The sequence below is a fragment of the Caretta caretta genome, chromosome 2, assembly GCF_965140235.1.
Source record: "Caretta caretta isolate rCarCar2 chromosome 2, rCarCar1.hap1, whole genome shotgun sequence".
In the NCBI taxonomy this organism is placed as follows: Eukaryota; Metazoa; Chordata; order Testudines; family Cheloniidae; genus Caretta; species Caretta caretta.
The window spans coordinates 44756236-44900414 of NC_134207.1; the positions used below are offsets into that span (position 1 = coordinate 44756236).

A 144179-nucleotide genomic window follows, 5' to 3' on the forward strand; every position below is an offset into this window, starting at 1 on the left:
GCACAGATTGTGACTGGTTGGTGAATCTAACTACAGTGTTAATCACCATTTTGGGGATAATCTGCTCTCTGTTTTGCAACCTGCCCTGACCTTGGCATTTTCAGTGTGCGCTACCCTAGGCACTTTGGGTCATACTGTCCTCTTGGGGATAACAAACCTTGTAATTTCTGTGTGTGCAGTGGGTAAGAGCTGGACAGTGAGTGCTCTGAGGACTTGGAGTTGGTTGTGCCTGCCTATCACCGCTGGAGGTTGACAGGGTTGGTGCTGGGAGAGCTGGAGCTGGAGCTGGTCCTATCGGCGTACGCTGACGATGTGGTCCTTGTGGTCCAGGACCCGGGCGACTTGGCATGGGTGGAGGCTTGCCAGACCGTCTACTTAGCAGCCTCCTCCGCCCGGGTCACCTGGGTCAAAAGCTCTGGCCTGGTGGTCAGGGACAGGTGGCAGGTGAGCTCCCTCCCACCCGCGCTTCGGGCCGTCCGATGGAGCGCGGATCCACAGCTCTATCTTGGCATTTACCCTTCTGCGATGCAACCATCTCTGCCAGAGAACTGGCAAGGTTTAGAGGGCAGGGTGGCAGAGCGGCTCCGGAGAGGGACAGGACTATTCTGGTGCCTCTCCCTCCGAGGGAGGGCACTGGTGCTTGATCAGCTAGTCCTGTCCATGCTCTGGCACCGGCTCAACACCCTGGTCCTGGCCCTGGGCTTCCTGGCCAACCTTTGGACATTGGTCCTGGAGTTCTTCTGGCCAGGACTGCACTGGGTCTCTGCAGGGGTCCTCCACCTGCACCTGGAGGAGGGAGGACAGGGCCTGAAGTGCCTGCGCACTCAGGTCCACGTCTTCAGCCTCCAGGGTCTGCAGAGGCTCCTTTATGGAGCAGGTAGTCCGGCGTGGAGCGTACTGGTGCATACCTTCCTGCACCGCTTCCGAGGGCTCCGATACGACCGGCAGCTCCTTTATCTCCATCTGAGGGGTCTTCCGCGAGACCTCTCTGGGCTGCCGGTCTTCTATCAGGACCTCCTCCGGACCTGGAAACTGGTTTCGGCCACCAGGTCTGTGGCGGCTGCTGAGGGGGTGGATCTCCTCGTGGAGCCCATGCTACACAACCCCCAGCTCCGTGTGCAGGTGGCGGAATCCCCCTCGGTGCACCAGAGGTTGGTCCTGGCAGAAGTCACCAGAGTAGGAGAGCTCCTGGACTACAACTGGGGAGACTGGCTGGATCCCCTGATGCTCGCTCAGCATATGGGGCTCTCCAGGCCTTGTACTCCCCGGCGTGTACTTCTGGAGGTGAGGGCTGCTTTATCGCCCATTGCTCGGGTCTTCCTCAAGTGGGTCCTGCAAGAGGGCATGCCCCACCCACCCCAGGCCCTCTGGACCTTTTCATCAGGCCCCTGCCCTGTGGACCTGCCAGGCCATTCCACCCTTTTACCGTGAGCCGGCTGCACAACTTGCAGCCAGTTCAGTTCTGCACCATGCCAAGAAAGCATCTGAACACACTCGTGCTCCACACTCTTCACGTCCTCACCCTCTCGTCCCGCCCCGACACGAAGTGGCGGGACCTCTTGCCACCTCTGGAGGGCGAGGAGCCCTGGTGGGCCAGCCTATATTCTACCCTGTTCCTGAGGCCTGCTGGGGACATCAGCTGGCGACTCCTTCATAGAGCCATGAGCACGGGTGTGTACTTGGTGCGGTTCACTCCCCTCTCGGACACCTGCCCCTTTTGCAGCGTGAGAGAGACCTTGGCACACGTTTATCTGGAGTGCGCCAGGTTGCAGCCCCTATTCCGGCTCCCCCTAGATATTTTATTATGTTTTTGGTTGCACTTTTTCCCCTCGCCTTCTCATCTACGCACTCCCTATCCATGGCCCCACAAAGTCACGGGACCTCCTTGTCAACCTCCTCCTAGCCCGGTCCAAAATGGCCATCTACAAAACCAGGGAGAGGAGGTTGGCCGATGGGGTTTCCTGCATCTGTGGGGCCTATTTCCGCTCCTGAGTCCATTCATGCATCCGGGCAGAGTTCCTCTGGGCAGCATCCGCTGGCTCCCTTGACGCCTTCGAGGAGCAGTGGGCGTTGCCCGGGGTCCTCTGCTTGGTGTCCCTGTCAGGTTCCCTTTGTTTAGCCCTGTGACCTCACTCCCGTTCCTGTTATTTCCTTAGTTGTCCCCTGTAATTATTTGGAATCCTGGACCTGTGGATCCTCCCCTTAGGCTGTGGGGAGGTCCTTTAGCAGTGAGCAGGCTTTTGTCCTCCCACTTCCTGGATCCCAACAGGATGAGCCTGCACAGAAGACTGAGGCCTGTGGAAGCCTGGAAGGCAGTGCTTGTGTTGTCAGAGGCTGCTGGTTTTAGAGAGCTAAGCAACAGCAGGCACAGACAAGACCATTCCATGCTAAGGACAAGTAGTGGTGAAATGCCTCATAACCTTGTGAGAGTGTCACAATAACCTCTCCTTTCAACCCTGTTGATGACCCAGGTGGGTGTCAGTATGCTGCAACATGATGTAATTTCTGTCTTTGTAGTTTACTATTTTAAAAATCTAGGAAATTACATATAAAAAACCTATGTTAACAGAACATTATTAAGGTTGCAAAGTCAAGAACACCCAAATTAGGAAATGCCAGAATTAAAGTGCCTGTGCAATCTTAATTGTCCCCCTTGTGGGTATGTATTAGGATTAGAGTTTGATTTACTTTATATATTTTGATATGTGATGTTGACAATTTTCGTTAACAGTTCTAAAGCTTTAACATTTTGAATCTCAGCATCTACTGTCATTAAATAATTTTTGTCTGACCCCTGCCCCATAATTTCCTGCAACTGTGTAAATTTAAATCGATAAAAATAAAAAAATGCTTATAAATAAACATCAATATTACCCATCAAAATTATTAGAATTTTTTTTAATTCTGTTAAGCCTAATTATGATTCAGTCCTTAATTACATGATCATATTGTTTTGCCCAAAGTACACAGAATAACCTGGTTTGGGATTGTAGTGAGGCAGAGTGGCCTCCCTCTACACTCTCCCTGGTGGGCAAAACCAAGACGGCCCTGCCCCCCATGCTGGAAGCAGAGGTGAGGGACAGGAAATATAAAAGGCTGGCCCTTCAGCTTAATTGGACCAGAGCCAGTAAAGAAGGCAGATGTTTCTACCCTGCTGCAGGAATCTGGACCAGACCCCAAGCTATATGGTGTCCTGTCCCTGGATGAGACCAAAAGTGGAGAGGAGCTACTTTGACTGCTGTCTGCCACTTACCCTGAGGAGTGGGAGGACCTGCAGACTATGGAGCCACACCCATGGACTGGGATAGGAAGTAGCCCAGAGGAACCAGACATTAGTCAGGTTGTGCTGTTGCCTTCCAAGTCAGCATGTTTTGGTAGGATCCCCGCTGATCCAGGGGTGGGGTCCCCCACCACTGTTAGGGCCCTGGGCTGGAACCTGGTGGAGTAGGATGGGCCCAGGTCCCCCTACCTTCACTGTTGCCAACCCCAACCCTTGAGTGATGGCCAGAAGGCCTGTGCCTTGTTTGTGGCTTGCCCCCCCCCAGAAGGCTGTAAGCCCATAGACCGTGTGTCCCTTAGTCAGGAGGCTAGACAAAAGACTGCTTAATTGCTTGTTGCTCTGCCCTGTTCAGAGGGCCAGAGCCACTGACGGTGATTGCTGTCTGCCTTAGCCAGAAGGCTCAGGCTAAAGACTGCTTATTGTGCTGCCCGACTCAGGGTGTCAGAGCCTAGACTATATTTACTCCTTGTCTTAGTCAGAAGGCTTGAGCCCAAAGACTCCTTATTGCTTTGACCTGCCCAATAGGTCTGAGCCCATACTGTGATTACCGTCTGCCCTTGCCAGGAGGCTTGGGCCAGACACTGCTAATTAGCTTCTGTTTATTGCCTGATGCAGCAAATCAGAGTGGCCTCCCTCCAAATAGAGCCCTGCAAATCTGCAGATGTCTACTTTATTTCCACTGATCAAGTGGCAGATTAACGCATGGGCCCATTTGGGGGCTCCCAGGAGCATGAGGACTGCGGCCCTGCCCCCTGCTCCTCCTCTTCCCCCTGGCCAGGCCGGAAGCCGGAGCTGGGCCAGAGCCGCCCAGGGAGCTTGGGTCCCTGTGGGGGGACCCAGCCCCTCCACCTTATCCGAGCCCTCTCCCAGCAGACTCTGGTGCCCCCAGGGCCCGGCCGCCTGGCAGCTTGCTCCGCAGCACCGCTGGAGCGGGGATGTTCCTGAGCACCTGCTTTCTTGCTCTGCTCCAGGCAGTGTTGGGACTGCAGCTCCTTCGGGCTCTTTTCCATGTGGCAGCTGGGATGGGACTTTGCAACTTTTGACTGGAGATTGCGGCAGCTGCAGTGCTGAGTGCAGGGGCCAGAGTGCAGCGACCCAATCCCGGGGCCTCCAATTGCCTCTGCTCTGCCTCCCGCCTGTGCCTGCCCAACATGGTGCACGATTGCGCAGAGTCTGGTATCCCCTCACCCTAGAGGGATACCTTCTCTACAGCCTGGGATCCCCCTGCCCCAGAGGATACATCCTTTACAGACTGGGATCCAGGATCCCCCCATTCAGTTGTTGGGGACACTGGGCATGGCCACTAGGTAACTCGAGGGGATGGAAGACCATGAGTGTCGATGAAGCCCCCTTGCACTAGGCCCAAGTGTCCTTGGCTCCCCTGCCCGGAGGCACTCGCAGAAGTCATGCTGGGGATTTCGCAACAATATGTTGCAAAGTCACACTGCTTGAAACTAAACAAGGCCAAACAGGGCAGATATGGCAGAACAATGATGAACAAAGCCGCTTTATATCTATAGTTTAATAGATGGTACAGAGAACAAGTGAACTAGCTGGTAACTGGATTGGCTGGCTATATAGATACTTAGGGCAGCTTGCTATTGTATAAGTATGCTGAAGAAAGGATGTATAAAAGTCTGTGTAACTTCCTGCTCTGTGTTCAGGATTTGAGATTCTATTCTCCCTGTACCTTCTTTGAAGCTTCAAATAAACTTTTCCGCTTCTCCACCCCGTTGTGATTATTGGGTGATGCACACCGGGCAACGAACCCCTGCTGTTGTTTGCCTCTGGCACTGGGTGCCGGCAACACCATGGGGACACACCCAGAGCCCCCTCCCCCCACTCACCTGGGCCTCCTCTCTGTCACAGTTTAAACTGCCTGCACGAAGCCAAGCATGTCTGCACACCACCCCACGTACATCCTCTCTCCAGAGCCCAGGGTTCTCCCTCCACCATCTGGTGAAACAGACACCTTTCACCAAGATCGTGGAGGTGAGGATCCCCCTGGCTGGGGCTGGCATGCAGCTCTCACATTGCTCAGAAGGGGACTCCTAAGACTATTACCCTGCTCTGCACAAACCAGTACTCTGAGTAACAGGACAAAATTAAGAGGGGGAAATGCAAAGCTATCGGGGAAACCTTCCTGGCAGTGTAATTTCTGTCATAGGCTGTGGAACAATCTCCCAAGGGAAGGGCTGGAAATCCCCAGGCTTGGGACTTTTAAAAGGAGACTGGACAAAGCATTTGCTGGGAGAGGAACCAAGATGGGATGATCACAGAGGGTTTTTTTGTCCTCTAATTTCTATAATTCCATCCCAGTATTCTGGGAGTACAAATTCTGGTACTAAAGACCTGGTGCCTGGATCCCATTGCTCTCAGATTGTGAGTTAGCGTCTTGACATGCAGCTCCTACAGGGCCAGTAGTGTAGCTCCTGCTGTTAGTACAGCTGTTTGCAAGTGCCCTTGTGTTTAGCTGAACGCTCTTACACTCAGAGATTGAGTGCATCCCCACTATATTGTGAGCATGCATTCTGCCACTGCTGTCCTGCTGTGTGGATCCCAGTGTGCTTGTACTGTGAATTTTTGACACTCACCCCATGCTATATGTATTTCTTTGTGCTGGTATTGCTTGTGCCCTGGTGTAATGACACTATGCTAGGAATATGAATTCTGAAAATAGTGCCCTGGTGTGGTGGTCACTCTGGGCTGTTACTCTGAATCCTCTCTTTTTGTATGCACTGTTATTGTAACCCTGTTGGTCCCAGGACATTAGAGAGGCAAGGTGGGTGAGGTAATATCTTTTACTGGACCAATTTCTGTTGCTGAGAGTCAAGCTTCCAACCTTATGCAGAGCTCTTCTTCAGGTCTGTAAACTCAAAAGCTTGTCTCTCTCACCTACAGAAGCTGGTCCAATAAAAGACATTACATCACCCACCTTGTCTCTGTAATGTAAATTCTGTCATTATGGCCCTGTTGGGTGCATTTTAATATACTGAGAGCATGAATCTTGGCCAGTAGTGTCAATCTTAATGCTAGTAGCCTGCTGTTTTAGATCTTACTCATCTCTGAGCCTGGGAGTTTTAATTTTGGTATGTGTATCCTGATGCCAATCCATGAAGGAAGTGGAGTTTGGAAATAAGGTGAACACAGAGCTGGCCTTACAGGTGGGCACTATGGTCAAGAGGCAAGAAATGAGATGGGCCTGGAGTGCAAGGCCATGGAAAGGAGCTCAGGGGAATGGGGGCAGGGGAGAGAGCAGAGCCCAGGGTGATGAGGGAGGATTCCTCTGCCACTTTGGTCTTGACCCTCCCCACTTTTACAAAAGCTCCAGCACCCTTGGGCTCTCTGCAACAATCTGTCTCCCTGCCTGGTTCTGGCTTCTGGCCTGGCCAAGGGGCAGGGCCTCATGGTGAGGCAGATATGGGGGGCCCAAAAGTTATTTGTGCCCAGGGCCCCAATAAATCTTAATTTATCTCTTCGCTGACCATTTTTGCAGATTGGATGCGGATACAAATTTTGTATCTATGCAGGGCTGTGCCTCCGAGCCTGAAATGATGGGACCAGGACAGGATAAATCAGGTTGTGTAATAAAGGGGGCTGTTATATGTAGAACCCCGGCCTTATTTGTTGCAGAAGTTGGAAGGTGGGTAGTGAACGAGCCAGGAGACTGCAAGAAGAGATAGGACAGTCTCATGGTTAAGGCAGTTGAATGTTGACCTGGATAATTAGATTCTATCCCAACCTCTGCCACAGAGTTCCTGTGTGATACTAGGCAAGTCAATTAAAACAAACTTTTCATAGGTCACTAATTGCATTCCTCATTTTTTGGGTGTCAGCTTGATACCCTGGAATCTGACTTGCAAAAGTACTGAGTACTGACAGCTGCAACTGAAGTCAATGAGAGCTGTGCTTTAAACAAAAAGGGCTGTATAACACTCAATACTCTGAAAAATCAGGTCCTAGGCATCTCAAATTGGGCATGCAAAATTAGTGGAAACTTTTGACTTTATTCTATGCCTCAGCTCCCAGTCCCTCGCCTCAGGTTATTAAGACATATTTATGTTTGTGAAGCATTCAGAGACTAATGATGAGTGCCATGGAAAAGATGATGAGTATATTACTCGGTTTTCAAAGCTGGGTTTCAACAGTATGCAGTAAATAAGGCACGGGGCCAACACACTGAAAAACAAAAATAAAACAAAATATTGAATACTCATTGAATGAGCTATCCTGTGTACTGAATGAGGAGGTGGTCCTGTGGAAAAAATAGCATGTGATTAATGACTATCATAATGCCTATACACAGGGGACTGACTTAAGGTTGCACATGCAATCTTAAATCTGGAATTTTCTAGTATTTCAGTGCTTGACTTTGCAACCTTACTAGTATTCTTTTAACAGTTTTTATCTGTGTGTGTATATATAACTGATATTTTCCTTTTACGAGTATCTATTAAAATAAAATGTTTTGATACAGAAATAAAGTTAACAATAGTACATAATACTCAATGGGTCTGAGCTACAATTATACTGTGATTACATATTTATTTATATTTGACGAAAATGTGTTAGTAAGTTGAAGGGAGCTACAGAAACCCAAAGTTAGATAAAGGTGGGCATGATATCCAGACTTATTTATTTTCTTGCTTTTTAGTACCTGGGGTGAAATCCTGGACCCAAAGAAATCTGTGGCAAAACTTCTGTTGACTTCAGTGGAACCAGGATTTCAACCTTGTTTTTTTAAATGTAATAGGTAACTTACGTTGCCGCTTAGCAACCAGGTTTTTGAAACAATAACTCAAACTGAGCTCATATTAAATGACAAGTCTTGTAAGTTTTATTTTTTCTCTTATATTTAATTGCTTTTGAAATATTAACACAAGTTACCACATGGAAAATAATTTCAGTTTTTCCAAATATGTTATACATCAAGGCATTATCTAAGTACAGTAAAAGCTGTGTTATCTGGCATTTTACCAACCGGAAAGCTCTAGAAACAAGCATTTCTGATATCCATTAGAAGTCCAGTTGGCCTGAGGCCAGCAGGCTCCCTATCTTGCTCTGTGTGGCTCCCTGGAAGCAGCAACATATCCCTGCTGGTCCTAGGTGGAGGAATGGCCACTGGAGCTCTGTGCACTGCCCCCGCCCTGCCTGCTGGCTCTGCAGCTCCCATTGGCTGGGAACCGCTACCAATGGGAGCTGCAGGGGCAGCGCCTGCAGGCAGAGGCAGCACAGAGAGTCACCTGACCACGCTTCCACCTAGGAGCAGCAGGGGACAGGTCACTGCTTATGGGGAGCCACCTGAGGTGAGTGCTGCTGGGATCAGGCACCCTGAAACTCCTCCTGCCCCCCAACCCCCTCCTGCACCCAAACTCCCTCCCAGAGCCTGCATTCCTGCACCCCAGTCCTGAGCCCCCTCCTGTACCCAAACTCCATTGTTCCATTAGTAAGTATAACTCTTAGTTAACCAGAATTTTTGACTAACCGGCACCTCCCATTCCCCCAACAAGCTGGATAACAAAGCTTTTACTGTACATGCAGCAGGTATAATCCTGTCATACATCATACACCATGATATCATTTCGGTGTAATAATTATATAAGTTCTTGTAGAAAGAGCCTTAGAATTCCAAAGATTGCATTGGAGGAAAAGTATCACATAATACTTCAGAGATTTTGACATCATTAAATCTTAGGGGGAAAATCAGTAAATATATATACAGCTCTCTAATAACTGACTAGAGGTAGAGTCTAAACTCAGTACTCAGGTAAAAACAAAACTTCTCTACCATACAGAAAACTTAATACATTAAAACACCGAAAGTTTAATTTGTAAATTCTACCAAACATGCATCCACAGCATACTTCTTCCCCCTAGCCAAAGTCAATTGAAGTCAAGGGGAGTTTAAAGCAGTAAGACCCTTTGTTTAATGTTTACAGATAACCTTTTTGTCAGTGTTGGATTAAATGTGGGGGGAGGGGAGAAAATAAATTAAAAGCATCTTCCAGTGACATAAGCCTCATGAAGAATTAACTAGGATAAGAACTTATTCTAGTTGGTGCACTGACAAGCTGAACAATGCAGACAAAAATAATAATTAAAACATAGCTTCATGCTGAGATGAAACTTTCAAGAGTCTCAACTGTGTTGAGGTCATGATTTTTCCAGTTTTGTGTTTGCGAGCATAATTATGTCCCAGAGGCAGCAGGAGCTAGTGCTTGTCATTCCCCATTTCTCCCCCTCCGAAAGGAAATTAATTTCTTTACACAGAAATCCAAAAGTTGATGCCAGAGCAATAATAATAATGTAAACAAGCCTTTTATTCTTTTAATCTGTAATGCATAATTTAATGGCAGAGTAATATAAATAATGAAATTCCACATATACTTTAGACAATTAAGGGTAAACTGAAAAGTAACATTTAATGTAGTATTGATTGACCGTATCAACAAATGATGGCAGACGTCCGTATGGATGATAGCATTTAGAAAAATGCTATCAAATATATCTGTACAGAAGTAGTAGGGGCGGAATGGAGTAGACTTGATGGCTCAGAAAACTGGTAATGGAATATGGAGCCTTTCACCCCTAGATCACCGATTCAAATTGGCCCAGGTCAACAGGGACTGAAAGTCATTACCATCTGATGGCTCTTCAGTGGCTTCTGTGAAATGAGCTGGTCCCTGTACAACTCCCAACAGACAGGTGTTCATGTCACAAAACCATCATCTATCACGACTGACACCCTGTTGGGACTCTGAGCAGAGGACAGGAAATGAAAGGGCATGGAGTCAGAATTACCTTTATCCTCCAGATCAGGAGTGAGAAACATTGGTGGATTGGGGTGGGGTAGAGAAACTTGTTCTGTAATTGTCTAGAGTGTAGATGTTCCATTCATGTAGGATTTCAGTTTCTAGGCCTATGAATATAGAATTTTTCATCATCACTAAAAAATTCCCCCACTGCCAACCCAGTTTTAGAAACAAAAGTAAAAAAGCACAAGGATTTAAATAGAGATGGTAATTATACTGTTAGGGAGTTAGGATAACATGTATTTTTAATTAAACAGTATCAACCTACAGGTACTTTATCTTATTCCTAATCAGGACTGTAGATGTCTGTTTTAAAACAGATTTGACCTATGACAATTTACTGAGATGAAGTACAAATTAGGGATTTCTTCAGTAACAAATCTGCAAATTTTAAAGCTATTTCTGGTACATCCACATACTTAATGGGTATGGCATCAAACTGATGTATAGTGTGAAACTCAAATGACAATACTTCTTGCCCTTTTATAGACTAATAAATTTGTTAGTCTCTAAGGTGCCAAAAGTACTCCTTTTCTTTTTAGTATTGATGTGGTATCAGTGTGGGATACTTTTTCAGAAATGGTATCTGTGAAGTGTCAAGAGACAGAATTTGGACTTCAGTTGCCCCTGGACACACACACTCCCACCAGCCTGCTTGGCGTTCTACAAAATACAGGAAACTACCCAGTGCTACTCTTCTCATCCGAAAATCTTAAACTACACTTCTAAACTTTTAACTATTTTAGGTGCCTGTTTCACAGGAGAACAAACCTGGACAATAGAAACAGACAGTTTCCTTAGAAGGACATGGGCCTGTATAAGGCAAGAGAAGTTGAAGATCGTGAAAAAATTGTCAATGGGTAATGTAAGTCCCTTCCAATGAAGACATGACACAGATGTCTTTTGGCCTTGAGATGAAAACCTTGTCTGTGTCTCTCAGACCTGGAAGTGAAAAAATTATCTAAGTTAAAAACAAATCTTTATTTTGAAGCTGCTGGGAACACACAAAATTTGTCTACATTTGGAAAAAATGATCCACTGGTGAAAATGGGCATCACCAATACGCTGAACACAATTTAGCTGCATGTTCAGACACGGACAAACTCTATTCAGCACTATTTCAGATCACTCAGAACCATGTAACAAGGTGCCTGGGTTCAGATGCCCATATGTGCTTATTTTCTACTGATTTTGTAAGCACTGAAACAATCAAGTAACCATACAGTATATGTGCATATGATCCCATGTACTGTACATACATACTGTATTTGGATGTGCAATTGCACAAACATTCTCTGGGTTTAACTGTATCTCAAATATTCAAATATTTTCAGTTTAAATGTGCACTCGTGGCTCCTTATCAATTAAGGATATTAAATGAAAAATAAGTTAATGAAATATTGTAGTGGAGATTTTAAATATACAGAAGTTATGAAATTTATTCATAGTACCAGCAGCAGATTCATAGATTCTAAGGTCAGAAGGGAACCACTGTGATCATCTACTCTGACCTCCTGTACAGTACATAGACCTTTCCCAGAATAAAAGATGTAATTAAGCTACATTGAACATGGACAGTAAAGTGTAAAAGAAACTTAACAGCATATTAAGTGAGCTACCTATGTTCAAAGAAGCCAGTTATTGTTGGCATGGGAATTGTAAACAGAAAAGGCATATAGTGGTCTCCACAGAGGTAAATAAATCAGCATCAAATCAAGATTGAATGTCCTTCTAAAAAAGGATACATTCTAATTCAACCACAAGTTACTGAACTTGCAGGATTTACTAGGGGAAATTCTATGGTCTGTGCAGTACAGGAGGGCAGATTAGATAATCACAATGGTTCCTTCTGATCTTAGAATTTCTGAGTTTTAAAACCTTGATTTTCTGTGTGCAGGAGACTGAAGTAGAGGTTCATGTACAGGAGTGGTAGCACTGGATTATGAATTGACTGAACTGTGTATTTGGTTTTGTAATTTTAAATAACTGGTGGGGTGCTCAGAGCCTGAGTGTGGGTGCTCTTTATTGTTTTATGTCAAAACAAAGCAAATACATTTGAAAAGACCTAGCACTATTGGCACTATGCCAATAATAAAAACAAAACAAAATAGTAACAGGCGTAACTGTGACAGATTCCTAATTTCTGTTGCCAGACTATCAACTAACATGCCAGTGAAATAGGCTTTTTGATCAGGTTGACCTGTTTGGGGAGAAATGGAGGAGGTTGTATTTATAGTTCTAGCCAGTTTGTATAATAAACACAACAGATACATACCTGCCACCACCAGAAAGCTATAAATAAGGATGTAAGCAAAGAAAAATATGGATGACTTTGAACTACATTGGACACCAAGAACTGTGTAAAAAATAGGGATGATCCCTCGTAAACAGGCAGAGTTGGTAGGTAGGCGAGCACTGCTTAGACATCTAGGTGCAAGGTACCTTACGGCTAGAATAAAGTACAAAGCACTGACCCATCTAATTCACGAAGAGGCCACGTGTTCCACAGGGCTCGGAACAGGCACCTGCCAAGCGTGCGAGCGCAGGTGCTGCTCCCTTGGTGGGGAGCCCGCTCCTGCCCTGGAGGCGCGTGTCCAACGGCAGGGCCCCGAGAGGCCGGACAGGGGGGCTGGGTTCCCCAACGGGACCCAGAAGCCCGCAGCTCCCGCCTAGCTCTGCGGCTGGGCCGCGGACGCTGGAGCCCGCCACCGCCAGGCTGCCCTCGCAGGCCGGGGTGGGGCGGCTGGGCTCGCCCGCGGCGGCAGGGGGAGGCTGTTCCAGGGGCTGGGTGGGGGCGGCGCGGGAGGCCCTGGCCCGAGAAGTCCGCCCAGCGACGGCAGGAGGAGTCGGAGCTCGCCCGCTCAGCCCAGGAGGTACCGAGCCGCTGCTGACGTTGTTAGGGCGCTCCGGCCCAGCCGCAGCCCTTGTCACGGCGCTTCCCCCAGGGCTGTCGCCTCACCCGGCGGTCTCGGACCAGCGAGTGCGGCCGCCGTTAGCGGATCATCGCACGGGCGTGGCCCGCGTCCTCGGTGGCCCGCCCTCTTCCACCTTTGCCTTCTCTTCATTGGTCGAGCAGAACTCTCTTTTCCGCGATTGGTCCAGGTGCGCTGCCCATCTAGGCGAAGTGACGTTCACCGGCTCTCTGCTCGGGGCGGCCATTTTGGTTGCTGGCGGGAGAGGCCCTGGGCGAAATGGTGCCAGTTAGGGGGTGGTGCGTGGAGTGCCCGGAATGGATCGGGGCTAGGCTGCCTCGGGGGTGCAGCGAGCCCACAGCCTGCACTTGTGTCACCCTAGCCCCGCGGCCTGTCCCTGTACACTCGCACCCCGCCTTCACCGTAACTCCCTCCGGCCGGGGCAGGCAGGGCGGCTCAGCGCTGGAGGCAGCAGGTGTGGGCAGTGCCCTGTGCGGAGCCGTCCCTTCTGGTCCCGGCTCCTCCCCGCCGGGCTCTGGAGCTGGCGACGGGGGCCTTTGAGGGCTGCAGCAGTGGCTGATGCTTACAACGAATTAGCTGCCTCTCTGCCAACGAGCCCCTTTGAGGAGTCACTTCACTTCCCCAAAGCGTGCTAGGCCCTACGGGGCAGGAGGGGTTTGTTCCCAAAAGACGCTCCTTGGCAGACGCTGGGGTTGGCATGATTGCGTTTGATCTCGAATCAGCCCAATTTACCCTCCTAGGAGGACGTGGTTTGTGCCTACGTGGAGCTCTCAGAGATATAACACCGCCCCAGGTCAGTATTTTAAACATGAACACAAGGAAGATGAAGAACAAGGCTCGCTTTGGCAACTGATCATTCTGCTGGGAGTTATTCTGCATTTCTGGGAAATGGCCATTGTTCCCCTCTATCCTTGTTCCTTACCAAATAGTGAATTCTCTTAGCATTTTGATTTATTAATGTGAGCCTGCTCAGTCGAAACAAGGCCACTCAAAATTGGACTTTAAATAGTCTTAAATGACTATTTCGTTGCTGAAAACAGAAAACTTCAAAAATTTAAAGTGCTTTAAGGATATAGTGCTTTGAGTCAGATTGTTTTTATTTAAATGGAGAATACTACTGAACCTGGTAATATATCTCCCAGTGAAAGTAAGTTTGTTTATTTTCATGGAGTTCAATATTAAATACTACTTACTATCCATGAACTGCTTGTGATAGGAGCAGCCCAGGTGTCAAATCATGAATTCATTTATCACGTTTAATTTATTGTTTTTTAGCTGCTCCACAGCTCTGGTTGCAAAACTGATGGTGGCAAATTGTAATTTGAAGCCAGATATATATCTTTATACAAAATCCTGAGTGAGTTTAGTGCTTATTGAAAATAAGGGACTAATAACATTAACTTGAGCTAGGATTGGGGCATGCATCATGCAAATTCCCAAATACTCCTCTGACAAATTATTTATATTCTGAACTGAAGCTCTTCGTCTTTCATTCTGGAGCTTCTCAAGCACAACATGCCAGATCGTTAGCTTTGTGATATGGAGGAGAAAGAGTGAATCAAAGTAATTGTTGATCCAAAGTAATTGTTGACACCCCTCACCCCCCAAGTTTACACTGAATTGTGGTTAAAATCTTCCCTCTTCCCCAGAAAAGGAATTAGGAAGTTTTTTGGTTGTTTGTCTGGGATATCTTTTCATATTAACCACTCAAAAATATTTTACTATGCAACAGAAGTTCCTAATTACAGAGAATACGCTTTTTATAATAGGATATCTTGCAGTGCCTTTATGAACTTTCCTTGAAGTTAGGATGGTGAATGTTTCAAAGAGTATTTCTAGGGAAAGTCTGATTATAATGGCGAGTACCATAGTGGACAGCCCTGGTTCCCTATTCTATCACAGATAAAATATCTGAATGAGTCATATAAAGAAAGTGGTGTGCAAATAGTGTAGGTCTCACCCACGCTGGCTATCTCTACTTCCCTTGCCCCCCAAAATCCTCCAGTAACCAACACAACAACAAAAACCAACATACATACACCATAGTATATATGTACTTCTGAGAAACAAGATTGTGTTTTCTGCTGTGAAACTACAGAAATGTATATGTTCTGGCACAATCCCTGTCGAAAATGTTTTGGGTATTCTCTTGTAAAGAATGTTTCATTTGCTAACTGGTTCCCTATTTTTACTAAGTAAAAAAAAATGAAGAGAATTATATGAAGGATACACGACCGATCATTTTTTAAAATAAAAAGTGCTTTTTAGTGCTATGGATACCTTCATTTCAAATGAAGTCTGCAATGATTAAATATTAAAATGATCAATGCTTTAAATTAATATAAAAAACTTTTCAGGAGATTATTACAAAGATTAACTTTTTAAATGTTTTAATAACTCCACACTTTATCAATCACAGACACTGAAACTATTTTCACATCACCATACTGATGATCTCATATATCATTGCAGTATTGTGCACTAACTGTATAAATAGCATGGAAATGTTGGTAGAGAAGATGAAGAAACACAGTTCATGTTATTGCTCTTTAATATGCAGTTTTGGTATTGAAATATTCTTTGACATGTGAATGAGTGAGTAGTTATTTTTCTAATACTGAAGATGAGACAGAAACCCAGTCTAAGGAATGAAATTAAATGTCATTTGCCATTCATAAAGGAACTTTGTTTCATGTAATGACAAACCTAGGTGGTCTGTGGCAAAGGCTGAAAGAAGAAGAAAAAGCCCTAGCATGTGTTTTCTTAGGAAGGACACACATGAATGCAGCCTTAGTATCCTAAAATTGTCTGCAACTGCCTATGATTAGAGATACATTTTTACTCTTTCAGTTTGAATTATGTTTGCAGGTCATGAGAAAATGTCATGGCACCCCAGGTGCTTTTGTTACACTAGCTGCATGTAGCCCTACCACTATAATTCAGAGGATTGACTAAACATTTACCCCAGGCGTTCTTAAAATGGAGGATGCTAATTTCTTTGTTTTACATTTCTTCTGGATTTCCTTAAGCAATAGGTTTAGCAATCAACTTTAGTATTATTTTGGTTTCAGAGGAACAGCCGTGTTAGTCTGTATTCGCAAAAAGAAAAGGAGTACTTTGCTTGTTTTTACCTAGCTAACCATCTATTCCAGTTGTACTATGCAACTTTATTTTGCATAGCTTATATATCCCAGGACACTTTGCAGAGCTAAATGCAGAACAGTATGTGAATAAATTATTATTTATTTGAGTGTCAAAACTGTGCTTGGTGCTATACAAAACAAAGAAGACGTGATCCCTGCTGTATTGTGCTTGCAATCTCAAACATAGAACAGTGATAGTATTATTAATTCATCACCATGCAGTGTCTAAGTCCAACAAAAGAGGTAAAGAGGAATAAGGACGCATAGTCGGAAAAGAAGTGATAACATTAAATTAGAAAATAGATGAAGAGCTGGCAAATTGAATAGATACAGTAAGATTGTTCCAGATGGCAGAAGCTACATCAGAGAAAGTTCTTGCACCAGAAGTGAAAAGTTTGAGAGAAGGGACAGATTAAAGGTGGATGCTAGATAAATATAGAGAATGGCAGTGGGAAGAGGAGGTCCATAAGGTAGACCAGAAAGGACAATATCTTAAACAAGGAAGACATTGTTATTCATATAGGCCAATTTGTTATCTGCTGTAGGGAGTGCTGTGTGTGGGTTAGTGTCTTCTAACTAATGGGCAAAATCCTGGTGTAATTCCATTCGAATCTATTTAAAAAAAACCTTTTACATTCTGAATTATACAAACATTGCTCTGTTAGTTCAATTTTTAATATAGTGGGAATACTGATCAGATGGAAAGTGTAAAATGTTTCCAAGTTTCAATCATTATTTTCTCTCGGGTTGTGCTATTTGGTATAAATAAGGAAAAAAAGATAACTGGGCCCATGATAATTGCTTCTCATAGTTAACTTCCTGTATTGATTAGTCCCATTGACTTCACTCTGTCTCCACTACAATTTCAAGTGATTTTGTTATTCTTCACTTCCTGTTTTAAATGCTGTTTGTTTTTAAACGGCCGCTGCATTTCTGTGTTCAGTATACCACATATCTACAGCTCTGTTCAAATCTCACCTTAAAGTGCAGCTCTACTCTGAGAGGTGAGTATGTAACAATGGTACCTACTTAGAAAACAGCATTGTTTCTTTCTTGCGATATGTATGACAGAAATTGGAAATCGTATGCCCAACAGGCATATTTAATTTTCTGTCTTTTGAAATCTCAACTTTAACATTAAATTCATTATAGGTTGAATTGCTACTGCCACCTGTCATTAAGGTTGCCTGACTCTTTCCATTGGCAAAACCCTGTTTTCAGTTGCTTATAACTTTGCTAAACTTTACCTGTTTGGACTGAAATTTTCCATGTGTGATGTCTACTTCAGGCTGATTATTATTTTTTTTTTGTAAGACTTCAACATAAGGTTGAGCCATTTCTGAGAACAAAATTAGAGGAAAATATGCTGCTTTGCCCATGTTAAAAAAAATCTTATATCTGTTGTGATGAGAATCTCTAATGCCTCCATGCTTTGAACCCCACTGGCAAAGTGTGTCTCTCATTCCCCCTAGTGGCTGGTCTACATAGAGACTGACAATTTACTACTCCTGTCCGTTACGCTGTCTCAAGAGTTAGTGGTGTGTACTGGATCTAAAAGTTCCAGCCCTGCTGATGACCCATGTGTGTATGAATATGATGCTACCTGATAGAATTTCTGTTTTTGAAGTTTGCTTCTTTAAAAACTTAGGAAATTACATCCAAAAGGCTGCATGAAAAGAACGTTAAGGTTGTAAAGTCAAGCACTCACAAAATTAGGAAATGTGAATTTTGACTAGTTATTCAACTATACTGAGTTACACCAAGTGAGGACCTGCCTTCTAGAGAGTGGGTTTTGGTTGTGGTGCTGCGGTTGGACTGAAGTGGGGAAGAGAAGAGGGAGGCATAATCAGGAAGTGAGTAAAGAGAGGGAGATAGAATGGGAAAAGAAGTGGGTGAGGGGAAGGAGAAGGAGGGTAACACACATAATAACCAGGGAGAGTAAGGTTGGGCAGATGGAGGTTTGCATAGTTAAGAGGGGGTGAAATGAAGAGGGTGTCAAGAGCCTATGGTAATTGAGGGGAAAAATAGACCTCTCAAGATTCAGAGTAGAGAGAATTACAAAGTCAGTGAACTGTGAAGCCTCTTCTGGGAGGGTAGGCTTAGAATTTGCTGGCTGTAAGGCCCTGATTTGCTGTCTCTGCCTTCAGTTGCTGCTCTTGGGAGGGGGCCTGAGGGTCTTGATATGTCCATATTCTACCCCATGAACTTGTTATGCCTGTTCATGTGGTTCCCAGTTGAACCGGATGAGAAGGCTGCCAGGCTGGTGATTTCTTTCTAATGCTGTAGAGGCGCATGCATAGCAGGTCTCCTTACATTGTTTGTGAATGTGTAATGGAAGTTGCTGCTATAATGTGTATGTGCACTCTCCAACTTCTGTTTGATTGAAATCTGAGAGTCAGATCCTTGGCTGGTGTGAATTGGTGTGACTTCAACAGAGCTACTCAGATTTTCACCACCTTGAGGATCAGGCCCCCAGTTTTAATGTTGTATTCATATGGGGTTTTTTGCATATACTATTCAAATGTAACTATTATGAACATTATAAACAGATCTTTCTGTAATTTTCAGAGGGAAGAGTGAACACTGCACCCTCTGACTACTGTAATTAACTTACTTGTCACCTATTTATTGAGAAAGATAGGACAAGATGATTTGATATCTAATTAGGAAAGCAATGCAGAAAACCACTAGGCCAGATAGGTATAGGAATATCTGGAAAATCAGCGTGTAGCCATTAGTTAAAGATGAAAATTTAATTTAAATTGGAAGTTGCTTTTTTTAAGTATTCCATGAGATTAAATAATATTAGTAGCCTCTTAAAGTAACAAAGCATAATAATTTCGTACAAAAGGTCCCAGTGCACTTGCTAATATCCTTTATGGCTTTAATAGAATAGACCTGAAATGATTTACAAAGCAAAGCTGTTGGATGAATTCTTCCAGTTCTACATGTAAAGAGAAACTGTTTGTCTTTCTCTGAGTTTATATATATCCATGGAAATTATGATGTAAATGTGGGTAGAGTACTAAAACATAACCATATATGCAGAACAAAATAATAGTCAAGAATTCAGAGCACTTGCATTCTGCCACTTACTGTACACAGAAAATGTGTATTGTACAGACTGTTAAATTCTATGTCTTGACCATAGAAGGACTTTATAGAATTTGCACCATTTCCCTAAGTAATTTTCAAGGCTAAGGAACAGTATGTTTCTGTACTCCTACAGGAAAGAGCGCAGTGCATCCACAGTCTGCAGCAAATCTATCGGTCTGTTGTCAAAAGCTCAGACACCATCACTGCCATGAAATAGTTGGTAGCTAGAAGAACATTCTTTGTATTGACATACTGGTACAAATGAGCTCACTACTTTGCTTCACAGTTTTTCAAAAAAATTAGACTAACATTTGCATCTTACCTCTTCAGCCACTCCCTGAGCACCTGACTAGTGATTTTCCTCCCCTCCTCCTAAAGGGGGAGGAGGTGGAGCGGGGAGGAGAGGAGGCGGGTTAAGGGTCGGAGCTTGGGGGAAGTGGCGGAGGAGGCGGGCCGATGTTTGAGACCTCCAGCCCCTGGCAAAGTTGGTGCCTGTGCTTGGGAAGCTGCCGCTACTGCTGCGCAAGGTGCTTCTGCTAGCCTACGGCACCTTCAGTCTCCTTGGCTGCTTCATTGCCTGCAGTGCCAGTAGGCTATGCCTGTGTGGGGTAAGGTGGGGGCACCTCCCAACTATAGTAGAGTACCTGTATTAAATTCCTTGTTTAAAATGTATATAATGCCTTTTGTCTGGCAAAAAACAAATTTCCCTGGAACCTAACCCCCCCATTTACATTAATTCTTCAGGGGAAATTGGATTCGCTTAACATCATTTCGCTTAAAGTCACATTTTTCAGGAACGTTAAGTGAGGAGTTACTGTATCAATTTTCATTAACACAGCCTGTATGAAAGCCCATCAGAGTAGTAAAGCTAAGGTCTCAGCAAAGGGGTGTGTGTTTGTGTGTGTGGAGGGGTAGCATTACACACTCATAATCCTGCAATAAAATGGAAACAACTGTAATTAAACTCCTACACAAAATTGATATAGCTCTTCTCTGCTCTTCAAGCCTGCTTACAGGGTAATAGGACATAGGGTGTAGTAGTGGTGGAACAAAATGATAGTACTAGGAAGAGAGTAGCCTTTGTTAGATTTCTCATATTGGTATTGTATTTTATCTGTTCATTTATTTGCTCTGATGCAAGCTGGCCTAGATTTATATTATTGAATACCCTGGTATTCTTTGTTTTATGTAGAAACTGTAAGGATATATTTTGGACACTGTATTTTTTCCCCTCTCATAAAATATTGAAGCACATGTTCTCCTTTTGACGCCAGCCAAGGGTGTGAGCTAACTTCTAATGTTTAGAGAAGTGCACCCAGGATGTTAAAGTGGACTATTTTATTTTGGGCTATGGCTTCTGAAAAGATCTTCCTGTCCCTGTAGCACCTCATTAAATGCTCGCATCGTAGAGACTGAAGGTTTCGCTTTCACAAATGTCCCAACTTTCCCATTGCTAACTGGTCTGAGGTCCAGAAATCAAATACAGAACTGCGTATTGGGTTGTGACTAGGGTCCTACCAATTTCACGGCCATGAAAAATGCATCACAGATGGTGAAATCTGGTCTCCCCCCGTGAAATCTGGTATTTTGTGTGCTTTTACCCTATACTATACAGATTTCACAGAGGAAAGCAGTGTTTCTCAAATTGAGAGTCCTGACCAAAAAGGGAGTTGCAGGGGGGTTGCAAGCTTATTTTAGGGGGGGTCACAGCATTGCCACCATTCTGTGCTGCGTTCAGAGCTGGGCAGCCAGAGAGGGGCAGCTGTTGGCCAGGTGCCAAGCTCTGAAGGCAGCGCCCTGCCATCAGCAGCACAGAAGTAAGGGTAGCAATACCATACCATGCCGTCCTTACTTCTGCGCTGCTGCTGGTGGCAGTTCTGCCAGCAGCCGCTGCTCTCCAGCTGCGCAGTTCTGAAGGCAGCACAGCCTCCAGCGGCAGCGCAGAAGTAAGAGTAGCAGTAGCGCAACCCCCGCCTATAATAACCTTGTGAGCACGCCACAATTCCTTTTGGGGTCAGGATTCCTACAATTACAACAATGTGACATTTCAGGTTTAAATAGCTGAAATCATGAAATTTATGATTTTTTAAATCCATGACCGTGAAATTGACCAAAATGTACTGTGAATTTGGTAGGACCCTAGTCATGACCCCAGCTATTATGCCTACAGAGTATTCTAATATATTTTAATTATTATAGCATTGACTGAAATGTTGGTGGAAGTTGTATATATATAACGGGGAAGGTAATACATGGTCATGGTTTTAAAAACAGAGTTAGACAGACCTTAATCCAGTTAGGAGATAGTCATGTTATACCAAATTTAGCTAAAATTTTCCTAGCTACATCTCGAAAACTTTGAAGTCCTGTCTCTCTGATCCATGGCACGAGGCAGTCCCCAGAGGGTGTACAGCTAAGATAGGTGACTCCTATGCTGCACCTCCCACTTTTTGACCTATTCAAAAATATCGGAAATACCAAGCATGACAGTTCAAACTAACAATGGTAAAGTTTAGCAATGTCTAGACCAATAGGCCGATAGTAAGTGCATGCACAGCTGCAATGCAGGATATAAGCAAAAAGCCTCCAGAATGCCACCTTTTGCTACTGTTGGTTTTGAGCAAATGCGGTTGAAATTGTGCAGCACAAAATAGTGAAAACATGCAGCACTAAAGTGAGGCCAGGGCTTTTGTTGTTTTAAGTAAGCAGGTTGCTACTTTTTCTGCTAGTTACCAGCATTTGTATCTTCAGTGGACCATTGGTCCATGCAAAGGATTTGGTCCAATTTTGATATGTAACTTTAATTGAATTATTGTGGGATTATGACTGGAGCTTTGAGTGGAGGACCTAAGATCAGCTGAACATTTTAATTTTACATCTGGGAGGAGAATCCAGTAGAATTACATCTTCGTTTCTCATAGCCAAAATTAAAGAAAAATTTACAGAAGAATGTTGGATTAGGATATGTATGTTCATTTTGTCTTCTGATCTCCATTTGAGAACATTAAGGGTATGTCTACACAGAAGCTAGACACTTGTGGCTGGCCTGTGCCAGCCTACTCGAGCTCTTGGGGCTTGGGTTGTTTCATTGCTGAGTAGACTTCCGGGTTTGGGCTGGAGCCTGAGCTCTGGGATTCTGCGAGGTGGACTCTTCCTAGTTGCTGTTTTGACATACCCTAACAGGTTATGGTGTTTTTAATCAGTTTTTTTTTTTAAAAATCCAAATTAAAACTATTTGTGCACTTATTATTTCTTTTACTCTGACTAAAATATTTGTATAAGCTAATTCACTTTCCTGAATAACAAATACAACATGAGGTGCAACAAAGGAGCATGAAACTTTTTTTCATTCATAAATCAGTTTATTTAATATTTATTGAGTTGTGGTAGTTTCAAAGAGAGGGGAAAAATATTCATTCTGAACATAGGCTGGAAAGGTTACCTTTTAAATCCTTTCAAAGACTAGTTTTCAGAATGGAACTAATAATTCAGTTTTGCTGAAGTGTTACAGTTATCTCCATGTGTATTGAAATATTATTTGCTTCTGTCATTTGTAATTTGCTTTCAGCCTTTACCCGTTTTTTTCTAGGTACAAAGTGAGACAGTGGTTAAAGAATATCAAAATAGGAAAGGTTGGTCACCAGTTTTATTGATCATTATGACCTTGGTGGTGATTTGACATTGCATCATACTGTGGTGATAGGATTTGCCAAAGAAACAAATTTGTCTGACTTCTAGCTTTTGAGCAGTGGCCTTATTTATTTTGGTATTTTCTCCAGGTCTCCCAGCCTCCAATTTATGGTGGGCTGCCAGGGTGGGAAGGTCCAGTTACTGAGACTCTCACTTCTCCTTCCACTATCCCGGACAATCGCTATCTTAAAATGAAGTTAAGATTGAGAATACGTACCAGTAATTCAGGATCAGTTTGTTAAAGGGAAATTGTAACTATCCCCAAATCAAACATTCTAAATGCAGGAAATTCAGAATGAAGCTTACACTTAAATCCAAACATTTTAAAGTTTGCACCCAAGCAAACTAAACTTTGACCTGTTGGGACCCCAGCGTGGGAAAAATTGGGAGGGAGAGGGGAAATGGGCTGCACTTCCCTAAGCCGGGGAAAGGGAGAAGACAGGGTTATCCTTGGCTTTTAGCAGAGTAGGGAGAGTTGTGCTGCCCCTTAGTTAATACTTGAGCAGAGCAAAATAACATTTTTGATACCATGGAGTGAGATACCAGTGAAACAACATAATTCTCTATTAAATACATGAATTGTAAAATCTTAAGTTATTATAACTAGAGTGCTCAGAAGAATGTAGTTAATTTTGAAATTTGAGGTGTATGACCCTATAGCATGGTAGTTTTAATTTAAATGATTCCCTAGTTCATCAAAGGAAATGAAAGGTGAAGGCGTGGATGTGAAGGATCAAAGAGGGAATGAAAGTGCCTATATTCAACCATACTGCAGACTGTTTGCTGTTGATACCTTGAATCACTGAGGCAGAAGAAATAATTGATTCTAGTCATTTCTCTTGACTCAATAAGCTTTTAACTTGCACAGTAAAAGGTGCATGCTTTATTTTCATGTTGTATAAGAGTGACAAATGCCTTTGCTCTCCTTATCTACCCTCAAATCACAATCAACATGGTACAGCTTCTGTGTTTGCTTTTAATGCTACTTATATATATCAAATACCGTATATAATAGGTCACATTATTTAAAAAAAAAGTTAGCATTAAATATCACATGTACTCATATATATCATATAATTTTTCTTTCAGAGAGAACCCCCCACCAGTTCTTCATTTTTGTGTTGTGTGATGATGAAAACCATATATAATATTATCTGATTTTATATATTTTAATGGAAAACTATAGAATTTAAGGTAAATTTAAAATAAAGATCTTGAAAATGAGTAATATTAATATGTTAGCCATGTTGTCTTCATTCATTGGCATTCTTTCCATCTTCCAGTTCTGAGAGATGCTTCTGATCTGTATTCAAGTAGATAATTGCCCCTCTAGAGCAGGTATAAAAACAGTGTTTTGTTTGTAGTTTGTACATCGACAAGGCTAACTGCCACACAATGGGAGGCATTAAAACCCTCTGCAGTATGTTTACCTGAGAGGGTTTTCTTCTTTTAGTGTCAGAAGGGTAGAGACTCTTTTTTGATTGCAGACATTCAGTATTTTTAAGTGAATATAGTATATTACATTGGACAGAAGTCTGAATTTTTAAGATATAGGACAGCTTGTACTGAGAGCCCCAGCAGACCATATACTGAGAGCCCAGTAAGAGAAAAAATGTTGCTGTTGCTTTCTCTATTATATCAGACTTAGGCCCACATGCAGCAAAGCATTTAGATACATACTTAACTTGGGTAATGCTACTAACTCCAGCGGGACTACTGACATGCTTAAATTAAACACATGTTGAAGTTCTTTGCTGGATCTGGGGTATGTGTCTGACAATAACAAGCACTGGAACTTTATTCATGTAAGCTCAAATTCAAATGTTTATGCATATAAATGAGATGGGGTAGAATCCTCCTTTGTGTGATTGCAGAGTCCATATGTTTTGTGGGGCTTTGTGAGAAGAGATACAGAAACCCAGGTAGACTTCCCCTCTTCCACATGGAACCAAAGTCTATGACTACTTATATGCAAATGCCATGTAAGTAACATATTTTTATTGGATATATTAAAGAATTACTATGAAAAAGGCATTTTAATATGCTACAATCAATACATTAATAAAACATCATATACACACACGCGCACACACACATATGAATAGGTAGATAGATATGATATATAATATACTATTACTCATGAAACAGATATGTCCTTTCTACATGGACTTCCTCCATGAGTAGCTATTTCCCCACACCTAAAAATGGGTTATATTTTCTAGTGAAGGCATTAATATTTTCACAGTCTTGAATCTTAAAATGTTGTTCATATGAAAGTCCATCTTTACATCAAAATATATGTAAATTCCATATTATTCCATATTCCAAATGATTAGGGGTCTGGAACACATGACTTATGAGGAGAGGCTGAGGGAACTGGGATTGTTTAGTGGGCAGAAGAGAAGAATGAGGGGGGATTTGATAGCTGCTTTCAACTACCTGAAAGGGGGTTCCAGAGAGGATGGTTCTAGACTATTCTCAGTGATGGAAGAGGACAGGACAAGGAGTAATGGTCTCAAGTTGCAGTGGGGGAGATTTAGGTTGGATATTAGGAAAAACTTTTTCACTAGGAGGGTGGTGAAACACTGGAATGCGTTGCCTAGGGAGGTGGTGGAATCTCCTTCCTTAGAAGTTTTTAAGGTCAGGCTTGACAAAGCCCTGGCTGGGATGATTTAATTGGGTATGGGTCCTGCTTTTGAGCAGGGGGTTGGACTAGATGACCTCCTGAGGTCCCTTCCAACCCTGATATTCTATGATTCTATGATTCCAGAAAAACCAAAGCTTAATGAGGCCTTGATGTGGGTTGCAGCTCCCAGGTGCTATTAAATGGATGCACAGGGGCTCTGTGGGGGTTCTGGGTTCAGGAGGAATGCAGGGGGATCCAGGTGGGATTCTGCAGGGGGATCCAAGTGAAGGTTGTTGGGGCCCAGTGGTGGGGGGAGGTGTAGGTGTGGGAGGATGGGTCTTGGCAGGGAGGGTTTGGGTGTTGGGAGAGTGGGCCTTGATGGAGTGGAGGTCTAGGTGAAGCTGGTTGGGGCTCGGTGGGGTGAGGGTCCAGGTGTGGGAGGCTCATCAGGGTGGTCTGGGTGCAGGGGGGTGGGACTCATCCAGTTGGGGGTTCAATTGCGAGGGCTCAGCGGGGGATTATCTGAGTGGAGAGGCAGGGGTCCGAATGCAGGGGGGAGCGGCTAGGTGGGGTGGGGGGCTGCATGCAGGTTATTGGGGCTTGGCCAGTGGGTCTGGGGAGGGTCCAGATGCACAGGGGTTGGGCGGATGGGGGAGCAGTTCCCTGTGCAGTGACCCCTCCCCCTGTGGCTGAGGAGCGATGTGGGCAGGAAGCGGCAGGGTGTGTGTGTGCAGAGCTTCCTGTAGCTGGGGGAGATTTCTGGGAGTGAGTCTGACCTGGCCCTGGCTGCTCCTTGCAGGGGATGAGGAAGTCCTGTCCTTCCCCACCCCCATCCCAGCTGGGACTAGCAACTGAGCCCGGGGAAGAGCTACCAGCTGGGGCATCCCCAGCCCCTCTTTCCACGGTGATTTATCTCTCTGCTGGCTGCTCCAGGTGCATGAAAGGATGTGCCTGTGTGGCTGGGGAGGGTCATGTGACTGCTCTTGCAGTTTTCCTTTCCTTCTCCATCAGCAGTAATTTTTCTGTGGGGGACATGAATTCTGAATAAGCACAGTGGCGCAGAATTCCCCCTGGAGTAACGACTTGAGTGAGAGTGGAAACAAGCCATTTATTTTTGTACAGATGTCCCCTTTTTTATCAGATTTGACTGATGTGAACATCTTGATTTAAATCCTATCAGAATTGTATTTTAATTAAAATAATATTTTTTCTCACATGGTCAAAATCAATTGTTATATTTTTAATCCTTATCTTTAGTATTCGATGTCTAATAAAATATTTTAAACTCTTTTTGAAGAAGATACTTAATTTGTTTTTCATTTGTTGTGGATTTTGAAATGAACTAAGGAACATAGAACATTGAGTTAGGGTGCTGTGTATTTTTGCCATTCCTATTAGGTAAAATCAGAATTGCTCTATTGTGTGCCATAGGCACAATATTACTAACAGATAATAGAGTTTCTCCTTTGCCTAAAGTGGTAGGTGTCTGTCTGAAAGCAATAGGATATGAGTTCTAGTTCTGTTGCTGCCAGGAAGTTATGAGTTATCATGCACCATAGTGACGGCAGCTGTGACTTCTAGTTGGCCATGAGGTTTGTTTTAGCACTTCGTTCTGTTGTCCTTATTTAATGTATTAGATTTTTTTGTCACTAGCAATGTTTTCCCACTGCACTTATGGATCATTATGGTCTCCCTCCTTTGGCTAATTTAACTCTATTAAAAAACTGTTTATTCAACTGACTATGCAACTTATTGACAAAAGACCTATTTAAAGTCCATTGAAGTCAGTGGAACTCTTTCTATTGACTTCTATAGATTTTTAAATCAAACTCGGAGTTATAGACTGAGTTAAGACTCAGCTGCCTTTATAGTTTGAAAACATAGGCCTACATTGCATAAATAAAAAAAGTGTGTTTGCCTGTTTGTGGCATCCATTTGTAGTACATGCAGATGGATAGCTACATGTATAGATATTTGGTACTCATTATGAGTGTATCCATATTGATGCATGTGTAAATTAGACTTAGATGCTAGTGTCTGAAAATTTGGCCCATAACATTAGCATTCTGCAGGGAGTCCTTTCAGTCACAAATTCTTAATTTCTCTTCTGTCAAATTAATAATTACATTCCAAACTTTAATTATATTTAATGTTCAAAAATACTATATACTAATATTTAAAAAACTTTTATAGTTGAAGAATCAAAACACATTATTCAACACCAAGTCTCATTTTCATGGAATTTTGCATTCATGCAGCTCTTGGTATGTACAGTGGAACCTACTTAAGATTTTATTATTGTTATTAATCATTTATATAGCATCATAAATGTACAAAGCACAGTGCCATGTGCTTTATAGTCCCTATATTTATTTTTTATTAATTTTTTTTAGTCATTCACAATATGTTTCTATTCCATTAATGAAAGGGACTGTATGATCCCTTAGATGGCCAGAATAATATTCTTTGAAATTCCCATGAACAGTAAAACAGAAGTGAATTTCAACAGTAGTGAGTTAAATTCTCTCATAGTCAGATCTTGAATGGACATTCAAACAGTTCTTTGTCTATAGCTCTCATTAATTGTCAAAATCAGAAATATATTATTGACAATGGAGTGTGATATCGGCAACTTCTTCATCTCGGATAGTGATCAAGATGTGATAGAACAGGAGAGAAAAAGATAAAGAATTCCTCTTGTGGTGCAAGGAAAGAGAAGGGAAAAAAAGATCAAAGAAAAAATTCCCCTTTAAAAACCTGAAAACAAACTAAAAAACAAAATATCATTCAAATCACTTGTACATGATTTTTTTTAAAAAAGCATTTTTGTAGAAGCTGAGAGCTGGGAGAAAGCTCACATTGATTTCTAATGACTTGAAACTACTCCTTAAGTTTTTTTAGCAATATCTAAAAGAACAGTGACAAACTCCTTTAGATGGTTTTTAAATGGTATATAGTCATTAAAATTCCAGGAACCTGCACAGAGTTTAGAGTTTGTACAGCACTTTATGATTGTGTAGAATTCAGGTTAAATAAAGAAACACAAGAAAGGGGGCTCGATCCTGCACCAACTGACATTAATGAAATTTTGCTATTGAGTACAGTGAAAGCAGGACTGAGCCCATACTTTGTTAAATGGTGTGAATTATTTTGGGAAATAATAGATATATTTATGTGTGAAAAATTTCTGTTTTAAACAGGGGTGACAATTTCGCTTCAAAGTATTTCGTGAGTCAGAAAGGTTCCAGATCTTTTCTTTTTAGAAATCTGATCTGATGGTTACGTTTGAAACCATTCCTGCAGCAAGATTCATAAATAATAAATATTATCTCTTATTAATCCATATTTTAGCTTAACTCTGGCTCATAGCAAGCTACTTCCTCAGGGAATGCAGAATTCTTTACAAGGGAAGGTGATGAGCCACAGCTCCCAAGGAATTAAATTGTGAAAACAATCTTGGTTTCGTACATGCTAATATAGATCTGTTATTCCCCTTCCACGTTTATCACAACACATTTTAAATTGTGGCTGATCTTTTATGCAAATAGCTGTCTTATTAGACATTGCGGCTGTATGTGCTAATGTCTCTATGGATTTCTCGGGAGTTTGCTATCTAACCATCAAAGCAGTAGAAATGAATGATGATTACTGCATGGCTTTGAAGAACAAAGAAAAGTCACAGCATTTTAGAGGTTCTAGATGCCTGAGTCAGTGACAGTTTGAACCACACAGATGAACAGGAATGTCTCTGTGGCTCATATTAAGTAGGCCAAATATATATTTTAACTAATGGGAAATAATTTTTCTGCACTCTTGTATTTTATTGGCAGTACAGTACTAAAACTGCAAGCATCTTTCACAGCTAACATTTTGTTACAAAACATTCCTAGGCTATTGAAAGTGCAAAAGGCAAGTCAAACGTTGTTTCTAACAGTGGAATAAAATAAGCAAAAAACTAGATTTTGCTGTATAAAATTTTGTATTATCTACTTTATTAGTAGAAATATTAACTTTATTTTCCATTACCGTTACCATTGTGTAAGCATTATGTAGGAATCAGTTGCCATTCTTCCCAGCTGGGTTATGATTTTATGGGCAATGGGGGCGAGGGACTGAAAAAAACCAAATGCAGTCCTTTTTCTTTAGTTTCATTCAGCTTAGTATATGCTATAGATACCTAAATGTGGGTTATTTACTGAGTTAAGTGTACTTAGTGTATGAAAATCTTCCGTTAATGTTAATGGAGTTACTGTGTATTTGCACTGATATAATGGGTGCTGATTTCTGGCCAGTACTGTCAGCAAAAAGCAGAATTGGGCCCTAAATGATCAAATGGACAAACAGTGAAAATAACTGCTACATTGTTTGATGCATGAATAAGCCCTGGGGATAATTCCTGGTACTGTGCTTTGAACCTGGCTTGAAAACAGTTATGCCATTGACAATAGCTCATTTGACAAACTTGTCTTGGTGGTTTAATATGTATTTTTTGCACATGGATTTAAAGCCAGATTTTGGCGTTTGGAATAGAGGGTGAAATTAATCCATTTCCAGCATCCCACTGCACCAGATAAACCAGGTGTTGTTACTTGGCGGGGAGAGAAACATACAGAGGGAGCAGCTGTATACAGCATCTTAGTACCTCTTATATAACACTCAGTTGGTGTGTTTGGGGTCGGCTGGAAGGGTTATTGGAACCATGATTGTGTGGATCTAGTAGAGAAAAGTGATACCAAAGTGTGAAGAAGCTGTGATTATTAGTGGGAATAGCAGCCTCAGAGGGACTGTGTGCAGGTCCCTAGCCTGCCTGCAAGTTGTGAGGTAGATTCCAAACTGCTCTAGTCTATTTGGAGTTCTCTATACAAAAGGTTGATTAGTTAGATTTTGGAAGGTGATGGGTGAATTTCATCCTTGCTGTTTTAATTTTAGAACATCTGTACGTTTTGATATATTACTCTGAAGGTTTTAAAAATAATGTTAATAGAGAGATAGTGGATTTAGACTCTGGAGACCTGAGTTAGGTTGTAAATTTGTAGTCCCCATTTGTACAATCCCAATTACTACACATGTATAATATAATCTAATTTGTCATCTCTGGTCAAGAGAAACCTGGAATTGGAATAGCAAGTGTGAGGACTAAGGTACCTCAGTTCTGGACTGAGCTGCAATCCAGTAAAATCCATGCCGTTCCCTTTTCAGAATTTTCTCTGAATTCATCTGTTTATTCCCTACAGTGGAAGAAAATGAGTCAGACACACACTTCTTGCTGATCCCCAAACATGTGCATGGATCTTGGGTATCATCCTGGGATATGGGGCCATCCATGTGGAGTCCCTGCATTTCTGCAGCAGCTCTGCGTCCCCTGGTGCTGCCCTGTGGCGCTCTGACAGCATGGCACTGTCGAGGCTCCCCAGTTACTGTTCTTGAGACTCCCCTTTAAGAGCAAGGAGGGTTAATATAAGAAATAGAGGAAAGTTAATACAGGCTCTGACAGTATTTATTCTCCTCTGGTTTTGCTGCTAGGTGAGGTTGGAGGACAATCAAAGTGGCTCCACCTACTATCTACCCTTTCCTCACTTGGCGATGTCTAGAACTATGGACAGGCTTCCCTGGGTGGCAGGAGAATGGGGCACTGCTGCTGTGAAGGCAAGCAGACTCCCCCTTCTACTTTGGATGGGGGAGGTAAGTGCATGGGAGGCCTCTTCATGTGGATCTCACAAGCACAGTCTGGCCCTATATCTGTATGAGCCCGCACATTGCGTTCTCTCTTACTAGCTCATATTCTTGGGCACCCAGATTCTGTGGGGATGGGCATAGTAGAAATCTGAATAATAGCAGACTTTAAGTTCAGTCAGTGATTTATCAAAGAAAAATAGTTATACTAAAAGTGATTTCAACTATACCAAGGTTCATATTGGATGGCAGCTTGTTTTGTTCCAAATTCTTAAACTACGTTTATTTTGTTGTTCAAACTAATGAGTTCTATAATATTAATAAACCAAATTATAGAAAAAGAGTACTTTTAGAATTCATCTTATAGTGTTTGTAATACAGATGATTAGTTCCAGTATTTCGTTGTTCTTCTTTGAATGACTGTACAAGAGCGTCGCGTGGTGCCCAAGGTACCAACACTCATTCCTTCACCTCTGCACCATCTGGGAACATGGGATGCAGCAGTTAGTGTTCTGTTCAAAATGGTACCATCAAGGGGAAAGCAGCAAATGATCTCGGCAGCACCCCCTTCACAACAGATTGGTAGGTTTTTAACATGGTGGAAGCGCAGTAATACCTTCCCTGTCCCTTTTCAGGGACCTCTCATAAAGCCATGTTGATTTATAAAGCGAGACATTTTTCGGCCTATGTTAGATGAGCTTGGCTTGCTGATGAACATGAAGAAGTCCATCCTGTCTCAGGTTCAAAAAACAGTTTTGTTGAAGCTACGTTTGAGAGAGCTATGGGGCTGGATGTGCAAAGTGTAGTTCATTGAGGAAGCATCATGGACATGATAGTTCACATTCCAAATTGAGTCTTATCCTCCCTAGATTGGTGGATAGGTCTTGCTAACGTTTTCAAGGGAGTTCCCTTTGCCTGGCCTCAACAATCTCTCATCTTAGTCATGGATGCCTCGGACCAGCTTACTAGTTGAGGAGGGGTGGGACTCATTTGGGTCTGCTACAGTCACAAGATCTCTGGTCTTCCCAAGATCTCAGTCTGCATATAAATGTCAGGGAGTTGCAAGCTATCTGGTTAGCTTGCATGGCATTTCTTCCACAAATCAAAGGAAGGGGTTTGTTGGTTATGACCAATGATACAGTGGCCATGTTTTATAAAAAAAAACAAAACCAAGAGGAGCCTGGTCTTCACTGCTGTGTCATTTTAGCAGTTCTACTGTGGGCCTTCTGCACTGCCAATTTCATAATCCTGAAAGCAGCTTACCTTCCAGGGATCCACAGTACATTGGCAGATTGCCTAAGCAGGCTGTTCATCAACCACTGCAAGTGGCCTCTTCACTCAGATGTAGCAAGGTCCATTTTCCAGCTCTGGGGAACTCCCCAAGTGGATCAGTTTGCAACAAAAGACACCAAAAGACACCAGTTTTGCTCCACAGTGGGCTACAGTCCAGGTTTGTTGACTGATGTGTTCTACTGCCATGGTCAGATGAGCTCCTGTATGCTTTTCTTCCCATTCCTCTCCTGCCCAAAGTTCTGTGCAAAGTTAAGCAGAACAAGGCTCATCTTATGCTGAGGGATGGCCCTGTCAGCACTGGTTTTTGGAGCTAGTAAACCTATCAGTCCCCCATTGTCATTCCTACTATACATGAACTTGATTTCACAGAGTCAGGGTCACCTCCTCCATCCCAATCTGCAGACCCTTCTCCTGATGACTCGGAGGCTTTGTGGCTAATGTCTGCAGAAAAGTCATGTTCTAGGGTTGTTCAGGAAGTGCTGCTAAATAGTAGAAAACCATCAACTAGGAGTACTTATTTGGCTAAATGGAAGAAGTTCTCTGTCTGGGTCAGAGTGAAGAGAACTTCCCTGGTCTTAGTCCTGTATGTGCTGAACAGAAACAATCTTCTGTTCCTAAAACACTAAACATTGGCGATTAGTTCAATCAGAGTGCATTTAGTGGCTATCTTAACCTTCCACCCACTTGTTGAAAACCATTCTCTTTTTTCAGCCTTATGTCTGTAAGATTTTTAAACGGCCTGGATAGACTGTTTTCACAGGTGCAAAATCCTGTTCCCCCACGGAGCTTGAATCTAGTCTTAGAAAAACTGATGGGTCACCCCCTTTGAACCTCTAGCGACCTGCTCCCTGTTGCACCTTTCTATAAAGGTGGCATTTTTAGTGGCTATTATGTCAGCCGGGGGAATTGAGGGCATTGGTATTAGGTCCTCCATATACAATTTTCTATATAGACAAAGTTTGCATTCGTCTCCACCCAAGGTTTCTTCTCAGGGTGGTTTCTAGTTTTCAGATTAACCAAGCAGTCTTCTTACCAACCTTCTTTCCAAAGCCTCATGATTATAAAGGTGAGGAGAGGCTTCATACTCTAAATATTAGAAAAGCTTTAGTTTTTTTTAAATCTAGAATGGACTAAACCTTTTGGATCTTCGACACAACTGTTCACAGCATGTGTGGACAGAATGAAGGTCTGTCCTGTATCTACCCAAAGGATCACATTTTGGATATCTATGTATGTTACCAGATGGTGAATGTGAAGCTTCTGGATAGAGTTTTGGGTCAGTTGACTAGATCCCAAATAGCTTCTGCGGCCTGTCTGGCCCATGTTCCCATATTAGACATTTGCAAAGTGACAACCTGGTCATCATGGCATATGTTTGCCTCTCACTGTGCTATGTCTTGATAGTCTAGAGACATTGCTAAGTTTGGACAAGTTGTCCTGCAGTCTCTGTTCAAATAGGCTCTGAGCCACCACCAGATTGGATTGCTTTTGAGTCATCTGTGATATCACTTGAAGAAGAAGAAATGATTACTAACTTTTCCATAACTATTGTTCTTCAAGATGTGTAGCACATGTCCATTCCACGACCTGCCCTTCTTCCCCTCTCCATTGGAGTCTTTCTGATAGGAAGAAGCTGAGGGGGGTCAGTGGTGGCTCCGCGCTTTATGCCTGCATGAAGCAGCAGAGGGTGATCGTGCTGCCCCAATGGGTACTGCTAAGGGGAAAATTCTGACAACTGTGCATTGGGGTGGGGTACACATACACATAAAGCAGAGTGGACGTGTGCAACACATCTCAAAAAAAAACAGGTACAGAAGGGTTAGTAACCATTTCTACCATGTATAGGTTTATTCCTTTTGTATGGAATTTAGATAACTATTTTACTCATTAAAGACTTTCTGTGATATGCATAAAATTCATTGGTTTGTTTAGATAATTCATTATTTTAAAATATGTGATTTTTTCCCCCCCTTCCTTACTTAGTGGTTTTGGACTCAAAAAGGATGGGTAGAAAGGATGCCTCTGCCACAAGAACTCCTGTTGAGCAATACAGGAAACAAATAGGTAAGAAATACAGATTAATGTCTCCTTTTGGGATGCATCCTGTGTACAGTGTTAAGGGCCAGCTCATTCAGCAAAGACTTTAGACAGAAGAAAAAATGCATGATTTTAAAAGAAAACAACATTGTGATGTTTCACTCCATATTCTTTATGAAAATATGCTTGTGATATGAATATGACATAACTGAGATGTACTTTATGCAAGATGGTTTTGTAAGATATCATTGGAAAGGCTATAATTTAATGGATGTGATTATCCAATTTGTATGTCTGTATCTGAAATTAGGAATATTGACTATGTATCTGTATTTCAACTATGCCATGTTGGTTGATGCCCACTGCTAGCACTTCAGGTACAACCGTAGAAAAGCCAGCCAGAGTTGATGACCCATCAACGAGGACAATGGACTATAAAAAGGCTTGGCCTTCTTGCAGACACTCCATACTGCCGCTGACTCCTGGACGCTGTGATACTACAGAGTCAGGTGGTCTTGTCACCTGATACTAAACATTACCTAGGACTTCTTGTAACTTTCCACTGGAAGGGAAAGAGGGGGTCAAGTTTGGGAAACAAAGGATTCCCACCATATGTAAATCCTATTTAAGGGTGTCTCGTCTCCATGGTCTGTCTGCCCAAGAAGAAAGACTGCTAAAGCCACCTGAAGTGAAGGCGTGGAGGGGGAATCCAGTCTGAAAAGGAATATAACTCTGAACTCTGAACCACAGAAACTTTGCAACCTGCCTAAAATAACATTTAGAGTGAGAATTTACATTTGGTAACCTGTTTTTTTAATATATTGAGCTTAGCTTGCCTATTTTGCTTTATTTGGTCAGTAATCTGCTTTGTTCTGTCTGTTTATATCTTATATTCACTTAAAATTCACCTTTTATAGTTAAACTTATTTATTCTTTATAATATAACCCAGTTTATGTAATTTCTAACTGTGGGGGGGCGGGGGAGGCAAGAAGTTGTGCATATCTCCGTCCACATTGAGGGAGGGGGCAAATTTCATAAAACTTTGGGTATGTACCCCTTAAAAGGAGTGGGCATCAGAGTGTTGGGGCAAGCCCCTAAGGCTGAATCTTTCCAGAGCTGATCTCTGTCTCTCTGTGCAGCTGGGTGTGGTCCTGCCTGTGTGGTCAGCTGGAAGAGGCTTGTGAGCCTAACCCAGCAAGGCCAGGTTAAGGGAACCCAGGTTGGCAGAATGGGTGACTCAGTGGCATCCCACCACATCAGATGACGCCCCTAAGGGCCCAAACACATCACAGACATATTTTATGCTTGCAGATGTCAGTAAAATATTAAAAAGAAATAGTTAGATGATACTCCTTAACAGGTGAAGCTTTGTCTTATTCCATCTCTATATGAATATATATGCCTGGCAAATTTAAAGTTAAATGTGGTGGTCCAGAGCTATTTTTTAATATATATTGGGTGGTGTAAGACTTTATATGATATTACCAAATTCAGTCAATAATTACTGAACACTTTAAAATAAAAACAGTAAATATAATATTTTCCCTTAACTTTCTTTTGTTATGACTCATTTCCTATGTAGAGGTAGAAAATATGCAGATTACACCTCCCCCCCATATAACTGGTTCCCTAAATATGAATTTAGGTGCTTACCATTTGTACCCACTCTTAAAAATTCTCTACTTCTGAAATATTATATAATAAGAGACAGACCCACATTTTCAAAAGTGGTTGCCTAACGTTAAGTACATTTTATCCATAGTTAGTCATTTAAGTAAATGGCCTTATTTTGCAGTTGCTGAGCAACCACAGCTGCCATTTAAATCTGCAGGAAAGATTGTATGTGATCATATAAAAATATTGGGGCTCACTGGGGTGGGGGATGTGACGTTCCCCTCTGGTGTTATCCTGACCAGTGATCTGCTTGGTCACGCCAATCCTTGACTCTGGGAGTTAGCTTTACCCTGCTCAGCTGTGAGAACCCCCAATAGCCAATATCTCTGTTCCCAGACACTAGCCAATATCTCCGGTCCCAGACACAACCCTAGGAACCTCTGTCTTGCAGTGTCCAGTTATGCCCGTTGGATGCTGCAAGCTTATATGAGTTTGTCAATTTAACAAATTGATATGTACCAGGCTTGTTATCCCTATGGGAGCCTCTGAAACGCTTCAAACCAAATGCAGTGTTTCAGGAAGAATAAACAAGCACATTTATTAACTATGAAAGATAGATTTTAAGTGATTATAAGTCAAAGCATAAGTCAGATTTGGTCAAATGAAATAAAAGCAAAACACATTCTAAGCAGATCTTAACACTTCAGTGCTCTTTCAAACTTAGATGCTTCTCACCACAGGCTGGCTGGTTGCTCTTTAGCCAGGCTCTCCCCTTCGATCAGCGCTTCAGTTGCTTGGTGTGGTGACTGTAGATATAGGTGGAAGAAAGCGGAAGAGCATGGCAAATGTCTCTCCCTTTTATCATGTTCTTTCTTCCCTCTTAGCTTTGCCCCCCGACTCCCCCTTCAGATTCAGGTGAGCATTACCTCATCGCAGTCCCAAACTGGCCAAAGGAAGGGGGGTGACTCACTCGAGAGTCCAACAGATCCTTTTGTTGCTGTCTAGGCCAGTGTCCTTTGTTCCTGTGAGGCTGGGCTAGGTTTGTCCCATACCTGCCCTGATGAGGTGTGAACTACCTCTCTGCTCTTGGAGAGTTTTTGCTTGGGCTTATTTTAAGCCATAAGGATACATTTTCAGCCTCATAACTGCATCATGAGCCTTCCGAAGACACCCGACATGACAAACTTTGCATTAGATTCCACACAGTCATTTTACAAGGATGAACATGGGTGTGCTGGGGGTTCCCCAGAGGTACAGAGCATCACAGGGGGTGTGGGTGCAGGGGGCTCGGAGGGGTGGTCCAGGTACAGAGGTGGGGGACTTTGGTGGGGGAGTCTGGGTGCAAGGAGTCTGGATGCAGGGGGTGGGCCTCATGGGTGGGAGGTCTGGTTGTGGGGGTGTAGAGCTTCTTGCAGCCAGGGGAGGTTCCTGGGGGTGGATCTGACCCAGCCCTAGCCTGTGCAGGGGAAGAGGAAGTCCTGCAGACCAGCCCAGCCAGAACTAGCAGCTGGAGCCCGACACATGATAGGAGCCGCTGGCCGGGGCATCCCCATCCCTGCCCTTACCTAGTCACACTCCACCCCCTCAGATGGTGATTTATGTCTTCGCCAGGTGCTCCCGACACCCAAACAAGATGTGCCCGCTCGAGACCGCTGCCTGGGGTCTGTGGGGAAAGAGTAAAATCTGCGGGGGACATTAAATTCTGCGCTTATGCAGTGGTGTAGAATTCCCACAGGAGTAAACACTGAACTGTTGGAAATTACTGGTTAAGTACCTTAGAGCAGAGTTTGTTGAAGTGCAAAACCAGCTTTTGATAGCAGTAGCCTGTTTAGCAGGTGCAGTGTGTGTGTTTTCTTCATTTCAGCTAGTTCAGTTCAATGACCAGTTAATTCAAAATTAAGAAACCACTTGGGAGTTGAAAAAGCAGGGAAGCTTGTTTTACTTTTCCAATCTATGAATAAAAGCTAGGTGTGAAAGAATGAGTTCTTGTAGTTCTAAAATCTGGAAGGACAAGGTGACCATAAACAATTAGTTCAACTACAGATAATACTTTCTATGTTTATTAGACAGGTTTGCATTAAAAATTGATTTATTAAACTTTTTTTCTTATGGATCCAGCACAGTTAAGGCTTAGGAAAATAATGAAAAAGCAAAAATTCAAAACACAATTAAAGTAGATTTAAATCAAGGTTTCCTGCTTCTTGATTTAAATCATGATTAAAATCTGCTATTTAAATTGCATTGATTTAAATCAGTCCACCCTGAGCATTATGAAGTGAGGTTTGTGCATTCATTTCCCAGCGGAGAGGTGTTGAAAAACACCATTACTTGTTGGCAGTTGAGTCAGAGAAGCCAGATTATAAACTGGCATGAGCAGCCAAACTGTCTCACCAGGGGGCATGGGACTTTCAATCAGGGTTTTGGCATGTTGGTGAGACAATGAGGCAGATTCACTGAAGCTGAAGAAGCGATGTGTAAGTTAATCCCCTCATAGTCAGATTCCTTCAGAGTTTTGCACACATACACTACCTATGTCTAAGGGAGTTGGTGTGATTTATACATGGAGGAGCTGGAAGATTATGTAAATTAAAGTATTGTGGGGGCTAATTTGATTTACACATTCTTCTAGCTTCTCAGCAGGTAAATTATGCTTACATAGACTCCCTTGAGCATTGGTAGACCACATGTTAGTAGCTCTACAGGTGTCTGTTAGTGTGGAGGAATTCTAATTTAGGCAACACCTCTGAATTTGTAAATATGAGTCAAAGAGAATCTAAGTAACCCTAAAAGAAGTTCAAATTTGGCATAACAGACATATTGAAGGAAGAATGTGTAAGCAACACCAAGGTAGATTCCCACTTTTTCATACTCACTGAGGGTATGTCTGCATTGGGATAAAAAACCCGCAACTGGCCTAGGTCACATGACTCGGGCTCATGGGGCTCTGTGTAGACGTTTGGGCTCGTGCTGGAATCCATTTTTATCCCCATAGCCTGAGCCCCACAAGCACAAGTCAGCTGATCTGGGCCAGCTGTGGCTGCATCTCTGGTCTTTTATCCCTGTGTAGATATACCCTGAGACTCACCTGTCCTTTGGGCCACGAGTACTTGTAGATAAGGTCAGCTCTCTTTGTGGGGTGAAAGTAAAAACAGCAAGTATGATCATTTAAATCAGCACTTTTCAGAAGTATTTTATGCTATCCCCAGGCAATAGTATTTTGCTGCATATGTCTAACACACACTACCAGACCAGAATGGGGTTCTTTTAGCCCACAGCCTTTTTCATCATGTGCAGGCATGGTGCCAAAGCTGTGTTGAGTACCTCCTCATTGAGAAGAAGAGTGAACAGATGAGCAGGATAATATCAGAAGAAATCCTTTTCTAAAAAGAATGAACTACTATAATTTTTGCCCTCCCTGGAGTTGATAGAAACACTTAATGCTGGAATGAATGCCACAGGGGGGAAAAGCTAGCAAGGTTGAATAAATTTCAAATCTAATAGAACTGAAGGTACAACCCTTAAGATACTTTATCAGCAAACCAAGCTATTATTAAAAACAGTAACATATGGGAATGGTGAGTAGAGTTACTAGAAAATCAGACTTTTGTCTGCAATGTATGAGTTCAAGTTATCTTGGAAGGCAGGATGGGAAACTACAGACCCCATAGCATATACTTTATGGAAAGGTACTGCCGAAATGGCTTAATGGGAATACCAAATATGACCTGCTGAGTGGATAGAGAAAAGCTATTGAATTCCTATGAGGAATCAGGATGAAAGGAACAACTTGGAAGGTACTATTTTAGTACTCTACCTGGAGAGAGACTGATCTTGGCTGTAGCAAAAAATAATAAAGGAGAAAAGACATTTATCTTCCCTGGCCTTAACTCTGCCACTGGGGCGGGGGAAGAATGGAGAGAAATTAAGGAGAATTTTATGGCATACCATATTAAGCACCTCTGCTTTTCCTAGGTAAGCTCAGGTAATTTTCAGTAAGAGTGGGTATGCTTCATAGGACTAGGAGAACTTGAGCTGACTACTGGAAAGAATTTATCTGAGAGGCCTGATTTTGCTCTCATGCTAGTTTGATGCTCATGTAATTCCATTGGTTTCAGTGGTGTTTCTACAGATGTGCACTAGTGTAATTGAAAGAATCAGGCCTTACACATAAGGATTAAGAGTGAGGATGAATTACGTTCAGATACTTAAAAGCCTAATTATGTTGATTCAGGTTTTGTTGATTGTTTTTGATGCCATGTTAGTAATAGAAAGCTGTATTCACTGATGTCTTTTTCATACTGGAGTTGGAGAATTAATTTCGGAAATGCAACCAGTACTAATACAAAATTGTAACAGTATAAAGTGACTGCAAATGGACAGGACACAAATAGATCTAAATATTGTGGGTCAAGTCCTGAGGCCATTTCTGTGGGCGCAAACGGTCCTAAAATAGAAGATACAATGCACTTCCATTATTTGAGAGGACAAAGCAGCAGTGTACTAGCACAAGAGATATCTGCACCTCCTTTTACGCCATTGATGTCACATCAGTGACGAGTCTTCACACAGGAATGCAGAAGTGATGGGAGTCAATACCTTACCCACAAAACCAAGGTATGGCATATGGCTCCACTCCGAGGACTGATCCATGAGGAGAAAATTCTATCGAGGGAAGCAGCTTTTGGAGAGACTTATATCAATAAAATATATTTAGAAGGCTTTCAAGAAATTACCTCACTGTAGTTGTACTTGAGAAAGCAGAACAATTTTGTTTCATAGTTGGATATTTGCACCAAAGCCAAGTATGGATTTCAAAATAATTGAAGAACATAATCATGAATTCAACAGGCTGTTTCCTTTTGCTGAAGTGAATAGGAAATTCATGCTGAGAGACTGGGAGGGAAAAAAGACAAATTCCTGTGCTAACTGTTAACCTTTGTCACTCAACCTTTATGCTTTCAGCACAAAATAGTAAAACTATTAAAGTAACAGAGATTAAAGAACCAGAAAGGTGCTTATTGTTCAAAGGATCACTTTTAGCATTGTTTTATATATTTTTTTAAACTGCTGGATAAATTCCGATTTATTGTTGCTACTATATTTATAGAAATGTAACATTCATAGACCAGCTGACAGGTACAATATGTGTCCTCTTGGGATATCCCTAGTTGTACATTTTAGACTGGAATTTCCCATTTAACTTGGTCTCAGTTGTTCATAGAATCATAGAATATCAGGGTTGGAAGGGACCTCAGGAGGTCATCTAGTCCAACCCCCTGCTCAAAGCAGGACCAATCCCCAACTAAATCATCCCAGCCAGGGCTTTGTCAGGCCTGACCTTAAAAACTTCTAAGGAAGGAGATTCCACCACCTCCCTAGGTAACGCATTCCAGTGTTTCACCAACCCTCCTAGTGAAAAAGTTTTTCCTAATATCCAACCTAAACCTCCCCCACTGCAACGTGAGACCATTACTCCTCATTCTGTCATCTGCTATCACTGAGAAGAGTCTAGATCCATCCTTTTTGGAACCCCTTTCAGGTAGTTGAAAGCAGCTATCAAATCCCCCCTCATTCTTCTCTTCCGCAAATTAAACAATCCCAGTTCCCTCAGCTTCTCCTCATAAGTCATGTGTTCCAGTCCCCTAATCATTTTTGTTGCCCTCCGCTGGACATTTTCCAATTTTTCCACATCCTTCTTGTAGTGTGGGGCCCAAAACTGGACACAGTACTCCAGATGAGGCCTCACCAATGTCGAATAGAGGGGAACGATCACGTCCCTCGATCTGCTGGCACTGCCCCTACTTATACATCCCAAAATGCCATTGGCCTTCTTGGCAACAAGGGCACACTATTGACTCATATCCAGCTTCTTGTCCACTGTAAATCGTAGGTCCTTTTCCGCAGAACTGCTGCCTAGCCATCCGGTCCCTAGTCTATAGCGGTGCATGAGATTCTTCAGATGGGCACTACATTAGCCTTTTTCCAGTCATCCGGGACTTCCTCCGATCGCCATGAGTTTTCAGAGATAATGGTCAATGGCTCTGCAATCACATCCGCCAACTCCTTTAGCACTGTCCTTCCTGAACGGTTTATATCCATCCATGACAGTACTCCAGTCATGTGAATTATCCCACCAAGTCTCTGTTATTCCAATCACATCATAATTCTTTGACTGTGCCAGGACTTCCAGTTCTCCCTGCTTGTTTCCCAGGCCTCTTGCATTTGTGTATAGGCACTTGAGATAACTCGATGATCGTCCCTCTCTCTCAATTGAGGCAGGAGCCCTCTCGCACGCTTCTGCTCGTGCTTCCTCCCGGTATCCCACTTTCCCACTTACCTCAGGGCTTTGGTCTCCTTCCCCCAGTGAACCTAGTTTAAAGCCCTCCTCACTAGGTTAGCCAGCCTGCTTGCGAAGATGCTCTTCCCTCTCTTCGTTAGGTGGAGCCCGTCTCTGCCTAGCACTCCTCCTCCTTGGAACACTATCCCATGGTCAAAGAATCCAAAGCCTTGTCTCCGACACCACCTGCATAGCCATTCGTTGACTTCCACAATTCGACAATCTCTACCCGGGCCTTTTCCTTCCACAGGGTGGATGGACGAAAACACCACTTGTACCTCAAACTCCTTTATCTTTCTTCCCAGAGCCACGTAGTCTACAGTGATCTGCTCAAGGTCATTCTTGGCAGTATCATTGGTGCCCACGTGGAGAAGCAGGAAGGGGTAGCGATCTGAGGGCTTGATGAGTCTCGGCAGTCTCTCCGTCACATCGTTAATCTTTGCTCCTGGCAAGCAGCAGACTTCTCGGTTTTCCCGGTTGGGGCGGCAGATAGATGACTCAGTCCCCCTGAGGAGAGAGTCCCTGACCACCACCACCTGCCTCCGTCTCTTGGTCATGGAACCCCCAATCCTAGGACAGTGCATATCATGCCTTCCAATTGGCGGAGTCTCCTTCTGTTCCCTTCCCTCAGATGTATCATCTAGTCCACTCTCTGCATTAGTACCTGTGAAGAGAACATGAAAACGGTTACTTACCTGTATCTGCGTTGCTGGTACATGGACGCTCCCCTTTCTTCTTCTGGAGGTCGCATGCTGCCAAATTTCTTCACCGTCCTCCTATCCCCACAGTGCAGCCTGGTCTGAATCTTCAGAACATTGTGTCCGTAGGAGCATATCCTGATGTCTGTCCAGGAAATCTTCAGTTTCTCTTATGCAACGCAGGGTCGATACCTGTTGCTCCAGACCTTGAACCTTCTCGGCCAATATGGAAACCAGCTTGCACTTTGTACAGACAAAGTCGCTTCTGTCCTGTTGAAGAAAGACAAACATGGCACGTCCAGTACAGGTCACAACAGCTGAACACTCCCCATCCATATTACCTTCCTTCTATGAGCTTCCTCAGGAGTTGTAGTAACTACTCAGAGAAGCCGGCAAGATGTAAGCCTCAGTGGGCTCTCTCCAGGCAAACTCCCTCTGTTAGCCTCTGCTGTTCGCTGCTCAGCTGGTTCGCAGCTGACTGGCTTTTTATAACAGTCAGGCCCACTCAAGGCTCACCTGGAACAAAGCACTCCCAATTCACACTTTTCAAACAACCAATCAAGCACACTGTCAAACTGTCCCCATAACAGACACTCAGATACTCACCAACACAGCCTCCGTAATGCAGCCCTTAGTGTACCTCCTCTCAGGCAGATCCCAGACAAACTCCCTCTGTTAGCCTCTCTGCTGTTTGCTGCTAGCCTCTCTGCTGTTCACTGTTACAGCATGTCCTGTTGCTAGCAATAGGATGTGACCCAGGTATTCCTGACATCATACGTTTAATGGTGACAGATGAAAATTTGGCGCATATTAAGTACTTAAACAGGACAGCAGAGAGAACAGTTTTGTAAGTCATAAGCTGTAAGGGAGCATAGATAGGCACCTATTTTAATAACCAAATAGGATGCAGTTTGCGAATGGTAATTTGTAGCGAATACCAAAGGTTTCACAACTGGGTTATGTTAGTACTTTCTGAGCAAGGTTATTGGAACATTTTCAATTTCAGTCAAACACTGTTACTCTGAACTGAGCTCTCTAATGAAATGGGGAAATTTCCTTTGTATGGGATAGTTCTGTTATATCCCTCTCTAGTCAAAGGACAGAGCAAAAAAAGGGAGGGGAAAAAAGATAAGCTTCCAAAATATTTCTGCATTTTGGTATATGCTATATTTTCTTAACCAGCATGTACAAAACCTGATATTTCTGAACACTGATTTTTGGAATGCACAAGAGCATTCGTCATCTTCTGTTGGCCCCTTGCCTCGTTCACTATGCACCATACAACTTCTTCAATGAATTACATCCGTCTTATTTATGATGCACCATGCAGCTGTGTAGTGTATGAGCAAGGGTGCTCAAGACTTTCAGTTCACTACATAACTCTGCTGTCTCCACTGTCTAATGTGTTTACTGAATGGGGCCAGGGCTTTGGCACAATAAATTGAATATTATCATGTAATGAAAATCTGTGTTATAATACAGACTTGAGGAGCAGAGTTAAGACTGTGCAACTTTTAACTGTCATTTCCTGACTTTTGAGTGCTTGTATTTGCAACTTTAATGTCCCTTGAATATATAGATAGATATGGAATTTCCTATTATTTTTATAAAGAAAAGTAAAGAGAGAGAAAGAAGTTTGATCATGCTACTGTTAGCTAGATAGCGGTGAAATACCCTCTATAGCACAGTATGTGCAATCAATGAACCCTTGCCTCATTCCACACACAATTTTTAGCTCATAAGTAAAACAGCAGGATTCCTTCAAAGCCCTGCCTCTTTTCATACACACCTTTACAGGACAGAGTTGGCAGAGCTAAAGTTAGGTTTGTATTCTAGAGCCCCACAGTCTCTTAAACTTGAAATTCGACTATATTTTATTAACCACACATGCACTTCCAACTGATTCTGAGACATGGTCTATTCAATGTAAATTTCCACTCAGTTTATATGCTGCACAAATGTGAAATGCCAATGGAAGGACAGGTGATAAGTAATTTTAATAATTTAACATAATCCAGCATACATGTGCAAAGTCCTCTTTATAAACCTGTAAAACCTAGCCTAATCAGAGCCAATATTTATTGGATCCTTGGAAGACCTATATAAATCCTTGGGACTGCATTCCTACCAAATTCCAATTTTCCATCTCTTTCTGCTTAGGTATTAGAACTGTTCAAAAACAGGTGCAACCATTTTTCTTGGGTAAGAAGAGGTTTTTTCCCCCAGTCCTATGCTTGAAATGAAACCGTCAGAAGAACAATTCTCCCAAAATTTATATATATCTATATATATCTTAGAAAAATTTATAAGCAGCTGAAAATGACTCTTTGTAATAGAAATGCTAAGACAATTTAGACTGCATGTGATGCGAATAATAGATATTTCCATCTGATTTACTATTAGTTTGTTCTCTTTGGTATTTTTTAAGGCAGAAAATGAGTCAGAGCGGGGGATGTTGAAAAGGAGACTAGTCCACTAGTTTATAAACAAGATCTCCGATCCATTTTTAACAGTGAGGATGATTAACCATTGGAACAACTACCAAGGGATGTAGCAAGAATTTATCCCTATCCTGATTCTTGCTTGCATATTTATACCTGGCTCTGGAAATTTCCACTACATACATCCGACGAAGTGGGTATCGCCCATGAAAGCTTATGCTCCAATACGTCTGTTAGTCTATAAGGTGCCACAGGACTCTTTGCCGCTTTTACTTCCTTATGTTAATGCAGCAGGGCCAGTGAAAGACCCAGGAATATGAACGAGTTCCATACTCTAATCCAGGAGTCGGCACCACCGTGTAGCGCAACAGCCACTTGACAAAATTATTGTATTTAGTGACGGACATTGTGGGTAGGTTGTGTCATTCAGTCATTAAATTTTTTGAAAAATTACCACGGACCTCAACATTTTTACCGTGGACACTTGTGTATGGACACATTGCTGACCCCTGCTCTAATCACTTCACTGCAATGTTCTTTCAGGAGGAAAATTAGCTTCCTCACTACCCAGTCCTTATTCATTATATTGCTTGACAAAGGCAACAGTCTTAGCAGACTAAAAGTGCTTTGGAAGGAAGTTTAAGGAATGATGATAATGCTAGTTTTATTTGGAAAATATCCCTGGCACACACCTTGAACTGTACAAGTTATTTAAACTACATTAAGCTTTAAAAGAAGATTATTTTCTGAAACCAGTCACCAGGCTTCTAAAAAAGGAGAAGAGGTAAAAGGGGAAAATGATCATTTCAGTGCCAGCAGTGGTCAAAGAAATAATGAAAACAAAAAAGGTTTCAAATATACCTATTGCCTGCATTCTGGTAGATGATTGTATGGTAGCAAGGCGATTAAATAAATTTTGCATGCAAATTAATTCATTTCTGTTTGTATAAAGGGGGAGGTGTGTGGGAGCCCAGCAATTTCCTACGTGTACCTTAAACGGCAATATTTGGCAAACTGCACATCAGACACATGAAACGCTGTTTTTACCCAAAGCACCTAATTCAGACTTGGGATAAGTGGTGAAATTTCATTGATCTTAACAAACACGTCTTAATATGGACACAGAGATCCTTCACTACCCGGGCTCAACGGGTAGTGATCAATGGCTCCATGTCTAGTTGGCAGCCGGTGTCAAGTGGAGTGCCCCAGGGGTCGGTCCTGGGGCCGGTTTTGTTCAATATATTCATAAATGATCTGGAGGATGGTGTGGATTGCACTCTCAGCAAATTTGCGGATAATACTAAACTGGGAGGAGTGGTAGATACATTGGAGGGCAGGGATAGGATACAGAGGGACCTAGACAAATTGGAGGATTGGGCCAAAAGAAATCTGATGAGGTTCAATAAGGATAAGTGCAGGGTCCTGCACTTAGGACAGAAGAACCCAGTGCACAACTACAGACTAGGGACCGAATGGCTAGGCAGCAGTTCTGCGGAAAAGGACCTACGATTTACAGTGGACAAGAAGCTGGATATGAGTCAGCAGTGTGCCCTTGTTGCCAAGAAGGCCAATGGCATTTTGGGATGTATAAGTAGGGGCATAGCGAGCAGATCGAGGGACGTGATAGTCCCCATCTATTCGACATTGGTGAGGCCTCATCTGGAGTACTGTGTCCAGTTTTGGGCCCCACACTACAAGAAGGATGTGGATAAATTGGAGAGAGTCCAGCGAAGGGCAACAAAAATGATTAGGGGACTGGAACACATGACTTATGAGGAGAGGCTGAGGGAACTGGGATTGTTTAGTCTGCAGAAGAGAAGAATGAGGGGGCATTTGATAGCTGCTTTCAAACCCTAGCCCTAATCTCAGTTGTGTCCTCAAGGTGCTTCTGTAGTACAACTAGATGATCATAATTGTAGAGCTTATATGTAGAACATTCCCGAGAGCCCCTCTTGCTTGGCTTTCGGCTATAATTTTAAATGAACTGTACATGTATCCTCAAATAGAGCACTGTCAAAAAAGTTTATCTCCTCTGTGCTGCAGAGAGCATTCCATACACTTGTACAGTTTTAAAATGATTGCCTAGCATACTGTGTCCATCTTGCCTCAGAGGCTTTGAGCTTGATTCTTTTTTCGCTTACTCTAGACTAAATCATGTCACTCTGTTTGAAGTCAACAGAGTTAGTAAAATTGGTGTAAGCAAAGTCAGAATCAGACCAATTCTGTCTTGCAAAAGCTCCAGGTATGCTTTTTGGCCTGTACAGCTTACCTCTTCTTCTCAGTAATGCACTGCCTCTGTATAGCATAATGATCTCACAATACTTAATGTTAAGAAACTAGTTACTATAGTTTATTTTGTCCCCCAAACAGTCTGACTAATTATTTAGCATAACTGTGGCTTGTAAATTATGATAATTGTCAGTACTTTACACTGGCTCCTAAACAGTAGTGATTTTGTTTTGCTTTAACCACAATTCTAGAACTTACTATGAAACCTGCTTGTTTACATGGCGGTAGAAATGCTTGTAGTTTTCCCTAGCAATGTATAAATGGGCCAGAGGGAGAGGCAATACATTCACGATGTGGCCTGGTTCAAATTCATTGTATTAATTTATTTTTAAAAGACTTAACATTGTCATTATCGTTCATTTTAATATAAAATGTTTAAATGATCGCTGGAAAGGTTAACTAATGCGTAACTGCTATCTTCCTAGTATCCACAAGCTAGAAACTATTGTAACCATTAGACTTGTGTTAAGAAAGAAACTTTGAAATATATGATTATATGGAAAATCATATTCTTTGAACACAGTGCCTAATAAAGATCAACATTTGTGTGAGCGTTGTTTTAGGTATCATTTATTTAAACTTTATACAATTTATCCTGCATATTCTATGAGTGTTGGAAATATAATGAAAATCACATGAGTTTTGATTTAGTTTATTTTAAATAGTAGTCTCATTGTGTGGTATTTTTTTTTAAATTATTTGTATTCCGTTTTCTAAAATTCCTTTGTAAATTGTTTGTATGGACTTGTTAAAAAAGTTGCTTAAAATAAATGAGTGCAGGAAAGAAATTAAACAGTGGAAACATTTTTTTATTTTCTATTATAATATGAGTCCGAATGCAGAGATTTTAAACAGAGAGTTCCTTTTTGTGAAATACTGCTTTCTGTAGCATAGAAGCTCTTTACAAGTTCTGCAAAGTGTAGGCTGTTTGCAGGTGTTTTTATTTCCAGCTTTAAAATTGTATTTAAAATGTGTCACGAGTTCTGAGCTGGAATCAGGAGAGGGCTGAAATAGTTGGATGGGAAGATTTTGGTATACTTGAGGAAGTCTTATATTTACACAAAATTTTTTTTTGCAGATAGTACAAAAGAAGCTTATTTACTTTAATGCATCTTTCTTGTTGGCTTAAAGCTGAAATGTAGTTGTTCTAAAATTAATTTACCTTTCATGAACGACAGGTTGGATTATCTTTGTAACATTAAATGTCAAGATATGTCAACCCTGAGCTCCGAGCACGTTGTGTCTACTGTAAAAAAGTTGTCCCTGAGCACTTAATGTTGTATTAAATGATGATGTGTCCTTTGCAAATGTATTATTAGTGTCAAGCTGTTCCGTCTCTCGCGATTGAAAAATGGTCAGTGATTTGAGCTTCCATTAAACCTGAATAAAAAAGAGAGAGGCTGTAGGGAGTTCTTCATGCTTTTTTTGAGCACATACAGTCTCTCATGAGTGTGTTTAATACGTATCAAAATGTGTCTCTTAGCCTAAGACTTCAAAACCATCTCTAATCACAACAATCTTGCTTTGAAATTGTATTAAGGCATATCTCTCTTCTGCTTTTCGGGGAGAGATCACTGAAGATGTTAGGAGGGTGGTTTGAGAGGGCAAAAAGCAGCGCTAAATGTTTTAAGGCCAAATCCTACTCCTATCAAAGTCATTACGGGTTTTGTACATTTAACTTTCATGGCAGCTGGGATTGGGCCCTTAATTTTCCCTGGGGTTTTGTCTCTCTTAGATTCCATTAATATTCTAATAAATTGTTATTCCTAGTTAGATATTCTGTTTAGATTAGTAATAATATGTGTTGTACCTTGGCATTTCATCTATGCATTGTGTAAAATGTAGATATGATACCAGATGGCATTAGATTGGAATTCTATTGCTTATTGAATAAATAGTAAATGGCTTAGTACCTACTTGCCTGAGAGACACCTTTTCTCCACACATTACTAGAAGTTAAGATCAGCAGACACACCCAAGGAGACACACTGTTATACAGCAGGAAGGGTTGCCAGCAGGGCATTCTCCAGGATTCTGCGAGGAAAATGGAAAAAAAAAATTAGACATCTTGCTGATCTAGCCTCATGGGAAAAATACTTTTCTGATACACAAAACTGGTGACCGGTCAGACCCACAGCATCTTGGAGACATAATTCAAACAGTGCCTTACTTATAGGTTAGGGAGGGCAGGGCAGCAAATAAAGTAGCGTGGCTGCACGTGTGGGTGGGTGGACTTTTCATTACAGTGAAGCGGGACACACTGGTCAGTCAGCTTTCTCCTCTTCCCCCCAGCCAGTCAGCAAAGGTGGGGGGAAACTGTCTTCCTCCCTTGCCACTGCATCTGGGCCAGGGGAATAGTAGGGGAACTGAGGTCTCGCCCTTCTTTTTCAGGACCCCAGGGATTGTCTTTCTGTTGCCAGTCAAATCAAACATTCTCCTCCCGCCTGCTCTCCTGCCTCCCCATATCTCTGCCTTCAGATGGAGCAGGGGTAAGGGTGGGATGGAATATATCCATTTGGAACCAGACTGTGGAAACTCTAATTACATTGGTGGGATTTTGAACTATTGGTTCCATTGACTTTAACTGACTTAGTTATATGAATAAGTATTTTCAGTGTAAGGGTTACTACAGTTTGCCCTAGATTTGTTAGTGTCTTTAATTGGCCACCTATACTTTTTAAACCTGATGTATATGGTAAAGCATAGATTGTTGTTACTTCTGGTACTTAAATGACTAGTATTTGCACTTTTGTTACAAGTAGGGTGACCAGACAGCAAATGTGAAAAATCAGGACGGGGTGGTGGTAGGGGGAGTGGGTAATAGGAGCCTATATAAGAAAAAGACCCAAAAATCGGGACTGTCCCTATAAAATCGGGATAGCTGGTCACCCTAGTTACAGGCGTAACTTAACTAATTTTAACATCTGAAATGGATCACTACAATGTGGAATAAATGTTATTACAGTTTTGATTATGATTGTAATACCAACACAAAAAGATCAGGACATCAGTTTGTTGTGGTTACAAATTTGGACTGAAAGCACTGAAAGGGATTTTAAATCTGTAATGTTGATTAGCAACTTTTACTATCTGTCAGTTTTTTGGCATTCTGTAAATAACTCATCTTCAAATAATTCATCTGAGTAATTAAATTTAGATTGCACATTTCTCATTTCAAATATTTTGACTCTCATCTGTTTGGTTTTCTATTGTGGCTTAATTGGTGTGGTCTATATAAACAGACAATAAATTTATATACCTTTTGTTATAAAGATCAGTCAGTGAATAGAACTTGGTATTCATCCCAGACAGAATTATGATTGAATGTATTTGCAAGATTAAAGCACTGAATTTACTTTTTTCTAATTAAAGGCAATTAAAGATTTGCAGACACAAATAAAAGACAATGAATTGAGGAATAAGTGTAAGAGCAAGTCCATTTGCAGGTGAAAAGAAGTGCCTTTGAAGCAGAACCAGCTGTATTTTCATTGAAAGAATTACAGTTTAGGAAGCTTTTCTGCATGTGCTTGCTTGATAGCATAATGTACTCATAAGCAGCTTATGCAGTACAGTGTTCAGAAAATAGTGCATTAATTTTTAAAGAAGCAAACGCAGGCGAAGAGCAGCACTGCCACATGATGATAATGAGGGTGGATACTGTAAAGTCTACTGAGGGAAAAGAAAGCAGGGAGGTTCTGAAACGTGAACATTATAAAACAATAATCAGGTATTCATATGATAATGAGCTTGGACAGCAGTATCAACAAAGGGCAAAGATGCAGCCCCGTTTCTGTTTAAGCCTGATGAATTGAAAAGCAGTTAGATACTCTTCAATCTGTTACTCAATCCCGGTATTTAATAAACTATTGTTAAAACATTGGCTTATTTGAAACAGTAAATATTGGTGTCCCTTCCCTCTCCCTTAAATGAAGCTAATTCATAGAGTTTGGCCAAGTTATATTTTAAATAGCAGGCTCCTCAAACAACCACACTCTTGTGTTTAGTCAACGTCCTCAAAATATTGTTCTCAATGCAATACATTCTTAATCATAACACAGTACAATGGTTGGGATGACGAAAAAAATATGGTGGCATTCATGCCAGCAAAATAGAGATTTAGTGACAAAATATTCCTGATGCCTAAAGAAAAGTGGCCTCCGGAACTTACTGAACTTGTGCAGTTCATCTTTAGTGTTTAATTTAGGTTTTGTACTAACCATGTTCTTCTTGTTGTTGCATGAAACACTAAATTTGAAAAAAAATAACCAAAATTCTGGGTCAGGTCATCTCTAATCTGTTATTAACATTATTAAATAAAAAGATGTACGGGGCCTTATTCCCACTCACTAATAGTGATATAAATCACATTGATTCCCATGAAATCAGTGTATTTTTAATACTGTTTATGTGAGAGGAGAAACAAGCACCTGTTGTGTTATGTGAAAACCTGACATTTGGTGTGGGGGAGGAATGTTGGCATTTTTCACTGTGAAACTGTTTCATGGCAGAAATGACAAACTGCCCTTGTCTTTACCCGTGTCTAAATTTGCAGATACTACCAAAGGTCTCAGCTTCTGCCCATAAAAATTCTTAAAGCAGAATTTATGGTGATGCACACTTAGTAAAAGTGGCTATTATAGCTGCTGAACTAACAAAGTAGAAGAAAGAAGAGGATTGTGGGCAGACCAAGAAGCAAGGGATGAAGAGGACAGGTAGTGTTTTCATTTTTGCTGAATGTTGAAGTTCTTCTTTGAGTGCTTGTTCATGTCAATTCCAATCAGATGTGTGCGCGCATGCACAGCAGCTGGAAGATTTTTCACCTAGCAGTATCCATCGGGTTGGTCCGAGCACCCCCGGAAGTGACGCCATCTTGGTGCTCAATATAGGGCCCTACCGACCCTCGACCCCCTCAGTTCCCTCTTACCACCAGTGACAGTTAGCTGGAACTTCCCCTTGCTCTTGTCATGAGAAGCACATTTGACAGTCTGTATATAGTTCTCATTACTTCTGTAAAAAGAACAGGAGTACTTGTGGCACCTTAGAGACTAACAAATTTATTAGAGCATAAGCTTTCGTGGGCTACAGCCCACTTCATCAGATGCATAGAATGGAACATATAGTAAGAAGATATATATATATATACACATACAGAGAAGGTGGAAGTTTCCATACAAACTGTAAAAGGCTAATTAGTTAAGATGAGCTATTATCAGCAGGAGAAAAAAACTTTTGTAGTGATAATCAAGATGGCCCATTTAGACAGTTGACAAGAAGGTGTGAGGATACTTAATTTAGGGAAATAGATTCAATATGTGTAATAACCCAGCCACTCCCAGTCTCTATTCAAACCCAAGTTAATGGTATCTAGTTTGCATATTAATTCAAGATCAGCAGTTTCTCATTGGAGTCTGTTTTTGAAGCTTTTCTGTTGCAAAATTGCCACTCTTAAATCTTTTCCTGAGAGGTTGAAGTGTTCTCCTACCGGTTTTTGAATGTTATGATTCCTGATGTCAGATTTGTGTCCATTTATTCTTTTGCATAGAGACTGTCAGGTTTGGCCAGCGTACATGGGAGAGGGGTATTGCTGGCATATGATGGCATATATCACATTGGTAGATGTGCGGGTGAACGAGCCCCTGATGGCGTGGCTAATGTGATTAGGTCCTATGATGGTGTCACTTGAATAAATACGTGGATAGAGTTGGTATCGGGCTTTGTTGCAAGGGTAGGTTCCTGGGTTAGTGTTTTTGTTGTGTGGTGTGTGGTTGCTGGAGAGTATTTGCTTCAGGTTGGGGGTCTGTCTGTAAGCGAGGACTGGTCTGTCTCCCAAGATCTGTGAGAGTGACGGATCATTTTTCAGGATAGGTTGTAAATCTTTGATGATGCGCTGGAGAGGTTTTAGTTGGGGGCTGAAGGTGACAGCTAGTGGCTTTCTGTTATTTTCTTTGTTGGGCCTGTCCTGTAGTAGGTGACTTCTGGGTACTCTTCTGGCTCTGTCAGTCTGTTTTTTTCACTTTAGCAGGTGGGTATTGTAGTTTTAAGAATGCTTGATAGAGATCTTGTAGGTGTTTGTCTCTGTCTGAGGGATTGGAGCAAATGCAGTTGTATCTTAGAGCTTGGTTGTAGACAATGGATCATGTAGTGTGTCCTGGATGGAAGCTGGAGGCATGTAGGTAAGTATAGCGGTCAGTAGGTTTCCGGTATAGGGTGGTGTTTATGTGACCATCGCTTATTAGCACAGTAGTGTCCAGAAAATGGACCGCTTGTGTAGATTGGTCTGAGGTTGATGGTGGGATGGAAATTGTTGAAATCATGGTGGAATTCCTCAAGGGCTTCTTTTCCACGGGTCCAGATGATGAAGATGTCATCAATGTAGTGCAAGTAGAGTAGGCGTGTAGTTAGTGTTAAGTAGTTAGTAGGTACTTTACTTAGTTCTTAAGTTTCCTTTGGAGGGTTTTCCCCTTCAGCGCTCTCCCGGCGCCAGGGCATGCCGCGGTCTCCTGGCTTCAAAGCCTGTGAGGTCCTTGGCAAGTGTATGCCCAGAAGCGATTCTCACGCTTCGTGTTTGAAGTGTTTGAGGAGAGCCATCAAAAGGATCGCTGTAGGATCTGTAGGGGTTTTTTTCCCCAGGACACTGTAAGATAGAGATCAGCACCTGAAAATCCTACTAATGGAAGCGGCAATCCGTCCCCAGTCCGACCCTGGCTCAGCAGACCTGGTGCCACGTACCTCCTCCTCAGTACGCAGTGACCCGGCACCGTCGGCACGGGGATCAGTGCCGAGTAAAGACAAGGACTCTCGGCATTGTCATGGCTCCACTGGTGGCTCACATGTCACAGGCAGGCACCGGTTTCAATCATCAGTGCTGCAGAAGAAGAGGAGGCCAGAGAGGGGCCAGAAGGACCCAGAATATCCACAGCTACTCGCTGAAATGGAACTTCAGTGGTGGGGAGTGGCTGGAGAGGGGCTTTGACCTGGTCTTTGGGGTTTTCCCACAAGTCCGGACATAGGTAGAAACATCCTTGCTCATTGCCTCCCAGTGGAATGACCTCCCCAACCGGTCTTTGGTCCTGTTCACCCCAGCATGGCCGCTAGGATGATCGTGGGCTAAGCTCAAGAGCTTGACCCGGTACTTAGTTGGAAGTACCAACTGTCTGTGAGGATGCCAGTCTTCCTGGTGTCCACCAGAAAGAGTTTCTGTAAAATCAGGATGGTAAATACCTTACAGGGTAATTAGATTCAAAACATAGAGAATCCCTCTAGGCAAAACCTTAAGGTACAAAAAGACACAAAAACAGGAATCTACATTCCATTCAGCACAGCTTATTTTCTCAGCTATTTAAAGAAATCAGAATCTAATGCATATCTAGCTAGATTACTTACTAAGTTCTAAGATTCCATTCCTGTTCTGTCCCCGGCAAAAGCATCACACAGAGAGAGAGAGAGAGAGGCTTTGTTTCCCTCTCCCCCCAGCTTTTGAAAGTATCTTGTCTCCTCATTGGTCATTTTGGTCAGGAGCCAGCGAGGTTATCCTAGCTTCTTAACCCTTTACAGGTGAAAGGGTTTTTTCTCTGGCCAGGAGGGATTTTAAAGGTGTTTACCCTTCCCTTTATATTTATGACAGAGGCAATGGAAAAGTTCTCAGAGCTGCTGCTGCAGGACTTCCGTGCTGAATTCTCTGCCCTGGTGGAGGAGGGCAAGTTCACTTCCAGAGCTTCATTGCAGGCCGCTCTGGACGGGGCTGATGCGGCCACTTGGGTGATGTCTATCAAGATTGCCATGAGAAGGGGAAGCTGGCTCTAGGTATCAGGTCTGCCATACGAGGTCCAACAGACCATTCAGGATCTCCCCTTTGAGGGTGTGACTCTATTTTCCGAAACGACTGATTAAAGGCTACATAGCCTAAAAAACTCGAGAGCCACCCTCGAATCACTGGGCCTCCACACCCCCGCCATGCAGCCGAGGCATTTTAGGCCGCAACCTCCTCCGCTGTTCTACCAACTGCAGCACCGGCAAGACAGCTCATGGAGGAGAAACAGGGGCGGCAGGAAGAGGCCTCACCTGTCCTCAGACCCGGGCTCTGGCCCATCCAAACCTTCATCTGGCCAGAAGCAGGCCTTTCAAAGGTGCGAACAAGGACAGCGCACCAGAACTTGGACTGAATCCAACCTACCTTACCTTCTCGTCCTGACTACCCCTTTTCTACCCTGCATGGGCCCGTATCACATTGGACAGTTGAGTGCTCCGCACAGTAGAGAGGGGATACTCCCTCCAATTCTCTGCCCTCCCGCCCTTCCACTCCCCTTATCTGTCCTCCTTCAGAGACCCTTTCCATGAGCAACTCCCCATATAGGAGGTGCACTCTCTCCTATCGCTAGGAGCAGTGGAAGAGGTTCCTCAGGAGCTGAAGAGCAAGGGTTTCTATTCCTGATATCTCCTAATACCGAAAGCCAAAGGCGGGCTCAGGCCCATCCTAGACTTTTGAGAGCTCAACAAGTTCATGAAGAAACTGAATTTCTGCATGGTCTGTTTGGCCTCCGTCATCCCTTCCTTGGATCCAGGGGACTGGTATGCCGCCCTCCACTTGAAGGACACATCCTTTCATATAGCAATTACATTGTCCCACAGAAAATACCTCAGGTCTGTGGTGAGCAACAAACACTACCAGTTTACAGTCCTCCCATTCGGCCTGTCAGCGGCACCTCGTGTGTTTACCAAGTACATGGAAATCGTGACCGAATTCCTATGCAGACACCAGGTACAGGTACCTCGACGACTGGCTGATCAAGGGCTGCTCCAGGTCTCAAGTGGAGGCAGAAGTCAACTTCATAAGAATGACAGTCGATGAACTGGGCCTTATCCTGAACATGGGGAAATCGAATCTGTCCTCTGTTCAGCAGATGGAGTTCATGGGGTGGTGCTGGACTCAACACACGCTAGGGCATACCTCCCGGAAGTGAGGTTTTAGGCCCTGAGCAACATCATTTGAAGTCTCAGGCAGTTTCCCACCACCACAGCAAGGAATTGCCTGAAGCTTCTAGGACACATGGCGTCTTGTACCTTTGTGATGCAACATGCCAGGCTCAGACTCCAGCCTCTCCAATCGTGGCTAGCCTCAGTGTATTGGCCAGCTCGGGACAGTTTGGACAGCCTTGCCCGGTCCTCAGCTTCCTCCAGTGGTGCCTTGATCCACAGGTAGTGTGTGCAGAGGTCCCCTTCACTGGTCCTCAGCCATCCCTCTCGCTAGTGACGGATGTGTCAGCCTTGGACTGGGGAACACATCTGGGAGACCTCAGGACACAAAGCCTCTGGTCTCAGGCAGAACTTGCTCTCCACATTAATGTCAGAGAGCTGAGAGCGGTGCATCTGGCATGCCAGACTTTCCGAGCCCACTTGACAGGGAGATGTGTATCAGTCATGACAGACAACACCACACAATGTTCTATATCAACAAACAGGGGGGTGCACGCTCCTCTCCCCTGTGCCAGGAAGCCATCATGCTGTGGGACTTTTGTGTAGCTCATTCGATACACCTGCAAGTATCGTATCTCCTGGGAGTACAGAACGAGTTGGCGAACCATCTCAACAGGTCCTTTAACAGCCACGAGTGGTCCCTGCACCCGGACGTTGTGAACTCCATCTTCCAACGGTAGGGCTTTCCCCAGATGAACCTGTTTGCCACGCAACCCAACAGGAAGTACCAACAGTTTTGCCCAGGCTCCATCACGGAAGCGTTCCTCTTCCCATGGGGAGGCCATCTTCTCTACGCGTTCCCGCCCATCCATCTCATGCACAAGGTGCTCCTCAAGATACAAGGGAAGAGCTTCAGTGATATTGATAGGTCCAGCCTGGCCCCACCAACACTGGTACACATCTCTCCTGGAAATGTCCATGGAAGCCCCAGTTACCTTGCTGCTCCTCCAAGACTTAATAACTCAGGATCACAGCTGTCTCCAGCACCCGAACCTCGAGTTGTTGCACCTCATGGTGTGGAAGCTCCATGGCTGAACCCCATGGAGCTCTCCTGCTCATACCCTCCTTGGCAGTAGGAAACCCACCACCAGGGTTACCTACCTTGCCAAATGGAAGAGATTCTCATTCTGGTCGGCTCAGCATCACTTGTCCCAGATGCTCGCCTCTAACCCACTCATACTGGACTACCTTCTCTATCTCAAGCCGCAGCGATTGTCCATGTTGTCAGTAAGAGTTCACTTGGCTGCCCTCTCTGCCTTGCATCCAGGCGCAGAGGGCCGGTCGGTGTTTGCCAACCCTATGGTCAGCCGTTTCCTGAAGGGTCTCGATAGGCTATATCCACACATCCAGCAACCAACCCTGACCTGGGACCTCAGTCTGATCCTTTCCAAATTGATGGGTCCGCCCTTTGAACTGCTGGTGACATGTTCCCCGCTGTACCTGTCATACAAAGTGGCGTTTCTGGTAGTGATAACCTCAGCCAGAGGTTGAGGCCCTAACATCAGAGCCCCCTTACACCGTGTTCTATAAGGACAAGGTTCAGCTCAGTCCACACCCAGCTTTTCTCCTGAAGTTGTCTCCCAGTTTCACATCAACCAGAAATCTTCCTCCCAGTGTTCTATCCTAAGCTGCACTTGAGTGGCAGAGAGCAGAGGCTTCACTCATTGGATTTCCGCAAAGCACTAGCCTTTTACATTGAAAGAACGAAACCGTTTAGGAAGTCACAACTGTTTGTGGCTGTGGCAGACAGGATGAAGGGTATTCCAGTCTCCTCCCAACAAATTTTCTTGTGAATCATGTCCTGCATCCATGAATGCTATAACCTAGCAGAGGTGCCTGCCCCTCTGCTCACAGCGCACTCCACTAGGGCACAAGCTTCTTCAGCAGCGTTCCTGGCTCAAGTCCTGACCCAGGAAATATGCAGAGTGGTGATGTGGTCCTCCATACATACTTTCACCGCGCATTATGTGATTACCCAGCAGGCCAGAGACGATGAGGCCTTTGGTAGAGCAGTGCTCCAGTCAGTGGACAGCTCCGACCCCGTCTCCTGAATTTAGGCTTGAGAGTTACCTGATTGGAATTGACATGAACGAGCACTCGAAGAAGAAAAACGGTTACTCACCTTCTCTTAGCTGTTGTTTTCAAGGTGTGTTGTTAATGTCCATTCCAATACCTACCCTCCTATCCCTCTGTCAGAGTAGCTGACAAGAAGGAACTGTGGGGGTGGCGGGTTGGTAGGGCCCTATATTGAGTGCCATGATGGTGCCACTCCAAGGTACCCTCGGACCAACCCGATGGATACTGCTAGGGGGAAAATCTTCCACCTGCCATGCATGCACACGTGCACATACCTGATTGGAATGGACATGAACAACATATCTTGAAGAACAACAGTTACGAGAAGGTGAGTAACCGTTTTTTGTTGTCGTTATTGCCAAATTTTTATTTCAGAATCCCGTTTTTTTTTAAATTCCTTTAGATAAGGTCACTTAGGTTTAAGATGTATCAGTGCTACAGGTAAATGTGTCCCTAGTCATCTTCCCATCAGAAGTGCTGCGGGAGATAGTCCAGGTACAAGTGGTGTTGACTGATATATATGTTCAGTGATTTTTGGAGAAATCTTAAGTCTGCACTGTTCTCTCCATCTCCCTCTTCTGAGGGTAACATGGACTTATAATATGTTCAAAATCCTGTGTTAATACTAGGAATGGTTCAGTGGTAAATTGAGTCCTGTTGCCACATATGAAGACTTCAGGAACCACATGTCTTGCAAATATTAATTTTAGTTTCTGGATAACCTGTGAGTTTTGTGTGAGTATAGCCAAGTCAATGTAACTGGAGAAAAAATTGACTACAATAATATATGTACCTACCAGAAAAACAAATGTGTTACTACCCTCTGCCAAGGTCTGTCAGGTAACTTTATAGTGAGTAATGGTGTTTTTGTTTGTTTTTTCCTTGATACATACGTTGCATCCCTTTGCTAAGATCTGAATTTGCCTATTCAGTCTGGGCCACCATATGGATTGCTGTGCTCATGCCCCATACTTTTTTGCATCTTGGTGTCCCTTATGGATTTTGGAGAGCATCTCTTTCTGAGGTACTATCGGGATAAAAACGTGCTGTCCTTTCAGAAGTAGGCCATGTGAAGGTCATTTTGGTCCTGCCAATATGGCAATAAATCTGTTGAAAGTTGACTCCTTCAACCACACCCTCTTTGGCAGAATTGAGTAAGTTTCTGGCAAGTCTTGTCCTTTAGTTGTTCATGTCTAATTGCTGAAGTTGGCTGGCAGATGCTGAAATTGCTGCCAGAATGTAAACTTTGACATCTTCACTAAAACCTTTAGTTCATCTCTGGGTGGCTGTGTAATTGGGGCTCTAGGTGGAGTGTCTGCTGCTATGAGTGCTGTCTCAGATATGTGTTCAGTGTTGAAGGAAAATTACAGAAGCCGTATTTGAACTCTTTGAATCCTAGGTAGGTCATCCAGTGGTTTTGCACCTAATAATGCCAGTAAAGGCTTGTGGTCTGTTTCTGTGTTAAAATCCAAGCCGAATGGATAGACACTGTGCCATTCACAGGTCCAGGCAACTGCTAGAGCTAATGTCTGGTCAGCTGCAGGAAGCCTATATCTTTCTCTGCACACACTCTTTTCTTAAGTTTTGTAAGATCCACACAAATGTGGATTTTGTCATTGGTTTTCAGTCAGTGGGTTCTTTTATCTGGGAAATAACCCCCAAGTCGTACATTCTCTTTCATTATTCTTTGACTTTGCCCAGCAAGGGTATAGGGGTGTGGCATGGGACTTCGAGAGCAAAAGGTAGTTGCTGATGGCACTAATTTTATTTTGTACTCCCCGGATAGCTCCCTAACTCAGTGAAGATGTGTGGATACATCTCCTGTATAGTTTGCTTTTTTCTATTATTTCTGTCCAGTTTCTCTATTAGTTGTAGTCCTTATATTGCTAGCAACCCTAGTTTTTAGTCCCTGTATTACATATATTTGTTGAAGACCTTTCCGTCTTTTCTCCAGTTTCCCACAGAACTATTCACAAACATCCAAGGTAGTGTACTAGCTCCATGTAGAATATTATTTGGTCTTTGCAGATCTCCATCCCAGGACTGATTATATATCTTTTTGGCAGCGACTGCTGCCCCAGTATCAGTGTTAAATTTAAGGTTTCAATGCCTCACATTTATACTTGTATACCAAGGTGTAGTATGTTCTATTGAGAATATAGGCCCTAGAAATATGGATTAATTGTCATCCTGTTACCCGGGGTTCTTTCAACCCAAAGCTCTTGGTAACTTTTATTCTGTGCGAAGTGGTGTCAGGAAATAAATCAGGGGAGACACGGCCGTCCGACCAACAGATGGCTGGCACAAACAGGACAACACACGAGTGCTTTCATTTAAAGCTAAACTTTACTTAGTCTCAAGCACTTATACACACCTCCACAACAGGTTAGTAAAACACCCCCAACCCTTGATAATTACCAAAGCTGAGTGTGGCTCTCGAGTGGCACAGCAGTAGGCTTCCGGTGGCCAAATCTTCCGTCTGCAGGTGGGGACTGCAAGATGTATCCAGAGGGAGAGTCCAGAAAGAGTCCAACTACCTCAAACTTTTCCCCCTTATTTATACATTAGTAATAGAATGACATGTCCCTTAAAGAAAACTTGTTAAGTAAGCAGTTTCAATAGTCAAGCAAGAGGTTCCTTCTGATTATCGATTAACCAGATGTGGGTTTTTCCAGAGTTTGCAGCCTTGAGGCCCCAATAGACATTCCTGGGGCACATCCTACTTTTCTAAGATGCATGTATCAGCAACTTCAACACAATTCTTATCAGGAAGGACGCGGGGTCAAGCTGCCCTTTCTGTGGCACCCAAAAAACCCCTTCCCCTCCTGCCTTGGTTAAGCTAAGCCTGCTGACTTGGCTAATTTACAGCCTGCTGACTTGGCTGCTTTTAGTAATAAGCCATAGTGGTTTCAGGCACTTTACTGGTTTGCCAAAGTCTCCCTGTTCAATCCTACAATAACACTCCCTCGTGGATTGTTTCCATTACTCTTAGTGATCTGTGTGCTATTGCAAAATGTCCCATTTTATGGCATTTCCTACATTCTTCCTCTTTTGCTGGATGTTGTTGCCAGCTTTGACTTGGTGCTTGCCACAGCTTTTCCAGCCTTCCTTCTTACAGGGTTCTTTGATTTCTGACTGTCTAGTTATGCACTGTTCTTACATTGTAAATTTGCTCCAACTGCTCCTGATCACATTTGTGTTTTTTTTCCTTTACTGTGTTGGTCCTCTTTTCTTCCCATTACCACTTCTTTAAGGAGAGGGATGCACTTACTTTGCAACAAGTAGTTTGGAGACAGAGGGAGAAAGAGCCATGCCTTAAAAGCAGAAACTGGAGAACTTCCCGACCAGGAAGCTCCTCTCTTTATTATGCTCACTACTGTAACATATCCTGGTCTTCTGGTAACTGTGTTGGACCAGGGACTCTCCAACTCTAAGGGAAGATAGTGGAGAAGGGATGGAAGAGAAGAGGGTTTTGCTTAAACAATACACAAGGTCAAGATCAGATTTAGTCTGGAAGTTTTCCAGCTACATCCTCTGCTGCTTCTCTGCCTATGCTCTCTCAGGAACTCAGTGTCTGTCAAATAGATATTGGGTAAGAGACAAATGGGGCTTTGTCTGATGAGTCCATTTTAACTGGCTTTGACTGTCACTTGGTGGGAAGAAGAAACAGCTTAGACTAATGATGACTGATATTTGTACAGAGAGAGCTTGCAGTATGAGCATGATGAAACAGGAAGGAATTAGAAGTGTGCAAATGCATATTCCAAACTGTTGAATTTCTAGGCCCAAAGAACCTAATGAACCTACATTATTTATCTGTGCAATGTGTTACAGGTGATAACTATCAGTTTTATGGGCCAGGGACTTTGCATTTCATAGTTCTTTACTGTCCTATAGTGCAGATGTCTTTCCTAGGGCTTTAGAAAGAGGTTTTTTTAGTACAATTGCAGAATCTAGTTTTCATTGCAAAAAAATGAAGAGATGCCCTTTAAAAACTTTTGCACTTGGTGGACTCAAGACTCTTCTCCAGTATAGAATCATAAAATATCAGGGTCATCTAGTCCAACCTCAGGAGGTCATCTAGTCCAAACCCCTGCTCAAAGCAGGGTGTCTTTTGGCTGTCGTATTTAGCAAGGAGTGGTAAATTAAATGACAGGTACATAGTTTTGGAGAATTAACTGCTTTATAGTCATCATTAAAATATTTGTTATATAGATGATTTTAGTTGTTCATATCAACTTTAATATAAATCTGGAAGCATTCTCTATGTAACTGCAGTCCAGCCTCATCAATAACCACATTACTGGAGTAAGTAGTACCAGAGTGGTTTAAACTGATGGAAAGAGTAATGTGACAGGGTGGCACAATCCTTAAGGGCTGGTGGGCTGAAATTCCTGATTACAGAATGAGCCAAACCTGGGAAAGATCAGGATGATTTTCCTATAAAGAACAGGTGTAGGCTGCAGTGCTTTGGGAAAGTGTAAGAAAGCATAGAGAGTTGGGAGGGAATGTAAAGGGCCCTTGTAGGGAATGCCCTGAGACCAATGGAGCAGGAGGCTCCTAAGGGAAAACCTGGGCTGAGTTTGGACCTAGAAGTTTGGGGGTCTAGAGGCCAGTGCCAAAAAACTGAGTTCCAGCCAGGAAGAGTTGGGCTGTGAGAACAGATTGGGACAGAAGAAGAGCTCTGGCTGTGAGAGAAGACACCAGAAATCATTATGGACTGTTGCGTGGTGATGGACTTTATTTTGGGACCCTGAGGATTGTTTTTGTTGTTAAACTATCCCCAAGCAGGTGGTGGTGGTATTCATGTGAAAGCCTGTGTGCAGTTCTTAAGTGGCCTGCAAGAAGGGGGCAAAAGGGACAGCGTTCCTGAAAAGCAACCCCTGTCCAGGATGGAGCATGCAGTAAATGGCCACCTTGCTACAAGCAATAATAGACTTTCTCCTTGTAGCAGTAGATTTGATCCTAACAAATGAACTTTAATCAAAGAGAGTACATACCCTGTATGAAATATTTACACCAACGTTGGTCACCTTTGCAGTTTACCCTTCGGAGGGAATATCAGTAAGTGGGGGGATTTCAGTTGTTGACGTCCAGTAGCTTCTGGTTCCCTGTGCTCTTTCAAGGCTGCATAGTTCTCATTATCTAATTCTGTTGCATCACTGGAAGAGCAGATATTTGGATGTAAGTCATTCTGTTAGTTGTTCTGCTTTGTTTACCACGGAAGGAATGACAGAGGATTTGAGTCATGAGAGCTGAAACTGGAGCGAGCACTTTTCAATTATCTTTTTTTTTAAGTTGAAGATATTTTTAGTGCTTAAAAATCCCAAATGGATAAATTTCTATAGTTTGTTCACAAGTAAGTTGGAACAGCTGCATCACTTTATTGAAAATTGGCTCAAAAATATTCCAAGCTGGGATAGTTCTGTGCCAAATTTCACCCTGGAGTGAATTTTTATGAGTTATAAATTCCTGCAATTTATAATGGAAATTCTGACAGCTCCTTAACCATTGCATAGCAAACAGTGCTATTATAATACTTGGAGGGTAGAAACCCCTGCTGGTTCTGTTTCCCCTCTTCTCATGAGGTAACCTTTGGGTTGTTTCTCTGATTGCTTTAGAAAATGACTGTTCTTCTGCTCTGTGGTGCCCGCCTATCTTAGGAGGTCAGCAGCTCCTGCGATATAAAGCTCCAGTGGCCCTGTACTCTAATGGTGGAAGACATTCATGATGCATTGACTGGATGAATTTGTTGGAGTTTAGGATACAAATTTTCATTCCCTAATTCTCTTTCCCTTCCTTCCCTTAAGAGACTCTGTTAGCTTTCCTCTGACAATACATTCTGGTGCTGTGCCTTTCCTTTTGGCATCAAATGCGTCATAATTATTCACATCCTTTATGCATGACTTTTGCTCAAGTACAGACGGTCTTCACAATATTTAATCCCTAATGTGGGGCTGTTTGGGGGAGGAGACCTTGTACAAGGGGAGCATCCCCTGTATGCCACAAAGGGGATCTCTTCACTGGATATGAATAGTTGCTGAATAGACTAGTGGGGTGCGGGGGGACTCCTGCAGAAGGTTGATGTTTTCTACACACATGCTGTCTGATGGCTACTGAACATTGCAGTTGCCATTTTAGTAAATAATGTACCATTGGAGGTGTATCATAATTTGCATTTTGTAGCTCACTGGACTCTCAGGCTCCAGGTTGATTTGTTAACTACTGTTTTGGTTTTCTGGTTGTTATTTGTTTTAATGACCATTGTTGACCCTGCTATTGGTCCTGTTCTTGGGGCACAACTCTTTCTTTCTATCACTGAACTCTTAAAAATTTTAGATCTGCCACTGAAGCTACAATTTATTGTAGATGTACCTTATCTTCAGGGCATCATTTACATTAACTCTTTTTTCTACCTTAGGAAAACAAGATTACAAGAAAAGCAGGCCAGTGTTAAGAGCAACAAGATTAAAAGCAGAGGCCAAGAAAACTGCACTGGGCATAAAGGTAGATATCTATTTGATAGCTTACACCATGTTGAGTTTCTTTTCCCCATAGATGTACTGTGTGAATATTGATTTTTGAGAGAGATTGTTTGACACTTCAAGACCTAAGTGGAATGCCAGAATCTAAAATATTTATGAGGGATTGTTTTTAACCTTCAAATAACTGGAATAACTGAAACTCTAAAGGACTTTAAATGTTCCACATTCTTGATATGAAGCATACTTTTATTTAACAGTGCCAGTGGAATAGTATATGTTTAGAAACAGGATTTTTTAGACAGGTACTGTATAAACAAAAATGCTTTAATGGTTTTATATAGTTGTTCAAAATAGCCGTGAATTCCTGCCTTCTTCTAGTATGTTATATCCAGGAGTTGTTTAAAAACAAATATTGGTATAGTCTCATCATTAATAAGTATAATATATTATGTGGCTACATCCATCCACTTTGACTCCAACATGGAAAATGATTGCCTTCACCACCAACAAAACAGCAAGGAGTGTCCTGAATTTCAAACTGCTTGGAAACTTCCTGTTTTCAAGTGAGTGTGAAGTATAATTATGACTAAATGGTCAGGGCAATTATTCTGTACTATTCACCATGCTATTATGATGGAATTTGGCTAAGCATGTCGTTTATTTAAGTTGCATCCAATATTTATCCCCCAAATTTATTTTTGAATCAAAATAAAATAATATGAACTTAACTTGGCAGCCATGCTGAGAAACATGCAGAATAAAAATGGCTCAAAAATCTAACTGTTCTATCGAAAGAAACTCAGAAATGTTAAAAGGAGAACATATTCTTGTTTCTGGCAGATGAGAAATCAGTTTTTTCAAGTTATAGTTTATAGCAAATGCCAAGGTATTACTACCAAGCTGTAACAGCTGTTGAGCTGCCAGATGATGTATTTGGTTGTCTTCCAGAATTTGCTATTATAATCATGAAACAGTACTTTCCTTTTGCTCCTGATTGCTGATCTCGATCAAGTACTGCCATGCGGTGCAGTATGTTTTCACAACATAATCTCCTCAGTTAGTGCTGTGTGTCAGTTTTTAATGAGAAAAAGTAGATTGCCTTTTTTGTTTAAAAGATGGATTACTAACCTCTGGAGTTCTGTGTTTTTTCCTTTCTTTCTTAGGGTATATCTATACATAGAGGGCTGCAACTCTACCAGTACAGCTGCATCACATCTGGTGAAGACGCTCTATGCCAATGGGAAAGACCTCTCCCACTGGCATTAAAAAACACCCCACCTCCGCGAGCAGTATAAGTGATGTCATTGGGAGAGTTTCTCCCGCCGACATAGTGCTCTGCACACAAACGCTTATGTCGGTGCAATTTATGTCGCTCAGGGGGTGGAATATTCACACCCCTGAGCGACATACATTTTGCCAACATAGGCTGTAGTGTAGACATAGCCCTACTGCATTTTACTCTTATTTTTTTAATTCTGTGATATGACCTTCTCAAAGTGATGTTCCACCTGGTCATTTTTATTGTCCATTCAGCTCCCAGTTAATTAAAAAAAAAAATCCCTCTCAATTAGTGTTTTTGGAGATTTTGCTAAATGTCTTTTACAAGTGAGGATATTGTGTTCCTGTGTTCTCAGAAACTAGATCACTCACTATTTCCTTGTATTGCATAATTCTTACTTGAAAAGTACACAAAACTGAGAAGAATAAAGATACATAGAATCTTAAGTATAAATGTTAGTGACTGAGGAAAATAAGAGAGAATTTTATGTCGCAACATGTTTCTCCCTTAACATATTGTAGTCTAGCAGAGCGTTAGCTCTGCTAAACATAAAGTTGAGTGTTGCTGTTTAAGGGATGACTATTGTAAGTTCTCAAAATCTGCATGCTTAGTTAGATTGTCTTTAAATTTGCTGTACCTTATGAGGGTGCTGGGGGTAGTATTAGTGGTCTAAGTTTGTGGTCATTTTAGCAAGAGGTCTCCCCACCCCCATCACCTGGTTCATCTAACTCTTTTCTCACCTGGGGTTCAGACTCTGGCTCTGGTCCTCCGCAAACTGATCTCAGTCACTGAGGATTTATTTTAGCTAATGCATGGGACCCACTGCCTCTCTGGGGAAGCAAGATTGAAAAAGTTATTAAGAGTAAAGTTTGTAACTACAGTTCAGTGCATGCCAAACTGATGTACCCAAAAGAGTGAAATGCACATCTGCAGCAAGGCTAGGGCTCTGTTGAAGCCAGAAGGTTGGTAGGCAGCCTGTTGTCAGAGTAACTGGGTTACATGCTGTGGTGACTGAACCTAAGCTGCACCCATGCAATGTGAATTTGAGCGCTACCATTAGCGGATTTTAGAGAATGTGTTATGTGTGTGTCCTTGATCTCTGACTGCATTCTTCAGGAAAGTTTTGCCCTGAAACCAACATTTCTAGTTTAAGAGTAATATTTTAATGAGATATGCTCTAAAATTCACATTCACATTCAGACTGATTTTACTTTTCAAATATTATCAAGGAAATTGGTATTAAATAAAGAGAAGATGAAAGAACACAAGTGGTTAGGATAATGTACTCATGATTCATAATCTTCATCTGCTTCCATAGAATGGAACTAAGTAGGATCAAAAGGAAAGCAAGATGCTGAGTTGTTTGGTCAAGGGTTCCTGATACAGAGCCTTCCTGCCCCCCAACATCAACTGCTCGTAATATTTACAGCTTCTCATACTTTTTTTGGTGCAGAGCCAGGGGATATAGGGTGTCAGAACAGTGAAGGCAAATGTGGGGGCATGGGGCAGTGCAGGGGATACGGAGACTGGAAGGATGCAGGATGGAGCTCTGGCCCTTTGCCAACTTAGAGCTGTGCCTCGCACCCTTAGACAATGGCCCTTATTAGTGTAAAGAATCATCCAAATACTGTGTTTTTTGAAAACCCAGTTCAGTGACTAGAGTTTTGATGCTGCACTTGATTTCCAAATATGTAGTTTTTCTGTGATCCCCCAGTGAATAAAGGTGCATCCTCAAAGGGACCTTTGCTCTCTGGCTTCTCAGAAGTGCTGACAGAGCAGAACCATGAGGAAGGGTAAGTTGGGCAACAGTGCTAGACATGACAGGGAAGGGAAATGGAAGTTGCTCAGAGGCTTCCCTTCCCTCCACTGTCCCCCAATCAGGAAGAAACCCAGAAGTCCCATTCTTCCCCATGCTTACTCCAGCAGTGGGGAAGGGGTTCAAGGCTCCCTCTTCACTGGCTGCTGCTGCTACTTGGGAAAGAGGGAGGTCAGAGCAGTGCAGGAGAGTGTGGGGAGGAGAGAAGGGCGATCAGAGCATGCAGTGAGGGATTTGGGGAGCACTTCAGCTCTCCTCCTGTGAATATTCCCTCTTGCGCCCACCACTATTTTTGTCCTTCTTTCAAAATATGCCCCCCCTAGTGCTGAGAGTAGGAGGGGAACAAGAATGTTCAGTGCATGACACGGGCATACAATGTAGAGCAGGAGTGGGCAAACTTTTTGGCCCGAGGGCCACATCGGGGTTGCGAAACTATGGAGGGCCAGGTAGGGAAGGCTGTGCCTCCCCAAACAGCTTGGACCCCGCTCCCTATCTGCCTCCTGATTGCCCCCCTCAGAATCCCCGACCCATCCAACACGCGCCCCCCCCCCACTCCTTGTCCCTGACCACCCCCTCCTGGGATTCCCGTCCCTGACCGCCCCCTCCTGGGATTCCCGTCCCTGACCGCCCCCTCCTGGGATTCCCGTCCCTGACCGCCCCCTCCTGGGATTCCCGCCCCAACCCCCTGGGGCCCCACCCCCTATCCAACCCCTCTGCTCCCAGTCCCCTGACTGCCCGACCCCTATCCACACCCCCATCCCTTGACAGGCGCCCCCGGGACTCCCACACATATCCAACCCTCCCTGCTCCCTGTCCCCTGACTGCCCTGACCCCTATCCACACCCGCGCCCCTAACTGCCCCCTGGGACTCCACCCCTTATCCAACCTCCCTGCTCCCCGTCCCTTGACCGCCCCCCCCCCCCCGAAACTCTGCCCCATCCAACTGCCCCCATCCCCTGACTGGCCCCCAGGATCACTTGCCCCTTATTCAACCCCTCCCCACCCCCTTACCACGTCACTCAGAGTGGCAGGAGCTTGAAGCCACGCTGCCTCCCTGCCCGGCAGGAGCGGTGAGCCAGAGCGCTGGCGGCATGCTGAGGCTGCGGGGGGGTGGCGGGGCGGAGGACAGCCTCCCCGGCCGGGAGCTCAGGGGCCGGGCAGGACGGTCCCACGTGCCGGATGTGGCCTGCGGGCTGTAGTTTGCCCACCTCTGATGTAGAGACTGGGTGAGGAGTGGAATGGGCTTCAGAGGGAATGAACAGAACAGGTAATCATCAAGTAATCCATCCCCTGTAACAAACTCCTAGAGTCTGGCAGTCAGAGGCTAGGGAAACCCAGAGCATGAGTTGGCATCCCTGACCATCTTGGCTAATAGTCACTGATGGACCTATCCTCCATGAACTTACGTAATTTTTTTTTAACCAAGTTTTAGTTTTGGCCTTCACAATATCCTCTGGCAACAAGTTTCACTGGTTGACTGTGTGTTGTGTGAAGAAGTACTTCCTTTTGTTCATTTTAAACCTGGTGCCTATTATTTCATTGGTGACCCTAGTTCTTGTGTTATATGAAGGAGTAAATAACACTTCCTTATTCACTTTCTCCACACCATTCATGATTTTATAGACCTCTATTGTACCCCCCACTTGTCGTCTCCTTTCCTAGCTGCAAAGTCCTTGTCTTTTCAATCTCTCTCCATGTTCCATAACCTTAATCATTTTTGTTGCTCTTCTTTTGTGGTAGATCATATTTGGGAACTGACAACAAGTATGTTCAGTGCATGGAACAGGCATACAATACAGAGACTGGGATGAGGAGAGGAATGTTTGGTGCATGGTACAGTACACAGCACTAAGATCATAGTTGGGAGCTGAGAAGCGGCATGACCAGAGCATGCACCAAAGACAATGCTGAGACCAGGATGAGGAGCAGAGAACAGGATTGCTTAGTGCATGGTACAAACCCACAGATGCGATGAAATGAGAACACCCATTGAGATGAACAGAGCAGCTCTTCCCTCTCGGAGCCCTTTTCAGGCTGCATTCATCTTCATGGTGTGTTCTCATTCATTGGGGAGATCTCATTGAAATGAACGGGCCACTTCACGCCTCTCTGAGGGCTTGTCTACACTACCCCTTAAGTTGATGTAACTTACGTCACTCAGGGGTGTGAACAAACCACCCTTCTAAGCAATGTAAGTTACCTCAACTTAAAGCGGTGTCTACACCATACTATGTTAGCTGGAGATGCTCTCCTGCCGACATAGTGTCTGCCTCTCCTTTTGGTGGAGTAATTACGTCGACAGAAGAGTGCTCTCTTGTCGACGTAGCACATTGGCACCCATGTAGCGCAGTAGTGAAGACGCCCTGAATGTCCTCCTCTGAGCTTGCTAACAGTCAGCTGTAGCTGCAGATACAGAGATGGGCAGGGGAGGGAGATCTGCAAATGCCGGCAGGGCAGCTATATGCTCTGGAAGGGGTGTATGCTATGGGAGATGGTGAGCTAAGGAGAGGGTGAGAAGAGACACACACACTAGTCTCCTCTCATATGCTTAAAGTTACTATAAACTATGTGGAATAATAATTTCAAAATATTGTGAAAAAGTCTGTTTTCTCTCCCTATCCTGTCAGCACCTCCACACTCAAAAAATGTCATAACACGAGCATTATCGCCATTTGACTGTAATGAAACACACAGGAAGGCGAAAGACCCCACAAACATGCCATGTGGTATCTTTAATCTGTCCTCAGTTCCACCTGCATACCATGTGATAGTGTTACGTTAAGAAGGTATAGTTGTCTCCTACAAATAACATCTCTTTTTCTGTTCAAAAAATTAGGAAATACAATGGGAAAACACTTTGTTAATGCAGAGTTAAAGTTGCCCAGTAGTGCCTCGTGCCCTTCCAGAACATCAGATTCAGCTACACCAGAGGTAGGCAAACTACGGCCTGCAGGACCGTCCTGCCCAGTTCCTGAGCTCCCGGCCGGGGAGGCTAGCTCCCGGCCCCTTCCCCTCTGTCGTCCCTCCCTTCCCCCCTCAGCCTCAGCACGCCCCCAGTGCTCTGGCCCGCCACTCCTGCCAGGCAGGGCGTCGTCGTGGCTGCAAGCTCCTGCCGCTCTGAGCGGCATTGTAAGGGGGCGGGGAGGGGTTGGATAAGGGGCAGAGGGTCCTGGGGGACAGTCAGGGGTCAGGGGGCGGTTGAATGGGGTGGAGGTTCAGGGTGGGGGGGTCAGGGGACGGGGAGCAGGGAGGTTGGATGGGGGGGAGGTCCCAGGGGGCGATTAGGTGCAGGCGTGTGGATAGGGGTTGGGGCAGTCAGGAGACAAGGAGCAGGGTGGGGTGGAGTTGGATGGATCGGGAGCTCTGAGGGGGGCAGTGAGGGGGCGGATGGGGGCGGGGTCCAGGCTGTTTGGGGAGGCACAGCCTTCTCTACCTGGCCCTCCATAAAGTTTTGCAACCCCGATGTGGCCTATGGGCCAAAAAATTTGCCCACCCCTGAGTTACACTGAAACCTCTGAAAAAGCAGGAAGTGAAGAGTTACGGAAAGCAAACTTAAGCCTTTGAAAACAGTTAAGGTACGTGCAATCCCTGCAATATGCCATCCCTGCAATGCAACCTTAGCTAAGCCTTCATGGAGTGATGCCCCAATATGCCCATAACACACATTCTAAAACCCCTTGCAGATGCTGCAGAACAGTTGGGGAACAGCTCAATAAACACTGCATGGCAAGGTATAATATCTTCTCTTTGCTAAAGCAAAACTTGGGTTTAGGTCAGACATAGCAAAGAAGCGATATCTATACAAACATTGAGCCTATTCCATACAAACCACCCAGACTTGCTAAATGTCACAGCCTCTTCACCAAATTACTGTCATATCACAGTGACAGCTCTTCCAACCTGCTTCACCTAATCTCTGAACCTTTCAATACAACTACATCTAGCACAGTGAATGAAGTTGGAGTGCATGTAGATAAATCTGAGTCTGAAATCCTTCTCATTCTATCAAACCTCACTTAGGGCACAAACAAGGCTCTGCCATCCCTGTCTATCCTGAGCTGCTGTGTATGTTCTCTGCATTTTTAAAGCACAGAAGTTTTCCCTCTCAGCACCTTCTGTGTGTTCTTCAGCTGCCTGATGGCATTCTTGTTATGGCAAATGCTCTGGCTTCATTCTGAACATGTTCCAGATAGCTCCATCTTCTTTTCCGGATAACTTTGGAGATATGAAGTAGTTGAACTCTGTTTACTTATTATGGCACCTTCCTTACTCAACTATTCCCACTAACTGTTGCCAGTTCCTGGGGTCAGAGTTAAGGTTACCGTGCAGGAATGATATGTACTTTAACTGTATATTTCTTGGTTTTCAGAGGCTTAAGTTTTCATTATCTCAGTGGATTGAGTAGCTGAGCTTGAGGTGCTGGCAGGCCGCAAGACACCACAACACAAATTTAACTCTGCATTAACAAAGTTTTTGTTGGTGAACTGTAATAAGCAACAGGGTTCATATGTGCTAAGGGTAGGCTTTATTTTCTTTAAAGAATACAGACCCGGATCCTGTACCATTAAAATCAATGGGACTTGCAATTAACTTCAGTAAGGGTCAGATCAAGCCTGTAATATGTGTTTGAAAAGTAGCTGATATACAAAATTCTGTGGTAATTGCAATGGTAGCAAACAGTCTGGAGACAACATAATAAATAATCCTGGAAGTACCCAGTCTTGTTGCCAAATCTGTGAAAACACATACTTACGTGTATTTTCCAAGGATTTCATTTACTCATAGTGCCTTCAACATGTGGTGCAGTATTCCTCCCTTCTAAAAATCTAAAAATTGCTAACTTGTAGATAACAGAAGTATTATAAGGGCAAATCCATCCTGGGCATAACTGCAGTTGTAATTATTATTTAATTAATGTATTAAGATGTGCTGCAATAGTGTCTAGAGGCCCCTATCAAGCAACAGGACCCCATTACTCTATACTCTGTACAGACATATAATAGACAGTCCCTGCCCCAAAAAGCTGGCAGTCTAAACATGTAAGGTGAGACAATAAGTGGATATAAACAAAGAAAGAGGGTAGAATGTGAGGAGACGGGAGAGAAGAGGATAAATTAACAGTGAAAAATCATCTCCTCATAACTAGGGAAGTGAGTGGAGTTCCAATAGGGGTGCATTTCACCCAAAGAGTTTATAAGATTTGTTTGAAAAAAAGGAAGAAACCACCCCCTGGAAATGACATGAAACTTTTTGGAATCAACTGCCCTGAAGGTGCTGTACATTTCAGAGCTAGACTAATTAGCTTGTCTTGTCAAATTCTAATTGTTTTTCATTTTAATGCAGGATTTAAAGTAACAAAGTTTCTTTCAGTCATTGCCATTTAGTGCTTTTTAATTTCCTCAATGAGCAATTTTATCCATGTTGATAATGTCAGAGTAGCAACTAAGGACTTATAAACATCAAAAATTTAGTTGAACCAGGGTGACCGTACTTGTTTTGAGTGTGCAGTATTTTGTCCTTTCAAAATATTATCCAATATTGTCATTGTTCTGTCTTGGTTTGGGTGTGTGGCACATCCTCAGGCAGCCCCTAAGGATATAGGACCTCCCAGATGGGAAGGACCCCTGTCTGAGGACATAACTCTGAGACTACATCTGTACAATGAGGTAGGTGTGTGATTCCCCTGCTCATCTGCACATACTTGCACTAGCTCTCATTGAATTAGCACAAGTATAAACAGCAGAGTAGCTGCAGCAGCAGAAGTACAGCTGAGCCTTGCTGAATACAAACCCACCTGATACTGGTGAACATAAGAGTAGCCACACTGGGTGAGAACAATGGTCTAGCTAGCCCGGTACTGTGACTTCCGACAGCAGCCAGTACCAAATGAAGACAATTATAGGACTGGAAGGGACCTCGAGAGGTCATCTAGTCCAATCCCCTGCACTCATGGCAGGACTAAGTATTATCTAGACCATCCCTGACAGGTATTTGTCTAAACTGCTCTTAAAAGTCTCCAGTGATGGAGATTCCACAACCTCCCTGGGCAATTTATTCCAGTTCTTAAGCACCCTGACAGTTAGGAAGTTTTTTCTAATGTCCAACCTAAATCTCCCTTGCTGCAATTTAAGCCCATTGCTTCTTGTCCTATCCTCAAGGTTAAGAAGAACAGTTTTTTCCCCTCCTCCTTGTAACAACCTTTTATGTACTTGAAAACTGTTTTCATGTCCCCTCTCAGTCTTCTCCAGACTAAACAAACCCAGTTTTTTCAACCTTCCCTCATAGGTGATGTTTTCTAGACCTTTAATCATTTTTGTTGCTCTTCTCTGGACTTTCGCCAATTTGTCCACATCTTTCCTGAAATGTGGCACCCAGAACTGGACACAATACTCCAGTTGAGGCCTAATCAGTGCAGAGTAGAGAGGAAGAATTCTTATGTCTTGCTTACAGCGCTCCTGCTAATACATCCCAGAATGATGTTCACTTTTTTTGCAACAGTGTTACACTGTTGACTCATATTTAGCTAGTGGTCCACTATGACCACCAGATGTCCTTTCCACAGAACTCCTTCCTAGGCAGTCATTTCCCATTTTGTATGCGTGCAACTGATTGTTCCTTCCTAAGTGGAGTACTTAGAATTTGTCCTTATTGAATTTCAACCTGTTTATTTCACACCATTTCTCCAGTTTGTCCAGATGATTTTGAATTGTAATCCCATCCTCCAAAGCACTTGCAACCCCTCCCAGATTGATATCGTCCGCAAACTTTATAAGTGTACTCTGTATGCCGTTATCTAAATCATTGAGGAAGATATTGAACAGAACCAGACCCAGAACTGATCCCCATGGGACCCCACTCGTTATGCCCTTTCAGCATGACTGTGAACCACTGATAGCTACTCTCTGGGAACAATTTTCCAACCAGTTGTGCATCCACCTTATAGTAGCTCTGTCTAAGTTGCATTTCCCTCGTTTGTTTATGAGAAGGTCATGCGAGAGAGTATCAAAAGCTTTGCTAAAGTCAAGATATACCACATTTACCACTTCCCTCCATCCACAGGGCTTGTTACCCTGTCATAGAAAGCTATCAGGTTGGTTTGACACAATTTGTTCTTGACAAATCCATGCTGACTATTACTTATCACCTTATTATCTTCTAGATGTTTGCAAATTGATTGCTTAATTATTTGCTCCATTATCTTTCTGGGTACAGAAGTTAAGCTGACTGGTCTGTAATTTCCCAGGTTGTCCTTATTTCCTTTTTTATAGATTGGCCCTGTAGTTGCAGTCTTCTGGAATCTCTCCGTTCTTCTATGATGCTTATGGCTCAGATATCTCCTCAGTCAGCTCCTTGAGTATTATAGGATGTATTTAATCGGGCCCTGGTGATTTGAAGCTATCTAACTTCTCTAAGTAATTTTTAACATGTTCTTTTCCTATTTTAGCCTCTTATCCTAACTCATATTCACTGGCATTCACTATGTTAGACGTCCAATCACCACCAACCTTCTGGGTGAAAACCGAAACAAAGAAGTCATTAAGCACCTCTGCCATTTCCACATTTTCTGTTATGGTCGTCGTCCGTCCGTCCCCTCTCCCACCCCCCCACCCCCGCTCACTGAGTAACAGGCCTCCCTGTCCTTGGTCTTCCTCTTGCTTCTAGAAGAATTTGTAGAATGTTTTCTTATTACCCTTTATGTCTCTAGCTAGTTTGATCTTGTTTTGTGCCTTGGCATTTCTAGTTTTGTCCCTACATACTTGTATTATTTGTTTGTATTCATCCTTTGTAATTTGACCTAGTTTCCACTTTTTGTAGGACTCTTTTTTGATTTTTAGATCATTGAAGATCTCCTGGTTAAATCAGGGTGGTCTTTTGCCTTACTTTCTATCTTTCCTACGCAGTGGGATAGTTTGCACTTGTGCCATTAATAATGTCTCTTTGAAAAACTGCCAACTGTCTTCAGTTGTTTTTCCCCTTAGACTTGTTTCCTATGGGATCTTACCCAAAAACTCCGAGTTTGCTAAAGTCTGCCTTCTTGAAGTCCATTGTCTTTATTTTGTTGTTCTCCCTCCTATCATTCCTTAGAATCATGAACTCTATCATTTCATAATCACTTTCCCCCAAGCTGCCTTCCACTTTCAAATTCTCAACTAGTTCCTCCCTATTTGTCAAAAATCAAATCTAGAATAGCCTCTCCCCTAGTAGCTTTCTTCACCTTCTGAAATAAAAAAATGTCTCCAATACAGTCCAAGAACTTGTTGGGTAATCTATGCCCTGCTGTGTTATTTTCCCAACAGATGTCTGGGTAGTTGAAGTCCCCCATCACCACCAAGTCTTGTGCTTTGGATGATTTTGTTAGTTGTTTTAAAAAAAAGCCGCATTGACCTCTTCTTCCTGGTTAGGTGGTCTGTAGTAGATCTCTACCATGATATCACCCTTGTTTTTTACCCCTTTTATACGGTACCCAGAGATTTCAACAAGTCTGTCTCCTATTTCCATCTCAACTTCATTCCAAGTGTATACATTTTTAATATGTAAGGCAACACCTCCTCCCTTTTTTCCCTGCCTGTCCTTCCTGAGTGAGCTATACCTTTCTGTACAAATATTCCAGTCATGAGTATTATCCCACCAAGTCAGATCTGTGATGCCAACTGTGTCATAGTTGTGTTTATTTACTAGCATTTCGTAGAATCATAGAAGATTATGGTAGGAAGAGACATCAAGAGGTCATCTCGTCCAACCCCCTGCTCAAAGCAGGACCAACTCCAACTAAATCATCCCAGCCAGGGCTTTGTCAAGCTGGGCCTTAAAAACCTCTGATGATGGAGATTCCACCACCTCCCTAGGTAAATAGTGTTTTCTAATACCCAACCTAGACCTCCCACACTGCAACTTGAGACCATTGCTCCTTGTTCTGTCATCTGCCACCACTGGGAACAGCCTAGCTCCATCCTCCTTTGACCCTCATCCACCTTTCAGGTAGTTGAAGGCTACTATCAAATCCCCCCTTATTCGTCTCTTCTGCAGACTAAATAAGCCCAGTTCTCTCAGCCTCTCCTCATAAGTCATGTGCCCCAGACCCCTAATCATTTTCGTTGCCCTCCACTGGACTCTCTCCAATTTGTCCACATCCTTCTGTAGTGGGGATCCCAAAACTCGATGCAGTACTCCAGATCTGGCCTCACCAGTGCCAAAAAGAGGGGAATAATCACTTCCCTCGATCTGCTGGCAATGCTCCTAGTAATGCAGCCCAATATGCCATTAGCCTTCTTGGCAACAAGGGCACTCTGTTGACTCATATCCAGCTTCTCGTCCACTGCAATCCCTAGGTCCTTTTCTGCCGAACTGCCACTTAGCCCGTCGGTCCCCAGCCTGTAGCAGTGCATGGGACTCTTCCATCCTAAGTGCAGAACTCTTCACTTGTCCTTGTTGAACCTCATCAAATTTCTTTTGGCCCAATCCTCCAGTTTGTCTAGGTCACTCTGGACCCTGTCCCTATCCTCCAGCGTACCTATCTTACCCCCCCAACTTAGTGTCATCCACAAACTTGCTGAGGGTGCAATCCATCCCATCATCCAGATCATTAATGAAGATGTTGAATAGAACTGGCCCCAGGACCGACCACTGGAGCACTCCGCTTGATTCAGGCTGCCAGCTAGACATGGAGCCATTGATCACTACCTGTTGAGCCCGGCCATCTAGCCAGCTTTCTATCCACCTTTATAGTCCATTCATCCATCCATACTTTTTAAACTTACTGGCAAGAATACTGTGGAAGACCATGTCAAAAGCTTTGCTAAAGTCATGGTATATCGCATCCACCACTTTTCCCATGTCCACAGAACCACTTATCTCATCATAGAAGACAATCAGGTTTGTCAGGCATGACTTGCCCTTGGTGAATCCATGTTGACTGTACCTGATCACCTTCCTCTCCTCCAAGTGCTTCAAAATGGATTCCTTGAGGACCTGCTCCATGATTTTTCCAGGGACTGAGGTGAGGCTGACTGATCTGTAGTTCCCTGGATTCTCCTTCCCTTTTTTAAAGATGGGCACTATATTTGTCTTTTTCCAATTGTCTAGAACCTCTCCCAATTACCACGAGTTTTCAAAGATAATGGCCAATGGCTCTGCAATCACATCAGCCAGCTCTCTCAGCACCTTCAGATGCATTAGATCCGGCCCCATGGACTTGTTCATGGCCAGCTTTTCTAATTAGTCCTTAACCTGTTCTTTCACCACTGAGGGCTGCTCACCTTCTCCCCATACTGTACTGCCCTTTGCAGCAGTTTGGGAGCTGACCCTGTCTGTGAAGCACTGAGTACTTCAGCATTCAGCTTTTTCCACATCATCTGTCACTAGGTTGCCTCCCATAGGGTCCCACACTTTCCCTGACCACCTTCTTGTTGCTAACATACCTGGAGAAACTCTTCTTGTTACCCTTCACATCCCTTGCTAGCTGCAACCCCAATTGTGCTTTGGCCTTCCTGATTATACCCCTGCAGATCTGCTGGCATGCTCGAGCAATATTTTTATACTCCTCCCTGGTCATCTGTCCAAGTTTCCACTGCTTGTAAGCTTCCTGTTTGTGTTTAAGCTCACTGAAGATTTCTCTGTTAAGCCAAGCTGATCCCCTGCCATATTTGCTATTCCTTCTGCACATCGGGATGGTTTGTTCCTGTGCCTTCAATAAGGCTTCTTTAAAATACAGCCAGCTTTCCTGGACTCCTGGATTTCGAGTTCTTCCTGCTTATTCCCCATACTTCTTGGATTGGTATACAGACATCTAAGATACTGATTTGATTCCCCCCCACACACCCCCGGCAAGTTCTGTCTTGTCTCTCCCTTATCCCTGCTATAGCAGCCCATGCTCCCCCCAAATTCTGACCCTTTTCCCTGGTCTCCATGTTTTTGACATACCTGTGGGCTTTGGTCACCTGCCCCCTTCAAACCTAGTTTAAAGCCTTCCTCACTATGTTAGCCAGTCTGTATCCAAATATGCTCTTCCCCTTCCTCCGTAAGTGGTTCCCCTTTCTGCTTAGTAGTCCTTCTTCCTGGAACAGCATTCCGTGGTCAAGGAAGCCGGAGCCCTCCTGGCAACGCCATCGTTGCAGCCAGGCATTCACCTCCAGGATGCATCTGTGTCTGCGTGGGCCCCTACCCTTGATCGGAAGGATCAAAGAGAACACCACCTGCACTCCCAACTCCTTCACCCTTACTCCCAGAGCCCTGTAGTCACTTCTGATCTGCTGATAGTCATACTTCGCAGTATTGTTACATGGATGACTAGCATGGGGTAGTGGTCAAACGCCGGATGATCCGCAACAATCCTTCCGTAACGTCTCAGATATGGCCCCCTGGCAGTCAGTGTACCTCCCAGGATGCCATGTCAGGGTGACAAATGGGTGCCTCAGAGGAGTTGAAGAGTGTTTCCTGCATCAAGGAGAGAGGGAAGCTGTACCAGCAGCAGGAGAACTGCCTCTGTACCTCCTTCCAGTAATAAAAAGATGTTGTGTTGTTAAACTGAGTTCATCCAAGTGTCACTATTCCAGTATCGCTGCATGGCTGTGCTAAGCCACCAGTAAGGGGACTGCAAGGTCATGTAAAAAAAAAACATGCCCGAGATTTCCTTTAAATGACCCTCTGTAGCATGTGCAAGTTTTCTATAGTCAACCCTAGCCTTTGATACCCAAAATAGAAACCAAAAAATAAATATGGGTAATGTTTTGCACTGCCTGTGCCTCAGTGTAGTCACTAATAAATATAACAAATTAACTGGAGAGGATAGGAATAAAGGCCTGTTTCTCCACTACCTAATCCCTTGTGCAGCCATGTACATCTGTGCAAAGGAAGTAAAAAATGCTACCAAATCAGAATGGTAGCATTTTATACCCACTTTGCTCAGATGCACATGACTGTGCAAGGGGCAAGTCAGTAGAGAATAAGGCTGATTAAATAAAGGGGACATTGATGGAACCAAGGCAAAACTAATTTCTGAATATGGGAAATGTACTATCCATCCATTCTTCTATATAGCTACCTCATCTATTTACCTATAGAGCTAGCTCCCTACCAGGAATCTGTCTCACCTGGAGCTAGATGCATACAAATAGATGACATTCTTGGTGCAGTTTGCCAAAGAGTGTCTTGTGATTTCATGCTGTTCATAATCTTCTGAGTTAATCCACTTTGCCAAGATATGTTAGGGATATCTTGTCACCAACACTTTTTCATGTTTTCCTCCCCCAAAAAAGAAATACCAAGTATCACTGTCACTTCCTTCTTTTCTCCCCTTTTCAAACATGCCTGAGTTTAAACTAACTAAAAGTAGCTTAGAATTGGAGGGGGACACACCTGTGATGTTCAGTCACATTGAGTTTCAAAGTGATATCAGTTCAGAGATTATACTCATGGATTGGGAAGATTTAAAATAAATACATATGAATGTTTTTTTTCCTGTGAATACTGTAGTTCTCTATGTACAGTATGGGAGTTTGTCTTGTGTCAAAATTGCCTGCACTATATTTTTCTTCCTCGGTTAGGCCCCAACTCTGCAAATTGCTCCGTATGGATAGGCCTCAGGGCATTCTCAGAGCCTTACTGACTTCAGTGGGGTTTTGTGCTGGCATAGGGGTCTATCCATTTAGAGTAGTTTCAGAATAAGAGACTTAGGCTGGTGTAAATCATTGTAGTCTGTTGCAGTGAGTTACAATGATGTAAAATTGGCATAAATGAGAGGAGAGTCAGATTTATTATATACAGTAACTAAGTATGTTTCCTTTATGGAAAAGTCCTATAGAACTTAATAGAGGTGAAATCAGTAGGGTTCTACAGAAACAATTCTCAAAACTCTATAGAGATTTATAGAGGATGATATTCCTTCTAAAGACTTGTTTAACCATACTTCAGAATTCTATAGCAGGGATATTAGTCTCTTAAATTCTGTACTATGGTGAAAAAAACCTGATGATCATTTCCAGTTACTATCTGTAGGTCTTTTCCCATAAGAATTAATTATTCAGAGTGAAATTCTCTGAGTAAAATAACTTTTACGGAGGAGCAATCCGAAAGTTACCAATAGTAGTGTTAGGGGGCTTATTCCTTCACCCACTTACTTCCCTGGTCCTTCTCGCATGAACAGAGAGCAACAATACCCGAAGTCCAAAGGTGCAAACAATTCGATGTTTATTGGGGTGAACTTCCAGCAAGCATGATTCCAGTTTCCTTCCTTAGTGTCCTCCTTCCCAGCTCTGACACCACAGAGCCTTACACCTGTGTCCCTGTTCCCATTCCTGCCCTTAGCCAAACATGATTCCAACTTCCTTACTCCCATTCCCTGTTCCCATTTCCCCCTTTAGCAAAACATGATCTCAATTTCCGCACCCCCATTCCCTGTTCCCATCTCACCCACACACCCACCCCCTCCCACCCACACCCACTCACTTCCTCATTGACTACAGATTATATAGTAAAACTTGAGTTCTGCTTAGCTATACCTTAACCAATCATTTTCCTGAAATTTAACTAACCAATCCTAACATATTGTAACATGATTATGTAACCAATTATATCCCACCACCTTTATTAGTTTACACCCAGCAAAATTAATTATACAGCAGACAGGAACAATCACAGAACCAGACAGAGATTATACAGACAAACAATAGCAAAGTGGGAACTATAATGACAAGACAATACAGAAGTGAGGATTTCACATCCCAGCTATTGATAAGTGAGTTCTTGCCAGACAGGATGCTATCAAACTAAGTTTTCTTTTACATTTTCTAGGCACTTCCCTTTCTCTGGAGGTGATAGGAATACAATCCTGTCCTGATAGTGCCTAACACCCCAATAGCACCTTATTTCAATGTGACTAGTTTGGAATGTGAGGATGTGACTGTTCGCTTCCTAGCTTATGGCTGCCTCTGCTGCTTAGCCAAAGGCCTTAGCCTAAGAACAGGGCCTCAGACTGTCACAGTAGGAGAAGGCCCTTACACCAGCAGACAGTGATTTTGATTCTTTCTTTTATACCTCTAGAACTAGCCAAGTGATAAGAATACACCTAAATTCTTAAAGTACAGGCCTTTGCAGACAGGCCTGAATAAGGCGTTGCCTTTATGTATGGCTCACAAATTGTAAAGGCTGATATGATATATAAAAAAATTAAAATGACAACTTTTACTCGTGTTGCAAAGAAAATATAGCAGTTTTGTAGTGGTTTTCGTACGATGTTCATTGCAGGGTTTCTATTTGAAAGTTTATAAATTAGATATGGTTCTAAAACATATTTAGGCTTGGAAGGATTCGATTTTTATCAGTAAATGTCAATTTCACCATGTGCACGCAAACCAACAAAAATATTACCTTTGATGATAATCATAATTTACAGATAGGCAAAGAAAGAAAAGTGTTGCTTGAGAACTTAGAGATTGATTTAAGGATATTTACTTTGTATATTTGTGATGTGTGATGTTTATAATTTTATGTTTTAATGGTTATAAAGCTTTAACTTTTTGAATCTCATTAACAAATTATTGGCTGATCCCTAGTTGTCTGACACCCCCATTAATTGCCACAACTGAGAAAATTTAAATTGATAAAAATAGGAAAAATGTTTAAACCCATAATTTTGCATAACTCTGAAAACTTAAATCAATAAAAATTGGAAAAATGCTAAAAACCCATCAATTTTATCTGTTAAAATTATTTTTAAAAATCAAATCCCTGCAACCGTAGACATACTAGACTGCATGCCTAATTGTGAACAATATATCATTAATTCTGTTAGATCGATTTGTTACCTGACATTTGTCACTCAAATATTTGCAACCACAGCATGAGTTTTTTTGTTCCACTGCGTTTCTCAATAACTCAAAGTTGAGGTTCTTGTATTATTCTTAAGCCTAGAATTTTAATACATTAGTTTCACTTCTCAAGTCTTTTCAGTACTAAGATCTCTTAATGGTTAACAAACATTAGGTCTCCTACCTCCTTCCTAATACTCCTGTGATTGTGGAAAGTAGCAGTATTATCCCCAATTTATAGATGGCAAAACTAAGGTGTAGAGAAAGATAAATTCCTAAAGTCATACAAATCATTAGATAATTTGGGAATAGAATCCAGATCTTCTGACTCCCAGTTTCTTCTTATAATCACTAGGAAATGCTTCTTCATTATAGAACATTGCCAACAAGTTTTTTACATACAGCACACAATTTTCTAAGGGCAACTGTGGAAAGAAGAGGTGGAGAAGAAAAAAGGTTAACTTGCGATAAAGTGGAAAGCTGAGCATCCAAATGAGAGGGGAAAAAATAATACTGCTCTCAGTGTAAATGGTGGCTGCATTGTATGGTATCGTTGTCCACTCTTCTGAGCAGATGGAATTTGCAGTTGTGTGTCACTTGTTCATTACAGCCTCTTAAAATTAGTAGCTGTGTGGCCAGATGGGTCTGGAGCACAGCTGTGGATACAAGAAAATAAATGAAACCTGTCTGATGCTGCCATGCCCTTTGGAGATACTGAAGTGTTGCAACTGCAACAAAGAAAAAATCACATTCATTTAATGTGTTAGTAAATTAGATGTAATTCTTTTTTTAATCAAATCATATAAAATGAGATGATAAGGTTCAAATTATAGTATAATTCGAATAGGAAATTCTAGTTACAGCCCATAGCAAATGCCCTAAGCAAATTTATACAAACAATTTAAACATTTGTTTAGAAGAATAAAAGTCACTTATAAATTAGAGCAACAAGGTGAGTGAGGTAATGTCTTTTACTGGACCAACTTCTGTTGGTGAAGAAGAGCTCTGTGTAAATTCAAAAGCTTGTCTCTTTCACCAACAGAAGTTGGTCCAATAAAAGATATTACCTCACCCACCTTGTCCCTTTAATATCCTGAGACCAATACCGCTACAATGCTGCAAATGACTTAAAAATTAAACCGCCATCCCTGTAGAACATAAACCAAAGGGTTCTCATAGAACAAAGATTCGTACAGAGCATAAGTCAAATAAGCAGTAATATTTCAAAGTTTATTAGGTGACATATGTTTGAATTATTGATCCAACATTCTGATCAAATATAAAATGCATTAATGTAAATGCAAATGAAAGTGCTGTTCTAGAGAAGAATGCCAGATCATGCGCCTGATTTTAAAATGTGCAGCTAGTAAAAATTTTAACTCCTTCAGGTTTGGGGACACAATGAGGTATGGCTATTCTACACTTAAAACTCTACAGCCGTGCAGTGTAGACAGTAACTACACCATGAGAGGTAATCCACCTTCCCGAGAGGCAGTAGCTATGTCAACAGAAGAATTCTTCCATCAACCTAGCAGTGTCTACTTGGGGACTTAAGTCAGATGAATTACACTGCTCAGGTGGGGTGGTTTTTCTGAGCAACATAGTTATACCAACTTAATTTTCTAGTAGACCACGCCCTAATCAGAAGGCTGAGGTCAGTGCCAGATATAATAGCTCCTACTATAGTGCCCTTCCCACAGTGGCCCTATCTATGGACCTTTCTTGCTGACAATATCAATCTGACCCCCTCTGTGGCTGATTTCAAACCCTGTTGTCAGTCTTTCCTTTTCATATTAGTTACTACACACCTACTTAGCCCCTCTTTTCTCCTCCTATCCTTTTATGTATCTGAATGGGTGGTTTGATGCAGACGATTTATAGATGGACCATTGGACCACGTTTTTGGTTTATTTTTGGTGGGAGTGTTGGGGATTTGTTATAACAGAGTTCAGCTGTTTTTATTGAAGGGCCCCATACATGATTTAAAAATAAATCATGACATTAGGCATAATGTATAATCACCCTGGTCACCAGTGGAAGTGACAATTTCCATTTATTGTGGCGATATAACAGTGCAGTATTCAAAGTCATACTCCATATTTCACTGCCTATGAAAATGGTAGTCAACACTGTATAATGTAGAGGAGTATGTTGCCTTCTCCAGTGAACTGAAAATATTGTTTTTAATAGAACATTGTCTTTTTGTGTTGTAAAGAAGTATTATTATAAAGAGGATAGTTATACTGCAATTTAATACATTTGGGAGCCTAAGTTAAGTAGCCCTAAGAAAAAGAGGATATGATAACAGACAGCCCTGTGGCATTTACTACAAAAGCATTTCTCAAATTCTGAAGCTTACTATAAATCAAGTACACTGTAGAAGATTCATTTATTATAATGAAGGCAGCTACAGAAGGGTTTTCCTTTGGAGAGGGGGAGTTAAGTGCAAATGCAAACTCTGGTGCTTTCTGCCAGCATTATTGAACTGAAGAGCATGGAAAAGTTTTTTCCTGCACTGAGGGATTTTGCAGATTGGTACCATGGCACATTGTTTTCTGCTAGGTTGAGAGGTAGGAGTAGCATTTTTCATTGATATCCACTGTGGTGTGCATGCCTCATTAATAATTTGCAATCTTGTTGCTAAAAGAAGAAAGAATGTAAGCCATACTTACAAAAATGGAGGACTCTATCCTGGGAAGCAGTGACTCTAAATGATTTGGGAGTCGTGGTGGGTAATCAGGTGAACATGAGCTCCCAGTGTGATGCTGTGGACAAAAGTGCTAACGAGGTCCTGGGATGCATAAACGGGAATCTCAACTAGGACCAGAGAGGTTATTTTACCTCTGTATTTGGCATTGGTGCGACCTCTACTGGAATACTGTGTCCAGTTTAGATGCACACAATTCAAGAAGGATGTTGATAAATAGGAAAATATTCAGAGAAGAGCCACGAGAACGATTAAAGGATTAGAAAACATACTTCTAGTGATAGACTCGAGGAGCTCAATCTGTTTCGCTTAAGGGGGAGAAGGTTAAGGGGTGACCTGATTACAGTCTACATGGGGAATAAATATTTAATAATGGGCTCTTCAGTCTATCAGAGAGAGGTATAACACAATCTAATGGCTGGAAACTGAAGCTAGAGAAAATTCAGGCTGGCAATAGGCGTAACTTTTTTTTTTAACATTGAGGGTAACTAACCTTTGGGACAACTTAACCAGTTTGTGCTGGATTCTCCACCACTGACCATTTTTAAAATTGGATGTTTTTCTGAAAGATATGTTCTGTGAATTATTTTGGGGAAGTTCTGTGATGTGTGTTATACAGGATGTCTGATTAGATAACCACAATGGTGCCTTCTGGTCTAGGAATCTCCAATTCTATGAAAAAAGTAATCATATTTCTAGAAAATGCAAAAATAGCCAAACACAATCTAACTTCATTGCTCACATTTGCATTCAAACCTACAAATTCTTTTATGAACGTTGTCTGTGTTGATTGCAAAAAAGGATATATGTGGCCCACCAAAAAATTGATCATCTCGTCAAGTAAAATTTTTCCATAACATGCTGAAATGGTGGCAGCAAAGAAGTGTTAATTAAAAAGCCATTGATTGTGGGAACTATATGGTCTGATGAAAACTTAACTTCTGCAGGCTTGATGCAGATGGAAGGTAACATTTGTTCCTGATTTATCTGAAATTATAATACTGTATCTAACATTTTATCGTTTTGAAAATTTTCTCTCGTTTGTACAGGAAGTTGCCCTTGTCCTTGCAGCTATACTGGTATTTCTGTTGGCTTTCTACGCTTTCTTTTATCTTAATCTATCAAGTGAAGTTGACGTTGATCTGGATCCAAATGAAAACTAGCAGATGCAATGTATCTATCCTATCATCAGATTCTCTTCAGGAAAAGCAACTACCTTGAACAACACAACTTGGGAACACGCAGTTCTGATGCATAATAATACTATGCAATATCTCATCGCTCTTAACATTCATATCTGCAGAACAGGCAAAGAAGACTCATGCAAAGCTATTCTACACTTAAGTTGAAACAGAAGCTGTACTATTATGAATTAAATGAATTGTTTACATTATTTGTTTCTCAGGCTGAGAACTCTGATGCCAAAAGACAGTTTTTTGCATATTGTTGTTGGTATTGCAAACAATAGCTGCTGATTTCTGGGTAGGCTGTCCTGACTTAAATCCATGAATCCAAACTTTCCAATAGCGAAATGTAGGTTTTCTTTTTTAAAAAAATGCAAAAGAAAACACAAGTCCCCAAATACAAGTTGCTTTAGTGATTTGTATTTCCAGGGCATCTGCACCACCCTGAGTCTTGCACTCTCTCGCTATTCACACACGGAGGAAGTCATAGGTAATTTCTCTTTCTAGAAACATTCTCCCACTTCCTGTAGGGCCTATTTTATATCCTAGATTCTACGTGCACATGTATCTACAGTAATCTTTCTTCATTCCTTGCCAACTGCTCAGTGCACATGTGCTCTGTCAGAAATGGCACCTGGATGACAGAAGCTCAAACATTAACATATGTCTCTGAAACAGAGTTCCTTGTCTTTTGGGCTGTCTGCACTGGTATATGTAGAAAGTTCAGTTGATGTTGATTTTAATTAGTATGCTGCTCTATTATTAATATGAAGCTGAAATTCTGTTTTAATTATACTGTTCCCGCTAATTGCAATAGCAGCTTGCTTCTCTCATTAGGAGGCTGTGTTAAAAATTTGTTTTCCAGTTATACTATCTTTTTCCCATCAAACTAATGTAAGGGGTTATACCAGCTAACAAATCTTTTTCATGCTTACTCCCCAAAACTGGAAGAGTCTTGACTCACTGACATCTTGTAGAAACTCTGTTGGCAAATTAACCCTAATTTCTCGTATGTAACAGTCTCACAACTAAGGGATAAACCACTGAGTTCCCTTTGTTTAGTGACTGTTTTGGAAGTGTTCAAGTTAGACTTAGATTTGACCTGAGGATATTGGAGGCAAAGAGAAACCAAAACTATACTAATAGTGTAGTATATAAGACTATATTTATTTTAAATTGACCCACAGTCCCATTATCACCACTTAAAACCTGGTTCAGGAATTTAGATCAATATGGTTGATGTTTAGACCATACAGTATTGATGCCTATATACACTATGAGTCTCTAAGGATACACTTTTTATGTTCCTTATCTGGTTTGTGTAATATAGGACACCTCATCTAGAAATGCGGAATACACCAGCATCTCCAACATATGTATGAAAAGGAAATATTATACTTATTTTTCATTCTCTAAATTGTGACTTTTTCAGTCACCAAATCCCCAAAATCATACATTCATAGTACTTGTAGTCCAGTAATATTATATATGCTACCAAATGTGTAGCAACATATAGCACTTGGAGTGAAGCATTTTATGACATGTGGCATTCCTTTCAGTGTAGTGAAAGGCAATCACAAGCTAGCATTTTGGATGTGACATGCCTTTCACTTCACTGAGTGCCATACTACATGTCTCAAAATGCTGCAGTCCTCTTTCATTTTGCATGAGCATTTTCCACTAACTCACGGGATGCTGTAAGGATTATGTAGCTAATGTTTGTACAGCGCTTTGTATGAGACATGCAGTAGAAGTGCTAAGTATTTTATATTGTTATATATATATATTGTGTTCTGAAACAGTTAGAAATATTCTTCTTTTCATTTAACTTAAAATAGTAACTTGAAGTTATTAGAACAAGAACATTTCCCATATTGTGAGAGTCACAAGTAAAAACCAAACTGCACCTGTGGACAAATGAAATCTATTTATTGGTTTATGGACCAGAAGTCCCCTAGACTAGAAAATATCACAAATCTCCATTATGTTCTCAAGTGCTGCATTTTGCATTCGGCTATTTTTCATTCAGGTGACAGACATAGTAGCTAAGTCACATGTAACTAGAGAGTTGCCTATTGCTTAGAACATGAGAGGAGATTCATGCCCAGTGCACATGGGTATATTTGGAGAATATTGCAGCAAATACATGGAAAATATTGCACTTGTGCTTTCTGTAACTAGTGGACTGAAAGCACAAGTGCAATATTTTCCATGTATTTTTCAGTCCACTAGTTACAGACAGAGGTTTGTTAATAGCAGGTGTCCCAGCTTTAGTCAAACTATCCACCTGTTTTATTTTTTAATTTATAAATACAAATGCATTAAACATAAGGCCTGAGTTGGGTCTTGCTTACACCTATTTTCACTGTCTCCTTTGACTTCAGTGAAATTACTCCTGTTTACTCCTAATTACTCACACTAATATGAGATCAAAATCTGGCCTGTGATTATGTCTCCCAGTACACCTTTTGGAGCACTGATATCTTTAAGTGAAGTTGCTTTTAGCTCCTCAAATGCATGCTAGGTGTGCACGCTCTCTCTCTCTCTCTCTCTCTCTCTAATGTTGATACCTATGTATGTATCTGAGATCAGAATCAATCCCATAATTTTTTAGGTCATTTGTCTTTGTAACTGTAGCTCATGGACTATTTTAATAATAAAATGAATTTTTAAACTTTGAACTTTTTGAAAGCACTTATTAAAGTTGGATCTATTGCATTGCTATGAAACAAACATTTGAAAGAACATTAAATTACCTTAGATAACACAATATACAAGTTTGAGCAGTGCTACCAAAGAATGCACACTGTTTATAAGTTGTGGAGCAAAGCAAGTGATTCCTGCCCCTGGTTTAAATGTTGAAAATGTAACAAAGAGAGCTTCATTTCTGGTCTAGTCTCTTCAAATACAGTACATTTTACAAATTGAACTCCTCTGATCTGGTCCTAATCATATTAAACCAATAGAAAATACTGTAATAGTAATTGTATATGGCTTGCTACCACCTTGGACTTGACTCCACTCCATGGGGCAGCTACAAAATGAGGGAGTTCACCTCTGGATAGAGCAGGCTCCGGTATTGCTGCAGACCTCTGCTTAAGGAGTGCATCTTTAAACTCCAGCCCAGGCTCCTAGCCAGCAGAAGCTGCTTAGGAGATGCACTGACTCAGAGCAGCTCCAGCTGGTCTAGGCTTGGCTGGCCATGCCCTCTTTTTTGAGCAGTGATGGATGGCTCTAGGTCCTGCAGAAGAGTGAGGGTGGTTGCTCAGTTCCACCTCCCCACTTAGGTAGATGTTTTGTCTTTGGAAGGACTGTAGCTGCTGGCAATGATCCTGAGTAATACAGCTTGGTTCAGTACCTGTTTTTTCTTTGACAAGTAAAAGCAGAATTTGGAACAATTTCAGGAGTACAACAGAAGCCTATGAACTCCATAACGGTGGTTACAGTGGTACAAATAGTAGAGGAGGTATACATTGCCACTTAGTTACTACCTGTATTTGTAGTCATCCATGAATGCGTTTTTATTGGAATTGAGGGTTGCACTGTAATTATAAGTGTATCTCTAACAGGGGCCCCAGAGATTTGTTTAAAATTTTATTGAAGAGTGCTTTATTTAAAGATCACTGTAGCTTGTTAAATAGGCACCATGTGATCCTGTGTATATCATAGCCCCATCAGCTTATTCCATTAGCTGTAGCAGCGATGACATATATGAGGTTATGCATTTACATCTAACTGAGAACATATGAGAGAGTTCTTTTGTTTGCTTAGGTTTCCAGGATAGTCCTCAACTCTGGATAATAATTGACTTGTCCACTTGATCATAGATTATATTTAAAAATAAATAATAATTTAAATTATCCCTTCTCATGGGGGAGGGCAGAAACTGTATTAAAAGGCCTATACTGGTTCAGTGACATTTACTACTATTGAAGGGGTTCATTACTTAATTTAGGGCTAGATTATGTGTGGTCCCTTTGCAAATGAGCAAGAAGCCTCTAGCGGCTCCCAACAGGCAAGTTCTCCATACTGTTCCAACATGGGTTTGTGCCTGTAAGGCACAATTGAGTCCTTATTTTTCAAGGTCAAGTGGATTGTGCTTAAAATCAATTTAGAATCCCAACAAACAGAATAATAAAGATTTTATGGCATTTAGAGTTTTACACAAACTAGCATAATAATCAGTGATTCCTATGACTAAGCAAATAACAATATGGGACAGCAATAAGTCTGCAGAAATATGGTGTTTGGACTGCTTCTGAGCTAGTAGATTATGCTTGCACTTGTAGAAATGAATCCATAAGATGAATAAACTGGCAAAGATTGTGTGTACAACACTGAGTTTGTTGACATCCTGCGAGAGGGGGGGAGAGGGAAACAGACTTGCATTTTTTGCAGCACTGTGCTTCTTCCCTTCATCTTACTTACTGCTTAGCTTGCCTTACACACCGTGCTATATGTTTAGTACATATTTCCAAGAACAGGAAAGGGTTTTTATACAGTATGTCAATGCATTTAATTGACAGCATCCTCTCTTATTTTTTTTTTTTTTTTAATGACAACCAAATCGGTGAAGAGACAGCCAAAATGTTAGGTACCAGTGTCTCTCAAACAGATGTCACGTCATTATTTTTTAGCTCGTTTAGATGAATAAACATGTTAAACTGTGAAGTTTTACATTTTAGATTTTTTCATTAAAAATAGGGACAATCTGTTTACTGTCCCTAATTGAGACAACAATCTTGATGGTTGCCAATTTTGACAGTTGTAACAATGAACTATAGATGTTGGGAGCCATCAAATAACTGGTGATAGTGAAGGATAATTCATGTGAAAGGCTCCTTTTTCATGGACACTTGTTTTATGGATGTATTTTTTTCTCACTTCTGGAAATATAATCATGTTATATTGGTTTTGCATGATAAGCCCTCCACAAAAAATCATTCAAACAATAGATTTGTTTCTATGTCTTTTTATTAAATAACTCAAAATGTGAATTACACTTTATATATGTGCCCAAGTGACAAAGTCCATATTTTACTCCAAACATTCACAAAGGAATGTTTGTTCAGAACCATTATAGAGATCGGCCAAGTTTGGATCTGCTGAAGTTCGGGAGAATTTTGGAGGGGAGTTTGGATCTGGACGAGGTTTGATGATCACTGATAGAAGAATGTAGGGATTTTAGAGCATAGAGGCATAAGGAGAGAGGACAACAGAAAATGTGATGATTGGCTGATGTAACCCTGGTGTCACAATCCCACTGTGACAGAGAAGAAGAAGAAAGGAGAACTGATGGTCACTTTAAGTCTGTCAGAAATATTTTTGGGAGGATCTTGGGGGTTTGGATGAGAGAGAGAGAGTGTGTGTGTGATGCCCCTGACTTTGATGCCTCATCTCTACAGAGCTTATCCCCCTGTCCTGAATTACAGCAGCCAGGGGTTTCTCTCATGTATACCACCTGAAAACGGACTGAAACAACAGCTGAGCATTGACATGGCACGGGAGCCTCCTAGTCATGTTCCCTTTTCTCTGGATACACCTTTTTCCTTCTGTTACACTAATAGTAAAGAGGGGGAGTGGCATAAGAGCTCCTATGCTGGTTTACATCATCAGAGGATCACCTGTGCACAGAGTTGACCCTCCCTGCACCTATTGTGCTGGCTTTAGAGCCAAATTCCACTGATTTATCTGGATTTTTTTGGAAGGTAAAGAAGAGCAGAACACGGTTCATACTACATGGAGAGAATCATCTACCACCCTTCATTTGTGATTTGTTATCACAAATAGTTGGATGCTCTGATATTTGGGATGTGTGTTCTGATGGGCAAGATGCTAGATTCTTTTCCTATTCAAATTTCAGCAGTCATGACCAGCGCTTGTGTCTGGTGTTGTTCTGCTTCAGTACCCGTGTGTGACAAGTGTAAAATCACTCCATCTTGTAAGGATAGGTTCGTGCCTATCATCAGCCTCCTCTGGCGAGGGTTATGGAATGGAAGGGAAGGGAAAGCTGGAGCATGGATGCTATCCTGGGGAGGAATGTATCCTGTCTTCTCCCTGCCCAGCCAGTCGAAGCTGGAAAAGCCTCTGCTGGTTATACCCAGTAGTTTGAGATTATTTGTTCTGGATTTTGTTTGTGTTTTGGAACTAAAGAGAGTCCTGAAGAAAGGAAGGTGAAGAGATCTGTAGCTGGGACTTTAATTTTCCTTCCCTTACTGGTGAGTCTGCACATCAGTCTACTGTTGTGAGAAATGCAATTTATTAAGATTCCTCTCAGGTTGTAATCTTAAAGGTCTCTAATTTGAACTAAGGTGCTACCATTTTTGACTCGAAGGAAGGCTGTTTGTAACAGTTGTCTCAAGAGTTCTCACCAGCTTAATGAGCTGGTAGCAGCTCATTTTAAAACGGCAGGCAATCATATGTGTCTTTATCTGTTCATTAATCATTGGTATTCTCAAGCTGCTCTGCTCCAGGAATTCTTTACCTTTGTGCCACTGTATCTGTCCTTCAAATGGTAGCAGTTTGTGATATACAAACAAAAGAACATGGGGGTTCCTCCAAATCTTTACTAAATTCAAGAATTAATTCAAACACAGGCAACTTTCTTAGGGCAGATTACTCAATTTACAAAATGATTTATTTTTATTTTAGAAGGTACAGCAATTTACAACCTGATCTATACATGTGAACATTTGACAATCTTGCTTTATTCTGAAAGACTTTGAGTACGATCTTAACTTTAAACACAAGTAACCTCATTGACTTCAAAATTTGGTTGTATTATTCATGAGAACACTTCACAAAATAACCATTGTCTGCTTTTAATTCATAGGAAATTTGCTTTGTTCTTAGATGATAGAACTCGGTCACAGGCGCCACTCCTCATAGTTTTGAGATATTATGGAGGAACAAATAACCTTTCTATAAGGATGCAGTCACCTTTCTACTGTAAACTCAGTTTTACCCCTCCCTTCTGTCAAATTCCTCAAAAAAATCCATTGCATCTGAAATTTGGCATTTATGATCTTTGTTAGAGGGGAAATTCGAGGTTGGTCTTAGAAGAGATTTCTGAGAAATGGCACTACCAAAAGAGAAGTTTTGTTCTCTTTTCAGAACCCTTTTTAATACTTTGCGTTAAGTATCCAAATTCTTCATAAGCAAGGTTTAGCTTTTGCCTTCAGAGATTTTCAACCAGATAGCATGCGAGACTGGAAAGTCTGAAATACAACACAAAATAGAATTTGAATGTAGATTCTCTTTCTACTATACCACATCTGTGGCATATTCAGAATACATGGTGGGTGATATGTGATATAAAGGCCATGTCTACACATTTGAGAGAGTTTGTACGACTCATTCATGGCTGTCGCCATCTCAGACTCATGCTGATAAAAACATTCTTTATAATACCATGACATTAATATTCGTATTTATGTACACCCATGAGAGACAGCTGTCACTTTATATAAATAACCAAAGGTGTCAAATCTGAAGCAGAAGATAAATTCCCATCTGTGCACTTTAAGATAAAAAACAAATGTATATAAGATATTGTCCTGGACAGTGTGTAACATGTACAATTAAGAAAACAATATAAATATTAAGGGCAAGATCTTCCATGTTACATGCCTGCTAAGGGATGTAAAGAGGCATAAATTCCCTCCTTCCCCTACGTGGTATATGTGCCCTATTGCTTACACTGCAAAGAGGGAGCGAGTAGCATCCATTCCCTTCTTGCACAGTTCAGTGGAGAGTGTGTGACCAGGGGTTGGGATGGAGTGTGGAACCTTTTGAATGGGCCAGTGCACCTGAACCAGCATGGAATGGGAACTAATCTGCTACTGCATAGCCCAGTGGAAGATTAATTTCCTGGGGAGTTGGGGGGAACCAGGATATTAATTGTGACCTTCAGAACTATGGTTCATATCCTGGGCCTCTCTGCCACCAGCTCAGAAGCTCTGTCCCTCACGTGGCAGATTCATAAATCATATTCATAAATGATCCGGTTTTTTCCCAGAAATTGCAAAAAAATAAAAGTTACTATTGCGTTCTTATTTATGTAGCTATTTAAAATGTGCCTGTCAAAACTCAAAGCACACGTGCAATAATGTAAATACAAATGTTACAAAGCAATACAGACTAATGGAAAAAATTTGGCTGCCCATCAATTGCTCTATCAATCCACCCAATGAAGCTATCCACACTCAGCTGAACTATAGGCCAGACCTGTAGGTCCCATTGTGCCCTTCGCTCTCACCACTCTAAAAAGCCTGAAGGAACCGTTCTATCTAGACTAATAAACAGCATTTATATGGCACATATCACCATAGCATTAGGTGATGTACAAGGATTAAAAGTACAGTAATATCTGCCTAGGAAAGAATGGTCTCCAAGGCTTCATTTTACTCTACATATAAGCTGGGTTTCACAGTTTTCCTAGAAAGTGGCACTTTAAAAGTTTCTTCTATTTTTTGACAGTTTCTACCAGTTGGAGAGAGATCCCATACACTTAAAATGATGAGTAGTGTGGAGAGTGATAAACACTTCCAAGATGGAAAACAAATCATTTAAAGTAAGATTGCTGTACATGAGCCCTGTTGAACAAGAGACAGAAGTACTGGCTCAGATTCTGTGGCAAGGGGTTTCCCATGCCAGAGCAGAAGCCCAAGGCTTTTATGCTTACAAATCTTGATGGATCCGCAGGGGTTGGAGACAGATGTACTGCTAGATGGACGGTGGTGCTTCGACACAGGACTATGTGACATATCTCATACAGTGTGTTGTGCCCACATATCTATTCAGGGGACACCATCACAGGGCCTAATAACATCAGCCACACTATCAGAGGCTCGTTCACCTGCACATCCACCAATGTGATATATGCCATCATGTGCCAGCAATGCCCCTCTGCCATGTACATTGGTCAAACTGGACAATCTCTACGTAAAAGAATAAATGGACACAAATCAGAGGTCAAGAATTATAACATTCATAAACCAGTCGGAGAACACTTCAATCTCTCTGGTCACGCGATTACAGACATGAAAGTTGCGATATTACAACAGAAAAACTTCAAATCCAGACTCCAGTGAGAGACTGTTGAATTGGAATTCATTTGCAAATTGGATACAATTAACTTAGGCTTGAATAGAGACTGGGAGTGGCTAAGTCATTATGCAAGGTAACCTATTTCCCCTTGTTTTTTCCTACCTCCCCCCCCGCCCGAGACGTTCTTGTTAAACCCTGGATTTGTGCTGGAAATGGCCCACCTTGATTATCATACACATTGTAAGGAGAGTGATCACTTTAGATAAGCTATTACCAGCAGGAGAGTGGGGTGGGGGGAGAGAAAACCTTTTGTAGTGGTAAACACCTATTTTTTCATGGTTTGTGTGTATAAAAAGATCTTCTGTACTTTCCACAGTATGCATCCGATGAAGTGAGCTGTAGCTCACGAAAGCTTATGCTCAAATAAATTGGTTAGTCTCTAAGGTGCCACAAGTACTCCTTTTCTTTTTGTGTAGTGTGATTACCTTCTCCTTTTTGCTTTGTTCCCAGCCACTAGGTAGCTTTGGCAAAAGGAAGGCAAATTTTGTGAATCCTTCTTGCTGGTACATAGCCTCTCCATTGTCAAGACTCGCTCCCCGTGGCACCAGCTGGAAACTGACTGCAGCTTCAGGCTAAATGTGCAAGAGAGCTCAGAGCATCATGGGCCCCAGAGGTAGAGTGTGCAGGCCCATGGGTGTGTGGATATGCCCCGGCACTCACCTACTATGCCCCAGTTATGGGTAAATAGTCCCAGCCATGGGTTAAATGGTGATGGTGGCTATCCTTCAGTGCGAAAATGTACAACTTCTCAAAGTGACATATTAGCCCCTACCTATGGGTTAAATAGCTGCATCCTAACCAGCTATTTTTTGCAGTTTTCTGTACCAATTGGGCATTTGTCTGGCCGGAATGAGAGAGTGGGATTGGCTGATGCACAACCCCTCTCACTTAGATCCACTTAATATGCAAGTAGTCAGTTTGTTTCACAAGTCTCAAGTCCTGAAGCAATGGGGAAGATGGCAATGGGGGCAGACAGAGGATACTGTTGGGAGCGCCCGATCACAAACCTGCACACATGGTGGTGTGGACATGATAGTTGCTTATCATAGCCACTGGAGAAGCTGCATCGTTTGTAACCTGCCCGTGCATCAGAGCAGCCCTTTTTAGGGACAGCCCTGCTCTCCCCAATCTGAGGAAAGGGGAGAAAAGGATCCCTAAACAATGCCTGCTCTATTTCCTGACCTGACAGCTTACTGTGGCTGATTGATCATCCAACTCTGCAATCAAAGTACAACGAATGTGAAGTATATAAAACGCACCATCAATACTGCCTCATGGAATGTCCAGACACTTCTGGACACTGATACCTGAGCATGGAGGAGGACTGCCATCATTCCCTGAGAACTGAACAAATATGAGATTGACATCACTGCTCTCAGTGAAACTTGCTTTGCCGATGAGTCTCAGCTTGAAGAGGTTGGTGCTGGATATATCTTCTGTTGGATTGGTTTGACTGCTGCCAAAAGGCACCAGTCAGGTGTTCATTGTGCCATTTGAACATCCATTTCACAGGAGCTGGATTCTCTACCAAAACGCATCACTGACTTATGGTTCTGCATATTGGTCTGTCCAGTGGAAGATGTGTTATGATTGTTAGTGCACATGCTCTCATTTTCCCAAACCCATAGAAAAAAAGGAAAACTTCTATGATGATCTAAAAAGCATCATTGGAACAATTCCACTCAATGACAAACATAATCTTGGGAGATTTTAATGCCAGAGTCAGCCATAATTATACAGTCTGGAAGAACGTCATTGACGGCCATGGCATTGGCAGTGAAAATTCCAATGGTACTTTTTTTCTTTCCACCTGTGCTGCCAATGGGTTGGTCATTACCAATACTGTATTCCAGGCAAACAAATTTAAAACACCATAGATACAGCCTCAATCCTGCCACCATCATTTGATAGATTTTGTCATAATGTGCCATTATGCCATTATGTGATCTGCGGAAAGTGAACCTGACCAGGCTGATGAGCGGTACTGACTGTTGGTCTGACCATAGACTGGTGTGGAGCAAAAAGTAGCTAGCCATCTGTTCCAAGAAGCATCAGTAGTGAGCCAAAACCATAAATAAATGTAACGTCCAGAAGCTCCAGCTCTTAGATAAACAGAAAGAACTGCAGCAAATGTTTTCAGAGGCTTTATCCTCAGACAACCCTGTAATGGATGTTGAGGCTGAGTGAAGCCAGCTTCACGATATAACCCTCAGTTCTGCCAGTTACATGCTAGGCTTTAGCACAAGAAAACATCAAGATTGGTTCAATGAAAATGCCTCAGAAATAATGCACATTCTTGACTTGCTGCATGTGACATATCACTTCTTCAGCTATCCCTCAATGCGAAGATGATGTCTGCCAAGGGGGTTCATTGGTGGGTTTTTAAGTATCTGAGGAGACCAATTCATGCCCTGCAGATTTTCCCACAGATGTGACTGGTGTAATCTTGAAGGAAACATAGTTTTTGGCTGGACTGTTGTGCTGTTTCTTTCCTCCTTTGTCACTTCTCTGTCTTATGAGCACGTCTGTTCTCCTCAGAGTGAGCTGTAGCATGGTGTATGGTGTGGCACCACTGTGTTCTGTTCAGTGCCAAGTTCTCCCAGTTTGTTGGGTTGATGCCTCCCTTTTTAAGGTGTACTTTCAGTATGTCTTTGAAGTGCTGCTGCCCTCCACGAGCCCTTCCCTGACTTAACTGAGAGAAGAGTACTTACTTTGGGAGGTGAGTGTCAGGCAAATGTACACAGTGGTCAGCCCAGCAGAGTTGGTGTTTCATGACCTGCGCTTCTATACTGCTGATGTTGGCTGCAGAGAGAATGCTGATGTTAGTGCATCATTTTTCCCAGCTGATCCTGAGAATCCTCCGGAGGCAGCACTGCTGGAACCATTCCAGCTGCTTGAGATGTTGTCTGTAGGTCACCCAGGTCTCTCACTCAAAGAGAAGAGTGGGGATGACAGCTGCCTTGTAAACCAGGATCTTGGTAAAGACTCATTTGAGTAGTCTTCCAAAGGTTGTGCTGGCACAGCGGATCCTGTATTCAATTTCTGTGTCAATGCTGGCTGTTTGGGAGAGGTGGCTGCCAAGGTATGGAAAATGGTCCACATTTTCAAGGGGTTCTCCACTGATGGTGATTTGTGGAGTACGAAGAGTAGTTTGTGCAGTTGAGGGCTGGTAGAGTACCTTGTTTTTCCCGATCATGAGAGAGACACCCAGGCTGTGTTAGACATCTGCAAAAAGATTTAGAGTGCTTTGCAGGTCGGCCTCTCAGTGTGCGAGAATAACACAATCATCTGCATACTGAAAGTCAGTTATGCCAGTTCTCGTGATCTTAGATTTTGTTCTGAGACGTTGGAGATTGAGGAGTTGACCATCCATATGATACTCAATCCAGATTCCATCAAGAAGGTGGTCGTGGATGAGAATCAGGTTCATGACAAGGTAAATGGAGATGAGTGTTGGAGCAATGACACAGCCCTGCTTGACACCAGTGCGAATGATGAATGGTTCAGTCTCTGAGCGGTTACACAGAATGGTGGCAGTCATCCCATCATGGAGTAGTCTGATGGTGGAAATGAATTTCTGTGGACAGCCAATCCTACACAGCACCTTCCATGGGGCATCATGATTGATAGAGTCAAAGGCCTTGGGTAGGTCGATGAATGCCATGAACAGTCCCAGGTGTTGCTCTCTGCACGTCTCTTGAATCTGTCATGACATGAAGATCATGTCAGTTGTGCCTCAGGATGGCCTGAAGCCACACTGGGATTCGGGGAGGAGTTCCTTGGCAAGGGGGAGGAGGCAATTTAGTAGGATCTGGGCAAAGATCTTCCCTGCAATGGAGAGGAGGGCAATACCTCTGTAGTTTCCACAGAAAGATTTGTCCCCTTTCTTGAATATTGTAACAATGTTGGTGTTATTGAAGTTAATTGGAATTTTTTTGTAGGTCCAGATTTTGTTGAGGAGTTGGCAAAATTTGAGCTGGAGCATTGTTCCACCAGATTTAAAAACCTCAGCTGGGATGCCATCTGGACCTGGTGCCTTTTGATTTTTTTGTCTAGGTGATGACATGCTGGACTTCTTCAGAAGATGGGGGATCAGCAAGGTGTTCCACTGCTGAGCATTGTGGAATAGACTGAATGGTGTCTTCAGAGACCGTGGATTCGCAGTTTAGTAGGCTCTCAACTCCTTCCACTGTTGTTTAATGTCTACATTGTCCGTGAGGAGGGTGGAGCCATCCTGGAAACATAAAGGGGTTGGGCCTTTGGAGATTGACCCATATGTAGATTTTTTTTCTTGAAAGAAGCTTCTCATGTCATCCTGGTCTACAAAACCCTGGATCTCAGAGGCATTCTCTTGCCACTACTTGTTTTTGATGGCACATAGCCTCCTTTGGCTTTCAGCTTTGAGCTGGTGATAAGCCTCATGTTTTCATCAGTTAGAAGAATCATTTTGCCAGTTATGGAATGCATTTTTCTGTTGAATTAATGCTAGGTTTTCCTCACTGTTTTCATCAAACCAGTCTTGGTGCCAATGAGTGGAATATCCTATGGTTTCAGCACATGCACTGTGAATGGTATTTTTAAGTTGATCCCAGTGCTATTGAATGTTGATGTTATCAGGCAAGTTAGAGAGTTTCTCAGGCAAGTGCTGACTGCTGGAACGTCTCACATGCAGCTGGCTTGGTCTTGAAGTGCACGAAGTTCCTCTCTGATGACTGCAACCTTGTTATGGTGAAGAGGCTTGCATGGGCTAACGACCCTCAGAGCTACATTATCTGGAGCTTTCATACTCCTGGTAGGGTCCCCCTTGGTGAGCAGGTCTAAGGCGAGGCTCCTGACTAACCATCGTCCAAACTTCACAGTCCCCATGGTGGATCGGGTGCATATAGAAGACCTTCTAGTACTCTGCAGCTGTGAAGGTGGATGAGAGCTGCAGCAGGAGGGAGGTCCCTGGTTGTCTTGGATCTCCTTGCCACTGGGTCAGGGTTTTCCTCCTGTCAAGTATCATGTGGTTACTGCCTGAGCACCAGTTTCCCCATTGTGATGTTGCACTCTATATGTTTTATGGAAATATGCCTATGAGTGTAAATATAATGTAACTGGAATATGCTTTACGGAAAAGGTCTTTTGGAAGGTATCATTACAAAGCTTATAATCTATTGAGTGTGTTCAACCTATTTGTATGACTGTATCATTCTTGTTTCTGAAGCTAGAAATATGAAGTATTACTCTGAAGTCCTATTGTAATTATGCAAAGTGTGGGACATTAATGGTGGCTTGGAATCTTGATGGCTCCCATTGACTAGGACAATAGGTTTACTTGCAAACCTTCCTGGGGACGTGCAGGCCAGCCCTGGAAGAATGAAAGCTGGGGTCTCACAGGACATGTAACCATGTCACGTGATACTGGAATCCATCTTAAACCTGGTGCTTTTCCATTTAGAAGGAGGGGTGGGGATCTAAAGAGACAAAGCTTTCCCGCCTTGGGCCTAAGCTATAAAATGGGGTGGAGCAGAACAAGGGGGCTGCCAGTCATGAGAAATCCCCTAGTTGCCATCTGAGCTGGAACTAACAAGGACTGTACCAGGGAAAAGGATTGGGCCCAGACTAGGAAGGACTCTAGTCTGTGAAAGAAGCTTATTGGAACATCTCTGAGGGTAAGATTCACCTGTATTCAGTTTCTTAATGTATTAGGCTTAGACTTGCGTGTTTTGTTTTACTTTGCTTGGTAACTTACTTTGTTCTGTCTGTTATTAGTTGAAACCACTTGAATCCTACTTTTTATACTTAATAAAATCACTTTTGTTTATTAACAAACCCAGAGTAAGTGATTAATACCTGGGAAAGCAAACAGCTGTGCATATCTCTTTATCAGTGTTATAGAGAGCAGACAATTCATGACTTTACTCTGTATAAGCTTTATGCAGAGTAAAATGGATTTATTTGGGGTTTTGATCCCATTGGGAACTGGGTGTCTCAGTGCTGGATATAGGTAAGCTGCTGAGTGGTTTTCAGTTAAAGCCTGCAGCTTTGGGGGCATGGTTCAGACCTGGGTCTGTGTTGCAGCAGGCTAGCAGTCTGGCTTAACAAAGAGGGTTCTGGAGTCCCAAACTGGCAGGGAAAACGGGCTCAGAGGTAATTTCAGCACACCAAGTAACAATCCCAAGGGGCTGTCTGTGACTGAACCCAGCACACCCATGTTAAAAGATTTCACATGCAGGCCTCTGCCAAAGGGCTGACACGCACACAAAGCCTTGCAGAGATGGACGAGTGGTGGTGAAGACAGGCACAGTGATCTCTGGGAGTCTTTAGTCACAAAACTGCATGCAGGTGGCAGCCGCGTGAAGGACATCTTGTGTGTGAATGAGACAGAAGTGCATTTCAGCAGCAGCAGGTGTGACTGAGCAGGCCTTTTTAGGATTCTCTCTGCTCACCCCAAATGGGGAGGGGCTAGAAAAGGTGCCCCTAACATAGGCTGTCTCACACTCTTCTGGCTGGATGGCCACATACGATGGGATCACTCAACTCTGCAGCCGAAACAAGAGATACAAGACAATGAATTTTGCCACCTGGACCCTTGTGGACTCTCAGCACAGTTAATACCCAGAAAGAAGAATTGCCATAATTGCCAGAGAACTGGCAAGAGTCAACATTGACATTGCAGCTCTTAGTGAGAGCCGCCGGGCCAATTAAAAGAGGATGGAGGTGGCTACATCTTCTTTTGGAAAGAAAAGTCACCTGAAGAGAGATGCATTCATGGGGTTGGCATTGCCATAAAAAATAAGATCGTCAGTCAGCTTTTGGAGCTTCCCATGGAGATCAATGAATGTCTCATGACTCTTCAGCTCAAGCTCAGCAACAACCAATATGCCACAGTCATCAGTGCAAACGCCCCAACACCTGCTGGAGGATTCTCTGCTCCTTGAAGTCTTTGAAGTCTTTAAACCACGATTTGAGGACTTCAATAGCTCAGACATAGGTGAGAGGTTTTTCGCAGGAGTGGGTGGGTGAAATTCTGTGGCCTGCGTTGTGCAGGAGGTCAGACTAGATGATCATAATGGTCCCTTCTGACCTTAGTATCTATGAATCTATGAGGAAGACAACAAGGAGCAGTTTTATAGTGCTCTCGATGCAGTCCTCACAGCCACACCTAAGGCAGACAAACTCATCTTCCACTGTATTTTCCACTGAATGCATCCGATGAAGTGAGCTGTAGCTCATGAAAGCTTATGCTCAAATAAATTTGTTAATCTCTAAGGTGCCACAAGTACTCCTTTTCTTTTTTCGGATACAGACTAACATGGCTGCTACTCTGAAACTCATCTTCCTGGGAGATTTCGATACCAGGGTCAGATGGGAGTCTGGAGTGGTACAATAGGCAAAGAAGGGGTGGGAAATGTAAACCCCAGTGGTATTCTTCTCCTCAGAAAATGTGTGGAGCATGACCTGCTCATCACAAATACCATCTTTAGGCAGAGTAACAAATTTAAGACCACCTGGAAACATCCTCGGTCCAAACACTGGCACCTCTTTGACTATGTTATAGTCAAAGCCCAAGATTACGCCAACATCTATATAACATGAGCCGTGAGAGGTATAGATCACTGTTGGACAGACCATCGATTAGTAAGATCAGTCATGTATTTGCAGCTCACTCCACCACACCGCAAACACCCAAAGACTAAGCAAAAGTGGTACAATGTCAAAGCACTTCAAGACCATGTGGCATATTAAGTATGGTTATCTGACAAGACTTGGACCACCAAGAAAACTGCCTATCACAGCTTTAAGCACTCTGACTATTCTAAGCTGTGTATAAAGAAATATAATTGGTGGAAGCAATTTTTGGTCCTATATCTGTGTATCCAAAATGTAGATGGCAATATACTACACACAGACAAGAAAGCCATCGTCAATTGTTGTACTGAATACATTAACAGTCTACTCAATCATCCATCTGCAGTTCTGGAAGCTACTATCGATGGTATACCACCGTTCTCAATTCACAAAGAACTCATTAAAGCGCCAATTATTGAGACAGAAGCCGCCATCAAACATTTGTCACAAGGAAAGGCACCTGGCTTAGATAGAATACCACCAGAAGTCTATAAGTATAGTGGTTATCGCATGTTTTAAATGCTCACCTGGCTCTTCAGAATCATCTCAAAGCAGGAGATCATGTCTCAGCAAGGATGCCTCAATTGTCCATATATACAAACGCAAAGGTGATCGAGCAGTCTGACAACCATTGTGGTTTCTTGCTTCTTTCCACTGCTGGGAAGATTTTGGCATATCTTGCTCAATAGATTCTCCCCCATCACTGATAACATTTCAGAGAGTTAGTGTGGCTTTCCTGTGGGATGTGGAACAGTGAATATAATTTTTGCTGCTCACTAAATACAGAAAAAGGGCTGGGAACACAACCATGACCTCTGTGTGGTGTTAGTAGACTTGACAAAGACCTTTGACACTGTTAGTCGCAAGGATGGATCTTGCACAAAGTTGAGTGCCTGCACAAATTCATCACCACTGTGCGCTCATTTCATGCTGGAATGGTGGAAAATGGAGCTTCATCAGAGCTTTTCTTTGTCATGAATGGCATTAAGCAGGACTGTGTGCTCGCACCTACACTATTTACCATTCTCTTTGGTGCTACGCTGCTAGATTATTTCAAAAGACTGACTGGGGTGTTTACATGCAATTCCACACAGATGGCAGCATCTTCATGCTCGTACTACAACAAACAAATTGTTTGTCAGTCACTTCCTCTTCATTGTGGGTACCTCTGCAAGCTATAACGCACTTGTAGCATATATCATGAAAGACATGCGGCATCTAATTGATGGCTTTTCTAGATTGGCCAAAGCAGTTTGGATTCTCAGTCTCAAGAAAAACAAAGTGCTTTCTCCCTCCAAAAATGTGTTCTCCCTCCAAAATTGTAATTGATGACACACTGCTTAATGCAGTAGAAAAATATTGCTGTCTTTGTAGCACACTGTCTAATAATGCCATGATTGATGATGAAATCACATAGCCCATTTCTAAAGGCAGTTCTGCCTATGGTCAACTTTGTCACGACCTGTGGAGTATGAGAGGCATTTGGCTTTACACCAAGATTAGTGTCTGTCATGAATCATGTTAAGCATTCTTCACTATGGCTGTGAAACATTGACACTCTGTAGCAGGCACTTTAAGCAGCTAGATCATTTTTACCTCTGTTGTCTGCGTCTCCTCTGTAACATCAAGTGGTCAGACAGGATACCAAATATCGAAGTCCTAGACTGGTGCTGCATGACTAGTGTTAAATCCATAATCATTCAAGTGCATCTTCACCAGGCTGGTAACCTTGTACATATGGCTAATGCATGACTCCCCAAAGCCGTATTTCATGGACAGTTGAAAATGGGAGCACATACGCTGGGAGGCCAATACAAACAATGTAAGGAAACTCTCAAAGCTCACCTAAAAGCGGGTCAAGTCAACCCAAACACATGGGAAGCTGCTGCTGCTGATGATGATCGATCATGATGGTGGCAGACCTGTTGGTTTGCACTTAAAGGCATTGAGAATAGAAGAACAGAAAAAGCCAAAGAAAAATGTGATTGAAGAAAGCAAGCTGTGGCAAAAACATGCGGCCACATCTGCCTGACATGAGGACACATCTGCTGGTCCCTCATTGGTCTACTGTAGTGAAGCGATGACTCTCCGGTGCAGCGCCTCCTGCTGGTCCCTCCTGGGAATTAGCTCTTCCAGCCCGGAGCGCCCTCTGCAGTCTGGTGTCTCTCCTGCCGCTGGTCCCCATGTCCGTTCCAGACCCCAGTGCCCCTCTACCTCGTGCCCTCTGCAGTACCCCCTCATTCTCTGGGTCTCCCCTCTCCGGGGAACCCCCAACCCTCTATCCCCACCTTGCCTCAGTGGCTACTGCCAGTCACCATCTAGCCCCCGCTCGCTGGGGCAGACTGCAGTCTGTAAACCACTCATGATCGGCAAGGAGGGTTTGGACCTGCTGCCTTTGCCTAACCCTGGGCTGCCCCTCTGCAACCCCAGTACCTGCTTTGGGCTTTCTATCAGGCCACAGCCTGGGAGGTTGCCAGGCCTGAACTCCCCAGCTCAGCCTGCCCCTTCCCCAGCACTGCTCCACCCTCTGTACCCTGAGCTCCCTGGTAGCCAGATCCATCTCCCTCTAAGGCTGGAGAGAAACTTACTTAGCTCCTGCCTAGCAGCCCCTTTATAGGGCCAGCTACGGCCTGATTGGGGGGTGGCCCCAGCTGTGGCTGCTTCCCCAATCAGCCTAGCCTATTGGCTCCCCAGGGCGGCCTCTTCCCAGGGCTGTTTTAACCTCTTCTGGGATGGAGTGGGTGACCACCCCGCTACATCTACATTTGCAAAAGAAGATGCACTGAAACAAACTGATTTTCATACATTGACCACGACAGGAGACTCCAACAGCTGCTGGATACCACCCCGTATGCACTCTCCCTGCAATGGAATGATGCCAGGAATATTCTGTGAGTGAATCCTCATGACATTTTCCTCTCCATGGCTACTCCTTAGATATGTTTTTACATGAAAAGGCAACCAGTCTCTGGTATTATGGGAACTGCATATGCTGAGCTACACCTACCATGATGTAACACTGAGAGTTCATTTATGAATGTTACCATGTCTTTGCAAAATATAATGGCATATGGTATAGAGCCAAAAGGCTTAGAACATATAACAGGAAACTCCAGTTTGCTACATCTATCAGAACATGAGAGGTAAAACAACATTTCAACTAGAAATATTTTAATTCTGTTCAAGAACTAGTGGATGAACCAACTCTGATGGTGGTTGGGGATACTGTAATGTGTATTAATGATGTCTTCTTCCTTTCATTGTCTGTCAGTGGTAGAACAATACATTGTTCCACACAGCTAACTTGAACATTTTAATGAAACAAAACAGTATTGCAAAACTCTAGGCTTCCCTGCTATCCCGGTGTTTAGGGCTGTAGAAACAAAGAGTTAGGTTAATTAAATTATAGCTTGCAGAGGTACCCCACTATTACGTTCCCTCCCAGACAAATATTAAACCAAGATCAATAAGCAGCACTTTCATGCACTGCCAAGATCTCCTGCATATCAGAACTCTCAAGGAATACAGGGAATCTCACATGTGTGGGACCTTTTGTCTTACATCTCTTCTCTTGCAAGGTAAAGGTTGAGCTTACTATTGGTTGACACCAAAGTCAGAAGACCAATGAGAATAGATGCAGCACCTGAAAACGGAAATATTCAAAGTAAACAGAAGCAGAGGAGGCAGATGGAGCCAGATTGCCCTAAAGAGCACATCCAGGCAGAACTTTCAAGATTAACACACTCATTGCATGTGTCGCACTTCACAATACTCCACACTTCTGTAGGAAGGAATTTGACAATATTCATGTTTGGTTGGTTGGTTTAAATATTACTACTTTTACTCCCATTTTTATCTGCCACCTATCAATGGCAGACACCGCATCTTCCCTTGGATACAGAGTAAAACATCCCAGGCTACTCTGTAAGCTGCCTGAAAAAGATACTCTTGTGCCTTCTTCCCATGCCTGTGTCTCGTTCTGAACCCATTGTTGCTTCTCTGTCAAGTGGTAGCAGAAGCTGGGACCTTGTACATCAGCTTCCCAGTGGAGGAGAAATCAATGATGTGAAGTCTGGGTATTAACTTGATTTATTAACACAAGCCCTGAAATGAGCTGGTCAAACAGCATGCCAGGTAATCCCTTTTTTCAGCCCTGCCCAATGCCAATGCCCAGTTACCAGGGAGTAACTCTGCCTCAAGAATTGACTCTAATCAGAGGCTAAGACAGAGAGCAAACTCTCTTGCTGCTCACACCATGCCTTCTTTCCTGTTGCTGCATCTGCACAAAGCCCTGCATAACCAAAACCAAACAGTAACCTAGCATGTAGTTCTAAGAGTCACAACTTGGTCACGTGCTAAGAAAGAGAACTTGGAACATCACCACCTGGTGATGCCTGCTGTGGAATCCTTTGTGATATCTCGGGCGCCCATCCCTCTGAGCAACAAAGATGGTTTGACTACTACTATAGTGTTACAATAACTTGTTTTGGATGTGGGAGAGTTGTAATTTAAAAAGCCATGCAGATTTTGGGCCTGAATAACTCCTCCTGGCACAGGAGTAGTGCAATGTGCACCTGTCTTCATCAGAAAAGGAAGCATCTCTAGCTGGGGCATTTATGCTGCGAGAAAACAGGTACTGTTTCCGCTACTACTCTTTCCATGGGTTCTGCCAGCTTTAATATACAGCACCCTCCAGGTGCCCTTGTGAAACTCACTTCCTAGGTAGTGTTGCCTGCTTTCTGGGTTACATTAGTTGGGGATGTCCCTGGCAGAGCAAGGGCTAATGTTGCATCAGCCCTCCAAGAGATTTACTAGTCACAGGATTTATTTAAGAATTAGTGAGTAAGTAACACTTGAGGCAGAACCAAAAAAAGAATGCATGTGGGAGGACAAGGATGCAGGTGACACACTAAGCTAATCATAGAAATGTCAATGTCATCTGGTCCAATGCCCTGCACTCAGGCAGGGCTAAGTATTATAATGTGCTAAACTGGTTTTTAAATTTGGCTCAGGTCAGCAGTGAAGGCAATTTGGCAGCCTCATTATAATTTTGGACTGTTGTGTCGTGGGTATTTGTCCAGATCATAAACCATTGTAGAGCAGGACAGTTGGTTCTTCAGCTTCTTGACTCAAATGGAATTTCAAAAGTTTTGAGAGTAGTTTTGAAAAACATTTTATCATTCTTCTGTTTGTGTTTTGAGGACAACATAAGACTATACAACACCACATTAGTAATTTACAAAGGAAGACAATTTGTTTGTGCTCAAGTAGGTGTCACAATACTGTTCTCCAGAGTGTAACCCTTGTGAGATTTACCCTGTGTTTGTGAGCCCTGACAGTCTTTCCCGGCAGAACTGACAAGGTTCAGATGTAACTACAGCTCCCTTTTTAACAGTGACTCTAGGATTCAAGCCTTCTGATTGGAGCACAGTTTTTGGCTCCAATGGCTACAGTAACAAGAGCCCAGCTCATCAGAAAATAGCCAGTGAAGGCTGGGAAAGGTGACCAGAGACTTTCTGAACCAATCAGAAGCCAGGGACTTTTCCCTAAAAGAAAGGAGAATAAGGGTACATCTATGTAGCTATTGGGAATGAGTCTCGCAGCCTGCATTAGCAGGGCTTGTGCTACTGTGCTAAAAATAACCATGTGGCCATTCAGGCTCTGGCTGGAGCTCAGGCTTGAAAGTCCCCCTCCCTCCTCACCTGCCTGGCCTCAGAGCCAAGCACCAGCCCAAATCTGAACGTTAGAGCATTGTCTACCTGCTATTTTCAGTGTGCTAGCCCAAGCCCTGCTAGTGTGAGTCTGTCAACCCAGGCTGCGGGACTTGCTACCAGCAACGGTGTGGAGGTACTTGAAAAGGCTGAAGGAGAGAAGTCAGGGAGCCCTGAGGGGAACGGAAGGATCAGCCAAAGTTCTTACATCATTCTCTGGAAGCTCCAAATAGAGTGGCACTAGCAGGTAGACCTTGCTGCTGACAAAATGCCTTCTCAGGCTGACAAAGACCTCAGACAGAACTCTAGGCAAGAGTACAGAACCTGAAGTGAGAGGGGAGAGACCGTTATCTGCAGAGGAAGAATGGCAGAGCTGCCTGTGTTGGTACAGAAACTTCTGAGAAACCAGGTGTCATAAATATAAAGGGAAGGGTAAACACTTTTAAATCCCTCCTGGCCAGGGGAAAAACCCTTTCACCTGTAAAGGGTTAAGAAGCTAAGATAACCTCGCTGGCACCTGACCAAAATGACCAATGAGAAGACAAGATACTTTAAAGCCGGAAGGCAGGGGACAAAGGGTTCTCTCTGTCTGTGTGTTGCTTTTGCAGGGACCAGAGCAGGAATGCAGGTCAGAACTCCTGTAAAGAGTTAATAAGCAATCTACTTAGATATGCGTTAGATTCTGTTTTGTTTAAATGGCTGATAAAATAAGTTGTGCTGAATGGAATGTATATTCCTGTTTTTGTGTCTTTTTGTAACTTAAGGTTTTAACAAGAGGGATTCTCTATGTTTTGAATCTGATTACCCTGTAAGGTATTTACCATCCTGATTTTACAGAGGTGATTCTTTTACTTTTTCTTTAATTAAAATTCTTCTTTTAAGAACCTGATTGCTTTTCATTGTTCTTAAGATCCAAGGGTTTGGGTCTGTGTTCACCTATGCAAATTGGTGAGGATTTTTATCAAGCCTTCCCCAGGAAAGGGGGTGTAGGGCTTGGGGGAATTTTGGGGGGAAAGACATTTCCAAGTGGGCTCTTTCCCGGTTATTTTTGTTAGACACTTGGTGGTGGCAGCAATAAGGTCCAGGGACAAAAGGTAAAATAGTTTGTACCTTGGGGAAGTTTTAACCTAAGCTGGTAAAAATAAGCTTAGGGGGCTTTTCATGCAGGTCCCCACATCTGTACCCTAGAGTTCAGAGTGGAGAAGGAACTTTGACACCAGGACATAACTTATGTGTGAAATCTGAATAAATGAGGCAGGACTAAAGGAAACGAAACAAAGGAAGTCTTGTAAAATAACTTTGGGGAATGGGGAGTTCTACCTCCAAGCACCAGGGAGATCTCAGCAGAACAATTATTTCTCTCTCACACATTCTCTCTCTCTCTGCACTAAGCAGAGTGGTTTCCATTAATTTATATTTTGCATCATGTGAATATAAGAAAAGTGCAATGTTTGAATGGAAAAATAAAAATATTGAAAATAAAAAATGTAAAAGACCCATTATTTTGCTGTTGTATGGTAACTATGCGTAAAGGGCCATCTGCCTATCCCCATATGACCCTGAGCAACCAGCCATTAGCTCTCAAAAGCTAAGCATGGCTGGACTGGATCAGAGCTTGGAGAAGAGACCTGAAAAGAACACGTGGCCCAATCCTGTCAGATGCCTGGAATCTTCAGCTCTCATTAATGTCAGCAACTGTGTAGGACTGAGCTCTGCTCTTCTATATGAATCTGCACAGAAGCAATGCACTGTGCAGCTGGATGTTCTGTATTTAGGATGAAATGGAATGGAATGACCTAAGTGTGGTCATTAAACAATCTATGACACTTATTTCAAAGCTAAGTGTTTTAACCCTGATGTTCTACCAAAGTGCATCTCAATTAATTCTCCTTCAGTGTCTTTTAGTTACAGTACCTTTATTTATTTCTGATCCTACTCTGTCATGCAGTGCTTCTGTGGTGTGCTGCTAATCAGCTGCCATGTTTCACCACAGAGGTGGCTGCATTTCAGTATCTGGGTAAATTGATTCCCTCAATATCATTTTGCTAAGTTTGTAAAATCCTTTTGGGTCGACAGGTGCTATTTAAATGTAAATTACTGTATTATTATCTAAGAGTAGGAGTAGAAAATAGGGATTTATCATTCCGTTGTGGCAGCAGAAACAAGGACAAAAAGGTGTATCTGAGGGGTGTTTGTCTACTTGCTGCTTTTTGCGAATAGATTTACATTTGATTACCACTGCTGTGTTTATTACATTGGCTTAAATTGTGCTAAATAATAAAAAATAAATAAAAGTGTTCTGAAGATATTTATGTGAATTCAATAAAGAAGTGATCTTAAAACCGTTTAGAGCATGAATTTCACATTACAGCTTTATTATCTTGGCAGGTTTTAGCATTCATGTGTAGGACATTGTAATATCGACTACATGAAACACTCAGAAGAAAAGTTACAGGTATGTCTCACCTTGTACTCTTTACTATTAGACTCGTATCATGAAGATAATGGTTGTAAAATGCCCTAGCTGGAAATCCGCTACTAGTTTAACTAAACATGACAGTGAACATCAGATTCCTTATGTAAACAGGATGTCTCTTCATTTACTAATAGGATCTCCAGGAATAGGGGAAAATGTTGCCTTTTCCCCTCTGAGCCACCTGGGCTAAGGAGAGTGAAGTCAATGGGAGAATGTCACAGCCACTCTCCCTATAAAGGGCAAAAGGGACTGGGAGGAATGTGGAGAGCTGTCCTGCTGCTGCTGTTCCAGAATGGAGTAACTGTTTGCTTCATCCACTGACTAATTCCCCTTGGGCCATGAAATGTCTTTGGACATATTTAGCCAGCACCTCAGTTTAGCATTCAAGGGAATACTAGGGCTCAGTTTCTTCAAGGTATTTAGGTGCCAAACTCCCATTGAAAGCCATGGAACTTACATGCCTAAATATCTTTGACTATCTTGGCCGAGGTGTACATCTTATTCTGGGCCTTTTCCAGATACCTACTCAACCTCCCACCTCCCCAGGACATAATCTCAGGGATGTACTTTGTCCTTAATTTCCATCTGCCATGTGCACCATTTTCAAATGACTGTAGCCTTCATGTTAGCAAGGGGAGGGCTGTGTTCCGGAGTTTTACCTTTCCTAAAGTAGCAGTGCAGAATTGGAAGAGGTTTCTATAACGATGCTGCAAAATCATAAATATCGCTAAGCCACTCTGCAATCTCCAAATGGGTATTTTTCCCTTTTAATTACAATCCACATTGCTGTCCAGTGTCAGGCTAATACAGCTGTGAAAGTATTTAATTAATATAGGAATGGAGTTTAACAATAGCATAAGGGTTCTGTACTTGCCCAGTGGCTGCTGGTAGTAGCTAAAATATTAATAATAGGGTCATTGCCATTGTCACCTCATTAGAAAAATTAGCATTTAATTAATTGAGGAAGATATGGAGCAGTTTTTATAGGAGACATATTTATACACATCATCCATTGGAATGCTCCCATCCAGCAGAAAAGCACAGCAGCATCCTTAGCTGGTGGCCCACAGAATCTACACAGATGCTCTAGCTATACAGCTGCAGTCCTTGCTTCTGATTTGGAAGGAAAGGGATCCCTTCACCAGCCACCACAGAGTCTCATCTTAGGCATTGCCTGGAAGCCTATACCTGCCCTCCTCCCAGTGGTGGAGTCAACCTTCTTCTTGCAGTACAGTATAGTGTACCCCCAATAGTCTAATGCAAGGCCCCAATGCCTACCTGTGAATAACAGTCTGGCAAGTAAGATTATTGAAGGGGCCATGGTGCTCATTCAAACTGGGTCTGATCCTGGGAGTCTTTCCACTGATGTCAGTGAGTTTTGGATCAGCCCACTGGGATCTCCTTGCCTGACTGCTCCAGTCCTGTGATAAACCAGATGAAAGAGAGGTCAAGCAGCACAAAGGTTAACCATGTCCAGCCAGAAAAGGAAGAAATACAGCAGACGAGGAGGTGACTGGAATCAGGGGAGCTGGATTTTGTTACGTCTACTCTCTTGTGTCAACACTGGTTGAAGGGTCAGAGAGCTAATTTGAGTGCTTTTGTAGTTTAAAAGATCATCTTTACATTATGCTGTTGAAAAGTGGGCTTAACTCACACACTAGCACACACAAAATGAGCAAATATGGGTCCTAGGGCACTTTGTTATTCTGACCAGTTATTTTATTTGTGTGCATGCAAAGCCAGAAAAAGAATTGGGCTAAGTGCTAGATTGATCTCCGTGAGCTACAATAGACACCCACCTGCACCAATAGCCCCTCTGCATTTATGGGAGATTCACGCAAGTGAGGGTAAGTGATTGTATCGCCTCACATCCTCCCTTGGGGTTGGGAGCTGATCCTGCACACCCTTCTGCACATGCTTAACTTTACACATGTATGTAAAGCTAAGCATGTGACATGTCATAAATATAAAGGAAAGGGTAAACACCTTTAAATCCCTCCTGGCCAGAGGAAAAACCCTTTCACCTGTAAAGGGTTAAGAAGCTAAGACAATCTCACTGGCACCTGACCAAAATGACCAATGAGAAGACAAGATACTTTCAAAGCTGGAGGGGGCGGGGGAAACAAAGGGTTCTCTCTGTCTGTATTATCTTTTGCTGGGACCAGAGCAGGATAGAAGGTCAGAACTCCTGTAAAGGGTTAATAAGCAATCTAGTTAGCTATGCGTTAGATTCTGTTTTGTTTAGATGGCTGATAAAATAAGTTGTGCTGAATGGAATGTATATTCCTGTTTTTGTGTCTTTTTGTAACTTAAGGTTTAGCCTAGAGGGATTCTCTATGTTTTCGCAAAAAGAAAAGGAGTACTTGTGGCACCTTAGAGACTAACCAATTTATTTGAGCATGAGCTTTCGTGAGCTACAGCTCACTTCATCTGATGAAGTGAGCTGTAGCTCACGAAAGCTCATGCTCAAATAAATTGGTTAGTCTCTAAGGTGCCACAAGTACTCCTTTTCTTTTTGCGAATACAGACTAACACGGCTGTTCCTCTGAAACCTGTCTCTATGTTTTGAATCTGATTACCCTGTAAGGTATTTACCATCCTGATTTTACAGAGGTGATTCTTTTACTTTTTCTTTAATTAAAATTCTTGTTTTAAGAACCTGATTGCTTTTTCATTGTTCTTAAGATCCAAGGGTTTGAGTCTGTGTTCACCTATGCAAATTGGTGAGGATTTTTATCAAGCCTTCCCCACCAAAGGGGGTGTAGGGCTCGGAGGGATTTTGGCGGAAAAGACGTTTCCAAGTGGGCTCTTTCCTGGTTATTTTTGTTGGACACTTGGTGGTGCAGCAATAAGGTCCAGGGACAAAAGGTAAAATAGTTTGTACCTTGGGGAAGTTTTAACCTAAGCTGGTAAAAAATAAGCTTAGGGGTTTTTTCATGCAGGTCCACACATCTGTACCCTAGAGTTCAGAGTGGGGAAGGAACCTTGACACATGTAAACATGTGCATACATGTTTGCAGGCTTGGGGCCTTAGTTTTCACAAAGCTGCATGACTGCTCTGCTGGTAGCAGCTGTGAATCAGGACATCCCAGGGCTTTTCTAGCCCCACTCCCTCACTCACCAGTGTACACACATTTTGGGCTCTGCTGAGGCTGGGGGTACCTGGAGTCAGCCCAACATCCCCCAAATGGATTTTCCACCACTGGAGGCCCTGCAGCTGGGGTTATGACAGCAGAAGCCACCTTAACCCTGAGCTGAACTAGCCATTCACATAAGGAAGTCTCTGTGGACTGTAATCTCCTCTCTGCTAAAATGTGTAAAGGCTGTCATTGGCTTTGCCAGGAAAAATAGAATTTCCAGCTCTTCAAATAGCCCTTCCCCAGCCTGTGAAGTAGATTACCACTTGCTGGGAGATCAGCAGTGGGATATTATAGTCTCATTGAAAGGGATGGGTGGGCTGTGTTGTATAAGTCTGTCTCCCAAGAGGGGAACTCATTCCTGTCAATGCAACGAGCTGACAGGTAGAGAACGACAGCACCCATCAATCACACCTTTAACAGCCTGAAATGCTGCCATTTCTTTTCCAGAGCGCAGCAGCCAAGAAGACAGGCTGCACTGTACTGTCAATGAGGTAAAAGTCCTTGGTGACAGAACTTCTCCTGAGGGGATCTCCCACGATTGTGCATGTTTATCCAGAGCAGCTGCCCCCTGTTTTCCCTCCTAGCATGAGGCGAACAAATAAAGTGGTTGGAGAAAGGGATTAAGAGTAACTGCTGTGAACAGTCCAGATGCTTTTTAATGCACACACTGAACTGCTTGACACAGTACTGTTCACCCTAGGACATGGAGTAAAGTGGGTAGCTAAAATGAAACTGCATCCATTCACATATACCTTCTAAGAGAAGCCAAACTGAATCCGACAGGGAAGGGCTGTGCACATCTTTATGCTACAATTTTTAATTGACAGCAGCTATTAAAAACTGTTTATGTAATTTACTGACGTGTGAAACAAGCAATGCAAATGAACATAAGTAGTGAGGCTTTTCCACTGGTTATGAAGGACCCCATTCTTCTTTGTTCACGAAACACAGCAATATTTGATTGTTGCTGAAAAACTAACTGATGCTTTCAGTACAAGAAAATTAATCCACAAGGAAAAGGATTAGAAACAGCTCAGTTCAGACTCATCTGGGACATGGCAATGAGTAAACACCTGACTGGGGAAACAAATTGAGAAGCAGAACAAAAACAGTACATCCTTACCTGTGGAACAGGTTTCTACACCTTCCTATCACCATTCAGAACTCTGGCTGCTCCCGGGCCTCAGAATGATTCTCAGGAAGTCTGTGGTAATAACTATATTTTGGGCCCACATGAAAAATTGCCTCGCTGTTTGGGCCAGTAGTTCTACAGTCATAATTAAAGATATTTAGTACTTCAAATGGCTCTGCATGTTCCTATTTATGGGCACTTCGCCACCTGGTGGCACCTAACGGTAGAAACTTCTCCTAGCAGAGTCTGCTGGAGTGCACATGCCCCCTCTGACTCCTCCCCTCAGTGTCTCCAAACATTTGAAGGGTGAGGCTGTATAAGGGGGCCCTGTGCCCTCTATCACCTCTGTTCCTTCCAACAGCCGTGGCAGAAGGAAGTGAACCACTCAGGTCCTTCAGATCTGGGGTATTCTTCATTATAAGTTCCTTGTTAAATTACAGCTTATAGTTGTTTCTTCTTAGAGTAGTCAGTATAGGCTAGTGTTTAGTACAGATAGAGTATATAATTGTTAAGGCTGGTTCATAACATTAGGTTCTGTGGCAGAACTGCAGAAGGAAAAGAATCTGGGCTTAAAAGGTATGCTTCATGCCCCGCTCTTTTCCCAGCATTGGATAATTACAAGTGTCAGGGAGAAGGACACTCTCCCTTTGGGTGCTCCATTTGTCGAACGTTCACTCCTATAGCACATAGGGATAGGCATACGAGCCTTCAGGTACTGTTGGGGAAAGAAGCTCTGGTTGTTAAACTGTGCCATTCTGGGAGTTCATTGGAACAAAAAACTAGGAGCCTGGATTCTATTCTGGTAACTTCCTTGAGTAAGAAGAATTTCAAATAATCAGATCTGAAGAAGAAAACAGTAGTGGCTAATGTTCATCTTCTTCTGCCTGAGCATCCCTTGGAGTCACCTGACAGGAACTTGACAATAGAGAAGAGACAATCTTCGTCAGTTCCACGATCTGCTTCACCTGAAAAGAGGAGACAAGAGATAATTGTTAGTCTTTCTCTGGTCCCTTCTGTGCCTCCTCCCAAGACTCCTATGGGATCTCCAGGCAGATCTTTCTCACCCTTCACTTGTCTTCATCCTCTGGTTCCTCTGAGCTCTCCAGTAAGGTCCATATGGGATCTGAGGTCTGATCAATCCCTAGAGGAGGATACAGGAAGAGTCAGAAGACCTGCTTCATTCTCCATTATGCCATATTTTCCTTTTTCTCCTCCTCCCATGGGTATGTTCCAGATCCCAGCTTCTGGAGAGACTTTTTTTGTGGCCCTATTGGGTTCTCCGCAACAGTTTTGGGATTATCCTTCTCATAGATAGAGAGATGAAATTGCCTCTTGTAAGCATCTGGTGGCCAATCAGTCCTCAGAGCTGGTTCCTTTGGACCAGTCAGTGGAGACAGTGGTGCTGGATATACTTTAAGAAAAAGAGGAGGAGGAAATGGCTCCTCTTTTTAAACAAGAGCATCTGGATTCAGACCTTAGTCCGGATTTGTCACATGATGAGCACATGGGTGTGGCTTCAGCATCCTCCCCTTCTAAGGATGCTGTGCAGTTCCATGACCTTATGGGTTGGTAGCCACATTGAACTTACCTCCTGTGGCTGTGGAGGAGACCTCCCATCCTGTAGTTAACATTTGGGGCATTACCTCCATGAATAGGAGGTGGCTACCTTTTGTGGGTGTCCTTTTGCAAGCTGCTAAAGCTATCTGGTCAACTCCTCTTCCTGTCATCCTTCTTCTAAGAAAGTAGACAGACTGTATAAGGTGCTGCAAGAAAGTTTCTCTTATTTCCACTCCCATCATTTTGTGTACCAAATTTACTGATGGTGGCTGCTGCCAGTAATAGGTTTAGGTCTGGCCAAGGTCACTTTACACCAGTGAATAGAGAGAGGAAGAAGATTGATGCATTTGTGAGAAAGGTGTTTTGTTCCTCTTCTCTGGGAATTAGAGTGGCTAATTAGCAAGCAGTAATGGCATGCTTCTTTCACCTATGGGCAAAACATTTGTTTTATTTGTGCAAGAAATGCCAGAGGACAAATGGAGACTGGCTAATGTTCTCCTCACAGAAGGACAGAATGTGGCAAAGCATGGCCTCCGCGCATCATTCAGTGCTTCAAACTCTTCAGCTAGAGCTATGGCATTTAAAAAAGGCTCCTAGGGAAATCCTGGCAATTACAGGCCAGTAAGCCTAACTTCAGTACCAAGCAAACTGATTGAAACTATAGTAAATAACAGAATTCTCAGATATGTAGATGAGCATGATTTGTTGGGGAAGAGTCAACATGGCTTGTGTAAAGCAAAATCATGTCTCGCCAATCTATTAGAATTCTTTCAGAGTGGTCAATAAAAATGTGGACAAGTGGGATCCAGTGGATATCATGTACTTGGACTTTTAGAAAGCCTTTGACAAGGTCCCTCAGCAAAGACTGTTAAGCAAAGTAAGCAGTCATGGAATAAGAGGGAAGGTGACTAAGGAAGTGTTATTTACCTCTTCTCCTAACACAAATACCAGGGATCACCCAATGAAATTAATAGGCAACAGGGTTAAAGCAAACAAAAGGAAGTACTTCACACAATGTGTTGTCAACCTCTGGAACTCGGTGACTGGGGATGTTGTGAAGGTTAAAAGTATAAATGGGTTAAAAAAAGAATTAGATAAATTCCTGGAGGATAGGTCCATCAATGGCTATTAGCCAAGATGTCAGAGCTGCAACCACATGCTCTGGGTGTCCTAAGCCTGTCACCGCCAAAAGCAGGGTCTGGACAACTGGGGATGGATAGCTTGATAAGTGACCTGTTCTGTTCATTCTCTCTGAAGCATCTGGCATTGGCCAGTGTCAGAAGACAGGATACAGGCTAAATGGACCATTGGTTTGATCCAGTATGGCCGTTCTTATTTGCAGACTCCTTGAGGAATCATGCTTGGTTAGAATCATCTTCTTTGGCTGTGGATACTAAAGTTAAGGTAGAGTGCCACCCCTTTGAAAGGGCTGAGATTTTCATTACCAAGACCAGTACAGACAAACACTTGGAAAAATAGAAGAAGACTAGTGTCAAGGTTCCTTCCCCACTCTGAACTCTAGGGTACAGATATGGGGACCCGCATGAAAGACCCCCTAAACTTATTTCTACCAGCTTACGTTAAAAACTTCCCCAAGGCACAAAGTCTTTGCCTTTGGATGAGGTAAAATGCTGCCACCACCAAGTGTTTTAGACAAAGAACAGGGAAAGGACCACTTGGAATTCCTATTTCCCCAAAATATCCCCCCCAAACCCTTACACCCCCTCTCCTGGGGCAGCTTGAGAATAAACAAGATGAGCACAAACCAGCCTTGGATTTTTAAGACCTAAAAAACCCAATCAGATTCTTAAAAATCAGAACTTTATTAGAAGAACAAAAAAAAAAGATAAGAGAACAACTCTGTAAGATCAGAATGGAAGATAATCTTACAGGCAGTCAGAAGGACTTTGCCTCTGGCCAGGAGGGATTTTATAGCACTGTATACAGAAAGGTGGTTATCCTTCCCTTTATATTTATGAAAACTAGATTTATTGCTTGCTCTCTTGGGCCAGGATCAGGAAGAGACCTTCTACTCCATCCTTTAGATACCAGAGACAATATTATCTTCAGCGAACACGAGACCTCTGATCTGATGTGAGGTTCAAGAATTGTGGACTAATCATCTCTGTCAGTCAGAGACAGACTACCCTAATTTATCAATGAATGGAGTCTTATTACATTAGACTAGATCAGTGGTTCTCAACTAGGGTGACCAAATAGCAAGTATGAAAAATCGGGACAGGGAGGGGGGCAACAGGCACCTATATAAGACAAAGTCCCGAATATCAGGACTGCCCCTATAAAATCGGGACATATGGTCACCCGATTCTCTACCTATTTACCATTGGGGGCTGCATATGCAGCTCTCTGTGTGTTATGTGGTTTGCATCCACACAATATATATACTACCGATACACCTACAAAAAAAATTGTTATATGACAGCAATATGATTCAAATCAATATAGTACCTTTCATTTCAACACTGGCAAATGTCTACCAAGAACATTTCAAATTAGCAAAATACATCAAAACATTAATTGTTAAAATAAATTTACTGTAAGCATGGCATGCTGTATTGCCACGCTCACTTGTGTACTTCTGCTGGCAGCACGGTTGGGCTGAGTGCCCAGAAAGCACGGTTGAGGACCCTGCCTGCAAAGATGGGGAACCCTGCCTGGTGTGGGGTGCAGCCCCAGCCCTGGACTGCACCCCATACACTGAGCCCCCCATGCAGGGACTGTCCCCCATGCACCAAGCCCCCGCATTCCAGGACTGCCCCCCAGACTGTTCCCCCAGCCAGGGACTGCTTCTCATCACCCGGCCCCACCCTGGGACCGTCCCCCAAGCATCCAGCCCCACCCCCAACACTGGGCTAGCACACTTGCCTGCCCTGCAGAGACAGGGTGCCCTGGCCAGGGCAGAATGCCCCACCCGGGGACTATCCCCCCGCAAACCCCAACAACTAACCTCAGCACCCAGCCACCCTAAGGACTGCCCTCCAGCACTCAATGTCCCTCATCCAGGGACTGTGCCCCAGTATCTAGCCCCGCATCCAGGGACTGCCCCCCCAGCCACCAGTTACCCCACTTAGAGTCTGTCCCCCATACACTGGCTGCACCCCCTCCCCATGCCCCAGTCCTCTGCAACCTCCTCCCTGCACCCGCTGGTGGTCTACTTCGGCTGCATGTAGCTCAGGCATGCAGCCTGCCTTGACTCCCTGCCGCTGCGATCCTAGTGCTGGGAAGCCTGCTCCAGCCTGGGTCACTGTGGGGTGTGGGGGCACTGAGCACCCTGGCCTTTTGCTGACACGCTGGGCCTGATCCAGGCAAGGAGGGGGCTGATAGCACTGGCCTGCTCCTGCTTGTGGGGATGATGCTGGACCTGATCCTGTGCCTCCCCATTTTGCACCCCCTGATGGTTCTGTTCCCCTCCCACCCCACCCTGAGGATGTCACATGGGCCACAGCTGTGTTCTTATTGGGCCGCAGGTTGAGAACCACTGAACTAGACACTAAAAAGTATAGAAAAGGACTATGCCATTCAATTTGAAAAACTGCCTTCTTTCAATTCCCCCTACCCTTCCCTTCTCAGGGACCATCTCACAAGGTGATTTTGCTTATGGATGTTCACAAGCTGCTCCAAATGGCACATTTACACACCAAGTTGAGACAATTTTCATATGTTTGGCACCATGTCTCAGGATGGTCTCCATTTATTGACATGGTAGATGAATAGGACAAGTGTTCTCAAGGGTGTTTTCATCAGTTCCCCCTTCACCGTTGGTGAGGACAATGTCAGATGTTTCCAAAACTGAATGGGGAGCCCATTTAGCTTAGTGAAATATCCAATGTCACTGGGCTTTTCAAGAAAAGAGCTTGCACATCAATGTGTTGGAATTAAGGGCCATTAATTTGTCTCTCAGCTAATACCTCAGTATTCAAGGGAAGATGGTTCAGGTAGCCACAGACCATACAACTGCTATGTATTATAAGAACAAACAAGGAGGAGTTCACTTATTCCAATTGTGTACTGAAAAGGTCAGGTTATGGGACTGGTGCATTCTTCATGATATCTGTCTAGTGGCCCTGCATCTAGCACAGGAAAGAAATGGGCTAGCCGATTGTCTCAGCAGGGACTGTTCTCAGATTCATGAGGCGTCTCTGAAGGATTGAGTAGTTCATGACATCTTTTGTAACTGGAGTTAGCCCGAGGTAGAACTCTCTGTGACAGAAATTAACAAAAAGTATCCCCTCCTCTGTTCAAGAGCGGGAAGCACCTTCAATCCCTTTTGAATCCCTTCCTTCTACATTGGGGAAAGGGCCTTCTGTATGCTTTCCCCACCTATCCATTGACTCAGAAAGTGGTCAAGAAGATTCATCCGGACAGGGCAACAATCATATTAATTGCTTCTGCTTCGCTGAGACAGCAGTGGTACACACCCCAGCTTCAGCTGTCAGATGGATCGTAGATGCGGCTTACTCTGTCTCCAGATATTTATCACAACAAGGCAGGATTCTTCATCCAGATCTGTTGTTTCTTCATCTGCAGACGTGGACCATCAGACATCCATATGCACAAAATCTATATCCAACAATTTGTGATAAGCAAAGTGAATACCATATATTATGACCTGATTCAACAAACATGGTTAAAATGGTCTCATCTGATGAAGTGAGCTGTGGCTCACGAAAGCTCATGCTCAAATAAATTGGTTAGTCTCTAAGGTGCCACAAGTACTCCTTTTCTTTTTGCGAATACAGACTAACACGGCTGTTCCTCTGAAACCTGTCATCTGTTACAGAATATTTTTGGATGAGAAAGATAATTACAGCCCCAGTCTTGCAAAGACTAATGAATGTGTTCAGTGTTATGCATATTAGTAACCCTGTTGGTCAGTGTCTCCTCAAAAACTACTTTATTCACATTGTGTTCATCACTCCTATTATTCTCTCTGCTCCCATTCTCATATGCATGGTAGTTCCTTTAACTGTACTGTATCCATCCTCATTTCTTTGGTTTGCTGCTTTTATCAGCAAATGTCTGGGATGGCAAGGAAGATTTTTTTTAATTTTGGTTTGCTATTTCTCCATAAATAGGGCATAAAAAACATTAAGATCATTTTTGTACATGGCATCACAGCGATGAGAAAAAGCTAGTTCCAGTGCCAGGTACTGCCTGGATAGTATCCCAGATTTCCTATTAAATGTGGTCCTGTGTAGGTAGTGATGGTAGTTAAGTGCTATAGAATAGCTCTGTCAGTTCAATGGAAGGACCTCACTTTTTCTTGGTACTTAAAACCTGTCAGGCTGCCTTGGGTGATGAAGAGTGGTAGCTAATAGTCCTATAACCAAGCTTTGGGTACAATGCACAGTACATGTGCAATTTTTATTACTAAAGTGGCTATAGAGAGCAAGTGAGAAAGAATGAAAATAACAAATGGGACAATAAGCCAGACTTTATATGTACAAAAAGAAAAATGGCTTTGATCAGAGAAACAGAGTTTCTCTAGCTTCTCCAAAAATGACTGCATTCTGAGCCAGAACTGTATATATGGGGTCCAAGGCCAATAGGTCCTTTCCGAGGGGGGCGGGGGGGACTATATATAATTCTATTAATTGCCTTTCCTCCATCTTGGATGCCCTCTTAAAACAAAAACAGCCCATAATGAAGAGAAAACAGAAGCAGGTAAGATTTTGAGCAAAATAAAGGAGGGGGAGAGAGATGGGAAATGCTAGTATAGTGCATACACCCTCTGTCTTTTCTTTTCTCTCTCAAATTAGACAGACAAGTAGGGGAAGGAACTGGGACAAAGTAAAATAGCCTTTACTCCCTAAAGTTCTCTGGGGAGTGGGCATTTGAGGTCTCTCTGCTCTAGGGAGGGTGGGACCTTTCGAGTCAAACCTTGTTAGAAGACTGCTACTGTTTGTTTCTGTTTATTGTCGCATCTGGACAGATTGGCAGTAGGTATAGAAAGATATCTACAAGGAGCCAGATCTTCAGGTGGTGCAAGTCAATGGAGCTATGGGGGCACGGATCATCATTCACTTTGCACTCCCCATCAGTACCCGGCCAGGGGGAAGCTAATGATCCCACCAGCGGACCAAATTCAGTTATATAAATCCTATATGATTTCCATACACTGGTCGCTGAAGCATACAAGAGAGAGAACTGGTACAGTTCTAGGTCACTTCTAGCATCATTACATTGACTCCATACTCAGAACTGCATAGGCTGTGGCTGTGGATAAAATTAACAAGACATGGTTCTGTTAACAGATCTGGTTGAAACTGTGTATGATTATGTATTCTGCATATGTTTATGTTCAGCGTTATATTTATGTGAGTGCATCTATACAGATGCTTCAGATAGCTGTTACTTTGAAGAAATAAACAGAGGTGCTGGTCCAGTCACCTTCAGCTGTTGGTAGCTAATAATGTGTTAATTGAAGTACCAGCAAATAGCAGCAGATTAGCACTTGGTTGACACCTGAATTTTAAAACAGACAGAGTGTAAATAGACAGTGTTTGCAGTGAAAATTAAAAAAGGAAAATAACAAAAAACACTCTAGTTGTGGATCAGATTGAGGGCATATCTACACTTAAAATGCGGTATTGGCAGAGCTTGCATCGTCTTTAATGAAGATGCTCTACACCAACAGGAGAGAGCTCTCCCATCGGCGTAGTTAGCCCACCTCGCCGAGAGGCAGTAGCTATATGGACGGAAGAAGCTCTCCCGCTGATATAGCGCTGTCTCTAGGGGGTTCGGTTGGTATAACTATGTCGCTCAGGGGTGTGAATTTATACTGATATAAGTCTGTAGTATAGACCAGACCTTATTCAGGAAATACTTGATCACTACACATTAGGGATAGTAACTCTCAGTCTGTAGTCACTATCTGCGAAATAGTTTATGTTAGCAGAGATTTGACACTTCCAGTTCCATCTTTACATATTGCACCTTTGTGACACCCTCTCTTTGTTTCGAGCCAAATTGTGATAGGCTCTTATGTGAGTGCACAAGGGCCAAGGAGCATCCCCATGTCCCTTTGCATGTTCTGTGCAAAGATTATCACAATTACACACCAGGCACTCAGGAGAGCAAAAGGAGTGGCAGTAGCTCACTTACTCTCTCTGCACTGAGAGGAAGGGGCCGCACTCTCCTAATTGATGGTGCATCTTGCACAGTCTCCCAGCACAACAGGCCACTCTATGCTTTCCTGAGGAACAATCCATCCCTAAGAGTCTCCATGCTACTGCCTAGTCCGGCAAATGCCAGTTTGGCCCATAGGGAGTAAGGCATTTATGGCTCCCTCCCCTGTGTGAGGTTTAAGAGTGAAAATTACAGGAAATTGGTGGGGAAACACATTGGAAGTGCACTATACAGACAGGGAAGATGGCTACGTAATCATGTCAGGAGACCAAGAAGAGGACAGAGTCATGGAAGCAAATGGAAGAGATGACAAGGAGGAGAAAAAGATCAGTGATATTAAAGGAAGGTAGCAAAGGAGCAGGATAGATCTTCAGATTTAACCAGGAAGATGTCATTAGCAGCTGTGCTTGAGAATGGTCCCTAGGGAATGGAAAGGGTGGAAGCTTGCCTGCAGTGGATGCTGGTATAGTAGTAAAGGTGTGTTTCTTACTTGTATTATTCAAAAATAAGATTTCTGCATTTTACACACAAACACACACAGTCACACACACACACACACAAAATACTAGAGTGCAGTTGTTGACAGTTTATCCAGGAAAATCTTTGAGCCATCATTTTTTGAATAATTACTGGAGAACTATTTATACTGTAGTTGAACAGCCTGTTGGTGAAGTTGGTTTGCTAGTCATGAGAGTCTGTGGTAGGTGAGTGCAATTCAGATTCTAACAGAGAGACTATTGAGCCTACAGTTGGAAGGATTTTAGTTGTATAAAATGATTATATATTAGTAACTTGATTCATTTGATTTTTTTTATTTTCCTTCTCCTGTGTCACATTCATTCATAGCAAACCTTCATGTAATGTAGCTCACTGGCATAATAAATCTCCTTTGGCACCCATACTGTATAATGATCTCTTACAGTACATTACAATTGCAAATTAAAGTTAGCTTTAATTTAAATTGTAAAAAATTCATTTTCATTATATAAGTACTGTCAGCATAAAACCTGTGGGTGTAATACACCCATGGGTATCCACACTTCTGAAATGCTGAGTGAATGAAAGACACAAAGCCTTTATTTTCACATAGAGTAAATAATGCCGCACATAAATATTGAGGCATTGAACATAAAACACTCTATGCAAAAATATAGACTTTGTTTGTTTGATTCCTCTAATGCTTTAAAAAAGCTTTCACCCAAGGGTACTGTAAGTGCTGTATTTAAAATGAATTCAATTTAAGGATTTCATGTTGTCTATAAATTTCTCTATTGAATTACTGCCTTATTTTCAATTCAAGGCAATATATTGTTTGTTTATGAAGAACATAGCATGATGTGTAGCTATCTATATCAATATATAGTGAGATACACATCTTGCTAGGTACTTGACAGACATTGAGAAATACATACCTTGTGTTAGAGACTTCAACACAATAATATATTAATATGTTAATTAAAGCAGCTTTTGAAAAATTGATTAATCCTTAGTGATAGACTGACTGTCTTCCAATTAGACACAGAACAATTCTGTTTTGACATTAATTAATACAATTAGTATAGTTTGCATCTTATAAGTAAGCTTAGAAGGATTAGATTTTTCTTGGTAAATATCAATAAAAATCTGTTTCTTTCTAGACACACAAACCCCTGAAAAAAATATGTCCACGGATGATCATAGAAATTTACAGATAGGCAAAATAAGAAAAATGTTCCTGAGAACTTATTAGTGTTTGGAAGGCTGTATATGTTGTATATTTTGACATATGATGTTGACAATTTGAGTTTGAACAGTTATAAAGATGTAACTTTTTGAATCTCAACATCTACTTGCATTAAATAATTATTGTCTGACCCGCCCATTGTCTGATATTATAAAAAAAGAAATACTGAATTCTACCAAGCCTAGACATAAGAATTGCACATGAATTCACAGCCATTTGCAGCCACTCTTGGCAAGCACAAGTAATATGTGTGCAGCAGGTTAGAATATAGGCTCTCCCATCATAGTAACTGAGAAATCTAGCACTGGAACATTTTACAATCTTTGACCTGAATCTAATCATTTTCTGTCAGTTTAGCTTTTTAGCTGTCCTGTTTAAGGAATCCATGGTCATTTTACTTCAGACCCCAGAAGGAACAGCTCTAGTAGTAGAGGGGTGTCTGTGGCCGCTTGTAAAAGGAGTCATGAGACACAATCAAACCAGGAAAGAGAGAAGATCATGAGGAAAAGGTAGAAGAGCAGCTTCAGTTTAGTGAAAAGAAGACAGAAGTAAGAGTAGAAGGAATAGATGAGGAAGCAATACTAGCAGGGATGACTAAGCGAAAAAAAATCTGACTTTCCCAAGATGTTTTAAAGAAAAGCTGACAGAAATGGCAAACACTTTGCATTATTTCCTCTTGGCATTCAAGGATTTGGGAGTATTTTGTTGATTCTTGGACCTTGAGGCTGGATTTGAATGTGGATTGCAAGCATCAATCATGGGCACTTACCCCCATTTGGATGCTTTTCAGTCATTGATCCTGTGAGCTGGTTTGACACAGTGAACTTTCAATGTCTTGCACAGCTTCAGGCTCTCCATATCTAATGCCTTACCTCACGTGAAGAAAGGAAGGAGGACTCTAGCTATGCAGGCCAAGTGGCAGTCAAAGGAGGAGGTGTTGGGGAAGGCCCTTTTGCTTTCTGGTTGCTAATATATCTTTAGTTACTGTGGCCAATTTGAAATTCACTGGAACTTTTCTGCCAGGTTGCTGTTGGGATGCTGTTACCTCAAATTAACAGCTAAACTGAATAAAGTCGCAGTCTCTGTGTGCAGCCCATCCTTCTGTGTCCATGTCTCAATGTGTCTGTATCCAGATCAGAACTTATTCTGTTATGAAGAAGCAGCATGACCGCTCCACAAACAGATGAATCCTTTTTAATTAGGTCTTCCCATGAAGATTATTTTCCCGGCAGACAAAAACCAAAATTAGCTTGTGTATTGTTTGTCTCCTGGCACTCTGCATCGGTTTCATTTAATTTGTCAGCAGCGCAGAGATTGGAGATAGGAGTAATTTGTTAGTAGATATTTATCTGGAGGGAAGAAGGTGGTACATTTTTACACAGGTCTGTGAAGTGCAGGTGTGCACGAGGTGCACTCTGTCATAAATCCTTTCCTTTTGCTTTTGTTTCTTCTGTTTGCTCGCAATATCCTGTTTTATTCAGGAATGGTTGGCCATTACACAGCTTGGATATCAATTTGTGGTCACTAAGGTAAGATAGATATGTCAAAAGTTTACTGAAGCTCATTAAACACTTCAGAGAGATTTTATATGCTTGTGAGCACTATTTTAAGAGCTTTGAACCCTAGAAACCCATTCAATTGTATCAAAATGAATGAAATCCTATTATTTAACCCTCTTTTATATGACTTTTTAAAAAATCTTGTTGCATTTCTAATTTACGTAACCATTAGAATTTCACATGGAATTTCAGCAGGCCCATATCTCTATAATGGACCAAACCAAACCCCTGGCTCTGAAATACACCAGTCTTTAGGGTGCTTGAAATTTGGCCGAGAACTTTGTCCTGGTTTAAAATATTTGTTATGTAAGAGACCTGCTTTTCACCTTTTTTGCTCATTCAGGGTGAAACTCAGCCTTATGTAGAGGGCCCAGCGTGAGGCTTTTACACCACTTATGTCCTTAGAATAGGCTATGGTGGAAAACTTCTTCAAATCAAAAAGGGTCTTGCAACATGACACTCAGGACTCTAGATTAGTCTGCTCTCTTCTGGAAATTTGCTCCATAGCCTCATCCCCTTAACACAGAACAGTTGCTCTGCAGATATCATCCACTTCCGTCATGTGTTCGAGCCGCATTATCCCAGGGGAATACAGCTATGTTGATGGGTGATGGGTGGAGCTGCAGTCACTGATGTAGTAGGGACCTGACCCGTGGATGTCTTTGATAACCAGAAATGAGATATGAAACCCAGGACAACATGACTTTGTGTTCCCATCTGCTTCTAGTGCCAAGTTAAGATCTTGAATCTAACATTCAAAGTTAAAATTCCAGTTTTTCTGTAATACTTAAGCTACTCCCATTTGTTCATTTGTAATATTTTATTTGTTTGTTAAACAGCAAAGATATTGGCTACCAGAAAGCTACTTTGCAATTTCATTAAGGCTGGGTCACTTACAACATACACGCACCAACAAAAGCCAAATACTTCAAGCTGATGGCTCAAGCCATTGCTCCCTCTCCACCCTCTGATTTTTCACAAAGGTGTTATTCAGTGACTGAGCAATGATATTAATTCTTAATCTTTTGGTGTTAATCCACAAGAGAATAGTCATGGTGCTATTTAAATGTACTTCTTTGTATTTAAATTGATCTGTCTGTGATGAAACAGTCATTTGAATAGCTTGAAAATGGAAAGGAATGAGTGGAGGGTTCTCCAAGGAGTCAGAAGTAAACACATACATAGGTTGGATAGGTGGAGGAGGGAAGACTTCTCAATATGAGTGGTGGATTCAAATTCACCTGAACAAGTGGGAAGGGATTTGATGCTCAGGCTCTGTGAGCATCCAAAGAGAAGTATTTGATAGAGAAATCTGTTGGGCAGGGGATCCTAAGCGAAGGAATAGAGGCAGTAAGCATCAGAAACAATGGCTGCCCTTCCCCAATAGATGATGTTATGATGCCTAAATGAGGTTGGCAAGGAGCACAGAGAAAGCTTGGTGACCGTGAGGGTGATAGCTATACGGAACCAAGTGTGATAGGTGGGGTGTTCACTGATCACACAGTGCTAAAAGTGCTTCCAAGCGCTCTGCATGCTGTGCATAACAACAACAACTCTTTGTCTGAGAAGCTCAGCCCTTACAGCACAGGCCTCAGAACCACAATAGGGTCTCCCAAACTATCCTTAAAATAGGATCTTTTGAGGCCTGGGACCCTCGTGGAGAGAGAGAAATCCCCTTAACCTGTGCATCTTTGAGATTCCTATTACAGCTATTGTCTTTTCAGCTGCGGAGTCCCAGACAGTTATGACAGGTTTCAGAGTAACAGCCGTGTTAGTCTGTCTTCGCAAAAAGAAAAGGAGGACTTGTGACACCTTAGAGACTAACCAATTCAGATGAAGTGAGCTGTAGCTCACGAAAGCTCATGCTCAAATAAATTGGTTAGTCTCTAAGGTGCCACAAGTACTCCAGACAGTTATGTCTCAAGTGAAAGTATGCATCCGATGAAGTGAGCTGTAGCTCACAAAAGCTTATGCTCAAATAAATTGGTTAGTCTCTAAGGTGCCACAAGTCCTCCTTTTCTTTATGTGATGTTATGTATTTGATTTCTTTTTCCTATACCCAACAATATCCTCAACTATGACTCATTGTTAAATTAATTTAGAGGTGAAACTTAGTTGGGCAGTAAACAGACAGTAGAAATGAATATTTGTTATTTAGATATGCAAATAATTCACTTTCAACACATGTTGCATTCCAGCAGGGAATAGCAGGCTGTGTGTATGGGGATGAATGCATAAACCATTCAGTAACTTTTTGAAAATAATTAAGGAAATAAGATACCTATTGTATGTAAAGTGTTTTTTTTTTAAATTACGACAGAAAAGAAATTCTTCAGAAATCATCTATAAGATAGCTTATTGATCAAGTGCATTATGGCAAGATTTCAAATAATATATTAGATAATGATCAAATCTTGTGCATCAGGATTATAACTAGCCCAATAAATTATATGGGCCTAGTACTGCAGACCAGCATCCATTGAAATTTACTGTAAAGCAAGAGAAGCACAGAGTGTCTGTTGGAAGAAATGATACGTGTTCAAATATTAGGGCACAATCCATTCCATTTTAGAAGTAAACAGTATAAAGATGATAACATGGAGGGCCATAATGTTATAATGGGAGTTGAGTGAAACCTGGGTGAAGCTGATGGCAATGATACCCATCCTTCATTCAGGATCAAGGTAAGCTCCTTTTAGGAGTAAGACAGCTGAAACAGTAGGGGGCTGCCACCCATAACACAGGCGGTGGGGTGGGAGGCGGGGTGGGTTTCACAGGGTCCTGGGAATTGCTTGGTGGAGGTGCGTGTGTCTGAGCAGAAGCAGTCAGAAGGACAAGGATACAGAAGAAAATCCACAATTCTAAGGTCCTGTAGAAAAAATAGTATGTGATCATGCAATTAAAGACTGTAGCATAATACATATGTATGGGGCGGATGGTGGAAAGGTAATTAAGGTTGCACAAGCACCTGTATGGAGACATTCCTATCTTTTGAGTGTTTGACGTTGCAATCTTAACATTCTTTTAACATCATTTTTGGATGTAACAGAAATGTAATCCTGTGGAATCATATTGATTCCCAGTTTGGGTCATCACCAAGGTTTGGACCATTAGAGCCACAACACAGATTTCTACCACCTGAACTAACAGAGTAATGGATAGCAGTAGTAGGCTGTTATATGGGATGGGACACACATTTTGCCAGTGGGTTTCAGTTTATTTGGTGACAGCAGAAGAATGTCGAGACTGAGAACTCCATGTTCAGTATTCTATAGTGGTTAGAGGTGCTGCTGCCCCTGTGCCCACATCCTGTCTCTTTCTCACTCTGCTCCCTCTATCCCCACATCCCAGCTCCTTCCCCTCTACTCCTGTCTTTGCTCTGCCCTCCCTCCTCCTCTGTTCCTATCTTGCCTTCCTCTCCCCTCTCCCTCTGCTCTTATCCAATTCAACATCCCCTGGCTCTTGAAACCCCCATCTCCATTTTTCATGCTTCTGCATTTTCGTCCATGTTGCTTGGGTGTCAGCAGGGAAGGCTGTGAGAGCACAAGATAGACGGTCTCCTGCTCTCAGATCTGGTGGTGCAGTGACCCCAGGAGTTGGGAGCTAAGGTTGCCAGCTGGCCAGGTTTCCCCAGGACCATCCTCTTTTTGAGGTAGCTGTCCCGGGAAATCTGCAACGGTGCTCAGTACACTGCCAGTTGTCCAGTTTTGTGGGCTCAGGATCATCCCAGAAGTCCCCTTTATTTTTTAACCTCAGAGGTAGCAACCCTGCTGGTAGCAGCAAGTGCAGGGAAAGTCCTGCTCACCCCCTGAGCCCCAGGATGAAATGTGCTCAGTCACTCTGCAGGGATGGCTCATGCACAGTCTAGGCAGCACGTAGGAGCTGCTATGGGATGAAGCATGTTCAGTGGAGATGGACTTCTCAGAGAATTTAGCTGCCAAACTCTAACAAGAGTCTACTTAGCGTGCACAAACTGAGTTTTTTGGGGCTTAAAACATGGCTAAATTTAAGCAAATTTTCACAGGCATGGCAAAAGGCACATCCCTGACAACAGGGTGACCTTCCTGCCAAATTTCAAATTTCTGTCCCAAATCATGGAGGTGCTAGAGCTTCTCAACAAAACAGCTGTAAGAATTTTTTTAACATGGGCAAACAACGCATTTTTCCTAACCTCATTCTAAGGAGCAATGAACCTGTTTAGCTGAAACTTCCCCCCAAAAAAATTCAGCATGAGACAGACACCCAGCATGGAAAGTTTTAGACCAAACTGTTAATTTGGCAAAGTTTTAAGCAACTGAAAACAAGGTCTTATAATGGAAAGTGACAGGCACATTAGAAATAGGGCATAAATTTGTAACAGTGAGGGTAATTAATCATTGGAACAAACTACCAAGGAAGCGATAGAGTCTCCATCACTTGATGTTTGCAGATCAAGACTGGATGCATCTCTGGAAGATACACTTTAGTCCATTACAGGCTACTGGTTTCAATTCAGGGATAACTGGATGAAATTCTATGGCCTGTGCTATACAGGAGGTCAGACAAGATGATCGAATGATCCCTTCTTGCATTAAAATCTATGAAACCTTAACTATAGGTGGTGCCACAAACTCTGATTATAATAAAAGCCAAAGAAATAAAATCTTTAAATAAATGCACCTTTTCTTTTTCCATTTTAATGTAATGTATTGTGCTCTTCCCTGCTCCAGACTTGTATGCAGTTTCCATAGTTTTATGTTTGTTTTTCTAACTAATCCAAGATCCTGTGCTTATGTGAATTGTCTTCTGCAGAATACTTCCTTTCTTCACAAACCACATGCCATACACAAAGCCAAGGATATAGCTTACATCCTGCATTAAATAGCATTTGATTAGGTGGTAATAACATAATTACCACTCAGAATACAGTTAACTCTAGTTGATCTGAAGCGCTAATGTGCTTGGACTGCTAAAATTCTGTTTTAAGTAGGGCTGTCGATTAATCGCAGTTAACTCATGCGATTAACTCAAAAAATTAATCGCTATTAATCACAGTTTTAATTGCACCATTAAACAATAATTACCAATTAAAATTTATTACATATTTTGGATATTTTTCTACATTTTCATATTATTATGATTTGTATGTTATTTTTATTACAAATATTTGCACTGTAAAAATTATAAACAAAAGAAATAGTATTTTTCAATTCATATCATACCAGTACTGTAGCTCAATCTCTTTATCATGAAAGGTTTCAGAGTAGCAGCCGTGTTAGTCTGTATTCACAAAAAGAAAAGGAGTACATGTGGCACCTTAGAGACTAACAAATTTATTTGAGCATAAGCTTTCGTGAGCTACCTCTCACTTCATCGGATGCATTCAGTGGAAAATACAGGTGGGGAGATTTATATACATAGAGAACATGAAACAATGGGTATTACCATACACACTGTAAGGAGAGTGATCACTTAAGGTGAGCTATTACCAGCAGTAGAGCCGGGGAGGGAGGGAACCTTTTGTAGTGCTACACGCCACAAGGGGCCACAACAGTGGTTCCCTTAACCCAGCCAGCAATATTGTTAATCTATCCAACTATACTCTTAGCCCAGCAGAAGAATCTGTCCTATCTCGGGGCCTCTCCTTCTGCCCCTCCACCCCCACAAACATGATACAGTTCTGTGGCGACCTAGAATCCTATTTTCGACATCTCCGACTCAAGGAATATTTGCAACACACCTCTGAACAACATACTAACCCACAGAGACCTTCCTACCAAGACTACAAAAAGAAGAATTCTGGGTGGACTCCTCCTGAAGGTAGAAACAACAGACTGGATTTCTACATAGAGTGCTTCCGCCGACATACATGGGCTGAAATTGTGTAAAAGCAGCATCACTTGCCCCATAACCTCAGCCGTGCAGAACACAATGCCATCCACAGCCTCAGAAACAACTCTGACATCATAATCAAAAAGGCTGATAAAGGATGTGCTGTCGTCATCATGAATAGGTTGGAATACGAACAAGAGGCTGCTAGGCAGCTCTCCAACACCACTTTCTACTAGCCATTACCCTCTGATCCCACTGAGAGTTACCAAAAGAAACTACAGCATTTGCTCAAGAAACTCCCTGAAAAAGCACAAGAACAAATCCACACAGACACACTCCTGGAACCCTGACCTGGGGTATTCTATCTACTACCCAAGATCCATAAACCTGGAAATCCTGGACGCCCCATCATCTCAGGCATTGGCACCCTGACAGCAGGATTGTCTGGCTATGTAGACTCCCTCCTCAGGGCCTACGCTACCAGCACTCCCAACTATCCTCAAAACACCACTGACTTCCTGAGAAAACTACAGTCCATCGGTGATCTTCCTGATAACACCATCCTGGCCACTATGGATGTAGAAGCCCTCTACGCCAACATTCCACACAAAGATGGACTACAAGCCGCCAGGAACAGTATCCCCGATAATGTCACAGCAAACCTGGTGGCTGAACTTTGTGACTTTGTCCTCACCCATAACTATTTCACATTTGGGGACAATGTATACCTTCAAATCAGTGGCACTGCTATGGGTACCCGCATGGCCCCACAGTATGCCAACATTTTTATGGCTGACTTAGAACAACGCTTCCTCAGCTCTCGTCCCCTAATGCCCCTACTCTACTTGCTCTACATTGATGACATCTTCATCATCTGGACCCATGGAAAAGAGGCCCTGGAGGAATTCCACCATGATTTCAACAATTTCCATCCCACCATCAACCTCAACCCGGACCAGTCCACACAAGAGATCCACTTCCTGGACACTACAGTGGAAACAAGCGATGGTCACCTAAACACCACTCTATACCGGAAACCTACTGACCACTATTCCTACCTACATGCCTCCAGCTTTCACCCAGACCACACCACACGATCCATTGTCTACAGCCAAGCTCTACGATACAACCGCATTTGCTCCAACCCCTCAGACAGAGACAAACACCTACAAGATCTCTATCAAGCATTCTTACAACTACACTACCCACCTGCTGAAGTGAAGAAACAGATTGACAGAGCCAGGAGAGTACCCAGAAGTCACCAACTGCAGGACAGGCCCAACAAAGAAAATAACAACGCCACTAGCCATCACCTTCAGCCCTCAACTAAAACCTCTCCAACACATCATCAAGGATCTACAACCTATCCTGAAGGATGGCCCATCACTGTCACAGATCTTGGGAGACAGGCCAGTCCTTGCTTACAGACAGCCCCCCAACCTGAAGCAAATACTCACCAGCAACCACACACCACACAACAAAACCACTAACCCAGGAACCTATCCTTGCAACAAAGCCCGTTGCCAACTGTGTCCACATATCTATTCAGGGGACACCATCATAGGGCCTAATCACATCAGCCACACCATCAGAGGCTCGTTCACCTGCACATCTACCAATTTGATATATGCCATCATGTGCCAGCAATGCCCCTCTGCCATGTACATTGGTCAAACTGGACAGTTTCTACGTAAAAGAATAAATGGACACAAATCAGACGTCAAGAATTATAACATTCAAAAACCAGTCGGAGAACACTTCAATCTCTCTGGTCACTTGATTACAGACCTAAAAGTTGCAATGCTTCAACAAAAAAACTTCAAAAACAGACTCCAACGAGAGACTGCTGAATTGGAATTAATTTGCAAACTGGATACAATTAACTTAGGCTTGAATAGAGACTGGGAGTGGATGTGTCATTACACAAAGTAAAACTATTTCCCCATGTTTATTTCCACCCCCTCATACCCCCACTGTTCCTCAAACGTTCTTGTCAACTGCTGGAAATGGCCCACCTTGATTATCACTACAAAAGGTCCCCACGCTCCCCCCCCCGGCTCTCCTGCTGCTAATAGCTCACCTTAAGTGATCACTCTCATTCCAGTGTGTATGGTAACACCCGTTGTTTAATGTTCTCTATGTATATAAATCTCCCCACTGTATTTTCCACTGAATGCATCCAATGAAGTGAGCTGTAGCTCACGAAAGCTTATGCTCAAATAAATTTGTTAGTCTCTAAGGTGCCACAGGTACTCCTTTTCTTTTTGTGAATACAGGCTAACATGGCTGCTACTCTGAAACCTGTTTCCTGTTTGAGTCACTGTTTAATGAACCAGTTTGCTTTATAGTTAATCCTGTTCTTAGTTTTCTCTGTGGTGATAGATGCGGTTTGGGGGAACAAGTCTGCTGGGTGGGGACTCTGAGGTGTGGAACCTAGAGCACATCCAGTTAACCACAGACAAGATCTGAGTTCCTGGTTAACACTACAGGGACTGCAGTGACAGGCTGGGAGACTGAAGGATGGGGCACTGGCTAAGGGAAGCTGGAGGAGAAAGGAGGCTGAGAAAAAAATCAATCACCTTAAAAAGAGTGTGAGGAGTTTCATGGGAAGGGAGGCAAGGCCTCAAGAAAGTGTCTGGGATTTTAAAAGCATAGGGGAGTGCACACTCTGGGAGGGCTTGAGTTTGTACAATGTTAATGATGAACGTGCTTGTGTATGTTGTTTTTAAAGTTAAGCCTCAGTTGTAGTGAGTAGTGGTTAAATTTACTTTAATGTTTATAAAAAGAAAAGGAGGACTTGTGGCACCTTAGAGACTAACAAATTTATTTGAGCATAAGCTTTCGATGAAGTGAGCTGTAGCTCACGAAAGCTTATGCTCAAATAAATTTGTTAGTCTCTAAGGTGCCACAAGTACTCCTTTTCTTTTTGTGGATACAGACTAACATGGCTGCTACTCTGAAACCTGTCTTTAATGTTTATAACTCTCTACCATTAGCTGAACTGTCGCGATGCCACCTATTGATTTGTCACATTACAATAGGTATTCTAATTTATTCTATTGCATTGTCATTGTATTTTGGTACATGACTTCTAAGTAAAGCTGTTCCTGGCTCATGTTTGTGTATTTAATGCTTTCCATAGAGCAATAAGTATCATTTGCCCTTATCTGCTGGGCCTATTGCATGGTTTAGGCCACAGTTTTTCCTGGAAGCTATTAAGGTACCCTACTGGAGGTATACAGTGCATATCCATATGGAGGCACTGCCATCTGTCATTCTTCTGATGAGTAGACAGCTGCTGCAGATGGGTGGACAGACAATTCCCACCTATCCAACACCACTGCTGGGACCTCCCAGGATCTCTATTATCCTCAAGACATCAGGTGCCCAGATATAAGGTGAGCGCTTGCCTGTTCCTCGGTGATCCGGGAAGGAAGAGAGGGTTACACTTATAAAGATGGTGGAATAACATAGTTGTGGCAGGTAGAGTAGGGAAAGTGAAGGACTGATGGAAATGCAGTTGTTCCCCACTTCCCACAGATCTTCTGCAAACAGAAGCCTGATTCTCCTTTTACAACCCTTTTACACTAGGGTAACTCTAGCGATTTCAGTGGAGTTACTACTGAATTGGAGTAGCGTTGTGAAGGGGTGAACTAGATCCAGATGCTCTCTGCTGGAGGCCACACAGCCTGCCCCAGAAAACAGCAGAGGAGAGAATTCTCCAATCAGGAAGGGGCTTCGGGGAGCAGCCAATCAAGGCCCAGCAGGCCCGTATAAGAAGTGCTGCAGGACCAGAATAAGTTCAGTTCCTTGTTGGTGCTAGAGAAATGTGGATGGTGTGTGGCTGGCCGAGGGAGCTGCAGGACCTTGGACAGGGCAGTGCTGCTAGAAGCTGGGGAGAATGAGAAGAAGGTCTGGGCTGGTTGCTGGGACTCCATCAGGACAAGGCCCTGAGGTAAGGGTGTAAGGCCATGGGGAAGTGGTCCAGGGAATTAGAGCAGCGGTGCAGCTTAGATAAAGGGACACATTGGATGGCCTCTATCTATAGGGTCCCTGGGCTGGGACCTGGAATAGTGGGTGGGGCTGGGTCCCACCCCTATCAGCCATTGGGAAAGTGGCCTGGACTTTGAGTCACCCCAGAAGGGGAACTGAACTGTAGTGGCCCAGCTGGAGAGCTGGGGCTAAAAGGTCCCTGAGAGGGCAAAGACATTGCCTCCAGGGAGGAAGTCCTAGGGCGTTGCTCTATACGGAGCAAGGACAGCTTGAGAGAGACATTACAGGGGGCACTGAGAGTGGCCCCTGTTGGACTTGTACCCTGGAAGGGGTTTGCCTTGCTTTTATCAGACAGACTGTGTATGTGTTACTTGGCTGGGGGGCTGTGTCACTGAAGACCCACCACAAACACATAGAGAGAGAATGAGTGTACAGGCACATGCACTTGACCAAGGGGTGCTTGTGAGAGGTGAGTGTGACCCTGTTACAAGTGTAAAATCAGGCTTTGTATATATTTCCTGTGTGCTGAGGGAAGAAATAGGGGGTGAAGATCAGGCTGGAAGAGGGCAGATGGGTGGAAAACAATTATGGATTATGTTTCCAAGCTACAGAAATGTATTTTTTCCCTCTGGCCAACTTCTCTCTACAAAAACTATCTTAGCATGTTTTGTTTTGAAGTAGGGCTTTGCCTCACCCCCTGGTTTTGCACAGGTGTAACTCTATTCTTATCAACCAGTCTACACTGGTATAAAGCTGGAATTGTTCAGTGGTGAATTATGTCCTAGACTTGGTACTTAATAAGATCTTCAACAAATAGCAAAGATTTCATACATACAAACTGCATTATAGAACTACAACATGGGCCCAAATTCTGGCTCCAGGTGATGGATAGGTGCATGCCCAGGGCTGATGGGAGGTGTATTTTGCAGAGGTCCTGAGTTGTATGCTCACAAATTGTGGCCAGGAGATGAATTGTAGGGTGTTGTTGTTACATCCCAAACTGGGCTTCTGCAGAGTTCACATTCTGTATTGAGCTGCGTCAGTGTTGGGTTAGAGGCTAGAGCTTTAGTCTGCAGGTTTTAACATGTTCCTCCCCGCCACCTATCTCCTCTCAGTGGCCCCTTCATAGCTTCCTGTGGTAAAATGACTGTGCTCCTGGTATAAGTTAGCTGTATGGGCAGTTGTTGTGTGGGCATCCCTTAGGCAAGCCAGAATTCCTCTGTGCCCATTTTGTGGAGAAAAAGTGAAAACGGTGATGTAGTGGGGTGGCTGCCCCACTCCGATAGGCAGGGGTTAAAAGCAGCCCTGGAGAGGGCTGTGGCTGGGAAAAGCAGTGAGAGCAGCTGAGTGAGTAGCTGACCACAGGTGTGACCAGCTCAGGTAGGGCCCAGCTGGGGGCCAGAAGAGTGCTGGGGACCAGAAGCTGGAGAAGACTCTCCCTAGCTGTGGAGAGAGAAGGACCTAGCTTCCTGAGAATAGGGTACCTGGAGCAGAGCAGTGCTGGGGAAGGGCAAGAGGAGATGGGGAGCTCCAGCCTGGCAACTCCGCAGGCTGAAGCCTTGATAAAGGCCTATGTGGGTACTGGGGCTGGGAGGTGCAGCCCGGGGTTAGGCAGAGGCAGCTGGTCCAACCTCTTTGCCAATGATGAGTGGCCATGGCAGACTGCAGTTTGCCCAGTGAGCAGGGGCTAGATGACGACTGGCAGTAGCCACTGAGGCAAGGTGGGCTTAGAGGGTTGGGGGTTCCCCTGAGAGGGGAAACCCAGAGTAAGGGGTACTGCTGGGGGCAGAACCCTGAGGTAAAGGGGCACTGGGGTCCGGGAGGGACATGGGGCCTGAGGCAGGCTTGCAGAGGGTGCTCCGTACACTGGAAAAGAGCTAATTCCCAGGCAGCCAGCAGGAGGCACCACACCAGTGAGCCTTCGCTTTGCTACAGGTGAAAATTGGCTCTTTGGGATCTAAGATTATTTTCTTCTTTTTTAAATGATGAAGAACAAACATGATATAACACATAAGATCATGTGCATCAAATATAACAGTTTGAAGATCACTGCATAAAACACCACTCAAAAAATACTATTCTACATGTTTGCCATGTTACTCGAATTCCCGTGCAGTAGCTACAGGCAAATCATTATATATATCCCCAAGAGACTGTGTGCTATAAACACAACAAAGATCTGATTATTTTTTCAAACTTTGTTACATAGTTCACCTAGGTTGATATTCCTGAACAACAAAGAAGGGGTTTCTTGTCATTTGAAGAACAATGTATATTGCTCCAGGCATGGGAAAGAAGAGCCCTGTTAGAAAAGGATTGCACTTATAATGGAAGTAGATTACTAAGTGGATAATTAATGGTGTTAAAGATACAGGATCTTCCCTCCTCATTGGGCTCATTCTCACTCTGATGTAACTTATAGCCTTGAGGAAGTTTCTTTAGTTTAAAGGCTCTCCTTTGGGTACTTTTGGTCTTTCAGTAGTTTATTGGGTTGGTCATGGAGGTTCAAGGGGGTCAAACCAGAAGAATCCACTCCAAAGGATTAAATGGACTTTAAAGGAACAAAGCAAGTTTGAAGAGTTTTCACAGAGGTCGTCCTCAAGATTTTAATCTACAAACGTTCTCCTGCCCCACTTTCCCAAGGGCTCTAGCATTCTTAATTTATACCATTCTCTCTTTCAGAAAGAGATAGAAACTGATCAAGTTAGACTATATAAATCAAAATTAACTATGCAACATGCCAAGAAAGTAGAAAGAGCATTTTAAAAAGTGTCTGTGCTTGGCTGATTACTCCTAATGGTAAAATCACCATAATTGTTCAACATAGGGATCACTCCCTAGTTTTTATGAATAGCAGAGATTCATTTATTTAATGGTATAATATTTTCCCACTGGAGTTTCCTTTAGTGCTATGCATACACTTAAAATCAGATTCTGGACTATTACGTTTCATTTTAAAAAACTAGCAAGGATGATAGTTTCACTAACATTTTAGCAAATCATTCTGGACCCATGAACAGTAAAGCAAGATCCAGATATTTTCTATGGGGCTTTTTCCACATCTAATCTAAGAGAATTGTAGTACAGAATTATTTATAAGTATATAAATGTGAGCAACGTGCATATTGAAGTCAAAATAACTTTCCCTTAGATTCTGAATCACTGAGTCAATTAGTAAATATATAAACAAAAAGCAAGAGGCATGAGTTAGTGAATTCTTCATACTGCCTGACACAAAATAATATTCCTTTAATTCCTGATCCACAAGAAGAAATCCTCCAATTGATATGCTAAATACACATGAGAACAAGGGAGCACTTGTGAGCAGAATGCAACTTCACCTTGAAGTGCTTCAAAGTTATTCAGAGTAATCAAAACAGTAACTCAAAGCACCATCAAAGCAGTAAATGTTATAGCATTTCACAGCAGTGTGTAAATAATCAGACCAGAGCAGCCCATAATGCATTATGATCTCTCACACTCTGTATCAACCTATCAACACACACACATGTATTTTTATGTGCTGAGGTAATATATGCTGTGTATGTCCCAAACCTATTTCAAAAACTGACCCCGGATTGTTTTTTAATGTCTTATATTTAAATATTTTCCTTTCAATAATAGCATTAAATATGAAATGTTACCAGTTAACATATGTTCCAATTCACAGTCAAATGTTTTTCTGGGAGGTCAGGGCAATGGTGGTTCATTCATAGATTCATGGATTTTTAGGGCTAGAAGGGACCTGATTATCTAGCCTGACCTCGTGCACAACACGGGCCATATAATGTCACCAAGTGCAGTATCATTTACAGTATGAGGTTGATTATGTAGCTTAATACAAAAGTATAAAACATTATTAATGGTAAAAATATGTCCACAGATTTTCCTTTTAGGCTAATCAATATCTGTAATTAACGTATTGTATTTATTTCACAAAAGGGGTTTCTGAAGAGTTTATATTTTGAGATTATTGGTGAAATATTAGTTTATTTCGGGTCAGAGTTAAGGTTGCTGTGTTGTGATGAAATATGCATTTTAATACTTCAGCAAACATATTATTTTCATCACATGAACAGTGTAAGATCTGTCATTAACTACTAATTTCTTCACTAACTATATTGCTGTTTAGCAACTTTGAAAGGGTTTTTTAAAAAATTTTTTGTTTTATAGAATTTTCCAATTCAGATTCCTTTTTTACACTTTTCACCTTTTTACTTTTCTTTATGTAGATTAATGAAGACAGTTGTGGGGGGGAAAATACATGTAGTGGGTCTTCAGATTATTAAAGTCAAGAACGATTTATCCCATCTTAAAAAAATGTGACTAGTGTGACTTCACAGTTATGCTATGGTTTTTCATCTGTAGATCTCATTGTTATCCCCATTTTAGAATTTGCATGACTAAGATTTGAACCCATGTGTGTGGAGTGGTGTAGATTACTGGATAAGATATTGATCTACCAAATCAGAGCTCTGTCCTTGGTCCTGCTACAAACTTCTTTTGGCAAATCTCTTAAACTTCCTGTTCTTCAATTACCTCATCTGGAAAATGGACTCATTTTCCCCATAGTTAAGGGGGCATTTTGCTGGAGAATATAGCAGAAGATGCAGCTCTACCATATCCTGAAGTTTCCTTTTCCTTTTGAAAAATATCCCTGGCCTATTCTATTTTATGTCACCATGCTTTTTCTCCATCACTGAGATACAGTAATAGTTAATTTTCAAATAACTTCTTAAACATTTTACTATTCCTAACCTTGAAAACTGCTTATTATACGAGCCACAAAGTATATCCCTATTTCAAATATGTAATGTGATTCCATTGGGCAGACTGGTGGACACACAAAATAGTGCCAAAAGGGACTATCATGAGTGTCTAGTGGGGGACATTAGATTCTTTGCAAAAATTTCAAAAGTACTCGGACAGAAAGTTCTGAAAACATCTATTGAGACTTAACCTGAAAAATTTGAAAGCCCAGGAAATTTTTCTTTTTGTTTTGTTTGAATTATAAAAGGGATTGAAATAATCCTGTTGATGAGACTACGGTTTCAATCTTAACTATAGAGATACTATTCCCTCTCAATTCCCTTGATCCTGTAGCTCCAAAAACACTATCCTCTACTGCTTGTTGTAAAGGAAGATTTCTGTCAGCTGCTACCTACAGAAATATCCTTTCGTTCTTTCAGAGCCTTAGCCTAGCTCACGAAAGCTTATGCTCAAATAAATTTGTTAGTATCTAAGGTACCACAAGTACTCCTTTTCTTTTTAATAGAAGGAGAGATGTTCACACACACATAAAGGGACAAATCACGAAGTCCAACCTTTCAGCTATTGCAGATTGAGGGTATGAAGTGCAAAGGTGACCATAAGTCATTTTGCTCTTCCCCAATTCTTGGTGCAACTGGGTTGCTGGTAGGGTTGCCTACTTCCTAATCACACAAAACCAAACACCTCTGCCCTGCCCCTCCCCCTGCCCATTCTCCAAGGCCCCATCCCCACTTGCTCCATCCCCCCATTCCATCCCTAACTCTTCCCCACTCACTCACTTTCACCGGGCTGGAGCAGGGGTTGGGGTGCAGGAGGGGGTATGGGCTCTGGGGTGGGGCTGGAGATGAGGGGTTCAGGAGGGGGGGTCCATGCAGGGCCAGAGGGTTGAGGTGCAGGAGGGAGTGTGTGGTCCTGGCAGCACTTTCCACAGCTCCGAGGAAGCAGCCACCAGGTCCCTACAGCCTCTAAGTGCATGGACAGCCAGATGGCTCTGCATGGTGCTTGCTGCCTTTGCGCCTGCAGGTGCAGCCCCCCCCCCATCTCCCACTGGTCGCAGTTCCTGGCCAATGGGAGCTGCGGAGCTGGTATTCAGGGCAGGGCAGCACACGGAGCCTCCCGGTCCCTGGCTGCCCCAGTGCTTAGGGGCCG

At 42.7% G+C, this 144179-nt stretch overlaps 1 protein-coding gene and 1 long non-coding RNA gene across 5 annotated transcripts; one reads left to right on the forward strand and one right to left on the reverse strand.

Moving 5' to 3' along the window:
- Positions 1-8089: 8089 nt before the first annotated feature.
- On the reverse strand, positions 8090-13002 carry LOC125632660 (uncharacterized). Its single transcript, XR_012666920.1, has 2 exons — positions 12368-13002; positions 8090-11034 (listed from the first exon to the last, which is right to left on the reverse strand). It is a non-coding gene; the product is annotated as an uncharacterized LOC125632660 (long non-coding RNA).
- Positions 13003-13138: 136 nt separating this feature from the next.
- On the forward strand, positions 13139-102291 carry TRIQK (triple QxxK/R motif containing). 4 transcript variants are annotated; one of them, XM_075125056.1, is made up of 4 exons: positions 13139-13194; positions 34530-34610; positions 65434-65519; positions 66661-69085. In XM_075125056.1, the coding sequence occupies exons 2-4, from the start codon at positions 34550-34552 to the stop codon at positions 66790-66792; spliced, it is 279 nt and encodes a 92-aa protein (XP_074981157.1). In that variant the 5' UTR covers positions 13139-13194; positions 34530-34549; the 3' UTR covers positions 66793-69085. The 4 variants fall into 4 exon arrangements, with proteins under 4 accessions (XP_074981157.1, XP_048697168.1, XP_074981158.1 ...); XM_048841211.2 differs by lacking the exon at positions 13139-13194 and adding an exon at positions 13328-13818 and having other exon boundaries at positions 66661-69072; XM_075125057.1 differs by lacking the exons at positions 13139-13194; positions 66661-69085 and adding exons at positions 13334-13818; positions 100452-102291.
- Positions 102292-144179: the final 41888 nt, after the last annotated feature.

Coding starts and splice junctions, on each gene's coding strand:
- TRIQK (XM_075125056.1), top strand. CDS start 34,550: ATGGGTAGAAAGGATGCCTCTGCCACAAGAACTCCTGTTGAGCAATAC. Junction 34,611..65,433: donor GCAATACAGGAAACAAATAG/GTAAGAAATACA, acceptor TTTCTACCTTAG/GAAAACAAGATTACAAGAAA. Junction 65,520..66,660: donor AAACTGCACTGGGCATAAAG/GTAGATATCTAT, acceptor TTTCTTTCTTAG/GGTATATCTATACATAGAGG.